Source organism: Malus domestica, chromosome 05 (assembly GCF_042453785.1).
Source record: "Malus domestica chromosome 05, GDT2T_hap1".
NCBI lineage: Eukaryota > Viridiplantae > Streptophyta > Magnoliopsida > Rosales > Rosaceae > Malus > Malus domestica.
This window is the reverse complement of record NC_091665.1, coordinates 17,834,741-17,978,919: the sequence shown is the minus strand read 5'-3', so window position 1 is coordinate 17,978,919 and position 144,179 is coordinate 17,834,741. Positions and strand designations below refer to the sequence as shown.

Here is a 144,179-nt window from a genome sequence, read left to right as displayed (position 1 = left end):
ATCGGCGGAGAAAATTTATCTTACTGAGTAAGGACTGTAGTTGTTTCTTCATCGTCGAGGGTGGGGCATTGATGATTACGCGTGCTTTATTTTCATCCACTTCAATCCCACGGTGATGCACGAGGAAACCGAGAAAATTACCGGCTGACACACCGAAGGCACATTTGGCAGGATTCATTTTGAGGTTGTGTTGACGCATGCGGAGGAAAGCCTGTCAGAGATCATCCAGATGTGTCTGCCGACGTTTAGACTTGATTACAACATCGTCGATGTAGACTTCGACGATGGTTCCAATTAAATCATGAAATATGGTGTTCATTGCTCGTTGGTACGTGGCACCAGCGTTCTTGAGGCCGAATGGCATGACAAACCATTCGTATGTGCCGAGTGCCCCCGGGCAGCGAAAAGCAGTCTTGTGCACATCGGCTTCGGCAATGAAAATTTGGTTGTACCCGGCATGTCCATCCATAAAAGATAAGATCGCATGATTCGCTGCGGTATCGATTAATAAATCTGAAATCGGCATTGTATACTCATCTTTAGGAGTTGCCAGATTCAGATTTCGGAAGTCGATACAAATGCACAATGCACCACTTTTCTTTAAAATAGGAATTATATTTGCCAACCATTCAACGTATCGAGTTGTCCGAATGAACCCTGCTTTCAAGAGACGAACAAGTTCATCCTTAATGCCAAGTTGCACTTCGGTCGAGAATCGTCGAGGTGGTTGACGGAAAGGTTTACACCCAGGTTTAATACGTAACTCATGTTCGACGAGATTACAATCTAATCCAGGCATCTCATGGTAGCTCCAAGCAAAACAATCTTTGAACTCTTCACGCAGAGCACGAAGTTCAGCTTTCATAGGTTGGGGGAGCAAAGTACTAATAAATAAAGGTCGTGGGTCATCGGCTGTCCCAACATTAATTTCTTCCAATGAGACCTTGACTTGGGGCCGATTTTCTTCGAGCTCGGCCGTGGCAGCTTGAATTTTGTCAAGAGATAAGACAGGACCATTATCTCATTCGGCGAGGAACTCTACGAGGTTAACACCTGAATTTGGTTGCTTAGAGATAGTATACCAATGAGCCAGCAGTCGTTCCATAGTAGATGAAACCGCGGCCCGACGTTTTTCCCGATCGATGTCAGACATCGGGATCGAGGATGAAGTCAGCTAACCCAAGTCTTGTCGAATCCTGGTGGATAGTTTCGGCGCCAACCTCGATAGCTTTCTAAACAGAAATCTGAGTCGACCGTCCTTCATCATTGAAACCTTGTAGGGTGATGTAGCCGACGTGGTCATCATAATACCGTGCTTGGATCATGTTAGCTTCGAATGGCTGATTATCGGCCGGGTGAACAATGACCAATTTGCCGTCCCAAAAAATGAGCACTTAATATAATGACGAAGGAATACAGATAGTTTGATGAATCCAGTCTCGACCGAGCAGTGCATTATACTCGGTCTTGGAGTCGACGATGAAAAAGGCAGTCATGTGATTACGGCCGACGATGTTTACCGTTAAATGAAGCACCCCTTTGGTTTGGGATTTGTCTCCGACGAAACTGCTCATTGTGATCCCAAAGGGGATAAGTTCGTCGTTAGAGTGACGTAATGCCTTCATGATGTTTATAGGCATGATATTGATGGTGGCTCCACAGTCGACAAAAACTTTGGAGACTGGATACCCTTCGATATGGGCCGTTACATACAATGGCTTCAAATGATGAAGTTTGGCCGATGATGATCGAGGGAATAATTTGGCCAAAGTTGCTTTGAGGTTGTCTGTTTTTGTTGTTGACTCATCTTCGGCAACAGTTACAAATCAATGTGACCGGCTTCCTCAGCAACTACATCGCCGTCGAGGAAATTCGGTTGAGATGTACTCGGCTGAAAATCAGCAGGCAAAACATGGACCATACTGATTTCCATGTTATTCAGGACCAACGGGCCCATAGGGTTATGATCCTCCTCTTCAGGCTCTTCTTTTTCCTGGTCACCAATCACGGCATCTGTTTCCGTCGGAGTTGTACTAAGAGACTCATCTGCTCATTCTTCAATGGTTTGTTCCTGTGGTGTCTCGTCGGAAGTCTGTTTGCTCTGTTTAGATGCCTCAGGTTCGTCTGAAATCGTAATTGTGCCTGGGATTACTGCCAGGATACGAGCTTGCTCTTGGTACATTATACGGGCATCCCTAATATCGAGATAGGCATCCAACTGTGCGACTCGTGTTATTTCATTGGTCGTAAGGCCGAAGAGAGAAACGGCTGAAAAAACTTCAAAGTGGTATCGTAAATACTAAAGGTCCTCTAATGAGAAAGGAAGGTCTACCGCATCGATATTAGTGTATGGGTCGACTTCAAAGCCAAGGACTTGAGCTTCTCGTATGTGTTGGAACCTAGCTTTCAACCCTGGGTCTGAGGTCTTTTGAATAATTCGCTCGGCGCCCGGGCAAGCTAGGACGAGATCAATTGTATCTTGACATGCTTTCGGCAAACCATATAGATCGTTAGCCGAATGTTTTTTATGAAATTCTCGCATATATTCCAAGGCCTCCCTGAGGAACGGTGGATGTAAATTCCGTCGAATTTTAATCAAAGGTTCTTGTTGGGTTAGCGGGGGGAGTTTACTTTCAGCTTCCTACCTGAAATGCTCGAGGCGTGCCTTCATTTCCCCAGGCCGAAGAAGAAGCTTGATCCGTTTATCAGCCTCCTCAAATGTGGTTTCAAAATATCGATTGACCAGCCGTTTCCCTTGAACCAGTTCTGTCATAATAGTTAGGGATGGTCGTTCATCATCATTGGCAACTGTTTCCTTCGGCCGCCATTTAGGGACCAAAGTTTCTTGGGCTGCCCGTTGGCGAGCCATGCAGTCTATTCTTTGGTGCCGACGTTTCTGGGATTTGGACAGTGCAGTGTACACGCCTTTTGAAGAGTGATATGTATACCAACGATGGTCTCGAGGTTCGGGAGGTTTGAAAGTTTTCTGGCTCTGCGATGATTCTGAGCCGCTAAAATTACGTATGTAATAGTCTTCGTCATAAAATGGAGCATCAAAGTCAAGGAGCCGCCTGACTGAAGGTTTCTTTTCAACCCGCATCTTAGGGCCGAGCCTATCAAAAACCCCTTGATGTTGACCTGCATCGAACACCTTCCGCTGTGTTGTGGTTGTAGGTTGTTCCATCATAGCCGGAGATGACTTTTCCTTCGGCACGGCACTGATATTTGCTTTACACTTTCTGCATAAAACTACCGACCCACCTTCTTCATCAGTGCTGTAATCTGTCATGGGCTTGACAATAGCGGGTCCTATGAGAGCTGTAGGTGGTTTGTTTGAACGGAAATTAGCATTGAAACGTGGCCGAGAATTCTGATTCAGAAACCGTTGCGTTGTAACGACCTCTACCTTCTATTTCCCTTTGTCCCTAGGTAGGCGAGCATCTACCATATTTACTGTTGCCATGGGAAATCTAAGTTTGCCATTATCAATCCAGCTTTGGACATTATCTCAAAACACGACGCAGTTATTTGTCGTATGTTTGCTTGAGTTATGGTACTTGCAATATATCTTTCCTTTAAGCTCTTCGACCTTGGGAATGTTATGCCCAGGCAGAAGTTTGATGATCCTCGCTGATAACAATTGATCAAAAATTACGTCGGCCTTTGTAATATCAAAAGTGTAAACTTTTGACGTTTTCATTATTTCTTCAGTGGCCGAGCGAGTTTTGACATCCTTAGAGTCAATATGAGTCAGCGCCTTGCAAACGTATAGTTTATCTATTACTATCTCAGATGCGTCTACACTGACACATTAAGACTCCTCACATTCGGTTGATGCGTAACTAACAGTGGGATTTTTGTAGATCGTCCCTCGGGATGGAGCTTTCGAGATCTTCTCTTCACAGAGAAAATAATCATATTGCTCGACATGCTGGGCTAGTTCATACATATTCCGAAAGTTTGCCCCCAAGAATTTCTTTTTGTATTCTACGTCAAGACCGTTCGGAGCAAGTCTAACAAATTCGACTTCGGGGAGAGGTACTCGGCACCAATTCCTGGCCGATTTAAATTGAAGGAAAATTTTCTAGCAAACATGTTCATTTAAGCAACATCATATAGCATGCAATTAACAATTAAAGGCGGAATCATGCTAGCATGCACTTAAAAACAAAACATTAACCAAGAAATTCAAAGCCTAGTAGATTGGTGAACCATTAATCAACTCAAAAACAAAGTGAGTTGAGATTTATACCTTTGTAGATTCCTCTTTGCATAAGCAAAGGCTAATCACCCAAAGAGAGGGCCTTCATTCCTTGCATCTTAAATCTATATTTTTTGATGGAAGAATAGGTTTCTCCAAGTTCCCAAAGTAGGGAACCTCTAAGTCTCTTCACCAAGGAGAGATTGGAGAAGAAATGAGTGACCTTGGAGTAGTGGGATTGCAAGATGCACCCCCCAAGGGGCCGGCCTCCTAGAGAGAAAATGGAGAGACAAGTTCTCACCAATTTTCTCTAAAAGAAACCCTAATGAATAAAAGGCTATAAAGTCATATTTATACCTTTATTCATTTGAGTGGCAAACTTGTAATTAAAGCAAGTTCACTACCCTTCCTCTAAATGGCCGGCCATGGGGTGTTGTTTGGGCTTTTGGGTCTTAGTGAATCATTATTCATTAAGTTGTCATACAACTTAAGTCAATGGGCTTGACGTTCGAAGCCCATTGGGCCTTAAGGTCCAAAACCTATCCCGAGGTCTTTAACGAACTTATTCGTTTGATTAATTAACATATTAATTAATCCTTGCCATAAATAAATGATTAGACCATTTAATCATTCTTACTCATCTCCGTTTAATCTCCAATCTCCACCTCTTATGGTGTGCGATCCATTAGGTTCCTTTTAGCGAGGCAGTGGGCGATTAAAACCATTTCAAATCGATTGTGAATTGAAACTTACTTTCAATTCTCCCTTTAGTGATTACACACGTTTAGGGCTTCCACAAACCATGACTGATACCTTGCAGCATATCATGGTTACCTAAGCTAATCAGAAGAGGTAGAGAAAACCTATTCAGTTTGGGATTACAAATGCAATACGGTCTTTCTCTAATCTAATACTCCTGACCACATTGTTTGGTTTGATAGTTTATTTATTCATGTCTACTATCCAATGTGATTCGTGTGCTTATATGATTTCATTGAATGTGATTTAGAACGACTTTTCTAAATCTCATTCATACTCTGGCCAGAGATTCTAAATCATATCATAGAGTATTCTCCCTCAAACGGTTTGAAGGTTAGAGATCCCTTGTTGCGCATTCACTTGCCTCCATGACTAAGCGGCTTAACCCCAACGATGCCGTGGACACCCCGATGGGGTGACTTTGACATAATCAAAGATCAAGGACTTAACCACAAGACAACTGTGATGCCTCAGGTCAAAGGACTAATTTGCATTATCCCAAACATGAGTTCTCATGTGACATGAGTATGAGAACTCTTCGTTGATCACGTTCAGTGAACTCATTCTCTACTGAGCACCTACGTACTTGTCTTGATGTCACACACACCAATTACTCGAGACTAGTCACTCTCCCTGAGAGAAGACATAGCACGTACCGATCTTGACGGACTGTCAATGCCCAATTGGCAATCCTATGATCAGGAACATTTAGGATGTGTCTACGAAAGAATGGTCTCATGAATCTAACTTCATTAGATTACATTCTTCCAATCACATATTCCTTGGACTTTATCGTTTAAGCATATAACATTTATATGAGACGGCTCAAACAATAATCTTTGCCCTTTATATTAAACTAGATTAGTTTAACATGTAAAATGTCCGTAAAGTATCATCATATGATTGGCTTTAGGGCACATTTCCAACAATCTCCCACTTGCACTAGAGCCAATCAGCTTAGTCATCAGTGATGATACCTCTTCTGTAGTCATTTCATAAATGGCTGAATAGTAGGCCTAGGCAATGGATATCTATATGTTATCCATAGAAGCAACCTTGAGAATAACGACGTCACCATTATACATGATTCTCAATCATGTGGTTCAGTCTCTCATTTGAGTTCGAACCTTGATGAGACCTTGATTCCCTGGCTTGAGCTATCGCCCCATTAGTGTCATACACTTTCTGGTTGGAACCGAATAGAGAGTTCATAAATGAACTTTCCCATCCAAACAACATTGTTGTAAACTTCTATATGGCAATATATTTTGCATTCATAATGGAACACACTAAAGTCATTACTTTAATGTTTCCATCCAAATATCTCTTTAGTCATAATAAAGAGATATCCGTTTATCTCTTCATTCATAATGAAGAAACATCCAATGATGTATTAGATTCATAATTTAATACATTTACGCTTCCATTACGTTACTCTAATTCTTCCTCAATCTTTGAGGAATTTATCCTTTAGTATTTCTTAAATACTTAAGGACTTACTTGACAGTTGCCATGGTTCTGATCCTGGGCTTACACTGATATCGTCTTGTACCTTTCTAGGTACAACCCATATCAATGTTTTTCATACAATATGAAATACATAAATCACCTTTCTGCTTACGCATAAAGGATTCTATTTACGCATTATTTCTTTGGGAGTCAAAGGGTACGTTCCCTTTGAGAAGAGCTACCTCCTAGTCTCACTAGAGTTGTTCTTCTGATTAAAGTTTATCATCATATGAGAAACTTCCTAGCATCTTTTGTCTATTATTAGGGATTTATATAATCAAATTATATCCTAAAATCTATCAATATAGATTCCCATGTATATAGACTATGTCTCCCATATACATTCTATCTTCATATAATGTTTAAAGTCATAACTTTAATGAAGAAATATTCTTTTCATTTCCAAAATTAATATATCATACATATATTCATATATATCACATATATATTTATATATATATATATACAAATTTAGGAATATGATTAACTCCCACTAATCTTTTGTAAAACTAGTAAACAAAAGATTCATTTACATCTTTATGAGAAATCAAACGATTTGACCTTTCTCTCATAAGACGCTTATAGCTCCCACTAGCTTGCTAAGATCCATGATGGATGGATCTCTACAACTTATATGTCTTGTGATTCATAGTTTTAGACATATATTATCAAGACTATCTTAATAATGGTTTCGGAAACCCATATTATGTCCAAACATTGAATCACCATTTAGTTGTAGCTAGCAATCTTCGAATTAATTGAAACTAAGACTACGTCAAAAATGGTTCCTTCAAAGTCAACCATTCTATTTGATTGTAGTCACCTTAAGCTACCAATTAGCTTATGAAGGTTTCATTATTTCGGGTCAAATGGTACTTTACCATTCTCATGAGTATATATCGTATATGCACTCAATGTAGTCATAAGGATTTTCATTCTTATTTCTTTCGAATTAAGAGGTGCAACTCTATGACATAGTCATAAAGTTCAAACCATTCAACTGAGACGGTTTATAAATCCTTCTCGACTACCTTGGAGCTTGTGGTATAGGAACTAGGTTGTTATATTTGTTGATTACTTTCTTGTCTCTCAAAGAACCATTCTTTGAGTTCTATCCTTCATTCATTTGCTCTTAGGCAAATCACATTGTAGGATTACAATGAACTACCCAACAAAACAACATTTGTTAGTTGGTTCATAGAAGCGATATCCAAAAGTTAATTTAAGGATATCCTACAAGATTGTTATCAAACAAATATTGTGTATTAACACACAACCCCAAATCTTAACATGCTTAAGATTTGTCTTTCTTTCCAACTACATCTTATGGAGTCATGAAAAATTTGGAAGATCTTCTAATTGACAATCATATTGTTTTTAGAAGTATATATCCTATATATATGGGTAATTGATAATATCCAACGAACTAAATCTTATTCAAGTTCGTTCTTCTCCTAATGGAGAAATCCATTATCTTATGATGCTTCTTTCCTTGATATCTTTCAAGAAAACTATTCTAAAGTGTTACCATTCCTTGGATCAAATCTGAGGATGTAAATACTTTAGACGTCTTACTCATCAACTTACATTTCTTGAATTCTTTGAAACATTTTGCAAAGTATTCGGACTTGTGTTTATTCAAAAATAAACTATAGTCCAACCGAGAGTGATCTTCGGTGAATGTTATCCAACATGAGTAGTATTATGTTTGTGGACAAATGCCACTAACATCTAAGTGAATTAACCTCAACAACTTTGTGATTCTTTCTTCTTTCCAAAAGAATAAAGATTCGAACATTTCGCCTCTATACAATTTTAACAAGAAGGTATTGGATCCGGATCTAATGATCCAAAGCGTCCATCTATGACCAACTCGTAATTTATGTTTTAGAGGTATCACAACTTTAGTTGGGATTAGTCACTACTTTGCAACCTTTTGGGTTTTTAAGCATCATTATATTCTAAACAGTTAACACTACCATATCATCTCTACTATAGAGATAATTAATTAGATTACAATAATCTAATCATTGATTAATAAAGAACAATGTTTTGTCAAACAAAACATTCATCCATCTCTACTATAGTGACGGAATTAAATTCCTTAAAATTGGAATGTAAAGACAATCTTTGGTTTTTCCAATTTCTTTGGTAATTCATATGAGGAAGTAAGTACCATCTGCTTTCGCAGAAATCTATATTTTATTCACTTTCCGAATGTGAAGTACTTTCTCTTCTCTCATATATCTTCTACTTCTTATTAGCCATACTTTTACAACGATTGTAAAACTTAGTTACTAATACGGAATCAAGCATTCAAGTAGAAGAACCAACTGTTTTGAACTATTCAAGAACAATTTACAACGCCTTCGAAAGGTGTGTTCTTGACACTTGCAAGACATTTCTTGCAAATACCCCTTCCAATGTCCATCCTTTCATAAAGAAAGTTTGTTCCCTTGGAGTTATTTTGCTTTTTTCATTTGACTTCTCCTTTGACTACCATAGTCAAGGTCCCTAAACTCCCACTATCTCTCTTGAAACTTATTTCAATTGTGTTATACACATCAAACATTTTGGAGAGCATGTGGTTATTGTACACTACATAGTTTACAATAAACTTAGTGAACGATTAGGATAGGGACACAAAGGTGAAGTCCTTGCCTAGTTCCCGTCTCTAGAAGTGTTTTAATACTTCAACACTCAATGATTCAAAATCATCATAAGTCCATGTTGATGGACTATTTTTGTCAACCAACCATTATGTTCTAAACATAATTACAAACTTTCAAGAGTTGTTCAAAGCAACTCTCATTTCTTCATACAACAATTTGTAAGTGAAGAATCATGGCACATTAAGTGTCCATGCCTTTGTGCTTTCTTCTTAAGTTCTTTGTTCATTTAACAAAGAAACAAGCACTAAGTGTTTGCATTGACTAAGGGTTGTTCAAAACAACTCATTATTTCTTCATACAACGATTTGTAAGTGAAGAACTAATAACACTAAAAGTGTCCTTTTCTTTATGCTAATCTTCGTAAGTTCCTTTGTTCATATAACGAAGGAATAAGCATTGGTTGTTTGTGTTGTCCTCTTCATGATAGACTTTTCTAACATGTTCTTCCAATGATACATTAACATTAGGAAGATTGTGAGGATGAGACTACTTAGATACATATGCAATCCTTTTAAGACATTCTTTGGGATTGTGGTACCAAGTCCGGAAACTAAAACATTCGGTTTTATTTGTCAAGTGTTGGATAGCGTTTGCAAATATATTGGTAAACAAATACATAACGAATATAAATTGATTGATTTTAAGCTATTTGATTCGGGTCTTTAAATCAAATAGCATCACCCACTATTTTTGGCAAATTCCATATCCCTCATTGGAATTCGAGAGTTTTGGATGAAACTTTTAGTAGGTTATGGGAGGCTCACTATTACCAAGCCCACCTCACAATAATATGATATTGGCTAGCATTAATAATAATGAGAGAGTACGCTTACTCATTTGCAACTAATGCAAGTACCCATCTTATTTGGCCTCTAGAGAATGTCACCTCACAATGATATGATATTGGCTCCATTGCACTTAGTTAAGTCATTCCCACCATGCTTAGTTCGTGAAGGGGTTCAAGAATAGCCTCACAATGATATGATATTGACTATCCTCGTTGCCTACACTAACCTCATCATATGTTTATGGATTCCTCCTGAGTATAAGCATGCACTTTGTACTCCCCCATGATAGGGTGAAGCCGGTGTACAAGTCATAAACGATTGGAGCCCACCACGGTGGAAGGCCTACGAAAGAGTGTTCTAAGCACTCTCACGCTTATCAACTTAATAATGATTTGGTTGAGGGTTTTAGGTCTCATCACATATAAACATACATTTTAATCTCTATTAAAACAATTTTGGTCCTATTACAACTATTGGTCCATATGATTGTTTTTAGTTGTATATAATACTCCCACTATGCTTATAAAACGGTTTTTAAAGCAAGAGTATATGATACTACTAACATAACCTTTGCATTCATTTGATGGACTATATAGTTGCCTTAGGGCCTTAGGATGATTATGAACCTTTGTTTAGATTCAACACGAGCCTTGTGTTGAATCTCGGTCTAGGGATGATGATTGAATTTAGTTACGCGTTTAATCACATTAAGGCGTGTTGTCTTAGGGGCGTTGGACCCAACTACTTCATTTTCATGCATATCAAATAAAGCAAGAAAGAAGTACTTCAAAGTAAAGGTGAGCTTATGCTCATTACAACATTTGCATAAAACAAATTACTTTAAAGTAAAGAAGAGCTTAAGCCCTTTTACAACATTTGATCAAATCAAATTACAACCAAAATTAATCTACACATTCCCATGGTTCAAACAAATTTGAAACGGCCTTTCACATAGCTCAATTATATTAGGCTTAGGTTCATAATCACCCTTTAATTAATTAACACTTTAACTAATTAAATTGAATGCAACATTTTCATTTGGTTTTTGTATCCATAAAATTGATTTAAATGGAGATAAACAAAATGAAAATCCAATTCTCATTTAAAGAGACAAAACAATTTTGTTCTCAACCTAATTTGGGCCATCATGCAATAACCACAACTTATTTGGGCTATAAAGCAATTAACCTCAACTTTTGGGCTATATTGCAAAACTTTTGGGGTCACTTTGTAAAGACACAAAAGTCCACTACTTCATGTAATTACATTAGAACCCAAAATTTAATCAATGCAAAAACTTCATTAAAGGAGCAAAACAATTTGTCCTTTAGCGTTTTTGGACCTAAACGTAAAAACGTAAACTTTTGGGCCAAAGTGCAAATACACAAAAGTATCAAAACTTTATGTAATTGCATAAAAGGCCCCAAAAGTACCCCCACTAGGGGGTGGCCGGTTTTGGAAGAGGATAGAGTGATGTGTGTGTTGATTTGTGAGTTTTAGACATAAAGCAACAAGTGGTGCAAGTGGTGTGTGTGAAAGGAAATTAATCCTTACACACCCATCACCATTTCCATCACCCTTCAAATAAATATCTTATGCATTAAAACATTTGAAAAACATAAAACATAAACTTTATGTAATAAATCAAAACTTTGAATCAAAACACAAACCTTTTTGTTCTTGGCAAAAATGTCAAGAACAATGAAGAACATTCATGAAAAACCCAAAATTTTTCCATGAACTTTTTCCACCCAAAAACATTCCAAAACCATTCAAACTTTAGGGAAATAACATCTAACCAAACTAGGGTACATAAGGGTTCCAAAAGTCACTTGAAAACACATTTAACAAGTCAAACAAGAACCCAAAAATCCACCCTTTGGATTTGGCCGAAAATCCCCAAAGTCATGGCACCAAATTTTAGCTCCAATATTCATGCTCATATGAACTACATCTACAACATTTGAGATGGCAAATTTTCTAGCAAAATTTACATTCAAAAAACAAGAATAAAGCTTGTAACATATTACAACTTTTAAATCACAAACTATGAACTACAAAACCCAAAAGGATTCACCAACTACTAGACCTAGGCTCTGATACCACTTGAAGGAAAATTTTCTAGCAAACATGTTCATTTAAGCAACATCATATAGCATGCAATTAACAATTAAAGGCGGAATCATGCTAGCATGCACTTAAAAACAAAACATTAACCAAGAAATTCAAAGCCTAGTAGATTGGTGAACCATTAATCAACTCAAAAACAAAGTGAGTTGAGATTTATACCTTTGTAGATTCCTCTTTGCATAAGCAAAGGCTAATCACCCAAAGAGAGGGCCTTCATTCCTTGCATCTTAAATCTATATTTTTGGATGGAAGAATAGGTTTCTCCAAGTTCCCAAAGTAGGGAACCTCTAAGTCTCTTCACCAAGGAGAGATTGGAGAAGAAATGAGTGACCTTGGAGTAGTGGGATTGCAAGATGCACCCCCCAAGGGGCCGGCCTCCTAGAGAGAAAATGGAGAGACAAGTTCTCACCAATTTTCTCTAAAAGAAACCCTAATGAATAAAAGGCTATAAAGTCATATTTATACCTTTATTCATTTGAGTGGCAAACTTGTAATTAAAGCAAGTTCACTACCCTTCCTCTAAATGGCCGGCCATGGGGTGTTGTTTGGGCTTTTGGGTCTTAGTGAATCATTATTCATTAAGTTGTCATACAACTTAAGTCAATGGGCTTGACGTTCGAAGCCCATTGGGCCTTAAGGTCCAAAACCTATCCCGAGGTCTTTAACGAACTTATTCGTTTGATTAATTAACATATTAATTAATCCTTGCCATAAATAAATGATTAGACCATTTAATCATTCTTACTCATCTCCGTTTAATCTCCAATCTCCACCTCTTATGGTGTGCGATCCATTAGGTTCCTTTTAGCGAGGCAGTGGGCGATTAAAACCATTTCAAATCGATTGTGAATTGAAACTTACTTTCAATTCTCCCTTTAGTGATTACACACGTTTAGGGCTTCCACAAACCATGACTGATACCTTGCAGCATATCATGGTTACCTAAGCTAATCAGAAGAGGTAGAGAAAACCTATTCAGTTTGGGATTACAAATGCAATACGGTCTTTCTCTAATCTAATACTCCTGACCACATTGTTTGGTTTGATAGTTTATTTATTCATGTCTACTATCCAATGTGATTCGTGTGCTTATATGATTTCATTGAATGTGATTTAGAACGACTTTTCTAAATCTCATTCATACTCTGGCCAGAGATTCTAAATCATATCATAGAGTATTCTCCCTCAAACGGTTTGAAGGTTAGAGATCCCTTGTTGCGCATTCACTTGCCTCCATGACTAAGTGGCTTAACCCCAACGATGTCGTGGACACCCCGATGGGGTGACTTTGACATAATCAAAGATCAAGGACTTAACCACAAGACAACTGTGATGCCTCAGGTCAAAGGACTAATTTGCATTATCCCAAACATAAGTTCTCATGTGACATGAGTTCTCATGTGACATGAGTATGAGAACACTTCATTAGATTACATTCTTCCAATCACATATTCCTTGGACTTTATCGTTTAAGCATATAACATTTATATGAGACGGCTCAAACAATAATCTTTGCCCTTTATATTAAACTAGATTAGTTTAACATGTAAAATGTCCGTAAAGTATCATCATATGATTGGCTTTAGGGCACATTTCCAACATAAATATGGTAAGATAATCCATCGGTGACTCATCAGATGCTTAAGCCATCATTGCTAATGAGGACACTGACATTTCCATCCCCGGCTGATAAAACTGCTCGTGAAATTTCTCAACCAACTCCTCCCAGCTCTTGACGGAATTCGGTGGGAGGTTGATATACCACGCAAATGCTGAATCGGTCAACGAAAAGTTGAAAAGTCGCAGCTTGTGAAAGTCACTATTGACATCTACGCATTACGCGATGAAATGAGCCACATGTTCTAACGAGGATAAGGATGATCCTTCGGCGAACAGGTTAAAATCAGGAATTTTGAAACCTTTAGGATATTCGAATTTTTCCACATAGGCTGGATACAGATGGATAAATTTAGGGAACTTCGGCCTTTTTTTCATGGCTGAATCAATCATCCGCTGCACCTCGGTCATATCAACGGGTGTTGCTTCTACTCTATGGTCGGATCCGTCTGACTTACTATTCGATCCTCCTCCTTTTTCCAAGGCAATTGGTTTGAGCTGAGCAGGGATTGACTCGGCCTATACAATTGGCAACAGATTATTTCTTGGTGGCAAGTGCTAGGAAAAATCGAAAGACCTGCCGTCGTTGACCTTACTAACCAGTATTTCGAGCAATCTGGTTTGTGTCTCACTGGTACTGCGTATCACGTCATGCAGTTTATCGATTCCTCGACTAAGCGTATGTTCAACCGTCCGAGACTGCTCGTCAAGTCATTTTCGAAGAAACGACCTTGTTGGTGGATCAGATCCTTCACCACCATCCTCGTCACAGTTCTCCATTATCCCTTCATTGAGAACGCAGGTGTTTCTATTAGGTATTTCTAGACTGCGAAGCTAACCGCCTAGATTAACTTCCCTTTCTCGACAAGTCACGCTTATGGACTCAGGTGTCACGGCGTTAAGGGGATTCTGTGTCTGTGGCAAACTTTGTCATATGTTCTGAATTGGCAAATCGGTTGTTGATTTTCCCATAACTGTTTTCTTTTTTACCGATCGCATTTCAATTGGCATGAACTTCGTAGTTTAGCACTAAGTCCCACTGGGCGTGCCAAAATGTTGACCCTAAAAACTACCAAACCTACGTGGCACGCAGGCTGAGTAATCTATAAGCTAACTACGTCCTTCGGTGAATGTGGGGCGTGCCAACTCATCGACTGAGCTCGGCCAAGAAGTAAAATTTGTTGATGTTGCGTTGGTTGCGCGGCTGACTTCTGCATCTTGCGATTGTGACCGAGGAAGGAAGACATCTCAGCCTCTTGGGTTCTTGAACCTGAAGACAAGGCTACTATTCTTACGAAGTTCACAAATCGTCGTCATCGGATTCGGCCACAATGATGGTATTCGTCAGAGTAAACTCTTGTCGAATCGACACCAAAGTGTAAGGGCACAAATACTCATAGCAGATATAAGTCTTAATAATGAACGTGGTTCAACCGTCTGAATGCCGAACTCTAAATCCCACTTGAGAGTATCCAATCATAAAATAACTCGGCGTACAATGCGCCGAGCTCAGTGACCTGTAACACCTCACTTCGCCGAGAAGGCTAATGAGATGACCTCGTTTAATAAGGATTCGGAAACCCTTCTCGACCGAGACTTGGATAGGTAACCAACCGTCCTCGCTGCAGTGCTGTTGATGCCAATGGAAGATGCTGTGAGATCGGCTAATTCTACGGCGACAGAGCTATCTATGTCGACTGAAGATATCACCGGTTGCTTTCACAGTGTTATTGATGCCAATGGAAGATGTGTCAGCGAAAGGAGAAAATAAAAAATCTCAAAGTTGTTGAGAGAGTTTGCGCAGGGCAGTTGTGTGTTGAATTGAAAGGGCTTTGAACGATGCCCAGCCTCCTCTATTTATAGCACCGGATACCTTCTAGGTCGAGTTAAAACCCTACTCGGATTAGGACTTCTTCTTCTAATCAAACACCATCTCGAGTACTCCTACTCCTAACGGGATTTTGAACCTGACCTTTCTATCAGGCTGTATTCAAAGTGTATCTCGACCTCCTCATCTTACCGGGACTCCTTATCACATCAGGATTTCTGTAGAATTTCCACACCTCTTCCTTATCCAGGCCGTTCCTTTTCCTAATAAGGCTCAACCGACTCTAATTAAGCGGCCCATGAACAAGACGACTCCTAACAATAAATCCTTCCAGGTCGAGAATGATTCCACACTTGGCCCAAACTAAATATTTTGGGCCCAAACAAACTGACACCAAGACAAGCATGTAGGTGCTCAATAGAGAATGAGTCCATTGAATGTGATCAACAAGGAGTTCTGATACTCATGTCACATGAGAACTCAAGGTTGTGATAATGCAAAGTAGTCGTTTGACCTGAGGCATCGTAGTTGTCTTGTTTTTATGTTCTTAATCTTTGACTGTGTCAAAGGCACTCCATTAGAGAGTGTCCAAAACATAGTTGGGGTTAAGCCACTTAAATAGAGGCAGGTGAATGCACAACAAGAGATCTCTAACGTTCAAACCGTTGAGGGAGAATACTCTGATATGATTAAGAATCTTTGGCTGGAGTATGAATGAGATTTAAGAAGTCGTTCCAAATCACATTCAAGGTAATCATATAAGTAAGAGAATCACATTGGATAGTAGACATGAATAAACTATCAAACCAAACAATGTGATCAAGAGTATTGTATTACAAAAGGACTGTATTGCATTGTAATCCCAAACTAAATAGGTTCTCCAACTCTTTTGTATAGCTTGGCTAGCCATGACGTACTGCTAGGTGTCACTTATAGCTTATGGAAGCCCGAAAGATGTATAATTATTAAAGGGAGAATTGAAAGTAAGTTTCAATTCACAATCAATTAAAAGAGTTATAATCGCCCGCTAATTATAACCTAATGGATCGTACACCGTGTAAGGTGGAGATTGAAGAAACAACGGAGTTGAGTAAGGATAATTAAGTGGTTTAATTTTTTATGTCTAAGATTAATTAATATGTTAATTAATCAAACAAATAAGTTCGTTTTAGAACTCGGGTTAGTTTTGAGGCCTCGGGCCCATCGGGGTTTGAATAGTCAAGCCAAATGACTTAAGTTGTATGACAATTTAAATCATGAAAGGGCAAAAGGCCCACTTACACCTAATGGCCGGCCATAGAGGAGAGTTTGGCTTAATTATATTCATGCCACTCAAATGTGAGTGGCTATAAAAGGAAAGTTATAGGCCAAATTCATTTAAGGTTTTTCTAGAGAGAAAAGAGTGAAACACCAAAGCTCTCTCTTCTCTTAGAAGGTTGGCTTCCCTAGGAAGAAATGCACTAGCATCCATTTCTTCCTAGGTCACTCATCTCTTCCTCAATGCTCTCCTTGGTGTGGAAACTTAAAGGTTCCCTTTCTTGGGAACTTGGAGAAGCCATTCCTCCATCCATATCCAAGAAGTCATGGAGCCAAGAAGCAAAGTTCCTCCATCCACATCCATGGAGCCAAGGAGTAAGGAGACAAAGGAAAGAAGGCCCTCACATGGGTGAATATCCTTTGCTAAGCAAAGAGGTGCTTCAAAGGTATAAAAGTTTCTCAACTCTTTTCTTTAAGATTTGAGTTGAGTCTTGGTTCACCACAATTACTAGGCTTTGAATTTTATGGTTTAAATTTTCTTTTAAAGTGCATAGGAACATGCTTCCGCCATTTAATCGTTAAATGCATGTATTTTGTTGCTTAATGAACTTAGTTTTTCACAAATTTTCCTTCAACCACACAAAATGATTAATGTGGAGCCAAAAGTAATTCAACAAAATCTTAGAGGCGAGATGTGGATTTCTTCTTAAAACAGACAAGAATGTCTTCATTAATGGGCATGACCTATAAAGATTCTCATGCGCAGTCCAACAACTTTGGAGGTTAGAGTAGCTGACTATGACACACCAAGATCCTATGTTCATGGTAAGGAGGAAAGTCAAAGGCATTAAAGATAGGATTTAGTAATCCTAGCTTTAATACTATTCTGATTGAAGATCGAACAAACAAGCGAGTATTCACAATCATATCCAATCAAGGATATTTTCAAGATATTCCCCAGATATTATGAAACAATTAATATCTTTGGAATTTTCTTTCCTCATCCAAATCCATCATTTGGATGCCCACCTTAGCCAATCGAATCTCACCACGTGTAGGGAAAAACCCTATACCTATGCTCGGCCAACTTCACCAACTTCTGGTAAGCTTTTGTTACTTGTTGGACATGATTCTGCTGGATGATTGAATCTGCAAAGACAAATATAAACAAAGGATCGTGAAGCCGAGCACCGGGGAGGGTGGTTCCTGGCGTAGGGTCTCTGACGATCAAGTCAGGTATAATTTTAGGTGAAAAATGGGTAGTAAGTGTATGGGTTGAGTTTAGATTGTCTAACCAATTGTGAGGAGTCGGGACGCCTCTTTGTATGTGGTGAGTAAGTCATTTGGGGGACTGGCGATACTGTGAATAAACTGTGTAAAAAGGGAAGTTTGTCACTTAGCCACTTGACCTTGTCACCTCAAGTGTCTTGGCTATTTGACACAGCCACTTAAGGCCAGCACCGTCTATCTCAGCGTATAGTGGTCAGTCATGTCTCCCATGTGACTTTCTCTCCCCTAGCTTCCGTGTGGCAGAGGGAAAAATGTTTGGATGGGAGAAGGCAATTGGCACCAAAAGGTGGAGTGTATTAGGATCAGATGTGAAGTGTGTTCGATGCCCCTCTGACCGGAGTGGGCACATGGGATTGTATTTTGGGAACCACAAAAGATATAGGGCCTTCGGAGGGTAGATCGATGACTCTTCAGGTTCAATCCGGCCTAAAGTCTGAACAGAGTATGAATATCCACTATTCCGAGAAGGTGCGAAGTGGGGTCCTACACTAAGTACTTCAGCCTTAAACTATCTCTCTCTCTTTTAAGAGAAACTAACTTAACATCGGAGATGCATTCGCCAAACCCCCAACATCTTGGGCGCGTGTGAGGCTTTGGCCTTGATTAAAGATGTTATTTGTTTTGTAGGTATAATTTCGTCAAGACTGAAGACGGTGGAATTTTTCTACCACAAATAAGAACTCCATAACATATGAAAACAATAAGAAAGAACCATTTAACTGAGGAATATGAATCAGATCAATAAAAGAAAAATAAAAAAAAAAACTGTCCAATCCAATATTTTTCCAAGCATAGATTGTAATCGGATTCAAAAATAAGTATTCCTTGATCGAGTTTTCTAATGTGCATACCGAGTTTTGTGATCCATTTGTGTGGACGAGTATAGGCGGTTGGATTTTATCTCAACACTTGTAAACAAATCAATCAAAGACAACTTGCAATGAAACTGGGTCATAAATGACCCATCATTAAAAGTCGTTGAGCACAACAACAGTTTTTTTAACTAAAACTCTTTCGCTCCCCACAACAGTTACATTTGCATTAAACTTCTCGTCTCCACCACCCAAAACTCTCTCATGAATGATTTCAAACAAATTTCAATCAACTTCCATAGCGTTCGTAACTCAATCGAAGTTGTCCAATGTTTGTCATCTTCGGCGTGGCATTTAAAACTCAATCGACTTCCACACTGCTCGTTCAAAACTCAAGAGAAGTTCGTTCGAAATTGGTTCATAATTTGTCTAATCAGCTCTTCAGAAAGGACGTGGTGCTTGCTTGCTTCCAGTTGCGTTCAAAGTCCTTCGTTCCACGATGTCATACTTTCTTCCCCAAAAGTCAATTTGAATTTGGTTATGTTGAATGCTTGTATTGTTATGTCTACATGCAAGATTCTAAAAGACGTTAGGCACTAGTCGGGCGGCGGTCAAGGACCTAGCGCCTAGACGACTAGGCGGGGGCCTAGACAGATTAGACAGTTTTAAGTACATTTATTATATATTTTTACTATATAAATAAGTTAGACTTGAAAAAAGAAAAAGAAAGAATACAACATTACCAAAAACTACAAATAAATTGTCAAGTTGAACTTGGTCTATTTAGAACGGACAAGGATTGTCTGCCCTCCTAGTTGTGGTGCCCTTCCATGCCCTCCTATTTTGTGCGGTCACGGTTAAGCCACGTTAATATTTTATATTTTTATTGTTTTTTGTCTTATTATCTCATTAAAAAATTAATATAAAATGTTGACGTGGTTTAGCCGTGACCGCACAAAATAGAAGGGCATGGAAGGGCACCACAACTAGGAGGGCAGACAATCCTTGTCCATTTAGAACTTGTTGGTTGGCTAGGCGAGAGGATAGGACAAATTGTCAAGTTTGTCTTGGTTTTATCATTTTATCAAGTTGGTCTTGTTGTTTTATCAATCATTTCAATATTATATTTATTTTTCTACTCTTAAACCGAGTCTTGGCCTTGGTTTTATTAATCCCTTTATATTTTATTCATTTTTTTTCTTTCTCCGTGTCATCTTTTCCTCTCCCATCAGAGCAACTCCAGCGGATGCTGGTTGCTCGGGCGACAGGGGAGGAGAAAGGGCCTGAGGGCCGGTGGGAGCAGCTCCAGCAGGGAAGGGCCCGAGTGAGGGTGGGAGCCCGAGCGAAGGGGGGGTGGGGAGTCGACGGGCCTGTGGCCCGAGGGCTTTGTAATTTTTTATTTTTTTTTGTGTCAGAGAGAGAGAGTGAGAGGGGTTTTTTATTATTTAAACAAACAAACAAAACTATTATTTTAATTGCTTATTGCCAGGGGGAAGGGTTCCAAGGGTGGAGATGTAAATGGCAATTACTGTTCATTAATGGTAGTTACTATTCATTTAAGGCAGTTACTGTTTAATAGGGTGGATTGAATAGTGGATTGCCAGGGGGAAGGGCTCTATGGGTGGAATTGCTCTCAAAACTTCCTCTTTTATCAATCTCTCACTCTACCATTTCAGTTTCTTATCTCAGAATGTCAATCATCGTCTTCCTTCTCTTGATTCCACACCTCTCCTACAGCACATAGACAAAGTTGCAAGCTTCTTTCTTTGCTTCGCAATCCACCGTTCTCATTGCTTCACCACCTCACCGTTCTCATTGCCTTCACCACCTCACTGTTCTCTCCCACCTTTCATCTTCCCATCAGATCAGCAGTGAGAGAAGTCGAGAGATGCAACGGCAACCAAAAACGATAGAGAGACTGCAAAAAAAGAACCGCTTGAATCACCGCCTAGAAAGCGCCTAGGTGGGCGCTTAACTCCTACCCAATTTTGTTAGACGATTTGGCCTAAATTGAGGCGGTTCTCTGTCACCCAACACCTATGTGGCCGCCTAGACCCATTTCTAGAACACTATCTACATGAGAGGGAAAATGAGGGAGTTCAACTAGCAATAAAAGAAAAGGAATCCTATAGGGAAGGGCTAACAACCTATCCCAAGCAAGTCATGTGCTAGGAGTCCTGCGTCAAAAGTTTAATGACTCACAGATTGCTGCCTTTAGGGCATCCTGCTTGGATGCTTAGAGCATGTTGATAAGTTGGCCTTCAATGGCTAATTGGTGCATAAGTTGCCGCTCCGTAGATTGGTTAATCAACAGGTGAAAGACCTAGAGGAACTCACCTATTTAGTCGGCTGTGAAGTGGCTCCATTAATGAAGAAGGATTTTTGCCTCATTATTGGGCTTCATTGTGACGAACCCTATGATATAGAGGTTGAGCCTTCCGACATTAGGCTTGTGACGAACCCTAAGATCTAATATGACCAAATCGAACGGTAAAATAAAATCTAATAGTCTAAATTTAAATCCAACATCTAAAACAATTTAAAAACATTCTTTCATGTGTTTCATGTTCTTTTATAGTATTCCACAAGTTTCATGGGGTCGGTTTAGTGATTGTTCAATATTTAGGTAAAAATATTCATAAAATTAAATTAGGATAGTCTACATAATTTTTTTAAAAACAAAGTTACTTTAAGAAAAAAAAAGTATCCTAAATTCATTCTTTAATAATTTCAGGTTAAAATTTTAACCCAGAGGGGTTGAAGCAAAAAAACTGTTTCTGATTTAAAATCTAAATTTTATGACTTACAAATTTTATATTTTAACCCAAAAGTTAGAGATGCTCTTAGAATTATGTTCTTTGGTTGGGCAAATATACGACCCTTAAGATAAATAAAATGCACCATAAAAATCTAATATCCGGGTCAAAAGAAAAACAACTAATCTTTTAGTCACACTCCTCAACATTGACCATTCTTTTATGAATTATGAGTAACTATTCTTACTACATTGTGTACAAAACATTATCAATCGGAAATATTCAGAAAGTGTGGTCCATCTGAATGTGTGATCCAACTCTAACTAGTGGGAACTCAACTCTTCAATTAAAGCATTCAAATCAGAGTGTGATGATCCTCCTTTCTCAATAGCCCTCTTTGCCTGCTCTGCAAGTTCCCTAGCTCTGCTTCTCATTTCATCTGCTTCCTCACCCACCATAATCCTCCTCACAGCTTTCTCAACAGCTTCCTTCTTCACGCTATCCCCCACAACCATAACCCATTTTTGAGCACCAACTCCAACACCAATTTTCAGCACTTGGGTCACCAGCTTCTCGTTGTAAAACTGCTCCGCCGACACCGGCCACGTCACCATCGGCAACCCGGCAGCGATCCCTTCCAACGTCGAGTTCCACCCACAGTGAGTCACAAACCCGCCAACTGCCCCATGATCAAGAATCAGAACCTGCGGGGCCCACCCTCTTATGACTAGTCCTTTCCCTTCCATCCTATCCTCAAACCCTTCTGGCAGCCAATCCTCTTTCTCCACGTCATACTCTGGTCCAGTCCTCACAACCCAAATGAAGTCCTGCCCAGAAGCCTCAAGCCCCATTGCAATCTCCATAAGCTGAGAGGCATTGAATTTAGCCATGCTTCCAAAACACACATAAACAACCGAATTAGGTTCTTTTGAATCAAGCCACTTCAAGAAATCGTGCTCGTTGATAGAAGCTGTTTTTCCTCTAAGTGCTTTTTCTTCATTGTTTCTAATGCATAGAGAAACAGGGCCAATATGCCAAGCTTTCATCCCAAGCACATTTCTGTAATAATCTGCATAAACCGATTCGAGCTCATAGAAACTGTTCACAACAATTCCATAGCTCGTTTTCTCAGCTTCCTTGGCCCGTTTGAGCATCCGGGTCAAGTCGTTTTCGATATTTTCCTTGACATGATCCGGAACTTGGGCTCGTGTCATCGTAATCTCACCAGGAAAATCCGGAATCACGAAAAGGTCCGAATCTGACAAAGTGTTCTTGAACGGCTCATACTTTCTAACAACATGTGAGGCAGCCATGGCAAAGAAACCAGTGCCATGAAAAATTAGCCTTGGAATATCAAACTTTGCAGCAGCATCAGTTGCCCAAGGAAAAAGCACGTCTGCCACAAGGCAACTAGGGTTTTCTTCGAACAGAAGCTGCTCGAGCGGTTCTTGAAGAAAGCTTGTAGCTTTGAGAAAATTGGTGCTTAATTCTGGTGAGGGGAGTGAGTCGAGATTCTCACACCCTTCTGGCAGACCGGCTTCTACAGAAGGGAACTTGATGGTTTTGATTTTGACTTCGATGCCGCCGGAGTAGGTTTTACTTGATTGGGTGGCTTCGGAGAATGTTGGGGCATTTAGAGGAGTGGTGACTATGGTGGTTTTTACTCCTTGGGATGCAAAGAGCTTGGCCATGTCTGAGATCGGTATCATGTGGCCGTGAGCCATGTAAGGGAAGAAACAGATGTGGAAATCACGGTTTTTGCTACCCATGATTATTGGGATTTCAATAGGGCTGCGGTGGCGGTGGCGTTGTTTGTGATGCGTGAAAACTCAAATGTATAGAAGGGGAGTATGTGAAGATTCTGATTCTTCACACTATTGACAGAAGGACAAAAGTTTGTCTCTCTCAATTGTAGACATCAGCCGGTATGTCATGTACAACAACGACCGGTTAAGTAGAGTAATTTTTTCCCATACGGTCTAGAGGCATTTTTCTTCATTTGTAGATGAGATGTCTTAAGTTCAATTTTCATCAAAAACGAATTTGAACCCATTTTTACTAGCTCATTAGGAAGCTTAGCCCATTGGGAGGCTTGCCCACTCTCCCACCTTTTTTATGTAGATAATATTGTTTGTTAAAAAATAAAAATGGTTTGTCTTTGACAATTTATTAGGTTAATGAGCATAGAATAAAATAAAAATGTTTATTTGTATATTTTGTTCAAGTGAAGTTACAAGATAGAGAATTCATGAAGAAAACTTGTTCCTTTTAATTCTACCATTTTTTATGGAGATTACGAGACATAAGTTTTCTTCATAATTTCTCCATCTTTTATAGTCACTTGAATAAAATTTACAAGTTAACATTCATATTTCCGTTCAACATTCATTAAACTTAATAAGTCTTATACATTGCTAAACATCAATTGAGAATATAAATTATATTGGAACCCTATTTTTAAAGAGGCAAATTTTGTTGTTGATGCCTTTGCTCGTCAAGGTCTTCTAATAACTGGTTGTCATATGTGAGAGCATCATATTCTTGATTTTGCTTCACATGCTTTTCGTTTTGATTTTGTTGGGAATGGTTGTATCGATCCAAAGGTTTTCTTTTTAATATATGATTCTTTTGGCTGAAAAAACCAAAAACAAAAAAAAAAATATATATATATATATATATATATAGCTTGAAATTACCCACGTCAATGTCAAAAGCAATAGATTTTGGCATCTCAAAAGTCTCTCAGTGCCAGTGAGGTGTCTGTTGCCAGAGTCCAATTGCTAATCTTCATGCCATGTGGAAACTTAGGTAATTTTTATTTTTTATTTTTTTTGAGAACGAAACTTAGGTAAATTAGACATTTGGTATTTGGTATTTGGCGTTTTTTTCTTAAAAGAACGAAGCCTATTAGGGTTTTCAAGCAAAAGCAAATTGAGTAAGTATTTTTGTGATGTGCACAATTACATACATGTCATTTTGCCAAAAAGATATAAGAAGTTGTCGACCCACTCGTTCAGGATACACATGTTTTATACGTATCAAAAAAAAAAAGAGAACACTTGCTGGCCCAAGGTGGGACTTAAATTGCTCAGGCATTTGGGCGGGCTTTGATGGCCCACAAATTGCCCTCTTCAATATGGCCCACTGGAAATGCAATTTGAGGTCGAAGGGCAATTTATGAGCTCTTATCCTTGCCCTCCCACGTTCTCAATTAAGGGCATGTTTACGTATCCGTAATCGGAATGAAAATGTATAATTAAATTCCGATTACGGAGTACTCCGGTGTTTACTAAACATTGAGGAATCAAAAAAGCAATGGGGAGCACAAACTTTGGAATTCAATTCCTTGTATTGGTGGAATTGGATTCCTTAGATGTAGGTGGCAATTCAATTCCTGATTGCTTGGGCAATCGGAATGACACTTTTGTTCCCTTTATGTCACTTACTTTTTTTTTATTTCCAAGACTATCCTTTATAAACCCACTAACCCTAGTTTAATTATGCACAACTCCTTACTTTTTTTTATTTCCATGCTCATTCATATTATGCACAACTCCATGCTCATTCACATTATGCACAACTCCATGCATATGCTGAAGAGAAGAAACTACAACTTGAGTGAGAAAATTTAAATATTAAAGTAAATACTTAAATTTATAAATAAAAAATTAAACAAAAGTATTTTAGTGTGTCTATGAAATAAAAAAAGCAACTTAATCTTTTTTCTTACTATTAAAAATTATACCAAATTTTATTAAAAAAAAATATATAAAATACTTGATTTGGGACAAGGGCATTTTAGTAATCATATTGGTTTATATTCCGATTGTGCTAAATTAGTAAACAGTTTTATGAAATTAGTGTCATTTCTATTCCAATTCTAGAACATTTAAATAAACAGCTTCAACATGAATCTGATTCTGAGTTCTCCTCATTCCAACTCCTCCTCAATTCAATTCCTCCTATTTTCATTACGGTTACGTAAACACGTCATAAATGATGGCCTTCTCTCAACCTCTCCACATCCCAAGAAAGTGGTACATGTAACAAAAATGGAAAATGATCTATGAACTGCTCCTTGCGTCTATAAAAAGACGAAGCCAGGTTGAAATGAAAGGGGGAGACTGACAACGAAAAGCTGAGAGAGAGTAGAGAGAGCAGCAGAGGAGAGACGAATGCAAACTGTAGAAATAGAAAGAGAGAGTCCTAACAGAAAGAGAAGAAAGGAGCAAAGGACTGCAATTATGTAGAACGTTCACAAGGAAGAAGAATCAAAAGTAAAAGTTTTATTTTTCTTTATTATTTGTTTCCTTACACAAATCTCCACTCATGGCACAAGACCATCGAAGCAAAGTTAGTTTCCCACGTGCTCTTACAAAGATTTGCTCCAGTGAAGGATCTCTCTTTATAACAAATCAAAATGGTGCCAATCGCTCTTCACTCTAGAAGCAACCTTCCCGTGATCTCACAAAGATACAAATATATACTAAGGCAATTGACTTGAGTACAAGTATCTAAAGTCCATGGTTACAAAACCTAGCCCATGAGAATCCTAATGGATTCTCCTACACTAACAACCCACTCAAACTTGGCGGTCTCGGAGTGGCAAGTTTGGAACGTAGATAATCAAAACGAGGCGTAGAGAGTCCTTTAGTGGGAACATTCGCAGGTTGGTCAATGGAAGGAATAAACTGGACTTTGTGAGTACCCAACTTGACCCGTTCACGAACAAATCGAGAGCATACTTGGTTTGAGATACATGGAGACAACAGAAGTAGGACGAACCTCAAAACCAAGAAAATAATGAATAGGCCCAAGATCTTTAATCTCAAATTCATTGCCCAAAAGATCCATTGAATCATTGCTAGTTAACGCAATATCATCGACATAAAGTAGTAAAATGAGATGTGTCATACCATGGTGAAAAGTGAAGAGAGATGGGTTAGCAAGACTCTGAATGAAGCCCTGGCGGAGGATAAATATACTAAAGTGCTGAAACTAAGCTCGGGGAGCCTGCCTGAGACCATAAAGAGCCTTGTGCAATTTACAGACATGATAGGGTTGTTGAGGGTCCACAAAACCAGGCGGTTGAACCATATAAACATTTTTATATAAACAACCATGCAAGAAAACATTTCTGACATCTAGTTGTTGAATAGACCACTCATGAGTAAATGCACAAGAGGAATAGTGGCAGGCTTAACAACTAGACTAAATGTCTTGTCATAATAAAACTCATATTGCTGGCAGCTAGACAAGTTTTACACAGCTCAATGAAATCATCTGCATTATACTTAATCCAAAAGACTCATTTGCAACCAACTAAATTCTGAGAGGGATGAGAGGGAATAAGAGACCACCCACCATTTTTAAGTAAAGCATTAAATTCCACGGTCATGGCTGTACGCCACTCAAGGGGACGTGAGGCCTGAGTGAAACAAGTGGGTTCAACGGAATTAGAGATGGACTCCGTGAGTGAATGGGGCAGTGGGTAACAAACAGTGTCGTTGGAACACTGTTTGGGTTGAGAGCGGGCAGTGTGTGATCTAGTCTCCATGGGCAGACAAGAAGGGCGCTGGTATAGTGGCCAGCTGAGGACTCAACAAAAGTTAGCTGGAAGGCTGCAGAGATGTTGGGCTTGATGGCATGTAGACTGACGCCACATGGCTCGCCGCGCTGGTCGGAGGGACAGAAGCAGGCGCACTGGGAGCGGGAACCACTGGGCTGGGTGCGAGAAGAAGTGGGCCGGGCTGCAAGATTGGATTCATAGGTGGAGTTTCATGAGAAGGCATGATGGGTTGGGCTCTAGGGGGAGGTGCGCTGGGCTGGGATCCATGGAGAGGTGCATGCGCAGGTTCCAAGAGAAGCAGAAAAGGAGGCAGAGCTGCAGGGGTAGCAGGTTGGGCAAGCGAAAAATTATTCTCATCAAACATGACATGAAAGATAAAAATCTGATTAATGGTTAGGTCTAGACAGCGATAACTTTTATGTTGAGGCTGTAACCTACAAAAAACAATTCTTTGGAACGAGGTTCTAATTTGTTAGTGATATAAGCTCCAAAATGCGAGTAACAAACACAATGAAACGTACAAAGGTGGGATAAATTGGGATGACGATCAAATTAGCGTAAATAGGGACTAGACCAACCCAAAACCAAAGAAGGAAGAAGATTAATAATAAAGACAACGGTGAGGGAGACTTCAACCCAAAGGGATGGGGCGGCATGGGCAGTATTTAGGAGAAGACGGGTGACGGTGGATATATGTTGGCGCTTGCTTTTGGCCAAGCCATTTTGTTCAAGAGTGTGGAATCAAAAGGTAACTTGTGCAACTTAGAAAGTGCACATAGCTTACAGAAGGCCTTATTTATTTGCGACATAGAATCTAAAGACATCTTAGACAAAACTTCGGAAGACGAATGACCAAGATGGGAGTGCCACAAGGAGGAGGAAACGACATGAAAGGCCAACGGACGTGATGGGCTGACGGGATAAAGATGACCTTCACAACGGCCCTGAAACAACAAAGAACCACAATAAAAATCGAAAATTACTTAATGGAAGGAACATATAAGACATTATTTAATTTGAATTGTCGAGAACCTAATGTGAGAAAAGAAAACCCAATGTGAGTTATAGGAAGAAAAGCCTCGTTACCAACTTGGACAGTTTCGTTACCATTATAAGGAGATGAGTCATGAAGAGCGGCCCCATTGTTGGTCATGTGGTGAGTGGCTCTCATATTAATGTACCAAGTAGGATCATTAGCCGCACTAGGTGGAAAAACATGATAACCAACAATGAGGGGAGCGGGGCGATGCAGACGAGTAGAGACATGGTGGCCATGTGAGTTACAATAAATACACCAAAAATCAGGAGGAGCACTGAGGATACCTTGCTGATTAGGAGGATTAAACCCACAATTATTGGGCTACCATCCACCACGACCACCGCATCCACCGCCACGATGGCCATCACGACCCCATGCGGGCGCTGGTGAAACTCACCACGACCTCAATTTCTGGCACGTGGCAGGCCTTGTTGCTGCACGGCATCATGGGCTTGCACTTAGAAGGCAGCAACTTGGGGAGGATTGGGTTGCTGGTAATGGGCCTGCTCTGGCAGGAGAGGATGTATAGGATGCTGCAGGTTTTGATTAACGAGTTACTGTAGATGAGGCTGGCCCTCTGGCTGTTGCAGAGAAGTTTGACCCACGGACTGCTACATAAAATTGGCAGCGGGAGTAGGCCAAGGCTGGTTCTCAAAAGTTAAGAGCCGAGAACGTAGGTCAGGGAACTCCAGGAAGGGTGGAGAATTAATTACAGCTATGAGAAACATAGAATAATCAGGACCAAGACCTTTAAGGATAGAGCTCACCAAATCAGTATTAAAGACAGGTTGATTAATAGCAGCAGGAGAGTCAAATTAAAACTTAGCCTATTTAAGGTAGTCCGAGATGGTACGGGAGCCTTTCATAAGTGCCAAAAGTTGAAATCGAAGATTCGTGGCATTGGTGAGAGATTGCTGAGAAAAGTGCGCAAGACATTCCCAAATAGCTTTAGAGGAGGATTTTCCCAATTGCAGGAAAAAAATAGGCTTGGAAAGTGTAGAGGACTTGGATTGTCTGCCCTCCAATTTTGATGCCCTCTCCATGCCCTCCTGTTTTTGTGGTCACGGTTAAGCCACGTCAATATTTTATATTATTATTTCTTTTTGTTTTATTATTTTTATAAAAAAATAATATAAAATATTGACGTGGCTTAACCGTGACCACACAAAACAGGAGGGCACGGGAAGGGCATCGAAATGCGAGGACAGACAATCCAAGTCCAAGTGTAGAAGTCAGATAACTGACAACTAGTTAATCAGTCTGGAACCACGTAGCAAAAGCAGGATTTGGTGCAATGGGCTCTTTGTCAGTAGCATGAAGAGTGGTGTTAGGGACCGGAATAGAGCCATCCACATGGGCCAAATAAATTATGATGCAGAAGAAATGGCTTCATCTGACTAAGCCGAAGTAGGTAGTTGGAATTAGTGACTTTGAGAAAGTGGGCAATGTTGGGACCAAAGAGAGGGCCCAACATGGGTGGAGGATGACGAAGCCTAGTCGCAATGGGAGAAGCTAGGGCACGGTAAGAAGAGAGGAGGGGGGACGACTAGAAGTTAATTTGGAGGAAAAAGAGGCAAGGGTTTTGCAAGGAAAGGGAGACCCAAACAAGTGATACCATGTAGATTTATATTGTATTGATTTAATTGATCTCCTAAAGATACAAATATATACAAGTCAATTGATTAGGAGTACAAGTAATCTAAAGTCCACATGGATTTACAAAACCTAGCCCATGAGAATCCTAATTGGATTCTCCTACATTAACAAATCCTTCTCCGCTATCAAAGTGCTCTTCGAAATTAGACCAACAAGGTCAGCTTTCCGATGATTGTAGCAGTTTGGCATGCAAGAACAAAAATGGATCTTGCCAAAAGATGAGCATAGCAATTCTTGCCTTTTTTTTCAGAAGAACGTAACCAGTATGAATAGAAGGATGGTCGAGGTCTTCTTGCCATAGCATGTCTGCACGCAGACACGGACGTGCTAGAAAGTGAACTCCTCCAAGATGTTCAAAATCAGTGGCTCGGATCTACTCGTCAAGCATTTTCTCGGCGCAAAAGGTCGAAATCTACTAGTCAGGGAATTTCCGGTACAACAAGTCTATACGTGAAAATGACATCTCTACACCACGACATTTGTACGCTAAACACTACGAAAAAATTCTGTAGACAACGATGGTTTTGAAGACTGCATCTCGTGTAGAACAAGGAAGCAACCGCCAAATGACGATGTCATCATTAGTCCCTACTGTAGCAACAAGGAGAAAGTCCCCACTGCATCTCATTCAATTCCAAACGTCGACGGCTGCATGTTCTTCTTTAATCACAAAATGTGCAAAAGAAAGGACGTTCAGTTCAATTAAATTGTTTGGTGTAGGCTACTGCCTTCAAAGTTGTTATCTAATTCAAGGATTATAAATGCTAAGAGACGACCTGCAACAAAGAACAAGGATGAAGGTCCTCTTATTCACGTGGTCCCCCCACAACCCAGGTCCCGTCTGCAGAGTGATTAGGCTCTCAGAAGTCCAAAGTATACCGCAAGCGCGGTCTCTAAAAAGAAAAAAAGAAAAAAGGAGAATCCAAATAACTTTAGAGCTTCAGGAGGGGCTTATTTGGACTTGAAAGAGTTCATGTTCACAGAGAAGAAAAAAAAGCTTTCTAACAACTTCCCAAATTAATTGGGAAAGACACTCACGTGGCAACCTTTATTTATTTATTTATTTTTTAAAAAAAAGAAAAAGAAAAAGAAATCGATAGCTCTCCAATGTGAAATCATGTGGTTTCTTTTATAAATTTGTGCCTCTTGCCAAAGAGATTGTAAATTCTACAAGAAGAAGAAAGAAGTCTGCAAACAAAGTTCCCAATTTTATGAGGAATGCTGCTCACATGGGATATTGCCCCACCTTATGGCACAAAATTGCATGAGTTGAAACTGCACAAGGCATCAAACACTCCAAATGGCACAAAGTCCTTACCTGCATAAACTGAAACTACACAAGGCATTAAACGCTCTAAATGGCCCAAAGCCCTTACGTGCACGAGCTGAAACTATACAAGGCATTAAACACTCCAAATGGCCCAAAGCCCTTACGTGCACGAGCTGAAACTACACAAGACATTAAACACTCCTTGCATGCACGAGTTGAAACTGCACATGACACCAAATCCAAGCAAACAAAATTTTCTTTTTCAATGGGTCATTGACTGATCAATGAAAACCACGAACTACATTGGTTTGATTCCACCAAGGACACGTAGGCAATCTAGTACCACATCCTAAATGCAATTGCAAAACAAAAATACCAACACCCCGGTTTTACCATGAGCTCAACAAATCACAACAGTTAGATTCCGGTCCATGCACAAGTTTGGGACGCAAAGTCCGCATCTTAGAAACACCCTTACAAAGAAAGAGACAAAAATTTATAATCTAAAGTTCTCTCTTGTGAAATCCAACCAATGCCATGTTTAGGATTTTATATCGAACTACTTGTAAATTATATGAAGATTTTTCTATGTAATCAAATATATATTTCATTATATCTAGCTTTGTGTGATACTCACAAGTTAATAAAGGGGAGTTAAAGAAAATTGGATCCTTACCCCAACTTTCTCTAACCCTTTGGCCAAATATGAGTTTTAACCCAACTTTATGGCAAATTTAGGCTAGAATTCCACCTGGATTAGTGGGTGGCCCACCATATGTGCATATTTTTTTCAGTTTAATATTTATCAATGTTCTAAAAATCGGCCTAGGTGAAAGCCCCATTGCAATCTCCTTAAGCTAAGAGGCATTGAATTTAGCCACGCTTCCAAAACACACATAAACAACCGAATTAGGTTCTTTTCAATCAAGCCACTTTAAGAACTCGTGCTCCTTGATAGAAGCTGCTTTTCCTCTAACTGCTTTTTCTTCATTGTTTCTGTTGCACATAGAAACAGGGCCAATATGCCAAGCTTTCATCCCAAGCACGTTTCTGTAATAATTTGCATAAACCGATTTGAGCTCATAGAAACTGTTCACAACAATTCCATAGCTCATTTTCTCAGCTTCCTTGGCCCGTTTGAGCATCTGGGTCAAGTCGTTTTCGATATTTTCTTTGACATGATCAGGCACTTGTGCTCTTTGTTGGTGCTTAACCTCTTTGAGCTGATTTCCTGAAGCCAAAGTTAGAGTTTTGAATTCAATTTTTATAAGGCTTAATTCGGATGTAATGAGAGTCGTTGGATCATAGTCCAAGTAGGTTGTCCCTCTAGCCTAAGATTTAAGTGATAGATTATAAAATGTGTAATCATCTCATAGGGTGATGGAATCAAAGGCTAGGATTTGTTCTTGTTGTAAGTTGTTAGAGAAGAATCTCTCATCTCTCTCCTCTAACGGTTATATTTGGTTGGAGGTGAATGGAATGGTAATCAAAACCTTCATCACTCTCGTAGCACCATTGCTGCATATTCTCTGCAATTCTCTCTTCCCAAACAATCCAAAACTTCATAAAACTCAATACTAAAAGCTATGAATGCTAACATGGCTTCAGAAACTAGAATTGATTCGAGTTGTGTTTGAGCTCATTTGATGATCGAGATTGTGCGATTTCTTGAATCCAATGTCTAATATGGCAAGATCGAGTACAGGTGAGCTTTGTACTCCAATTTTCAACGGAGAAAACTATGAGTTCTAGAGTATTCGAATGAAAACTATTTTGAAATCTCATGGATTGTGGGATTTTGTTGAAAACGATTTCGATACTTCAGATCTGAAGAAAGAGAATGAGGAGATCGAAGATGAAGATAAAAAGGCTGAGATCACTGGAGTAGAAAAGCTCCTGATGACTGAAATCCTGATGAAGGATGCTCACGCACTTGGGTTGATCCAAGGAGCTATTTTAGATCAAATTTTCCCCAGAATCGTGAACGAGGAGGCCTCAAATGGTGCTTGGGATATTCTGAAGCAAGAGTTCAGAGGGGACAAGCAAGTAAGGAGCGTAAAACTAGAAGGTTTATGTCGAGAATTTGAATATAATCGTATGAAAGATAGTGAATCCTTATCTGCATATCTTACTAGACTGTTTAATATAATGAATCAAATGAAGAATTATGGTGAGGATCTATCTAGGGAAAAAATAGTGCAAAAATTATTGATTAGTCTGCCAAGATCATATAACCCTATTTGCTCTATAATTGAACACTCCAAGGACCTTGAGACTCTTGAGGTTCAGGAGGTTGTAGCTTCTCTGAAAAGTTTTGAACTCAGACTAGATAGACATGCTTAAAATTCTACAGATATGGCTTTTACAAGTCTAAATGTTGGAGCCAATAATCTCAAAGGAGGAGGTTTTCTGGAAATCAAAAGTTTCAGAAAAACTGGAAATCCAAAGGGAAGAAATGGGATAATAAGCCCAATTTTACTCCCAAACCAAATGTCTCTCATGATGGAAACAAAACTGCTTGTAAACATTGTGATAAATCGCATAATGGCAAGTGCTGGTTTGAAGGAAAGCCTAAATGCACAGGTTTTGGGAAGTTTGGGCATATACTTAGAGACTGCAATGGAAATAAGGGTATACAGAAAGTATATATGTAAACCAGGTTGAAGAAATTGGTTCCTTGTTCTATGCATGCAATGCAGTGACTGATATGAAGGTGAATCATTCATGGTACATTGACAGTGGTTGTAGTAACCACATGACAGGTGATGAGAGATTGTTAGTCAATATTATGATAAATTTGACTTCTAGAGTGAAGTTGGGGACTGGAGAAATTGTTCAGGTGGCAGGAAATGGAACTCTAGTGATAAAGACTAAACTAGGAAGAAAACACATTCAAGAAGTGATACTTGTCCCTGGACTTGAGGAGAATATTCTCAATGTTGGACAAATGATGAATCATGGCTATTATCTGTTGTTTGGTGGAAATGTGGTGAATTTCTTCAATGGTTGTCACTTGACAACTTGGTGGTTAGAGTGCAGATGACAAATAACAGATGCTTCCCTCTTACAATGATGCCTACAAACCAATTGGCATTGAAGGCAAGTGTGACACATTGTTTACACATAGAGCATAAGAGACCAGGACATCTAAATGATAGGAGCATCAAATTGCTTGAAAACCAAGAAATGGTTCATGGACTGCCTAAATTGGAGAAGACTTATATTGTATATGAAGGCTACATGCTAGGAAAGCAATATAGAGATTCATTTCCCTCATAATCCACTTGGAGAGCTAAATTTCCATTGGAATTGGTTCATACAGACATCTGTGGACCAATGCAAACTGAATTTATCTATGGCAATAAGTACTTCATTTTGTTCACTGATGATTGTACCTGAATGTCTTGGGTATACTTCCTCAGGAACAAATCAAGTGCATTTGAATGTTTCAAAAAGTTCAAAGCAATTTCTGAGCTGCAGTGTGGATACAAAGTGAAATGTCTCAAGAGTGATAGGGGTGGAGAGTTTCTATCAACTGAGTTCGACAAGTACTGCAATGAGCTTGGAATTTAGAGACAGTTAACCATGGCATACTCCCCCCAACATAATGGAGTGGTTGAGAGAAAGAATAGGACTATGGTGGAGATGGCAAAGTCTATGATGCATGAAAAAGGTTTTCCTTTTGCACTTTGGGCAGAGGTTGTGAACACTACAGTCTACATACTTAACAAATGTCCCTCCATGTCTTTAAAGAAGATGACTTCATTTGAGGCATACAGTGGCAGAAAGCCAGGTGTTGCACACCTAAAAATCTTTGGATCATTGGGCTATATGCATATCCCTTCAACATTAAGGCATAAGCTTGAAGAACATAGTCACAAATGCATTTTTGTGGGCTAGAAAACCTGTGAGAAACGGTATAGGTTGTTTGATCCAATTTCCAGAAAGATTATCTTGTCTAGAGATGTTACTTTTGATGAAGATGTCTCATGGGAGTGGGAACACATAGAGAAAGGTGAAATGAGAGTTCCTATGGTTGTTGAGTATCAAATGGCAAATTGCAATGATGGTCAAAAGTAGATTGAGACTTGTGAGCCAAGTTAATCCTTGAACACATCATCTCAAGTGAATGAAGTTGGTACTCTATTGAGTGAGAGTGATTTTGGAAGCTCTCAAGCAATTGACCACACACCACAGAAATTGAAGAATATCAATGAGATCATGGCACATTGCAACATGTGCATTGTAAAGCTAGAAAGCTATGAAGATGCTGCTATAGATGAGTCATGGAAGAATGCCATGAAATTTGAGCTGGAGATGATTAAGAAAACAGGACATGGCAGCTAGTCGACAGACCATTTGACAAGCCAATCATTGGTGTTAAATGGGTCTATAAAACTAAGTTTAATCTGGATGGATCTGTGCAAAAGAACAAGGCCAGACTAGTGGCAAATGGCTACTCCCAAAAGCCTGGGATAGACTACAATGAAACATTTGCCCCAGTAGCAAGGTTAGACACTATTAGAACCTTGATAGCACTTGCTGCATAGAAAGAATAGAACCTATATCAATTGGATGTAAAGTTTGCCTTTCTGAATGCAGTTTTGAATGAAGAGGTTTATGTTGAGCAACCACAAGGATTTGTGAAGGAAAATAAGGAAACCAAGGTGTATAAGTAGAATAAAGCATTGTATGGGTTGAAGTAGGCTCCAAGAACCTGGTATGATGAGATAGACCCATACTTCAACAATGCAGGTTTCAAGAAGAGTTCAACTGAAGCAACACTCTATGTCAAGACTAGTGAAGGCTCATATATTATTATCGTCTCACTCTGTGTGGATGATATTATATACACTGGAAGTTGTCCAAAATTGCTCAAAGAATTCAAAAGTGACATGATGAGGCACTGTGAGATGACTGATTTGGGACTGCTTCATCACTTTATTGGCATGGGGGTTATACAAACAGAGAAAAACATTTTTATACACCAAAAAAAGTATGCAATGAAGCTTATTGAGAAGTTTGGAATGAAAGATTGCAAGTTTGTGGGAACACCACTTGCTGTGAGTGAAAAGTTATGCGAGGTGGATGGCAGTGAGGCAGCATTTGAAAGTGAATATAGAAAGCTTATAGGTAGTTTGTTATACCTGACTGCTACAAAACCAGATATAATGTTTGCTTCTAGCTTACTTGCAAGATTCATGCATGATCCCACAAAGAAACATATGGGAATAACTAAGAAGGTATTAAGATACATCCAAGGTACTTTTGACTTTGGAATTGAGTTTGTGAAAGGGAAGGCAACCATTTTGATAGGGTACTGTGACAATGACTGGGCTGGAAGTGAGGATGACATGAGAAGTACCTCAGGGTATGTGTTTTCATGGGCTTTAATCAAACACAACAAAGTGGTTTTATTAACAGAAGAAGCAGAATATGGGTGCAACAGCACTACATCACAGGCAAAATAGCAAATATTTGTGCTTGAAGACTTTGGTGAGGAACAAGTGGAAGGCACACCAATTCTGTGTGACAACACTTTTGCTATAACAATGGCAAAGAACCCAGTTTTCCACCAGAAAACTAGGCATATTTGCAGAAAATTCCATTTCATCATAAAAGCCATCCAAGCAAAGGAAATTGAACTGGTTTATTGCAAAACAAAAGACTAGATTGAAGACATACCCACCAAGACCTTGCCAAATGATCGATTTGCTTGCCTAAGACAACTACTTGGAGTGAAATCAGCTAAAGGGTTAGAAGGGAATGTTGGTGCTTAACTTCTTTGAGCTGATTTCTTGGAGCCAAAGTTAGAGTTTTGAATCCTATTTTTATAAGGCTTAAATAAGATGTAATGAGAGTCGTTGGATCATAGTCCAAGCGACCTCTCTCTCTAGCCTAAGATTTAAGTGATAGATTATAACATGTGTAATCATCTCATAGGGTGATAAAATCTAAGGCTAGGATTTGATCTTGTTGTAAGTTGTTAGAGAAGAATCTCTTTTCTCTCTCCTCTAACGGTTATATTTGGTTGGAGGTGAATGGAATAGTAATCAGAACCTTCATCACTCTCGCAGCACCATTGCTGCATTTTCTCTGCAATTTTCTCTCTTCCCATACAATCCGAAACTTCATAAAACTCAATACTAAAAGCTATAAACGCTAACACTCTTGTCATCGTAATCTCAATAGGAAAATCCAGAATCACGAAAGGGTCCAAATCGGATAAAGTGTCCTTGAACAGCTTATACCTTCTCATATTATCTAAGGTAGCCATGGCAAAGAAACTAGTGCCAAGAAAAATTAGCCTTCGAATAAACTTTGCTGCAACATCAGTTGCCCGAGGAAAAAACACGTCTACCACAAGGTAACTAGGGTTTTCTTTGGGCAAAAGCTGCTCAAGCAGGTTTTAGAGAAAGCTTGTTGCTTTGAGAAAATTGGTGCTTAATTCTGGTGAGGGGATTGAGTCTAGATTCTCATACCTTTCTGGTAGACCGACTTCTACAGAAGGGAACTTGATGGTTTTGATTTTGACTTCAACGCCGTCGGAGCAGGTTTTACTTGATTGGGTGGCTTTGGAGAATGTAGGGGCATTTAGAGGAGTGGTGACTGTGGTGGTTTTTACTCCTTGTGATTTAAGGAGCTTGGCCATGTTGGATATCGGTATCATATGGCTGTGAGCAATGAGAGAGAAGAAACAGATGTGGAAATCACGATTTTCGCTACCCATGATTATTGGGATTTACAAATGAAGATGGATGGAGTAAAGTCCAAGGGCTATGGTTGCGGTGGTGGTGGCGTTGTTTGTGATACTGTTGACCCTAAAAACTACCAAGCCTACGTGGCGCGCAGGCTAAGTAATTAATAAGCTAACTACGTCCTTTGGTTATGTGCGGGGCGTACCAACTCGTTGGCCGAGTTCGGCCGGGGAGTAAAATATGTTGATGTGGCATTGGGCGCGCTGCTGACTTCTTGATCTTACAACTGCGGCTGAGGAAGGAACACGTCTCGGCTTTCGGGTTCTAGAGCCTGAAGACAAGGCTGCTAGTTTTGTGAAGTTCAATATCAGATTCGGCTTTCAATGTGCAGAATGTAGTAACCCGGTAACACCTCACTTCACCAAGAAGGCTGATGAAATGACCTTTGCCAACAAGGACTCGAAAATTCTTGTCGACCGAGACTTGGATAGGTAATCAGTTGGCCGAGAAGCAGTGTTGTTTATCCAAACTGAAGGTGCTCCTTGATTGGCTGATTCTACGGCTTCAGTGCTGTTTATCCAAACTAAAGACATCGCCAGTTGCCTCCACAATGTTGTTTATACAAACTGAAGATGTGTTGGCGGAAAAAAGAAAATAATAATGTCAAGGTTGTTGAGAGGTTTCGTGTAGAGCGAGAGTTTGCACAGGGTAGTTTGTGTGTTGAATTGAAGAGAGCCTAAATGATGCAGCGCACCTTGTATTTATAGCATTCATATCTTTTGCTTAGCATGGCCGAATACTTTTGTAGAGTTCAACTGCAACTCTTAACTCGCAGAACTGAAATACTGATCTGTGGCATAGGCTAAAGCCTATCTTCTAGATGGCTACTCGTGATTTTCTGACAAAATGAAAGCCTATCCAACCAAAAGCCTTCTTATCTCATCATCATAGCCTAGCCTACTTAGGCTTCTTATCTCACCATCATAGCCTAGCCTACCTAGGCTTCTTATCTCATCATCATAAATTCCATCACCTTTACACCCATCCATGCATGCATCCTGATCCCTGTTCGCTTTTTACAAATTATCACCATAATTTAAAATGGATAATAATTAATTCAAAATCCAACCCCATTAATAGCTTCCAAGTGACGTCATAATATTGTCTTGTCCTGCATGTTTCATTATCTGATACCGTGCATATCTTAGATTTAGAGTAATATTAGGTTCAAATAATTTAATATATTACTAAGAGATAATATCATGATTAAAATCACAATATTATTTCTCAATAATAATGAAAAATCATTTCAACCACTTTGTCGTTCAACGGTCTAAAATCATGCTCATTCAACGGCTTCGATTACTCGGGCCGATAATGTAAAATTGGGTCAAAACAGATACATGAAAGCTCAATTACATAGAAGTGGAGTGTGAAGATTTTGATTTTTCCCACTATTGACTGAAGGACAAAAGTTTGTCTCATGTGAAGATTTTGATTCTTCCCACTATTGACAGAAGGAGAAAAGTTTGTCTCTATCAATTGTATACATTGGCTGGTATGTCATGTACAACAACGATCGGTTAAGTAGAGTAATTTTTCAAGAGATTGTTAGGTCATCTCTAACCGAAGGCTGGCCAGATGACTCGTTTTAGCCCTTTGGCCCTCCAAGATATTAATATTTTAATGAACAATGTAGGGCCATATTTGCCTCCATCTCCAACCGAGGGCCAAAGGACTAGAGGGCTCATTTTAGCCCTGTCACAAAAAACCATCTCCAACCGATGGCCAAAGGCCTATAGTATGAAATGTGAAGAATTGAAATAAAATGAGGCAAGACAATATGGAATGGTGAAAAAATATGTGAGAAATGGTGTAGGAAAAAATTAGAAATTAAAAAAAAAATTCCAAAAAAAAGTGGGCTGTTAAGAACAAAACAAAAAAATGGGCTGACACCAAAAATTGAAGGCCCTAAAGTGGGTTGAAATAAGAAAAACACAAAAAGGGAATCGGGCTGGGCAAGTGAAAAGTAAAAAAAAAAAATCAAAGTGGGCTGGTTGGCTGGCTGAAGATGGCCAGCCCTCTGGCCCGTTCAGATTCCATGGGGCCCACGAGTCCTCTGGCCTAGCCCTAGGTTGGGGACGATTTTCGGGCTATTTTTGGCCCTCTGGTGCTCTGGACAGTTCAGTTGGAGATGGCCTTAGGGGACCCCCTAAGGGTCCTCTAGAATTGGTTTGTCTTTGACAATTTATTAGGTTTAATGAATGTTAAATAAAAATTAAACCTTAATTTGTTTATTTTGTTCAAGTGAAGATATAAACTAGAGTATTCGTGAAGAAAACTTGTTCCTTTTAATTCTATGATTTTTATGGAAATTACGAGACATAAGTTTTCTTTGTGATTTCTCCATCTTTTATAATCACTTAGTACTAGTTCAGTGATATTCCTCTTCACTTGTAAGTGAAAGGTCTTATGTTCGATTCTCGCTAAAGACAAATTTGAACCACATTGTTAGTAGTCCATTGTGAGGCTTAGACCACTCCCTTTGCTTTACAGTAAATAATGTCATTTGTTCAACAAAAAAATAATCACTTGAATAAAAGTTGTAAGTTAACGTTTATATTATCGTTCAACATTCATTAAATTTAATGAGTTTTATACATTCATAAACATCAATTGAGAATATAAATTATATTGTCTTTATGATAATGACGTATTAATAGCATCTGCAATGCGTGATGTGGTAGAAACTAACACACAAATTAAACCCTATTAAGATAGTTGTAGTACGCGTAAGTAGGGATCGTTCTAGGCCGGGGATTAACTAGGGACGCTAATCAACACAAATTAAACTTAAAAACTGAAACTAGACTCAAGCAACTCAAAACAAGCTAGACTGACTCAAATAACACAAAACTAAGTTGAATTTACTCAAAACAATAACTAGAATGTAGTTTGGACGAAAATTGAACTCAAAATACTCAAAACAATGTAAAACAACCAATCTAGACAATTTCTAACCTAAGTACATGAAATAGAAAGGGGGGGTTTGTTTTTGACGAATTTAAGACTAAAACTAAACAGATTTAAAGACTCTAAATACTTTGGACGAAATTGGTGATTTAAAGGGTGAATGGCTAGTTAGAGGGTCCTTCTCCACACATGACACACATGCATACAAATCGATTTCTAGTTATTCTTCCAATAAACCATTAATGACAATGCCCCAAATTAATCATGAGAAGCACAAATTAACTTTCAGATTTTCCTAAATTCATTGAATTGGACTCAGCGACGCAACCAAATTATTCTTATCAAGTTTCCTACATGAACTGCATAATAGAGATACGTATCAAAGATCATTAAGTTCTATGAAAATTATAAGCATTGACAAGGCATTCATAACTATGAACTGCATGATACTCCTGCCAATAATTCACTTAACACAATCATGATTAGTGACTTTTACTACTTGTGAATATAAGTTCATAACGATTAGGTGAAATTCCCTTATACTCTAGCATCAAATTCATGCATGCAAACTAAGTAGGCCTCCTTAATCAACACACAAGAACAAGTTATCAATCAAACTTGCATTCACGATTTATGAAATCATAACTGGAAGTACTCAATTCATATCACATACATGTTCATGGCTTCGAATTCTCCTCTAACTAAAACGAAATTAGTTCCACATGTTCAACATAATTGAAAACCAAATTAAACTAAACATTGGACTAAAACTAAGGATAGAAAGAACCAAAAAACACTCAAGCACTCCAATGGCAGATTTGGCACAATCCTTAGCTGCTAGGCACGGCACAAGTCCTCCTTCCTCCCTTGCAAAGCTCGACACAAGTCTCTGAAAGAACTCAGAAACTTGCGACACTCATGTATATTTTCCTCTCTGATTTCTCTATTGTGTGTTGTGTGAATTATGGTGAGAAAATATGTATTTATAGGCTAGGGTTTCGGCACAAAGTAGTGGAGGAGAAGGATTACACAATCCTAAGGGAATAGGACTAGGAAATTTGGCACAAAGCTTCTAGAATGGAATATTTGGCAGATTTCTAGAAGCTTAAGGATGAAAGGGTGCAACACTCTTTTAGGCAAAGGATAGGGCTTTTAGAAAGGGGTATTTAGGTGATTTAATGTGCAATTGATTCCACCTTGCAGCTGGAATTAAGGTATGATAAGATTAGGATAGGATAAGATAAGATAAGGTTAGTTTGGATAAGATAAGGTTTTGGATAATGTTCCTTCCTTTTAGTTAATTCCTTATCTTCTTTGTCTCGACTTTATTTTCTTCATCTCTTCAACATATTTCTAGCCTCTTGAACTTCAAAAACATCCATCCACCTTGCTCCATACATGTGCTATCCATTATTGGCCCAAAACTGCTCTAAAATGCTACAAATTGCAATTTCTTGCCAACGTTGTTATTTGAACCTGAAAACACATGAAAATAGCTTAAAACACTCTAATAAGTAGAAACTAGCTATGAAAATGCTAGAAAACAAGCTAACTAAGTCGCATAAATATGTTCCTATCAATGCGCTTGAAATTGCCCACGTCAATGAGAAAATTTTCATTGTGACTGGAATACGGGTGGTACATCACGTGTTTTTATATAAGTGGTGGAAAATTATATTTTTTAAGTTATTAACTTTTTAACACATATATCTCACAATTTGTATAGTGCATGGCACATGGTGTACCACCCTGTGTACTAACCACACTGAAAAATCTCTCCACGTCAATGTGCAAAGCAATACATTTTGGCATCTCAAAAGTCTCTCAATGCCAGCGAGGTGTCTGTTCCCAAAGTCCAATTGCTAATCTTCATGCCATGTGGAAACTTAGGTTAATCAGACATTTGGCATGAAATTTGGTACTTGGTATTTGGTATTTGGAGTTATTTAAGAAGCCTATTAGAGCAATTCCACCCTTAAAAAACGCGCCAGCACCCAGCCCATTTAATTCACTCAGTGAATAGTGATAGACCCCAATGAACAGTAATAGGCCAAATGCATCTCCACCCCTAAAACTAAATAGCCTAGTCAATTTTATTAAAATATTATTAATTTTTATTATAAAATAATAATTTAATTTCTAATTTCTAACATTATCCCTTATTCTTCTTCCCACTTTTCACTCTCCCACCGGAACTCTCTCTACATTTCGCTTTGTACGCCTACCAAACTACTCACCACACCAACACTCCCCCAAAAATGGACCTCCTCCTCCTGAAAAAGACCCTTTTGGGTCTCTTTGTTGCCGTGATTGTCGGCATTGCCATTTCAAAACTCCGCAGTCATCGCCTCACCATCGGTCGTCGCCATCGCCATCGTCGCCGTGATCATCGCCCCACCAACCTCGCCAAGAAATTCAACGACTGCTTCCTCCTCCGCATGGGGCAACTCAACCTGGTCGTCGTCTCCTCGCCGGAGCTTGCCAAGGAGGTGCTCCACACCCAGGGAGTTGAATTCGGGTCGAGGGAGGCGTGGCGGTATCGCATGGTGTCATGTAGGTCAGGCAAGAGCTTAGCACATTTTGAGCTGGCCTAGAGACCAGCTTGGGCTGGGTGCTAGCCTATCTGCTAGGCTGGAGTGGATTGGTTGGGTGTCGGCCTAAAGGTTCCCCGGTGGAACTGCTCTTAGGGTTATCAAGAAAAAGCAAATTGAGTAAGTATTTTTTGTGATGTGCACAATTACGTACATGTCATTTTGTCAAAGATATCAGAAGTTGTCGACCTACTCACTCAGAATGTGCATATTTTACACACACCAAGAGAACGCCAGACAGCGTAAGGGTAGACTAAAATTGCTCGGGTAAATTGCCCACTATAATATGGTCCGCTGGAAATGCAATTTGAGGTTGAAGGGCAATTTTCGGTCTCTCAGTGCCAACAAAATGGGAGGAAGATTCTCTCCCCTCCTAATCTCTCTCCCCTTCCCTCCCCTCCTATTTAAACAGTTATGATTAAGCCTGTTGATGCACAAAACCGGAGGTCTTGGAACAATGTAAATCCGACCGTGAATCTGCAAGAAAGTGAATAACACAAGATGTATCGTGGTTTACCCCAATGTTTGGGCTACGTCCACACTGATATTGTATTTTTCTAAGAGGATTGTGAGGGAGAGAGCCTCTGTAATGTGAGTGAGGCTTTGAGAGGGTGAGGGGGCTTGCTCTGAATATGAGAGCCCCTCCTAATTGTGAGGGTGAGGAGTCCCTTTTATAGAATAAGGGCTCCTCACTTATTACATATTTGCCCCTTCATTTATTACATAATTACATTTGAGTCCCCCGAGTATTTATACGAGATCTAAATACGGAGGCCCTAAGTATGGTACAAACAAAGCCACACCACCATCTTCTATTAATTTTTTTAATAGAGAGAGAAAGACAAAAAGAAAACTGTGACAGGAGCGGAAAAATGAGTATTTTATAAATAATAGCCAAAATTTAACACCCAATTTCATAAATATCACTTTTTATTAAAAAAAATTCAAATATAACAGAAAATCCACTTAAATAGATAAAAATACCCTTAAAATTAAAACCAAATAGACATAATTAAGTGGCAAAACCCTCACCCAATTAGTTTTGATTGGTTTGTGAGGTCTGGTATAATTCAGAACTTCCTAATAGGGGTTATAGATTAATTATATTTGCGGCGAAGAGAAGCAAGAATTAAATTGGAAAGATCCTCCTGTGAAAACTGTTGTTGTTTTAAACTGTTATCCAACAAATTTTAGAGAAATTTGTAAGCACAATTAGATTGCCATTTGATTTCAATGAGTTAGAAACCTCAACTAATGTCATGTGTGCTAAGATGATTGTAAAGCATATTCTACTGGGATGATATTGTATCAACGGTAGCATTTGAGTTTCAAACATGAGAGTCAAATTTTCAAGTTTGTACTCAATTAGTTGGTTGTTGAACACTCGGAACTGTTCCACGACGTTTACCAACTCCCCTCTCCGTCTCGCACTTTTAACAACGATATAGAGGAGATCTTTTCAAGTGTTTTCCTTTTATGTATGAATGAGTTTTTGGATTTTTTTTTGGGTATTTAGGTCTATTCACATGAGTTTTTTTGTTATATTTGAAAGTTTTCATAAAATGTGACATTTATAAAATTGAGTGTTAAATTTTGGTTATTATTAATAAATACTCGAAGAAAAAGGGATAAAAATAGGAATGAAGAGAATTCTACTTCATATATCTGTTGCTAGAGCTCAATTGCTAATCTTCATGCCATGTGGAAACTTGGGCTAATTAGACATTTGGCATGGAATTTGGTATTTGGCCTTTTTTTACTAAAAGATAGAAGCCTTTTAGGGTTTTAAAGCCAAAGCAAATTGAGTAATTATTTTTGTAATGTGCACGCTTACGTACATGTGATTTTACCAAAAGATATAAGAAGTTGTCAGCCCACTCGCTTATGATGTGCGTGTTTTACACATACCAACACAAAAATGGGAGAACGTCTGCTGGCGCAAGGTCGTACTTAAATTGCTCGGGCAATTGGGCGGGCTTTGCATGGTCCACAAATTGCCCTCTCCAATTTGGGCGCTAGAAATGCATTTTGAGGTTGAAGGGCAATTCTCGAGCTCTTGACCTTACCCTTTTACAACAGGTGGACTTGCACTTAGGTCACATAATCAATTGCATCTCAACTCTCGAGGCTTCCGAATATTTTAAATATATTTATATTTTGATTTATTACAAATATTAAATATAAAACGTAAATAGTAATTAACCTTATAAATTTATTTTTAACTTATGATTTGACAATTGATTTATTTCCATAAAAAGAAACGTGAGAAAGCTTCTCATCTTAAAGATGAGATTCCTTATCTGAAGATAAAGATCAAGTCCATGTACTTAATTTTGTTCCGTTGTTGATTCGTACGTTTTGATTTCTTCTGCTTTAATTCCTTGCAGTTTTTAAGCCCCTAAATTATTTAGCACTGCAATGTCTATTTCATATATCCATATATATATTGATCCCCTGTACGAAGGAAGGTGCAGGAAAAAGAAAACAATAGTTTTTATAATTTTCAAAACAAAAATTGAGTTCTGAAAGCAACATATTGAAAAGGGTGTGAGTTCGAGGTTTCTTCCGGTGTGCAAGGAAGAACCTCATCAGAAGAAGAAGGTTCTAGGCTGTTTTATCATGGGACGACATGGTATTTGTGAACTGCTTGCACACTTTGGGCAGAGCCGCGAAACGTCTTAAAGAGAACGACTTAGTCCGCAACCCATCCCAAGATTCATTCACCATTCAAGGCTTCTACATATTTCGGGTAACTTCGTTCCTTTCTATTTCAGTTTACAACATGTGTGTCTAGGGACTTGAATGGTCAAAACATACCATCCTATGCATTGGCTTTGGACCGTGCGCATGCGTCCCTAATTCGCCGCCGGAAGACAATAGCCTTTCCCCTTCCCCCCTTCGAATACGCATGTGACTCACTGTTGTGTAATATTTAATCTTCTGTTTGGAAATGCCTTTGTTTTTTTTCTTGCTGAATACTATGTGGCTCACTTTTGCTTTTTGTAACTAATTATGTTAATAAAAGGGCAGTTAGGAATTCAAATGTAAAAGATGTGAATATTAGAACAATGGCAGTAGAACTGCCAAACCATATCCTACAAGCAAAAAAACTCACACGATGCCGTGGGTTTACAACTCTAGTTACACATAATTACAACAATGTTTCTAATTTTACTACTACATATATACAACCATACTCACAATCTTATTTACACACATGCAGCATTTAAAACTATGTTAAATGGGGGGAGTTTTACCTCAGTACAAAACTTGATAAAATTAAACAAATCCCCATGTCATTGGTTCTTCATTTTGATCCCTGCTCTTATAAACTGGGCTGAATGTTGCACAGAGACCGTCTCCACCGCAAAGAAGGGATTCTCCATCGTCACCACTATTGGTGTTCTCTTCCTGTTTTCCTTTTTCCAGATATTGGAAATTCCAATTTTGAAGCCATTTTCTCACACTAATTAGCAAAAAAATAAATTTAAAAATTAGAGAAAGCAAAGCATAGAAAAGACAAAAAAGAAAAGGGTAAAGCCATCAAGCTCAACCCTTTAATTTATACTCCAAAAAAATTAAACACAACCCCATTGAATGATTAATCTTATTGTAATGACAAATTATTATGGCCAAACTTTTGGTTCCTATCAAAACCAAGTTTTCATATATATACAAATCATATAAATTCTTCAGTTTTAGACATTCTTAAGAATTGTACAACAATGTCATATGATTGTGTCTGCTCCATATCAAATACCTCATAATATAGGTGAATCAAGTGATTACATGTATATATATGTTTCTAAAGCGACGTAGAACAAAGTTCTATTTGCCAGTCTATAGCATACTTAAAACAATGATAAAAAGTTGATCCCTTTTCAATGGCACTAAGTCAATTGAGACACAATCATATAACAAACTTTTTCATTACAATCATAACTAGAGATCTAACATAAAAGCTCTCCTAGGCTTATTTTAAGCTCTCAAGTAGCCACAAATGTTGTATCCCTTCATACAGAAAAAGAAGAGATGAACCGGACTAAACATTAAAAAGAAAATCTCAAGGGTCTAATTATTTTCAAGGCATCCATTACCTCAACTCATTTTAAAATATTTTTGAAATATGGTGTCATTCAATAACCTGTTAAATAGAACATAAGAATGTTGTTGGGTTTATAGTATATTTCTTTGAATTGTTAGGTATTTGACAGTCCAAATCTTTTCGTTATCTTAATTACAATTGCTAACCTCAAGAACTTGCAAACAAATTTTCCAAAGAATAGCCAATGACATAATGATGGTAATATACTTTCTTATAAAACAAAATAATACAATCTGTTTTTTGTCATATTCTAGAAATGAGTAAATTTTTAATTGCCTTCTCAAACAGTATATATATATATATATATATATATATAGCTTGAAGGTGAGAATTATAATGAAGATTATAAAGATGCTAATGCAATTACCACTATTTTGTCTAGCGATTGCCGTTTATTGATATGATGAGGGATAGAAAAAAGTTGTTCCATAGGATGTTTCTTGACATAAGGGGATGATTTAGCAAAGCTAGGTGTTTTTGGGGTTGAAGGTGATGGCATTGATGAATATGGGTCATAAGGACTGGCTAATGCCGTTTGGTAGTTGGGTCGGAATTGGCCAACGGTTGATCCTAATGGAGATCCTAAGGGAACAAATCTGTTTGGTATGGCTAGGGCCGATGATGAGGAATTGGGAATAGATTCCTTTTTTGGTGGTGGAGATGGCAGAGTGGCTGGAAGCCTCCTCTGGCTACTATTGTTGTTCTTTCCTGACATTCTTTCCCTGCAAAAATTCTCTGGTTAAAAAATCTGGAATGCAGTTATGGCTGCCTTTAATGTACTCGATATCAAAATAAAAAAATGCTTAATATGGCTTGCCATCGTGCAAAAATCTGTTTTGATGCAATGTTTTGAACATCTTTTTGTAAAACATGTTTTGCAGACATAATTTAATGATCCAAGGAATCTTTGGAGTTGGGTTTTGTCAGTAATCTGATCTGGGAATTTATCTGCAAATTGGATAACTCTATCTATGGGTTGAATGGTAGATTGGTGGATATTGTACCCTAAAAATCTAACATTCGTCTGAAACAGTTTAATCTTAGAGGCAGAAACAACTAATCCATTGGACTTAATTATTCTAGCAAACAAATGCAAATGTTTCCAGTGTTCATCTATAGACTTTGAATAAATAAGCACATCATCAATGTAAACAATCAAAAAATGACTATACTGATTAAAAATTTCATTCATAATATTTTGAAATTTACTTGGTGCATTTTTCAAGCCGAAAGGCATTACATTCCATTCATAGTGTCCAAAAGGAGTTACAAAAGCTGTTTTGTATTTATCAGATTCATTTATTTGAATTTGCCAAAAGCCTGATTTCATATCAAATTTTGAAAAAATAACTGCTTGAGAAAGCCTTTTGATTAAATCTCTTTTGTTGGGGATTGGATACCTAATCCATTCCAAGACTTCATTCAAAGGTTTGTAATTAATAACTAATCTGGGAGTTCATCTTTCTAATTCTGCATTTTTCTGAACATAAAATGCAGGGCATGACCATGGTGACTTACTTTTCCTAATGATACCTTTATTAAGAAGTTCTTGGATTTCTGTTTTGCAGAATTCCATGACTTCTTGACTCATTTGTATTGGTTTAGCCTTAGTAGGTATTTTAGACTCACTAAATTCCTTCATATAAGGAAGTTTAACAATATGTTGTTTTCGGTGCCAAAAAGCATTGGGGATATCAGAACATACTTCATTAATAAGTTTCTTTTGAAAATTATTAATAGTTTCTAACAAAGACTTATTTGTTAGCTGTTCTTTAATTCTTTTGTGATTAATTTCTTCTTTTAAGAAATTAATATGTTGTGACTTATTAGTAATAATACTAATAGTTTTTGAAATATTGTTTTTCTGTAAATGTCTTAGTTTTTTAAGGTCTGTTTCCAGGCAGAACTCAAATGTGACCTTCTGTCCTAAGACTCTAGTGGTAATTTTATTATGATAAAATTTAAAAGGATATATAAGTGCTAAAAATGGAAGTCCTAATATAATTGAATCAGAAATATTTTTGATCAAAACAAATGGGGTTTTAAAACAAACATTATTTTGGCAAACATGCGCTTTAGGTATTTCGTATTTCAAATGCATAGGAGATTGATTAGCAGCACTAAGTATTTCAGTTGATTTATGAAAATATTTAGTAGGTATTAACCCTTCTTGAATACAATTCAAATCTGCGCCGGAATCAATCAAAACAATTGTTTCCAAATGAAAATCTTCTATTACTATTGTAATTTTAGAATACCATTTCTGAATTCTTATCTTATGTAAAAGACTTAAAACTAGGTTCTCAGTTGATTGAGATCCTGACTCAGAACTGGAGGAAGAACTAGCAAGTTCTTCTTTTTGGGGATTTATTAATGAATGGGTTTGGATTTCACTAAGATGAGTACGAACTTCTATATTTTCTGATTTTAAAAATTTAATTTCATCTTTTATTTTATTCACTTTAACTTGAAGATCTTTAACCGTGATTTCTTTCTTAGACTTATTAAACCTTTCCAAGGTTGTTAAATATTTTAGTCGTTTACTATTTTGTTTGGCGATTGCCGTTTATTGATATTATGAGGGATAGAAAAAAGTTGTTTCATAGGATGTTTCTTGACATAAGGGGATGATTTAGCAAAGCTAGGTGTTTTTGGGGTTGAAGGTGATGGCATTGATGAATATGGGTCATAAGGACTGGCTAATATATATATATATATGGGTAATCTGGGTAATTCAATCCCCTAGAAAATAAGTTCACTGAACATGATTTCATAAAAAAAAATAAAAAAAAAGATGGACGCTTGATGCATGCCTCGAAATCAAAAGAACGCATAAATTTTTCATTCCGTATGAACCATACCAACAAAAAAAAACCCAGAAACCTAAATTAATAAAAAAAAATCCAAACAACTGAAAAACCCACCCCGGTTGAATTGAATAAATCCTAGCAAACTCAAATAAATCATTATATATTTCAGACTGAAAACGGAAGCCAACATCAGGTACCTCAAGATTGAGAGAGATAGAGCTGAGATATCAATGACAGACCAGGAGGAGGAGTTTTTGGGGATTTTTCTCGCTGAAATTTTCCTAGCTGCGTGTACACCTTGAAGAGGTTGTAGAATTATGTGTCTCACCCACGGCTGTACAAAATGAAAAATGTGAAATTAGGGAATAATTTTGGAAAATAAGGTACAAATTCAAAATTCCAAAATTCCAAAAACCCAAATTGAACGCAAAACATCAGAATTCATAATCAATAGAACGTGAAAAATAGTAACCTATCGAAAATGCAGAAAGAGAGAGATCGAAATACAATTGGGGTTAAGTTCGAAAACCCTCATCGAAACAGTAACAATTTGAGGCATGCAACAACTGTTTCTTGTTCATGAGATGAGACTAGCCGTAACGATGAGGTCCGACTCACTGACGTTCGGACGACAACAACTCGCTGTCGTCGCTAGCAGAGTCACGAAGAGGAGCGAGAGAGAGAAGAAAGAAAAAATACAAAAAAGAATCAACATATATAGTTTGTAAGACAATGGCATACCTGTAATAACAAAAACCTAACAGGGGCAAAAAAAGAAACACACTACTTATGAACAATGTTTCAGTTATACTAGAAATTGCTGCTCGCGCGTTGCTGCGGGATTAGAAATCGTATGGAAGATGGATAAGCTAATTCTAAATCATCAAATTTGCAGCTGCATTGCATGACAACCAATTGAAACCTTTTCTCTAAATTATTAAACAACATTTAGCATAAACTAACTTGCAGTTCAAATGCAAGAATGCAAAAGAAGATCAATTGTCAAATTTCATACATGTCAAACTTCATTTAGGAAACTAAAAATCATAAAGAATAAATTGATAAACATACAAAGATAGTTCACAATCACCAATGTTAAATGCTGATAAAATATATAATACGATAATTTCTGTTTCTCTCATAATTATAGAATTTAAAGAACATACCAAATTACCAATCAAACCAATCAAAATTTCCACTCCTTGGCTAATTTCAGAGAATGCCGAATCCAAAATCCATGAACCCAACACTGTCATCTAATTTCAATAATGATGTTCTAGTACTCCTTCAAAATGCACCAGTTGGTATATCCGTCTCTCTCTCTCTCTCTCTCTCTCTAAGAATAATTGTTTAACAGTAATCATAATAACAGGCTAAAAGCCTTGTGAACTATGTTATCAAGGAGAAAAAATGTCAATGAGAAATGAAGATAGAGGACCTTTACTGGTGTACTCGAGAAATTGAGAATCATTAGTTGCAAATGGCCTCCGATCAGATCACCTTCAAAATTCTCAGGTGCTACAGCTACCCCGAGGATAGTTGTTTTGTCCAACACAACTCTGCAAGAATAGTCATTCTTCAATTTTAAGCAGGATTGGAAACAAAGTAGTGTATTAAAGCATTAAGATAAGGTTAGTTGGCCAAAAGTTTTTAGCTTCGTGTGTAATTAACCGGTTTGGCAATTACCTTAAAGTAAGCATAGGCCAGAAGTAAACATGTTTATTACCTCCCCACAGCTACTTAAACATTTCTTCTCATTACATGTCCCAATATAGTTACACTCGCCACAACTTCCAGTTCAGGCCTAAACTCTTGCCATTTACACATACTTCAACTTTGCCATGATGCTCATATCTAGAGCTGATGGTAAACCTTACTGCATAAAGAGCACAGTAGCTCCCGTTTACCTACAATAGATGAAAACCATTTGAAAAAAATACATAAGCCTTTGGTTATAGCTTTTACTTACTGTTTCTGATGAGCTACAAAACACAGCCAACAAAAGAAAATCAAACAAATACCAAAAGAAGATTAAGCGCAATATTCCAATTATAACCATTTTTTTATTTTTGTATAAACACAAATATATTAAGCTCTCAATCATTTAAAATGGAAGAGATATGTGAAGGCAGTCAACGAACTGAAAAATATCAATGTTTCAAACTAATGTCTGGCACAAAATTGTTGCACTTGAACTACCCTAATAACACATCATGGAAATCCTCCCTTGATTATCTGAAACGATATGGTAACGTTGAAAATGTATTGCATCCTCTTAAATTGAAAGTGCAAACAATGAAGAATGCACATGAACAACACACAATTTCTTACCAATCAAAGGATTCACAACCATCTGCTCTGTGTTTATGATTTTTCTTGTTCAATCTCTGGTCTGGCTTGTTTGGGAATGACCATCTTTTTTCGTGGTCACCGTGTTGTTGAATTGGTGCATATTCTTTTTTGCTTTGCCCAAGATATCTCTTGCTATATATTACGAATAAGAATCAGTAAAAATTCAATATAAAAATCTAAATTTGTCAATCTATGTAACTCAGTGCAAACTTCATCAAACAACCAAGAAGTATAAACCAGCAAGGTTATTTTCTCTTCTTTTTTTTATCAAAATGAATTCTACTGTTCCCATCTATTTGCATATCCCTTTAAATTGTCCAAAAACACAAAAGAAATATATCTTGATCCATACCAATTAATGATTTCCCATTTACTTAAGTCAGATGTCAAGGGAAATGAACTGATGGAGCTAAAAAAGAGAGAGAGAGAGAGAGAGAAAAAAAAACAGTATTATTCAATTATATGGAGAATTACCTGATTGTACAAAAGGGTTGAAAATTACCCTTAAAAAAAAAAAAAAAAGGAAGAGATGGAGTGGAAATCACATACCAGCATTAGGCTTAAACTTGTAGTGCTCATTTGAGAGAGCAGTGATAGTGCTGATGAGAGTGTAGGGAGAGAAGCAAAATGCAAATCGTAAGAGTTTGAGAGAAACCGCTTGAGGGACACTGCAAATTGATCGTTGAGATTTGAGAAACCGAGGAAGCTACAATTTGAGACGAACTTCATGTCCCACAGATAATAAGAACAGCGAATCATTTTCATCTCATGCACTGGTTTGTCATTGTCATTCGAATTCACAAATCCATTTACTCTGAATTTCTTAGTTAGCACCAAGGAAAGAATGTTATAAGCAAAAATCTATTTCTAGGTTTCCCACTAAACTACCTGTTAAACCATGGTAAATCAAAATGGGAAAAAATTATAAATACCTTTGTCAAACCTCTTGGGATTCAAGTCCACCGACTCCACCCCAATACTTAGTGGCGCCCCAGAAATCTTGCACCTTCAATAGCCAAGATCATGCATGTATCAATATGAATACGGAAGAGAAAATAAATGCAATTTATTAGAACAAAGAATTTGGGATCAACAAAGTTTGTCCAAACTTACTGCAAGGCCAATAACAGCAACTGAAGATAATTTTTTGTTTTGCTACATGAGAGGGGCACCCAAAAATCCAAACCTGTCGATACGGCACAACTGAGGATGCAAACTTTATCCAATTGAGCAAGGGGCTTGATCTTGGAAAGACGGCCAGAATGAATAACAATGTACTCACTTAAGTAAATGTGCCAAGACAGTGATTGGTGAACGTTATTTCCTAGCTGGTTTAGTTTGGCTATTGCTTTCTATTGAAAAGGAGTCAGCTATTTGCGTGAGTCACCACCTTTTGCTGCATGGCGAAAAATTTGAGGGATCAATAGTGTCTGGGCCTGAATCCCAAAAGGAAAAAATAACTCAACTAAGTATATATAAAATTAAACATATAAAGGGTAAGATCAACCACATCCCATAGGAGAACAATTAAATGCCACTCTCTCAGTCTCGAGTACAACTGCACTTTGTGATTAAAATTCACACATGTTTCACATATGCTAAGAACTAATGTTCCTGTAGGTTTTTCATCACGAACGAAATTTGCACTCTACTTTTCGATTTCAAACCTTAAAAAAATCACTTAAGCATCTGAATTGGATTCCCAACAATTTGGTGGAGGTTGAATGGATTTTTACTCCCATTATACCCTCGGAAATATAAATAATCATTGGAGACCGAGCAGCACACACTCATAAATAAAAGATTAGGAAACTTTGGTTCAGGATAAACATAATGCATACAAAACAATAAAATTGATAGAAAACAGATCGATGCACAGAGAGATAGAGGCATAAAGAGAGAACTTACATCAGCTGTGCTCTCAAATACATATGGTAATTTGCATACGAAGAAACATAATACCGAAACAGTTATAAATCATCCTATTCAAACAAATCAAACGAAATGTATAAAGATTACCTTAATTTCTGATTCTATGATTTTGCATTTGACTCCACCTCCACGTTGTTTTTTGGTTGTCTCTTTTCATGAATTAAGTAATCGACTGAATTACTTAATTCAACTGATTTTAATCAAAGAGATGAAAGCTTCAGTATAAAAAATATTTTATGACCTACACGCATAGCAAATCATCAGTAAACTCCAAGAACCTAATTGTACAATAAACACTCTAGCATTAACTACCCATGAATGATGAACATGCTTATTGCCAAAAATGATAAACATGTTTAACTTGACTTCATTTTTAATGGCATATTTAATAAACTTTCCATCTGCATTCCCTTTCCTCGTTCAAGTTGAAAGGTTCTGTTTGAATCCCATCCGCAACAAAGTCCTTGTAATCCTGCCAAAAGATACCCCCAATCACTGGTTATCGCTTCCATTGATCCAATTAGCAGAAGTATCCAACAATCTCCTTGACTGGAAAAATTCTTGCCAATCTAGAAAAGAACTATTCCAAATTACGGATGTACTCGATTAATTTAACCAAGAACATGCACAGCACCACCACTATTAAGAAGCATCAACATACAAAGACAAAAGTTTCTACAATCAGTTGTTAAATTGCTACCAAAAACATGCATAGAAAGAATAAAAATGACCACAAAGATGGCAAAACAATTAACCACACATGTTGTTTATATGCCCAATGAGAGGGAAAAGCTTCTGCAAATTGAAAAAACGAATTTATATAAAACAGACATGTCACTTTAGTCTAAGCTCACACACTATCTGAAAGAGCCTATTTTATCCATTCCAATTATACTTCTGTGGAGCATGTCCCTATACTATTCCCCACCAGCAATCAATCATAAACGCCATCTACATTAACTAGCTCACACTTCATATTAATGACACCTAACTGCCACCAAAATAAAAGACATGATGAAGAGCACACAAATTAGAGACTTTGTTAAAAACAACCTTGTGTACTAAGTAGAACTTGAACTCACCTGATATGGCAACCTCTAATGCAAGGTAGAGAGTAGAAAAGCTAACGCATTGACAAACAGAAAACCAACAATTTAACTTGTGTTGCAAATAAATATTAGTAAAGTTATAGAACTCACTGGTAGTTTATTTGAAATGTTAGGAGTATCTAGTGTATGCACAGGGTAGACGGTTCTTACAAAACTCAGGGCTTGAAAATAAAATAAAATAAAAATTGAAAAGAAATCAAAACTACTAAAAATTCCAACATTTATTGATGACTATTTTAGTAAAAGGATCAAACAATCATGCCATCAAACAAATTTAAGGGGAAAAAAAAAGTGAACTAAATTTAAGTTGAATAGAGTGACAGTTGCTTACCCAGAAACCCAAAGCAAATCCCCAAAAATTCACGCAGAAATCACCAAAGCTGAAAACCAAAGCTCCACTGGGATCATCCACACAACAATGAACACCGATCATCACCACCGATATCCATCTCCTTTTAAAGACAAAACCCTTTTAAATTCGCAACCCGAGAACCAAAACCCCCAAAGAAAATCTCAGGGATGGGTGAGAATTCCCGAGAAAAATTCAAACTTTTTCGGCAAAGATGGTGTTTTTCCCTGGAAAATAAAAACAGAGAAAAAAAAAGGAAAATAATCAATCTTTAGGTTTGAAATAGAAAGAGAGTTGAGCTGTTGAAATAAATGTGTTAGGATGCAAGTGGCATTACTTAGTTAGTCAGGTGTCAATTATTGAGTTGGATTTTTTTAGCCTGCAACTAGCTATATAAGTTGAGATATGTGCAGATGCAAAGGGTGAATGAATATTTGATTGTATTAGTGTTCTTGTTAGTATATCTTGCATTTGAGTAAAGGTTGAAGTGGGGTTCTATCATTGGTATCAAGCCAGTCTTGATTCCTCAATCCCTTCTCTTTTGCCGATTGAATCGTGCGTCAACGAAGGAAGCCATGGAATTTCATAACCATCTTGCTGCGATTAATGACACTCTCAATGTGCTAATTTAGCGATTTGATGCCATGGAAGCTCGTCAAGATTCTTCTGATGCTCGATTCGAGAAACTATACCATGATTTTGTGGCCAAATGCGATAGGGGTTCACATCCGCTGTTCATCAAAATGGCATCTCCTATCTCTTTTGAGAAATCGAACCAAGTCGTTCTCAAGCTTCAATCCTTCCATGAGGAAAAAAATTCATGCCAAAGAGAGAGTGAATCAACTCTCTCAATTTCATCAAAGTTACAAGCCCAAGACTCGTCCTTGTTTACGACCCATATTGAAGAGATTCAAGAAAGTTCGCGACTACGACAAACACGACGACGATGGTTCTGCAATATTTTGTTCCAATTCCAAATTTGAAGAAAGTTGTGGGTTTTTTTGGAAAGCTTTGGTTGTGGAGGACGAAGAGGTTTTCAATTTGTTCGACAGGGAAGCTAAAGATTATGTGAAAATTCCTCCATTTCTTGATTCTAATCGCAAGGCAGGCACCGCAAAGGAGTTGGTTTCTTTATTCAACAAGAAAGTTGAAGATTATGTAATAGCTTCTCCAGTTCTTGATTCAAATTGCAGGAAATCCAAGGTTCAAGCTTATGTTCTGGGTTCTACATTTCGTAATGGCTTGGCTACTTCTTTTGGACATAAATTCATTCAGTTTGGGATGGCGCCTTCATCTATTCGTGAATCTAGTTGCAAGAACGACGTGGTCCAGGATTTCATTTTCACAATTCCTGTTTCTGATGATAGGTTCGTGAAAATTGATTCACCTACATTCCAGGTGTTTGATGAAGGTCACAATCAATAGATTGTGATTTTCAGTTGGGCTATCATATGCCGATTTCTGACACTAGAGGAAAAGTTGATACCATTTTGGTGCAAGATGATGCTTCTACTGGTGTTGTTCTTATTCTTCAATTCCACTACCATAAAGGAATTCGTGATAAAGGTGGTGGTTTGGCAAAAGACAAGATTTGGAAGGACCATTCGAGAATATTCAGGTACAAGATTAGTACAATCCTCATATCTTCTTGTACAAAACAATCTGAAAATGCTACTGCATATAACAAAGATGGAACTATTTGTCTCTCTTAATTCAACTCAATGGATTTTCTGGCAATTTATGAGTTGGGTTTTGTTCTTAATGCGAAAAAGAGGAATTTTTTGGAGGAAGCTAACCCCTTTATTGTACCTGCTGAGAAAACTCGTCTTGCTCTCAACGTGTTTGATGAAATTCCTGACTCAAATCATCTTGTTGTTGTCAATTTTGACATGTGCTATTGCAAGGGTATTCGAGATAAGGGTGGAGGCTCAAAATTCAGGTATATGGTTACTCTGAATATTCATTTTTCTTGTATGAATGCATCTGGAGATTCTATTGAATGTAGCCGAGATGGAATATTTGAGGTTGTAGGTATTAGAGTTTGTGTTTTATGTGTTTTTCAATGGAGATCTCTATGTTGGAGGTTGAAGAACAAAACAGAGAAATGAGAGAGAAGAAGATTGAATGTGTCTCTTCGATTTCACTCTATATCCAAAAATACATTTGTAACCGTTATGTATGTAGAGGAAGGGAGATCCTTCACTCACCAATACACAACACAATCTCAACCATACATTGCTATCATCCTATGAGATGATGCCACTTGTCTTGTTATATCACTTAGATCCTATGCTAGAGAAGAGACCACTTGGACTATGATCCAATGGCTCAGATTACATCAGCAAGATAAAGCACATAAAAGGAAAATCAAAATTTGTAACTTTAGCTCCAAGATATTAGCTCAAGGGTTATATATCAACACTCCCTTCTAACCCTTTAGCTGATTTCACACCAAGTAGATCTCTTAGGTAGACAAATCGATCTTTTGACAGAGCCTTGGTCAATATATCTGCAATCTGGTCTTCTGTTTTGCAGTAGACAAGTTCAATCTCCTTTGTTTGGATAGCTTCCCTGATAAAATGAAATTTCCTAATGATGTGCCTAGTTCTCTGGTGTAGAACTAGATTCTTTGCCATTGCTATGGCTGAAGTGTTGTCGCACAGAATTGGTGTGCCTTCCACTTGCTCCTCACCAAAATCTTCAAGCACAAACCTTAGCCATTTAGCATGTGATGTTGCTTCTGCAGCACTGACATATTTTGCTTCTGCAGTGGACAATGCCACCGTGTTTTGTTTGATTGATGCCCATGAAAACATACCGAATCCAAGTGTAAATGCATATCTTGAGGTGCTTCTCATGTCATCCTCACTTCCTGCCCAGTCACTGTCACAGTACCCTATCAGAGTAGTTGTCTTCCCTTTTACAAATTCAATTCCAAAATCAAGAGTGCCCTGAATATATCTCAACACCCTTTTGGCTGTTCCCATGTGTTTCTTTATAGGGTTATGCATGAATCTAGCAAGAAAACTAGAAGCAAACATTATATCCGGCCTTGTAGCAGTCAAGTATAACAAGCTACCTACAACTTGTCTATATTCACTTTCATTTGCTGCTTCACTACCATCTGTCTTGCATAACTTCTCATTCACAGCCAGTGGTGTTGCCACTGATTTGCAATCTTTCATCCCAAATTTCTCAATAAGCTTCATTGCATATTTTCTCTGGTGGATAAAAATGTTTTTATCTGTTTGCACTACTCCCATGCCAAGAAAATGATGAAGTAACCCCATATCAGTCATCTCATAATGCTCATTTTTGAACTCTTCGAGTAGTTTTGGACAACTTCCAGTATATACAATATCGTCCACATAGAGTTAAACAATAATGATACCTGTAGCTTCACTAGTTTTGACATAAAGTGTTGCTTCACTAGAACTCTTCTTGAAACCTGCCTTGCCGAAATAGGAATCTATCTCATCATACCAAGCTCTCGGAGCTTGCTTCAACCCATACAGAGCCTTATTCAACTTATACACCTTGGTTTCTTCACTCTCCTTCACAAAACCTTGTGGCTGCTCAACATAAACCTCCTCCTTCAAAGTTCCATTCAGAAAAGCAGATTTTACATCCAACTGATATAGATTCCATTCCTTCTGTGCAGCAAGTGCTATCAAGGTCCTAATAGTATCTAATCTTGCAACCGAGGCGAATGTTTCATTGTAGTCTATCCCAGGCTTTTGGGAATAACCTTTTGCCACCAGTCTGGCCTTGTTTTTCTGCACGGATCCATCAAGGTTCAACTTGGTTTTATAGACCCACTTAACACCAATGATTGGCTTGTTAAATGGTCTATCAACTAGCTCCCATGTGTTGTTCTTCTCAATCATTTCAAGCTCAGATTTCATTGCATTTTCCCATGACTCATCTAGAATAGCATCTTCATAGTTTTCAGGTTCTACAATGCACATGTTACACTGAGCCATGATCTCATTTACACTTTTCCATTTCTGTGGTGTGTGATCAGTTGTTTGAGAACTTTCGAAAACATTCTCACAGTGATGCAACAACATCCTCCACTTGAGTTGATGTATCCAAGAATTGTCTTGGTTCACATACTTCCACTTGATTCTGTCCTTCACTACAATCTGCCATTTGATTCTCAATAATCATGGGAACTTGTATTTCACTCTTATCAGTGTTCTCCCACTCCCATGAAGCATTCTCATCAAAGTGTACATCTCTAGACAGGATGATCTTATTAGAACTTGGATCAAACACTCTGTACCATTTTTCACAGATTCCATAGCCTACAAAAATACACTTGCGACTATTTTCTTCAAGCTTATGCCTTAGTGTTGAGGGAATGTGCACATAGCATAGTGACCCAAAGATCTTCAAGTGTGCAATGCCTGGTTTTCTACCAGTGTATGCTTCAAATGGAGTTATCTTCTTGAGGGACTTTGAGGGACATCTATTAAGTATGTAGACTGCAGTGTTCACAGCCTCTGCCCAAAATGCATAAGAAAGACCATTTTCATGCATCATAGACTTTGCCATTTCCACCACAGTCCTATTCTTCCTCTCAGCTACTCCATTCTGTTGAGGAGAATATGCCATGGTTAATTGCCTTTGAATTCCAAGCTCATTGCAGTAACTATCAAATTCAGTTGATAAGAACTCTCCACCCCGATCACTCCTTAGACATTTCACCTTATATCCACACTGCAACTCTGTCATTGCTTTAAACTTCTTGAAACAATCAAATGCACTTGACTTGTTTATGAGAAAATATACCCAAGACATCCTAGTACAATCATCAGTGAACAACAGAAAGTACTTATTTCCAGAGATAGATTCAGTTTGCATTGGTCCACAGATATCTGTGTGAACCAATTCCAAAGGAAATTTTGCTCTCCAAGCTGATTTTGATGGAAAAGACTCTCTGTGTTGCTTTCCTAGCATGCAGCCTTCACACACAACAGAGGTTTTCTCCAAATGAGGCAATCCATGAACCATTTCTTGATCTTCAAGCATTTTGATGCTTCTGTTATTTAGATGCCCCAAATGCTTATGCCATATCTGCATACAGTGTGTCACACTTGCTTTCAAGGCTATCTGATTTGCTGGCATCATTGTAAGAGGAAAACACCTGTTGTTTGTCATCTGCACTCTAACCACAAGATTATCCATTGACCAACCATCGAAGATACTCACAATATTTCCTTCAAACAATAGATAGTACCCGTGCTCCATCATCTGTCCAACACTTAGCAGATTCTCTTCAAGTCCAGGAACAAGCATCACTTCTTGAATGTGCTTTCTTCCCAATTTGGTCTCTATAACAAGAGTCCCCTTTCCTGCAACCTGAACAATCTCTCCAGTTCCCATCTTCACCCTGGAAGTCAGATTCCTTTGGATGTTGATTAGTAACCTTTCATCACCTGTCATGTGGTTACTACAACCACTATCAATGTACCATGAATGATTCACCTTCACATCTGTCATAGCATTGCATGCATAGAACAGGGTACCAGTTTCTTCAACATGGTTTACATAGTTCACATTCTGTATATTTTTGTTTCCATGGCAGTCTCTGATCACATGCCCAAGTTTCCCACAACCTGTGCATTTTGGCTTCCCTTCAAACCAACATTTGCCATAATGCAATTTATCACAGTGTCTACAATTTATCCCACTTCTTTCCTTTGAATTTCCAGTTTTTTTGAAACTTTTGATTTCCAGAATAACCTATTCCCTTAGAGTTTTTACCTCCAACATTTAGACTAGCAAAAGCTCGTTCAGTAGAATTTTCAGCATGTCTATCCAATCTGAGTTCAAAACTTTTCAGAGAAGCAACTACCTCTTGAATCTCAAGAGTTTCAAGGTCCTTAGAATGTTCAATTACGGAGAAAATAGGATCATATGATCTAGGCAAACTAATCAACAATTTTTGCACAACTCTCTCTCTAGACAGATCCTCACCATAACTCTTCATTTGATTCATTATATCAAACAATCTAGTGAGATATACAGATAAGGATTCACTATCTTTCATGCGAGTATATTCAAATTCTCGACGCAAACCTTGCAATTTTACGCTCCTTACTTGCTTATCTCCTCTGAACTCTTGCTTCAGAATGTCCCAAGCACCCTTTGAGGTCTCTTCGTTCACAATTCTGGGGAAAATTTGGTCTGAGACAGCACCTTGGATCAACCCAAGTGCACGAGCATCCTTCATCAGGATTTCAGCTAACGTTGGCTTCTCCACTTCCGTGACCTCGATCTCTTCTATCTTCTTCTTCTCCTTCTTTGGATCTGAAGCATCGAACCCATTTTCAACGAGATCCCATAACCCATGAGATTTCAAAATGGTTTTCATTCGAATGCTCCAGAACTCATAATTTTCTCCATTGAAAACTGGTGTGCGAAGCTCAGCAGTGCCTGATCCTGCCATGTTAGACATCGGATTCAAGAAATCACACCACCTCGATCGTCATATGAGCTAGATTGCAGCTCGAATCAATTCCAGTTTTCTTTTCACAGATTTACGCCCAGTTTAGATAACCGAACCTGGCTCTGAAGCCATATTAGAGTTTGTGTTTTATGTGTTTTTCAATGGAGATCTCTATGTTGGAGGTTGAAGAACAAAACAGAGAAATGAGAGAGAAGAAGATTGAATGTGTCTCTTCGATTTCACTCTATATCCAAAAATACATTTGTAACCGTTATGTATGTAGAGGAAGGGAGATCCTTCACTCACCAATACACAACACAATCTCAACCATACATTGCTATCATCCTATGAGATGATGCCACTTGTCTTGTTATATCACTTAGATCCTATGCTAGAGAAGAGACCATTTGGACTATGATCCAATGGCTCAGATTACATCAGCAAGATAAAGCACATAAAAGGAAAATCAAAATTTGTAACTTTAGCTCCAAGATATTAGCTCAAGGGTTATATATCAACAGTAGGTGGAGAATTTTATAGTTCAAATATTCAATTGAGCGGGGCAGGGAAGAAGAAATTCCCAAATGTTAGGGAGGATTATCTGGTTCATAGCTTTTACGGGCAGAAGAAACTAACATTTGAAAGGAATGTTCATGGATCTTTTGGTTTGCCATATACTAGTCATTTACTTGAGGGTGGTATATTAATTGGTAGAAGAATGATGACAATGAGTGACCATGGTATTCTTTACCATCTTAGTAGCAAATATGATGAGCATAGGAAATTGGATGTTGCCTTCACTCGTGCAATGCACATGCCAAAACTGGACGATGGGTCTAGTGTTTTGGGTTTGTTATTGTTAACTCTCTGGAGAACTAATTTGATTTGGGAAGCTAGTACTACTTTGATGCCCATTGTAGAAGCTATATTTGCAATTCCACCTTGGATTGTAGATGAGGCTTTACGTTTCATACTCATCTCAATTGGTAAAACAAATTAGATTGTGGGAAATATTGTGTTGCGCAAAACTTGGGGGTTGCCAATTGAGAGGGCAGATTCTTGTCAACCGATAAGGCCGCTGGTATTAATACACAAATTTCCAAATAATACTACAAGCATGGTTGTTAATTTTGTGATTACTGCTGTGATTGGTGCCTTGTTTGCTGAGAAAGAAAGGAAACAAATTCATAGTGTTGGTGTACGGGTGGACTTTCTATGTAGGTGCTCAGTTCATGTGAGTAGTGTCATTATGCATCTGGACTCTAGGTGTGGCAATGAGCATAATACCTTGAGGTTTTTCTTGGACCCAGATTTGTGTGAAATTACTAAACCAAATATTTCTTGGAATTATTTGCTTGCTGGATAACTCCGCCTATGTCTTACATGGCCGGTCCCAAGCCCGGATAAAGGAGGAGGGGGAGGGCGTCAGGTAGTCGACAGCCGGCACTCCATGATCACGTCGAATCCTTATGAAAATGAATCCAGAACAAAATCGCGCTAAAGCTAGGGCGTCACCCGTAAGTGGCGCGCTGTGTGGCCTGAGCACAGTGATAAGTGAGCAAGGGTCGCTGTATCTCCATCGGCACCCGGATGCAGTGTTAAATGAGCAAGGGGGCCATAGAAACTTCTTTTCGAACGACTCCACTCAAAGTTGTTTGGGAGCATATGCTCCTATCAACTTTACCCGGGACACACAAAAGAAGTACTTTGATCCTATTAGACGGGGGAGGGTGAAGAAGCTAGGACAGAAGGGTAGAGTTCAGGAGAGCAAAATGCGTTTAGGAACGTGGAATATAGGAACCTTAACGGGAAAATCTATGGAAGTAGTGGAAGTTATGGTGAGGAGAAGGATAAATATTATGTGCCTACAAGAAACTAAGTGGGTTGGTAGTAAGGCAAAGGATCTAGAAAACTCAGGGTTTAAACTTTGGTATTCGGGCACAAATAGAACGAGAAACGGTGTTGGCATCATCGTGGACAAGACCTTGGTACAAGATGTTGTAGATGTCAAGAGGGTAGGAGATAGAATCATGGCAATCAAGATTGTAATAGGACAAGAACTTATCAATGTGATTAGTGCGTACGCACCTCAAGTAGGGTTGGATACGAGTTCGAAGGAGAAATTTTGGGAAGATCTTGGAGACTTGGTGCAAGGAATTGCTCAGACGGAGAAGTTATTTATAGGAGGAGATTTAAATGGACACGTGGGCAGGGAGACAGGCAACTATGGAGGTTTTCATGGTGGCCATGGTTTTGGGGAGAGAAACGAGGATGGGGAAGCTATCTTGGATTTTGCAATGGCATATGATCTCTTCTTAGCCAACACCTTCTTTAAGAAGAGAGAAGAACATGTGATCACCTACAAGAGTAAGACAAAAGAACAAGACTTGGAAGTGCCCAAGGACTAGATGGTGGAATCTAAAAGAAGAAAAACAAGCCATTTTCAAAGATAAGGTAATCACCCAATGTGTGTGGGATAGAGAGGGGGAAGCTAGCCAAATGTGGGATTCCATGGCTAGTTGTATCCGAAAAGTAGCAAAAGAGGTATTAGGAGAGTCCAAGGGCTTTGCCCCACACCAAAAGGAATCTTGGTGGTGGAATGAGGAGGTACAAACAAAGGTGAAGGCTAAGAAGGAATGTTGTAAAGCCTTATACAAGGAGAGGACTGATGAAAATGGTGAGAGGTATAGAAAAGCGAAGCAAGAGGCGAAGAAAGCTGTCAGAGAAGCTAAGTTAGCGGCTTACGACGATATGTATAAACGACTAGATACCAAAGAAGGAGAGTTGGATATCTATAAACTATCTAGAGCAAGGGAAAAGAAGACAAGGGACCTAAACCAAGTGAGGTGCATCAAGGATGAGGATGGAAAGGTTCTTGCTACAGAGAACGCGGTTAAAGACAGATGGAGAGGTTATTTTCATAATCTTTTCAATGAAGGACATGAAATGAGTGCTTCTTTAGGGGAGTTGAGTAACTCAGAAGAGTGTAGAAACTACTCTTTTTATCGTCGAATCCGGAAGGAAGAAGTGGTTGTAGCTTTGAAGAAGATGAAGCATAAAAAAGCAATAGGCCCAGACGATATACCAATCGAAGTGTGGAAACTTTTGGGAGAGACAGGTATAACATGGCTCACTGACCTTTTCAATAGGATTTTGAAAACGAAGAAGATGCCAAATGAGTGGCGAATGAGCACTTTGGTGCCTATCTACAAGAATAAGGGCGACGTACAAAATTGCATGAACTATAGGGGTATTAAGCTAATGAGTCATACAATGAAGCTCTGGGAGAGAGTCATTGAGCATAGATTGAGGCAAGAGACACGGGTTTCGGACAACCAATTCGGGTTCATGCCAGGGCGCTCAACCATGGAGGCAATCTATCTCTTACGAAGATTGATGGAAAGATATAGAGATGGGAAAAAGGATTTACACATGGTCTTTATAGATTTGGAAAAAGCGTATGATAGGGTCCCAAGAGACATTCTTTGGAGGATTTTAGAGAAGAAAGGAGTACGAGTAGCATATATCCAAGCTATAAAGGATATGTATGAAGGAGCAAAGACTGCCGTAAGAACTCATGAAGGACAAACCGAAAGCTTTCCCATAACTGTAGGATTACATCAAGGCTCATCCTTAAGTCCTTACCTTTTTGCGTTGGTAATGGATGAGTTAACACGACATATTCAAGATGATATTCCTTGGTGTATGCTTTTCGCAGACGACATAGTGTTGATAGATGAAACTCAGGAAGGGGTAAATGCAAAGCTTAACCTTTGGAGAGAAGTGTTGGAATCTAAAGGTCTTCGCCTAAGCCGATCAAAGACAGAATATATGGAGTGCAAGTTCAGTGCAAATGGAGGCCAAAACGAGTTAGGGGTGAGGATCGGAGATCAAGAAATACCAAAGAGCGACCGTTTTCGTTACCTAGGATCTATCTTGCAAAAGAACGGAGAATTAGATGGAGATCTCAACCATAGAATACAAGCTGGATGGATGAAGTGGAAGAGTGCATCCGGCGTGTTGTGTGACCGCCGTATGCCACTGAAGCTCAAGGGAAAATTTTATAGGACGGCAATAAGGCCGGCGATGCTGTATGGCACAGAATGTTGGGCGGTGAAACATCAACACGTACACAAAATGGGTGTAGCGGAGATGAGGATGCTTCGTTGGATGTGTGGGCACACGAGAAAGGATAAGATTAGGAATGAGGATATCCGGGGTAAAGTAGGAGTAGCCGAAATTGAAGGAAAGATGAGAGAAAATCGGTTACGGTGGTTTGGACATGTGCAAAGAAGGCCTACTGACGTTCCGATTAGAAGATGCGACTATGGGACAGAGGTTCAGGGCCGAAGGGGTAGAGGAAGACCTAGGAAAACTTTGGAAGAGACTCTAAGAAAAGACTTAGAGTACTTGGATCTAACGAAGGACATGACACAGGATCGAGCACAATGGCGTTCTAAGATTCATATAGCCGATCCCACTCAGTGACTTGGATTTTCCAAGTCTCCAACCGAGAAGTTTTCCTCACTCGGGAAATTAAGGGAACACTACCCCAACCTACATGCTCCACTCAGAAAGCTTCAACATACAAGCTTTAACAAAAGAAAATTCAAAGAACTTAGCGAAGAAGGCTTTGGTGTATTTAACACAATACGTTGAAATGAAGGAAAGCTTATTTATTGATATCCCCGATAAGCTACAAATATGTACATATACATGAGTCAAAATAAGCACACAAGAGGGAGCCTTCACAAAGGTTGCTTAGGAGAAGTCTCAGTAGTCGGTAGAGCCCCAGAAAGAGAAGGCACCGGAGAGGGATCATTTGGAGCCTCAGTACTGGACAGAACCCTAGAAGGAGGAGGCATCAGAGGTTGATCATTTGGAGCTTCATTACGCGGTACAGCCCCAGAAGACGAAGGCAATAAATGCCTTTGGAACAAACCCACAAATCTCTGATGATCAAGTAAAACCTGACCATCAGTTTCCTTCATCTGGTCAAGCTTCCTCTTCATGTTTGTAGCATAGTCATGTGCGAGCCGGTGCAACTGTTTATTCTCATGCTTGAGCCCTCTAATCTCCTGTTTGAGACTCATCACTTCAGCCGCCAATGATTCAACTTGGCGGGTTCGAGCAAATAGGCGTTGGGCCATATTAGACACAGAACCTGCACACTGAACACTGAGAGCCAGCGAATCCTTAACAGCTAACTCATCAGACCGTTTGGAAAGTAGTCTGTTATCTTTGGGAGTGAGAAGGTTCCTGGCCACCACCGCAGCGGTCATATCATTCTTCATCACGGAATCCCCAACGGTAAGAGGACCAGTAGGGGAGACGAAGGATGGGCGCCATATGTTGTCTGGAGAAGGAGGGGCTGCCTCTTCAACAAGGTTCAAGTCAAAACGACGGTCGGAGGGGCCATACATTTTCAAAGGTGTTGAAGAGAGAAGAGGTCGGACAAATCAAGATCTTAGAAGTGCAAGAATGAAGCTTCTACTGGTGGAGATTCAAGTGTGCTTTGGAACTTAATGCCAGCCCCTATAAATATCTGCACTCAACGAAGCTTCAGAAATCGAAGAGGCGCCTGCTCAGAAATCGAAGAGGCGTTTGCTTTCTCAAAAGCTGGGCTGCTTAGAGATCACGAGGGTTGATCTCAGAAATCGAAGAGGCGTTTGCTTTCTCAAAAGTTGGGTTGCTCAAAGACCACGAAGGCCGATCTCAAAAATCGAAGAGGCGCTCGCTTTCTCAAAAGCTGGGCTCCCCAGAGACCATGAGGGCTGATCTCAGAAATCGAAGAGGCACCTACTTTTCCAGCCTTTTCCAGCCTTGTCAGCACCTGTCACACGCACACTCAGTTTTGCGGAAATTATGGGCATTCTGTCAAAGACTTCTGGGGAAGTAGAAAACACATGAATCTTACTGTTCAATCACCCACTTCCCACACGCAACAATAGCTCATGGGTACCACAGATAACTTTGCCAAAGTTCTCTGCCAAAGTTGAGCACGTGAAGCTTGCAGCTCCCACTACATCGCTCTGACCAAGAAGGGTAAAAGAATAGCAAAGAAACAGCACTAACAAAGTTTAGACCCATAAATTTTGAAGGTCTAGCTACCATATTATTACCCACAAGGGTAAAGGAACAGTACCACTGCTGGATAATTGGAAAGTCCCTGTGTGTCAACCTCTGTGCTTCGTGGCAAGGTAGACTAGCACACATGCCCAACCTTTACTCACATTCGAGAAAACACTCCCAATAAGATTGCTTGCTCCAAAATCGAAGAGGCACCGTCCTCCGAATCTCGAGAGGCAGACTCCCAACATGACTACTTTCTTAAAAATCGAAGAGAGGGTAAAGGAACAATACCATTGCTGGATAATTGGAAAGTCCCTGTGTGTCAACCTCTGTGCTTCGTGGCAAGGTAGACTAGCAAACATGCCCAACCTTTACTCACATTCGAGAAAACACTCCCAACAAGATTGCTTGCTCCAAAATCGAAGAGGCACCGCCCTCCGAATCTCGAGAGCCAGACTCCCAACATGATTACTTTCTCAAAAATTGAAGAGACACTGCTCCCCGAATCTCGAGAGCCAGACCCCCAACATGATTGCTTTCTCAAAAATCGATGAGGCATCGTTCTCCGAATCAATCGAAGAGGCGCTCGCTTTCTCAAGAGCTGGGCTGCTCAGAGACCACGAGGGCCGATCTCAGAAATCGAAGAGGCACCTACTTTTCTAGCCTTGTCAGCACCTGTCACACGCACACTCAGCTTTGCAGAAATTATGGGCATTCTGTCGAAGACTTCTGGTGAAGTAGAAAGCACATGAATCTTACTGTTCAATCACCCACTTCCCACACGCAACAATAGCTCATGGGTACCACAAATAACTTTGCCAAAGTTCTCTGCCAAAGTTGAGCACGTGAAGCTTGCAGCTCCCACTACATCGCTCTGACCAAGAAAGGTAAAAGAATAGCAAAGAAACAGCACTAACAAAAGTTTAGACACATAAATTTTGAAGGTCTAGCTATCATATTATTACCCACAACTGTAAAGGAACAGTACCACTGCTGGATAATTGGAAAGTCCCTGTGTGTCAACCTCTGTGCTTCGTGGCAAGGTAGACTAGCAAACATGCCCAACCTTTACTCACATTCGAGAAAACACTCCCAATAAGATTGCTTGCTCCAAAATCGAAGAGGCACCGTCCTCCGAATCTCGAGAGCCAGACTCCCAACATGACTACTTTCTCAAAATCGAAGAGAGGGTAAAGGAACAGTACCATTGCTGGATAATTGGAAAGTCCCTGTGTGTCAACCTTTGTGCTTCGTGGCAAGGTAGACTAGCAAACATGCCCAACCTTTACTCACATTCGAGACAACACTCCCAACAAGATTGCTTGCTCCAAAATCGAAGAGGCACCGCCCTCCGAATCTCGAGAGCCAGACTCCCAACATGATTACTTCCTCAAAAATCGAAGAGACACTGCTCTCCGAATCTCGAGAGTCATACCCCCAGCATGATTGCTTTCTCAAAAATCGAAGAGGCATCGTTCTCCAAATCTTGAGAGCCAGATACCACAGACCACTTTTTCAAAGTGCTCTGACAGAGTTAAAACATGTGAAACTGGCAGCTCCCACTACCGTGCTATGACCAAGCAGGGTAAAGGAATAGCATTACTACTTGTTGTTAGGGAGACTCCTATATATGTCGACCTCCATCCCCAACGGACAGGCAGACCTGCAAAAATGCTCAACCCTTCATCATATCTGAGAGGGCACTCCCAACGAAGCCTTTCGAAATATTCAGCTTTCTTTCCCCCCGATAATACCTCTGCAAACAAGCTATACTAGAGCAAGAATATCTCATATCACCAGGGTTAAAAGCAAGAGTATCCCATATCATGCTTTTTCCCTGTCTTTTCTTTTGGCCTTGTTTTTACCTGCAAGACAAGGAGAAAGAGAGCAATCAGTCAGCACTTGGAATCAAGCTTCCAGCCAGGAACTGACTGCCTGGAACCCCTTACCTGATTACTTACCTGGCATTGCTCTCGAGTACTCATCTTCAACATCTTATGTTTCCAGGGAAGATTCCGCATCTGCTTGAGGAACAGATAGGGCAAGTGCGAAGGATACAAGGAAGCATGTGGAGACAAGCGTAACAGCACACGTGCCGATACATTCATTACTCTGTCAAAAGCAAAAGTATCCCATATCAGCAGGGTGGAACGTACTCTAGATTTGATGGACTTGTTTTGACCCTCAAATTCTTCAGTCGGCCTTATACTCTGGAGGAAACCAGAAAACCCTCCAGCTCAGTTCAAGAATAAGCCTGTGGAAAGTTACTTCTTCAAAAGCAAAAGTATCTCATATCATCTCTTCTCATTTTTCTTCTCTTTATCCTTCATGCTGCTGCAAGATGGGGAGAAGGTGAACAATCAGTCGGAGCTCTGATTGCTTACCTTGTCTGTCACCTCTTTCAGCAGACCCCCTAGCTCGGCGACTTGGGGGACTCCTACTACATGGTTTGTATCGCGCTTGACCAAGCCTGAAACTACAAGTAAGCTTCAAGTGAAATTGATACATTACCTTGTGCATCTCCACCAGTTAAAGATACCACCCCTGGATGGAGGAAGAGTACTTCCAGAGAAGATGCCACATCTACCTATGAGACAGATAAGGCAAGTCAAGACGACACCACACTCCGATACTTAGAAGTTTCGTGATTACGAGATCATTCTCCCACAATATTTCCTAATGTCATTTGTACTAAATCATTCACTTGTACTCACTAAATGAGAGCTTGAACCTATGTACTTGTGTAAACCCTTCACAATTAATGAGAACTCTTCTATTCCGTGGACGTAGCCAATCTGGGTGAACCACGTACATCTTGTGTTTGCTTTCCTATCTCTATCCATTTATATACTTATCCACACTAATGACCGGAGCAATCTAGCGAAGATCACAAAAAACGATCGTTTTCGCTACCTAGGACCTATCTTGCAAGAGAACGGAGAATTAGATGGAGATCTCAACCATAGAATACGAGCTGGATGGAAAGAGTGCATCCGGCGTGTTGTGTGACCGTCGTAGGCCACTGAAGCTCAAGGGAAAATTTTATAGGACGGCAATAAGGCTAGCGAGGTTGTATGGCACAGAATGTTGGGTGGTGAAGCATCAACACGTACACAAAATGGGTGTAGCGGAGATGAGGATGCTTCGTGGGATGTGTGGGCACACGAGAAAGGATAAGATTGGGAATGAGGATATCCGAGGTAAAGTAGGAGTAGCCGAAATTGTAGGAAATATGAGAGAAAATCGGCTCCGGTGATTTTGAACATGTGCAAAGAAGGCCGACTGACGCTCCGGTTCGAAGATGTGACTACAGGACAGAGGTTCAGGGCCGAAGGGGTAGAGGAAGACCTAGGACAACTTTGGAAGAGACTCTAAAAAAAAAGACTTAGAGTACTTGGATCTAACGGAGGACATGACACAAAACCGAGCGCAATGGCGTTCTAGGATTCATATAGCCGACCCCACTTAGTGGGAAAAGGCTTTGTTGTTGTTGTTGTTGTATTTGCTTGCTGGATATTTTGAGAGTAGAGGTACAAGTTAGGCTCTTTAAGTGGGTATTGAAATGTATGGAGTAGTGGTGTGCATAGTTGCATTGGGTATCCTTATGCATGCTGGAAATTCTGATTGTATGGTCAATATCATTGCTCAATTTTGGACAGGGTGTAATGTGGAGTTAATGTTTTCAGCAGTGAAGTTTTGGTGGAAGCAGACTTATGGTTTTATTAGTTCAGTACATATGTTGTTGCTCGTTTACAAGGGAAAAACATATCAGTCCTCGTACTACTTGTGGAAGCATATTGCTGCAGCAAATTAATAGGAATGCTGCTGCTATATACTACTGGCTTATGTCGCTCATTGTCTCTAGATCAACCTATAGTAGTTGGATCCATTGCCAAATCATAATAAAAAAAAATGCTACTGGAATTTTCAAAGCTAAACCTTGAGGACAATGTTGATTTCTAAGGGAAGGGTAATGTTAGGATGCCAAGTGGCATCACTTAGTTAGCCAGGTGTCAATTGTAGAGTTGGATTTCTTTAGCCTGCAACCAGCTATATAAGCTGAGATATGTGCAAATGCAAAGGGTGAATGAATATTTGATTGTATTAGTGTTCTTGTTAGTATATCTTGCATTTGAGTAAAGGTTGAAGTGGGGTTCTATCAAAATGAGAGTTGAGTTGATGTACCGATATGAAAGTTTTGAGGCACAGTGGCAAGAAAGATGAGGTCTGGGATGCCAAATAAAAACTTCAGGATCTTAACTGATGACAAATCGGTGAGAACGATTTTGGCAAAAAAGGTCGGAAAGGGTTTGAAGCTGGAATCTGCGGATGCTGGAGTGAGTCAAAACGATGTTGTAGTCTGGTTGTCGGCCAACGACCAAGATTGATTATGGCAACCAGAGTCGTCGGAAGGCTAAAGCTTTTTTGGGTTCAGAGAGGACATCTTTGAGACCAAGGAGATTCATATGAGATTTAAGTGTAAATTGAAAATAAATTGGGAGATTGGGAAAGGAGGTGAGGAGGGAGACGGGGATAGCAGGAGCCAGACAGAGAAAAGGTGGGTCGAGAGTCTGAAACTATGGGGGAAGCATCTAGAGAAAAGACGGGTCGAGATGCTAAAACGGTGTGGGAAGGAAGAATCCAGAAATGGAATAAAAGACCAAAGACTAAAGCAGGGGCAAAAGCGGAATTACACAGTAGAATAAACAGTGTCCACAGAAACATGGAAAGGGCAAAAATGGAAGAACATTGGAAAATGAACAGTGTTTCAAGCGTTTTTCTCTTTTAGTATATATATAATATAATTTGAGTTTTAGTATATATTGAATTTGCTCATCATGAGTCTAAATAGAGTTTGGGGTTTGGGGTTTAGGGCCAATTTTTAGAATGCTTAAGTAGTAGTAATCAAACTCAAAAGATGCTCGAGTGCATGAATTTTTTAACAATGCTCCACTTGAGGATCAAGCATTGTAAGTTAATGCTGCCTTATTGGATGGAAGCAATTAGTATTAAAGAAATTCTGTTTTCATTGCACAAACTCCTCTCGTTGATGTCTGGAAAGATTTCGAGAAAACAGGAAGAAGAGTGTAAGAATGCGGGTTGGTGTATGTCCAAACTAGCTCCCCCAATTTTCTTCTTTAATTTATATTTTGTTTATTTTGTTTTCATTGCTCTGAGCTTAATTATATATTAGGTATGGTTGAAAACTTTTTTTATTCATGCATGTGTTTCTTTCTTTCCTAGTTATTTATCTGTTGTATGAGGTTTCAATTATATTCACACGATATTTTAACGGACAAGGAATAGCTGAATAAATCAAATGGTAAAAGAAGAACATCTCTTTGGCAAAGAAGAAGAAGGAAGAGTGAAGTCCTGAGGAACAATGTGAAAAGTTGGGACATGTGGAACAAAGATACTTTTATGTGTATTACATCTATATGAACATCTTAATCTCCAAGTTTTTTGCTACGTAATGTATTCTACAGACACCTATCTTTTGTTCCTTATTGAACATAAGGATGTAAATACAGTTTGATATGGATGTAAATGGATTTTAATATATTCTACATGTTTAACATAGTTATAAAACTCACGGCATCGAGCATGCCCAATTGCTAGTTTATGATCTAAAGTTCTCCCTTGTGCAATCCAACCAATGCCATGTTTAGGATTTTACGTTGAACTACCTGTAAATTATATTATAAAGAAGATTTTGTTATGTAATCAGATCCATATTTCATTATATCTAGCTATGTGTGATCAATAAAGGAGAGTTAAAGAAAAGAGTATAGGACCCTTAGAATTATTTTCTTTGGCTGGGCAAATATATGACCCTTAGAGATAAATAAAATGCATCGTGAAAGTCTAATCTGGGTCAAAAGAAAAACAAATAAACTTTTAGTCACTATCCTCAACATTAATCATTCGTTCATGAATTATGAGTGACTATTCTTACTTAGATTTTGTACAAAACATTATCAATCAGAAATATTCCGAAAGTGAAGTCCATCTGAATGTGTGCTCCAATTCTAACTAGTGGGAACTCAACTCTTCAATTAAAGCATTCAAATCAGAGTGTGACGATCCCCCTTTCTCAATAGCCCTCTTTGCCTGCTCTGCAAGTTCCCTAGCTCTGCTTCTCATTTCTTGTGCTTCCACACCCACCATAATCCTCCTGACAGCTTTCTCAACAGCTTCCTTCTTCACGCTATCCCCCACAACCCTAACCCATTTCTGAGCACCAACTCCGACACCAATTTTCAGCACTTGGGTCACCAGCTTCTCGTTGTAAAACTGCTCGGCCGCCACCGGCCACGTCACCATCGGCAACCCGGAAGCGATCCCTTCCAACGTCGAGTTCCACCCACAGTGAGTCACAAACCCGCCAACTGCCCCATGATCAAGAATCAGAACCTGCGGGGCCCACCCTCTTATGATTAGTCCTTTCCCTTCCATCCGATCCTCAAACCCTTCTGGCAGCCACTCCTCTTTCTCCATGTCATAACCTTGTCCGGTCCTCACAACCCACATGAAGTCCTGCCCAGAAGCCTCAAGCCCCATTGCAATCTCCTTAAGCTGAGAGGCATTGAATTTAGCCACGCTTCCAAAACATACATAAACAACCGAATTAGGTTCTTTTGACTCAAGCCACTTCAAGAAATCGTGCTCGTTGATGGAAGCTGCTTTTCCTCTAAGTGCTTTTTCTTCATTGTTTCTATTGCATAGAGAAACAGGGCCAATATGCCAAGCTTTCATCCCAAGCACGTTTCTGTAATAATCTGCATAAGCCGATTCGAGCTCATAGAAACTGTTCACAACAATTCCATAGCTCGTTTTCTCAGCTTCCTTGGCCCGTTTGACCATCCGGATCAAGTCGTTTTCGATATTTTCCTTGACATGATCAGGAACTTGGGCTCGTGTCATCGTAATCTCACCAGGAAAATCCGGAATCATGAAAGGGTCCGAATCCAACGAAGTGTTCTTGAACGGCTCATACTTTGTCACAATATCTGAGGCAGCCATGGCAAAGAAACTAGTGCCATGAAAAATTAGCCTTGGAATATCAAACTTTGCAGCAGCATCAGTTGCCCAATGAAAAAGAAAGTCTGCCACAAGGCAACTAGGGTTTTCGTGGAGCAGAAGATGCTCTAGAGGTTCTTGGAGAAGGCTTGTTGCTTTGTAAAAATTGGACCTGAATTCTGGTGAGGGGAGTGAGTCGACATGCTCGCACCCTTCTGGCAGACCGGCTTCTACAGAAGGGAACTTGATGGTTTTGATTCTGACTTCGACGCCGCCGGAGCAGGTTTTACTTGATTGGGTGGCTTTGGATAATGTTGGGGCATTTAGAGGAGTGGTGACTATGGTGGTTTTTACTCCTTGGGATGCAAAGAGCTTGGCCATGTCGGAGATCGGTATCATGTGGCCGTGAGCCATGAATGGAAAGAAACAGATGTGGAAATCACGATTTTCGCTACCCATGATTATTGGGATTTACGAATGAAGATGGATGACGTAATGTCTTAGGGCTGCGGTGGCGGTGGCGTTGTTTGTGATACATGAAAGCTCAAATATATAGAAGTGGAGCATGTGAAGATTTTGATTCTTCCCACTATTGACAGAAGGAGAAAAGTTTGTCCATCTCAATTGTATACGTCAGCCGGTATGTCATGTACAACAACCATTGTTTTATTTTATTATTATTATTTTTTTTTAACATATCATATTATCTAGACTAAAAGGGAGGTGGATGACCTTAACTTCACAGTGGACTAGTAATAATGTAGCTCAAAATCGCCTTTGACAAGAACCCCACTTAAGACCTTGGTTAAGTAGAGTAATTTTTCAGTGTTGAAAATACTGCTGGGTAGTGAATGCCCACAGTACCTTGGAAGACTTTCCAATTCTCACACATAATGGGTTTTCAACTTTGGCATAAGTTTTCAATACCCATGAAAATGGGAATTGACTTTGGATGCAGGAGATCGTTTTTCTACATTGGATGTTGTAAATGTCAATTGTAATAATACGAGTTGCTCTATAAATAGAGCACTCGAATGCAATCAAAAGATACGAAAAATACATGAGAGAGACTCACGGAAGAGGAAAAGAGAGGAAGAGTAGAGAGAAAGAGAGAGTTATCTTTGTACTCTTATTTTCAGATTACAATGAAAGCATCACTGCTGCCCCGAGGATGTACTCCAGTCACACTGACTGTAGAGGAACCTCGTAAATTATGTGTCTTGTTTATTTATTCCACTGCACCCACCATCAATTTTACAACACGTTATCAGCACGAGAAGCTCGCATGTCAGTGGAAAGCACAACGTCATAAATCCGGTGAAGCACTATCTATCTCCTACCCCTGTCAGTTAAAATCTCACAGAATAAAAGGTATGTCCATTTTCTGTATCTCCCACCGCGCCAGAAGCGCCCCACCGAATTTCGGTGAGAATTGAAATTTACAACGACCTGAAGTCGTCACGAGATAAGAAAACTCGTACCTGACAACTGGTTTCCAGAGATCCAGAAGAATCTCATTAGACTTGGAAACCCAGATCGCGTCATTTTCGACAGATCTCGAGAACTCCCATGAATACTCAGTTGTCTGAGATGGTGATGGCAAGAATGAATCCACACAGGCCTCCCTTTCTTGTGCCTCCATCAACCCCGCTGTCATCTATGTCTTAGTATGGAGGTTCTTGCTTTATGATGCCATGTTCTCTGGGCCATGCAAGAACAACGCCAATCTCTGGTAGCCTTTCTAGATTGAATTGGTTTTGTGTGACCTTCTAGCTGGCCCTGGGTTTCGAGACTGGTAGAGACAGACAAAGAAAGAAAAAAGGGGAAGTTTATGGAATATGCATGGCACCATCTGAAAAAGTCAATAGTGCACAGCACCATTTGAAAAAGAAAGAAACAAAAAGGTTTTGGTGCCTGGTGCATCTGCACCATCTAAATAATAAAATAAAAGAAAAATGATGGTGTGTCAGACACCATGTGGAAACTAAGAAAAAAAACCAAAAGGGTGAAGACTTTTTGGATGGTGTTGTACCATCTGAAAAGAAAGAAGAGAAAATATATATTTCTTTATGTGAATTGGTGTTGGTTTAAAATCCTTTCACAAAATCTATTTACTTTAAAGCAATTTATTTATCATGGACGGTTTTACCGCCTACTGCTTTAAGTTTTGATTTATGTGAATGGTGCTAAATTAAAGCCCTTATCACAAACTTTATTTACTTAAATGTAATTTATTTACTATGGCTGGAATTACCGCCTATTGCTTTAATTTATTTATTGTACTTATCTTTTGTTACGATGAGTATAACAATGACCCAGAGTTCCTTGATTAGATCAGAACCTGCAGTTTCTTGATCTTCATCACATAAAATGATTGGACCCGAAGTTCCATCATGCAAAAAGATCAAACATGAAGTCCCTAGATCGGACATGAAGTTTCTTGATGAGTACCTTAAGTTTGAAGTGCCACAGTGCCTCAACTTAATTGTAATAAAAGCCATAAGAGTCTCAGTCTACAGACTATTAAGGACCAGAAGTTCCTTATGTCCATACTCAAAATGGTTTAGCAGAAGCATTTATTAAGCGGATGAAATTGATTACCCGCGCTCTGCTCATGAAAACGAAATTACCAGTTTTCTACATGGGGACATGTCATTTTACATGACGCATTATTAAGTTCGGTTGAGACCAGTTTCCAACCATCAATATTTCTCAGTACAACTCGTGTTTGGGAACTAGCCAAACATTATACATTTACGAGTTTTTGGTTGTGTTATCTATGTGCCTATTGCACTGCCACAACGTACTGAAATGGGCATTGATGTTGAACATCATCTATCATTCAATATTTAGAACCCTTGACTGGGGATATGTTTACCGCGTGGTTTGCGGACTGTCATTTTGATAAGACAATTTTCCCGCCGTTAGGGGGAGAAAATATCGTTCCAAAAGAACGATGAGAAAATATCATTCCAGAAGAATGACGAGAAATGATCGTTCCAGAAGAACGAAGAGAATTTGTCTTATTTTGATTCACGAAGCAATCAATGAGAAAATGAAGTAAGAATAATTGAATGATGCAATGATGTGTCAATCAAATGCCAGATGCATTTAATGATGCAACGAAAGTGATGAAATCACATATACTTGTTGCAAATGTGCCTACAAGAATTGATATCCCTGTTTGGACAAAATAATGAGGCAGTAAATGAGTTATCTGTTGCACGCCTGAAGTGTGACAAACCCTCAGACTAAAAAAGGTTCAGTCATTCGAAAGAAGAAGAATATTGCATTACTGAACTATTGAATTCCCGAAGCATAACTGTTGCATGCCAGAAGCATGACAGTTACCACATGGATACACATCCAGAAAGGATAATCCGCGAACATGGGAATGTTGATGTCTCATGCATGAAGCATGATAGACGTATAGGTTCCAATGACTCAACTCCCAGAAATGGAGATTAAGATCCAAGCTCTATAACGCTCAATAAGAGGTTATGATCCGCATTCTCTAAATTACGACTATCCTGGAAGAGATAGTGTAATGCCCTTGAAGAGGCAATGGATATCCAAAGAAATAAAAAGCTTTTATGCATGTGCATGCACATGATAATATGGGATCACGGATTGATGATAACCAATGGTAATTTTGGTTTTTACAAGTAGCTACTAAAATCATCAATGAGCTGTGTTGATATTGAGTCTTGTTCTTTTCAACGAAAAACAAAGATGGAGAAAGGCAATTCCATTACAATTTTGTAAGAACATGGGAAAATGGACCTATATATTTGAATGTAATACAAATAGCCAAAAGATGTTGAACCAAGGAGGTTACATTGGGCATTTGTAATACAGTGAATTACACTCACATGATATGACACAAGGTTGTAAACGAGTTCATATGAATGGAGAATTATATACGAAGGGTTGTGAGTCGCCCACATCATATCTCCATAAGTAAATCCCTCAATTATACATGGGAGCAAATTGCTCTGTATAAATTCCAAAGAAAATGTGTCATGAAGTGTAGAAAATCCCCGAAGGATTCAACTTGCTTGAAGTAAGCCCCCGAAGGGTAAAGCATAAAATATGTACTCAATACCAATGGATGGTATAATTGCCTTAGTGAGTACTATCATTATGATATTGTTGCAACATACTAAAATCTCTTGCAAGAATCGATGACATTAACTCCTGAAGAGTTGATGATGTTAAATTGGGACTCCTGAAGAGTCAATAAAGTGTTGAGAGAAATATTGTCTCGAACTGCAGATCGAACAATATGCCAACACGAATCTTATCCATGATGTTTATAAAAGAACCATATGAATTGAAGATTATGAGTTGAACACTCAAATGATGTAGACACTAAGAAAGATCATTTATCTTCGTGAGGGTAAAGATAAATTGATATTTGGTCCAGAAGTACCACATCTTAAGTGAAGTATATGCTTTATTGTATTTAACACAATACATTGAATGAAATAAAGCTTATCTATTGATATATCCGATGAATTACAGACATGTACATACACATGAAAACATGAGGGAGCCTTCACAAAAATTGCTCATGTGAAGCCCCAGTACTCGGAAGTACCCCAGAAGGGGGAGGCACCAGAGGTTGATTATTTGGAACCTCAGTACTTGGTGAAACTCCAGACGGTTGAGACAATGGGTGTCTTTGGAATAAAGACTTGAACCCTTGATTGTCATTTTGAGTCCGACCTTCGGATTCCAGTAGCTGGTCGAGCTTTCTTTTCATGCTCGTTGAGTAATTATTTGCGAGCATGTGTAACACTCTATTCTCATGCTTGAGCCCTCTGATCTCTTGTTTAAAACTTGCCACCTCAGCCATCAATGATTCAACTTGGTGAGTTCGAGCAAGTAGGCGTTGGCCCATATTAGAGACAGAGCTTGCACATTGAATACTGAGAGCCAAAGAGTCTTGAATGGCAGCCTCATCAGATCGGTTTGAAAGGATTCTGTTATCCTTGGGAGTGAGAAGATTCCTAGCTACCACTGTAGCGGTTAGGTCATTCTTCATCACAGAATCCCCAACCGTAAGAGGACCATTTGAAGATAAGAAAGACGGGCGCCATATATTATCCTGATGCGGCTCGCCTGTATTAGTCCTAAGACTCAAATCTAAGCAAATGTTAGATGGGCAAGCCATTTTCAGAAATTGATGAAAGAAAAAGGTTGGATATAGTGAAATCTCAAAAATACAGCAGAGACAATTTTCACAAGTGGGAAATCTTCAAAGTGTGCAAATTTGAATACAATCAATACCTCTATAAAAGAAGAGGCAACAGAGCCACTTCTTCAGAGATCGAAGAAGCACAGCTCTCTGAATTTCAAAAGCCAGATTTTCCTGAATAAATTTTTTCAGACGCAATCTCAGCTTTTGGATATCACGTACAACTTTGTCAAAGATCTCTGATAAAGTTGAAAACGCGTGAATTTCACTATTCCAACTATAACACTGTTGTCGACAAGCGTGGATGACAAAGTCACGTCCACACCACTACCTGCTATTGGGGAGATCCCTATATATGTCGACTTTCATCCTCCATGGCAAGGCGGTATTTAGAAAAGTAATTTGTGCAATTTTTGTTGGAATATCACCCTGAAATTGAGGATGGCTTCTTGTGATTAGTAATGGTAAGTTCACTTAAGGCTAACATCACGCTTTTAACAAAGCTTAATAAGTCTTGCATGTTTATATTTGATCTAAATATCACAGACGGATTGCATGTTAGATATAAGTTTTCACTTGAACCTAACCTTCAAAACATGTATGTAAAAGTTCATAACTAATTGATACAGTTGAATAGGGTAAATTACATTTTTATACATCAAGTTTGGGCTCTATTTCAATTATTTACAACATCTTTAAAATATTTCACTTTCATACCTTAAGTACTATTTTATTTCAAAATAATACCTCCATTACATTTTCCATCCATTGATCTGTTAAGTGCTGATGTAGCTGCCACATATATGCCACGTGGTTGCCAAATGTCTACCACGTGGCAAAAAATTTTAAATTTTTTTTTTTTAAAAACCTGAATATTCTAAAAAAAAAAAAAAAAATTGAAACCCATCTCATCTCCCCGCAACCACCCCCCACCCCCCACATCCCTAAACCTGCAACAAGAAGAAAAAGAGGAAAAAAAAAAAAAAAAGCCCAGAAATCGTCTTCCCTGACCCACCCCATTCTCCCATCCCCTATCACCCATCCCAAAAATCCCTCATTACCCACCCACAAAAATCCCACCCGAGATTAGGTGGATCTACCACAAAACCAGTCCAAAAATCATCTCAAACTCAAACTCCCTATCTCAAAGTATTTTCAAAATTCACCCACACTGAAAATCCCCAAAATATGGAGTTCATGGTCTAGTTTGCGGTCGCAGGGCGGGGGGGGGGGGGAAGAGGGAAGGCAGGTGGGTCCCGGGGGGTGCGAACTGGGTTTGGGCTGCTATTTTGTTTCTTTTCTTCCTTCTTCTTCTTCTTCTTACAGGTTTTAGGGAGTTTTTTTTTGGGGGGAGGGGGGTGGGGGGACGAATTTGGGCTGCTACTTTTTTTTTTTTTTTTTCTCTTCCTCCTTCTTCTTATTCTTCTTGCACGTTTTAGGGAGTGAATGGGGGGGGGGGAGACGAACTGGGTTTGGGCGAGGAGATGGGATGGGTTTCCATTTTTTTTTTGTTGAGAAAATTCAAGTTTTAAAAGAAAAATTAATTCTTTTTTTGCCACATGGCATATATGTGGCAACCACATCAGCACTTAACTGATCAATGGATGGAAAATGTAACGGAGGTATTATTTTGAAATAAAATAGTACTTAAGGTATGAAAGTGAAATGTTTTAAAGATGTTGTAAATAATTGAAATAGAGCCCAAACTTGATGTATGAAAATGTAATTTACCCAATTGAATATGATTGTTAATGACGATAATGGAACCTAGTGTCTCTTTAAATTGATTTTCAAAATCATTTTCTTTTGGCTGAATCTTTTAAATTCTTTTTTTTTTATTAAATTCGTTTATATTATTGTTGATCTTGAAAATTACCAACCCTACGTGGCGCGCATGCTGAGTAATCTATGAGCTAACTACGTCCTTTGGTTGTGTGCGGGGCGTGCCAACTCGTCGGCCGAGGAGTAAAATATGTTGATGTTGCGTTGGGTGCACGGCTGACTTCTGTGTCTTGCGATTGCGGTCGAGAAAGGAACTTGTCTTCGCTTTCGGGTTCTAGAGCCTGAAGACAAGGCCGCTAACTTAGCGAAGTTCAATATCAAATTTGGCTTCCAATGTGCCGAATGTAGTAACTCGTAACACCTCACTTCGCCGAGAAGGTTGATGAGATGACCTCGACCAACAAGGATTCGGAAATCCTTCTCGACCGAGACTTGGATAGGTAACCAGTCGGCCTCGACGCAGTGCTGTTTATGCCAACTGAAGATGCTGCGAGATGGGCTGATTCTACGGCGACAGTGCTGTTTATGCCAAATGAAGATATCACCGGTTGCTTCCATAGTGCTGTTTATCCAAACTGAAGGTGTGTCGGCGAAAAGAGAAAAGAAAAAATCTCAAGGTTGTTGAGAGAATTTGCATAGGGCAATTGTGTGTTGAATTGGAGGGGGCTTGAATGATGCATAGCTTCCTTTATTTATAGCAGCAGGTTTTCTTTGGATCGAGTTAAAACCCTACTCGGATTAGGACTTCTTATTCTGGTCAAACACTATCTCGACCAGTCTTATTTTCACTACGACTTTGAACCCAGTCCTTTATCAAGCCGCATTCACTTCTGGGTTATCAATATTTTTATCTTGTCGAAACTCCTTATTGTGCCAGGATTCAATTACGCGTCTCACAGCAAGACTTGGCTGACCTAGGCTAGGAAGCCCATGAACTAGACGATCCATGATAACCTTTTCGGAAGACTTTCCGGGCCAAGAATAAAACTCGGCCCAAACCAACATTTTGGGCCCAAACATTACCCCCTCGCTTCTGAGGCTTTTTCAGGCCTGAAATCTCTGGCCGAGCCCTAACCTTGAAGAAGCGAAACCACACTCCATCTCCCGAGGTGCATTTATGAAGCACGATTGCACGATCTTGATTTCGTTAGATATCCCGCCAAGTGTCCTCTTCTCAGCATGACTTGAAATGTCCTTTCATCATTACCCCCTTGATCCGCGAGATTTTTAAGACGTGCAGAAGTCCAAACGTCCACAAATCATTATACCTGTCGCCGCATGCCATCGTGCAATCTTGATTTGCGAATCTTTCGGTACCCTTGAGATCGTGCGAACACTGAAACGTTCTTTCTTCATAAAAGAATGCCTTCACGATATCATCATGAATCCTCAATCTGCGAGTTTTTCGGTTCTTTCTCTTGGGTATGTTAATACTCTCCATCACTCCATAATTATTAGTGATCTTCCCGATCACTCTCACCCTAACTTTTAAAAAATCCCCGCTGGATCTTTCCTTCCATAAGTCTATAAATACCTGGACTTCTATTATTCATTCTTTACGTTTTGAAATTCTCCAAAATCTCTCATGTTCAAAGAACCAAAGAAAACCCCCTGAATTCTTCCCAGAAAACCTTCAAAACCATTTCCAATGGCCTCCTTCATCTCCAAGCTTTCTAAGGAATGCGACAAATGCGGGACAATCATCGACCAACGCTCAATTAAGACTCTGCACCTTGAAAGCGACATGAACACCACCCACCAGATCCTTGGTCCACTTTTTAAGGATGCAGTGCCACCAGCCATCACCAAACTCTTCAAGGATCACTGCCTAACACCCCTACTGCAAGGGTTTGAATGGTCGAAGTGGGATTCAGCAAAACCCCAAAGCTTCTGGCCCTCGACCACTGCGACCTGGGCAGTCTGGGTTGCAAGGATGGAAAAGATTTTCAATGAGCAATGGAAAGCTCTTGGCATCTAGGATGCTATTTGCCTTTCGTCTATGGAGCTTGTCGTGGACAAGGAGCTTCTTATGGCAACCTCAAGCCTCTGGTGCTCAGCCACCAACACTATGGTCCTCCCCCTCGGCCTCATTGGCCCCACTATCCTTGACATTACCCCGATCCTAAGGACTTCCCCTTTTGGCATCCCAGTTGACGCTACCCTCTTCGGGTACTTGTCGAACATCGACCTAAAGGCGCTTTTCAACGATTGGGCCATTGAAACGCTGAGCGGAGAAGGTCAAGAACCCTCAAAGGAAGAAGTTCATAAACTTTATAAGAACTTCCTTAACTATAACACCCTTTACCTCCATTTTGCTGGCCGAGGGGAGGAGAACCTACGGCGATGGGAACACGAAGCCTTCCTCTTCTATTGGTATAACAAATTCTTTTGTTATACCAAGTCCAATAAATGCTTGGTCGAGAACATGCCGATGGCCGAAGACATGGCTAGTGGTCACACCCTGGCGCTTAGTCTAACCATTCTTGCCATCTCCTATATTGTTTGGCCCAGATGACCCTCCACAAGATCGACCCACACCAGAGTGGCCCCCTCTGGGTATTCCAACTCTGGCTGTAGGTTTATTTCATCACTCTTCGGCCAGAACTCGCCAGCTTCTCACCTACTGAATTGCTCGGCCTTCAGCAAGCTTTTCGACCAGCACCTCCTCACCAGGCTAAAGACGTGTTTAGAAACTTCTTCGGCCTTGATGTCCTTTTCGACGACAAGTTCTTGATCTACCGTCGTTGAGAGTATCATTTGTCGATTAAACTCCCCACATCAGCAAGGAGTGCAGATGATGATGCTGATCTCCGTCAATGATGGGGATCGTTTGTGCTTACCTGTGACCTTCCTCTTGGGTGTGATGCTCACCGAGCGAGTTGGGAGGTATATAGCTTACCGAGCGAGTTGGGAGGTATATCACCACCACTTCACTGCTCGACAACTCGGCTATCTTCAGTGTAGCCCGGTACCTTTTCTTACCTCACACTCTATGCTAAGCTGAGGACGCCTATTTGGCTCTTCAGAAAAAGATTGCAAGGATGCCAAAGGGAGTTTCAGGAACGATGCGGCTGTGGCTAGAAAAAAATCGACTATCTCCAAGAGGACTAAGACTACCGCGTAGGCCTTGCTGAGCAAACAGCCTTGTCAAGAGGCTGAGACCACTATCGAACCCTCTTGACCCGCAAAGTAGGTCAAGAAGTTGGCGAAGAAAGGAGAACGGAAGATTCATGTTATCTCCAGTTAGACTACGGGGGCGATGACTTCTAGTGTTTCCCCTTCTGCCCCTGTCGTCCAAGCCTCGACAGAAGTTCGGCCTGTTTCTAAAGTCGTCGAACCAGTTGTTGCTCCACTGGTCGAGGCATCTGCGGCTTCGGGGTCAGCTGATGTGCCCGTCTTGGAAGGGGCAAATCCCTCGGCCAAGAAAAATCTTCCTGAAAATCCAAAACAAACGGCGGTCGTTCAAGAAGAAAGAGACGGGAGCGACGAGATTCCACTAGCGAGTCGCCTTCAACCACACAATCAACCTCCCCCGTGTCCGAGGCGGTTGTTCAAGTCGGCCCTTATGCGGTCGATCGTGGAAAACAACCTACCGTAGAGCCAGAAGTCGAGGCATATTCGGGGTCAGCTGCTACGTCTGTCTTGGAAGGGGCAATCCCATCGGCCAAGAAAAATCTTTCTGAAAATCCAAAACAAACGGCAGTCGTTCTAGAAGAGAGCGACGGAAGCGATGGAAGCGACCAGATTTCACTGGTGAGTCACCTTCAACCACGCACTCAACCTCCCCCCGTGTCCAAGGTGGTTGTTCAAGTCGGCCCTTCTGCGGCCGATCGTGGAAAACAACCTGTCATAGAGCCAGAAGCGACGGTGAAAACGCCCGTTCACCCGTAGGACCAGGACCTCAACATTCCTTCCCAAGAAGCCACTTCGACCTTCGTAAGTACCCTTACCGCTTCTCTTTGGCTACTTTTCTGCCTTAGAATTCTAAACTAAGAAGATACTAAATGTCAGGTGTCTACCCATTCTTTTCATAAAAAATTCTACGCGTCGAAGTGTGTTATCTATATTTCTTGGCCGCCTCAGTGGCCATCGAACGTAGATAAACTTCATCGGCTGCGTGAACTGAGAAGTAGTCTCGGCCATTAAGTTCTTTAGGTTCGAGCAATGAACTCGAAGACATGGCTGAAGTCTCATCTCAGCAGGTTTAAAAAAAAAACCTTCTTGCTGCATTCTTTCGTGATTTCCTTGTGCTTAAACTGTTTTCGTGTGCAGCCTTCATGGGAAGTCAAGTTTGATGCTCTTTTATCAAGTACTTCTGGAGCGGCTAGTCTTTCGGTAACTACGACTGAACCTGCCGAATCAGCTGCTCTTGTTCGGTTGCAAGAAGTTTTTTCTTTCTCGGCTTCACAAGTTCTCGAGCGTAAAAGTCTTGATTTGTTGGGTGCATGCCTAAACGACCTCATATCTGATAGTTAATTAAGTGCCGAAGCTGTCATTCAAGCGTCGTCCACCTTGGAACGAACCCGGGAATCTTTTAGTATTTTTAAGAATGCTCTTCAGGCTAATGATGACTTGAAAGCTGCGACAACCGTTCAAAACACTCTTCGTTCGAAGGTCGATGCCTTAAAGGCAAAAAAAGAGGCCTTGGCTGACCTTGATCGTCAAATGGCCGAACTGGCAAAATGAAGGTCGGCCATTGCTTTTGAGCGTATGAGGGACTTTGAGTCGGGCGACAAATCTTGCTTAACCGAATACACGGCGAACGTGAAGCGAATCGAACAGTTGGAGATGGATAAGAAGAACCGGGCAAGGTGAGGTGGTTGGAGCTGAAGGCCCTTCTTGGAACTCTTCTTCCTTCATCACCTTAGAATTATTTGATTGTAAACCGACCTATCAATGAAATGAACTTGATGAAATGAAATGAGCTTTTATTCTTGCATCTCCTATGTGAGTGGGTAGTATTTCTTTAAAAACTTTCCATTGATTGGCAACTTGTGAATAATACCGGTTCGATCTCTAAGATGTTATGCCCTCTTGCCAATGACTTTATGGACGACGAACGGTCCTTCCCAATTCGATGACCATTTACCGAACCTGGGGTCTTTAATTCCCACGGGTAGCACAGTTTGCCAAACTAACTCTCCCTCGCCGAACGTTTTTTGTTTGACTATTTGATTATAAGCTCGCTCGGTAATTTTCTTTTGTGCCACTAGAAGATTGTAAGCGTCAAGTCGATCTTCTTCCAAATCTTGTAACTCTTGTAACATGGCTTGGTTGTATTCGGTGTTGGACAAACTACTATGCTCGATCACGCATAAAGAATTTACACTTAGCTCGACCAGTAACATCGCGTCATGTCCATAGGTTAACGCATATGGGGTGGTCCCCTTTACCGACCGGGGTGAAGTCCGGTATGCCCATAAGGCTTCATTCAATTTTAAATGCCACATGCCAAGTCTTTCTTTTATCATTTTTTTTAGAATGTCGATCAAAACCTTATTGCTTGCTTCGACTTATCCATTCGCTTGTGGATAGTATGGTGTGGACTGCTCAAGCATAATTTTTAAGCTCGCCGTATACTTATTGAACCTTTCAGCTGTGAAGATTGTGCTGTTATCAGTTATGATCATTTCTGGTACACCGAATCTGGTCACAATATGTTCCTCCACAAAATAGCAAACCTCCTTGGATGTTAATTCGGCGTATGATTTTGCTTCAACCCATTTAGTGAAATAATCAGTTGCCACGAGTATCCATGCATGTTTCGCTGCTCCAGAAAATGATGTAATTTTACCGATCACGTCCATTGCCCATCCTTTGAACGGCCAAGGTTTGGTGACCGAATGAAGTAATTCGGTCAGGGCTTTTTGGATGGGTCCATGAATTTGACACTAGACGCATCCTCATGCATACTCAATACAATCTTTCAATATGCTTGGCCAAAAGTAACAGTGTTGGCGAAGTAGCCAACGCATCTTGCTTCCTGATTGATGGGCTCTGTAAATTCCTTCGTGTACCTCTGTGATTGCTTGGGCGGCTTCTTGCGGGACGAGGCGTAACAGTAATAAACCATCCTCACCATTTTGATACAATTCATTTTGGTATAAGACGTAGTTTGTGGCATAGACCCTTGTCTTTCGGTCGTGTTTGTCTCTGAGATTATCAAGGTATTGCATAATTGGCCTTCTCCAGTCGTTTGGTAGCATCTCGACCGCGCAAACATCTACAGGATCCTCTTATTCCAACAATGAAGGTAAAGACATTACTCGTGTGCGGATGACTTGGTCGCACTGGAGGACTTGTTGATTAACCAAAGCCAGATACGATTACCGTAAAACGGGTATCATTCGGCCAGACTCGCCCCCAGGAGTTGTGCTCCGAAGGCTATTTGAGCGAGTTCGTCTGTGACGATGTTCCGAACGCGGGAAATATGATTGAACGTGATACCGTCGAATGACTCGGCCAAGTAACTGGCAACCATGCAATAGGGCACCAGAGTGCAACTCATGCACCAAAACGTTCCATTGAGTTGGTTAATCACAAGCTCCGAATCATCGAAATCGAAGACGAGAACACGAGCGGCGCGCAAATCATGAAGCACACTAAGGCCGATAACAAGGGCTTCGTATTCGGCCTGATTGTTGGTACAATCGAAATCCAAATTGAGGGAAAAGAACCAGCGGTGTTAGTGTAGAGACTGAAGTACGATCCCCACGTCGGCCAATGTCGACTTACTAGAACCATCAAAATACATCGTCCAATAATTGTCACATGCTCCCATCATTCCGATTTCAACGTCGTTGCCCTCGAACCCATATGGAGAGGGGTGTTAGGCTAAGAAATCAGTAAGCGCTTGTCCTTTGACGGCTTTTTGTGGGACGTATTGCAGACTAAACTTCGATAGTGCCAGTGTCCATTTCTCGATTCGGCCTTTGACTATTGGCCGAGTAAGCATATATCAAATGACATTCGTCTGGGCGATGACCTGAGTAACGGATGGGAGCATATAGTGCCGGAGTTTTGATGTGGTGAAGAACAAAGCCAAGCAAAGCTTCTTGACGGGTGAATAATTGATCTTTGGAGTATTGAGGTTTCGGTTGAGATAGAAAATAGCTTGTTCTCGCCTAACATCAGTATCTTGCGCGAGGAGGCAACATATGGATTCTTCAGCCACTGAAATGTAAAGCTTAAGGGGTTTATCACGTCGAGGCGGTAAGAGGACGGACGGAGTTGCAAGAGCAACCTTGATTTACGTGAAAGCTGCTCGATGTTCTTCACGCCACTCAAACTTATATGAGTTCTTAAGTTTCAAAAGTGTAGAGAATGCCGTCATTTTGCCAGCGGAATTAGCTATGAAGCGGCGAAGAAAATTTATTTTCCCGAGCAAGGAATGGAGTTGTTTTTTGGTCGTCACTCAAACTTATCTGAGTTCTTAAGTTTCAAAAGTGTAGAGAATGCCGTCATTTTGCCAGCGGAATTAGCTATGAAGCGGCGAAGAAAATTTATTTTCCCGAGCAAGGAATGGAGTTGTTTTTTGGTTGTCGGGGGTGGGGCTTCAATAATCGTATGAGCTTTGTTCGCGTCTACCTCGATGCCGCGATGGTGGACACGAAAAGCTAAGAAATTACCGGCCAACACACCAAAGGCGCATTTGGCCAGGTTCATCTTAAGGTTATGTCAACCCATGCGAAGGAAAGCTTGCCGAAGATCATCAATATGCGTTCGGTGACTTTTCGATTTGACCACGACGTCATCAATATACACTTCTATGGTTGTGCCGATCAGGTCATGAAAAATAGTGTTCATCGCGCGTTGATATGTGGCACCAGCATTTTTGAGATCGAATGGCATGACTACCTACTCGTAGGTTCCAAGTGCCCCTGGGCAGCGGAAAACAGTTTTATGAACATCAGCCTCGGTAATAAATATCTGGTTATAACTGGCATGTCCATCCATGAATGACAACATGTCATGATTAGCCGCGGTATTGATTAGCAAATCTGAAATTGGCATGGGATATGCATCCTTGGGTGTTGCCAGATTCAAATTTCGAAAATCAATGCAAATGCGTAAGGCCCTATTTTTCTTTAGCACTGGTACGATATTCGCCAACTATTCGACGTATCGAGCAGTTTGGATAAACACGGTCTTTAAAAGTCGAACAATTTCATCTTTTATACTAAGCTGTACTTCGGTCGAGAACCGTCGAGGAGGTTGTCGAAAAGGCTTGCAACCAGGTTTGATACGTAATTCATGCTCGACAAAGGTTTGGTCAAGGCCAGGCATCTCATGATAGCTTCAAGCAAAACAGTCTTTAAACTCGCCGAGTAAGTTACAAAGTTCAGATCGGATAGAACGGGGTAACCAAACACTAATAAATAATGGTCGAGGGTCATCAACCATCCCAACATTTATTTCCTCCAACGGATCTTTGACTTGAGGCCGACTGTCTTTGAGTTTGGCCAGGGCGGCTTGAACTTTATCAAGAGATAAAACATGACCATTGTCTCATTCGGCGAGGAACTTTATGAGGTTAACGCCCGAATTTGACTGTTTAGAGATCGCATACCAATGAGCCAGCAATCATTCCATGGTCGATGAAACTACGGCTCGGTATTTGGTCTGACTGGTGTCAAACATCGGGATCGGAAATGAAGCTAGCCAATCCGAGTCTCGCCGAATCCTGGTGAACAGTTTCGACGCCAACCTCGATGGCCTTCTGAACAGATATTTGAGTCGGTCTTTCTTCCTCATTGAAACCTTGTAAGGTGATGTAGCCGACGTGGTTATCATAATATCGTGCTTGGATCATGTTAGCTTCGAAGGGCTGAGCATCGGCCGGATGAACAACAACCGATTTGTCGTCCCAAAAGATGAGAACTTGATACAATGATGAGGGAATATAGCTTGTTTGATGAATCCAATCTCGATCGAGCAGTGCATTGTACTCGGTCTTGGAGTCGACGATGAAAAAGGCGATCATGTGATTACGACCGGCGATGTTCACTTCTAGTGGAAGCACCCCTTTAGTTTAGGATTTGTCCCTGATGAAACTGCTCATAGTGATCCCTGATGGAATAAGTTTGTCGTTAGAGCGACGTAACGCTTTCATGATGGTTACATGCATGATATTAACAGTTGTTCCACAGTCAATGAAAATTTTGAAGACTGGGTATCCTTCGATATAAGCTGTTACATACAACGGCTTTAAATGATGGAGATTGGTTGACGATGATCGAGAAAATAATTAAGCCATAGTTGTCTTGAGGTTGTCATCTTTCGTTGTTGACTCAGCTTCGGCAACAGTTACAAAGTCAATGTGAATAGCTTCCTCAGTAACGACTTCGCCATCCAAGAAATTCGGTTGGAATGTGCTTGGTTGAAAGTCGGCCGACAAAACATGGACCATACTAATTTCCATGTTATAGAGGATCGAAGGACCTATCGGGTTACGATCTTCTTCTTCGGGCTCATCTCCTTCCTAGCCACCTTCTATGGAACCTCTTTCTATTGGATTTGTATTGAGCATATCTTCTTTTCCTATTTCAATGGTATGTTCCCGTGATGCCTCTTCGGAAGCCTTCTCGTTATGTTTATTGGCCTAAAGTTCCCTTGGAACCGGAATTGAGTCTGGGACACGTGGCGGGAGATGAGCTTGCTCCTGGTACATGATGCGGACATCCCTGGTGTCAAGATAGGCATCCAATCGTGGGACACATTCCATTTCATCGGCCGTAAGGCCGAAGAGAGAAACGGCAGAAAAAACTTCGAAGTGGTATTGTAAATGCTGAAGGTCCTCGAACGAGAAGGGAAAGTCTGCTGCATCGATATCAGTGTATGGGTCAACTTCAAATTCGAGGACTCGAGCTTCCCATATGTGCTGGAACCTAGCTTTCAACCCTGGATCTGAGGTGTTTTGAATAATTCGTTCAGCATCTGGACAAGTTAGAACGAGATCAGTTGTATCTTGACATGCTTTCGACAAACCGTATAAATCGTTAGCCAAATGCTTTTTATGGAACTCTTGCATGTATTCCAAGGCCTCCCCAAGGAATGGTGGATGTAAATTCCGTCAAATTTTGATTAAAGGTTCCTGTGGGGTTAGCGAGGAAAGTTTGCTTTCAGCTTCCTCCCTGAAGTGCTCAAGGCGTTCCTTCATTTCCCCGGGCTGAAGAAGAAGTTTGATCCGTAAATGTAGTTTCAAAATCATGATTGACCGACTGTTTTCCTTGAACCAACTCTGTCATAATGGTTGGGGATGGTCTTTCATCATCATTGCCAATTTTTTCTTTCGGTCGCCACTTAGAGACCGAAGTTTCCTAGGCTGCTCATCGGCGGGCCATGCAGTCTATTCTTTGGTGCTGACGCTTTTGTGATTTGGACAGTGCAGTGTGTACACTTTTAGAAGAGTGATAAGTATACCAACGCTGATCTTGAGGTTCAGGAGGTTTGAAAGTTTTCTGGCTCGGCAAAGAACCTGAGCTGCTAGAATTACATGCGTAATAATCTTCGTTATAAAAAGGTGCTTCGAAGTCGAGGTGTCGTCTGACTGAAGGTTTCTCTTCAAACCATGCTTTAGGGCTGAGCCTATCAAAGACCCTTTGATTATGACCTGCGTCAAGCACCTTTTGATGTGTTGCGGCCATAGGTTGCTGTATCAAAGCCTGAGATAGCTTTTCCTTTGGCTCGGCGTTGACATTTGCTTTACACTGTCTACATAAAACCACCGACCCGTCCTCTTCATCGGTGCTGGACAATAACTGATCCCGAAAGAGCTATGGGTGGCTTGTTTGAACAAAAATCAATATTGAACTGTGGTCGACAATTCTGCTTCAGAATGCGTTACATTGTAATGAACTCGACTTTCCCTTCTCCTTTGTCCCTAGGTGGGCGGGCATCTACCATATTTATTGTTGCCGTGGGAAATGCGTTGGTATCAACACCCATTTTCTTTTCCAGAAATCTGAGTTTGCCGTTATCAATCCAGCTTTGGATGGTGTCTCGAAACACGACACAGTTATTTGTCGTGTGCTTGTTTGAGTTATCGTACTTGCAATATATCTTCCCTTTCAATTCTTCGGCCTTAGGGATGTTATGTCCTGGTTGAAGTTTGATAATCCTCACAAGCAACAACTGGTCAAAAATTGCATCAGCCTTGGTGATATCAAAAGTATAAACTTTTCATGTTTTGACTGTGGTTTCTTCAGAGGTTGAACGACTTTTGGGATCTGTGGAGTTAGGATGAACTAATGCCTTACATATGTACGGTTTATCTATGATAATTTCGGCCGCATCTATACTGGCATATTGGGAATCTTCTCCTTCGGTCGATGCATAATTGACTGAAGGGTTCTTGTAGATTGTTCCTCGGGTTGGAGATTTTGATATCTTTTCTTCTCGGAGTAGATAATCATACTGCTCGACGTGTTGAGCCAATTCATACATATGCCAAAAATTTGCCCCCAAGAATTTCTTTTTATATTCTACATCTAACCCGTTCAAGGCAAGCCTGACAAACTTGACCTCGGGGAGAGGTACTCGGCACCAATTTCGGGCTGACTTGAACCGTGTGAGGTAATCTATGGGCCACTCATCAATCGTTTAAGGCATTCTGGCTAATAAGGAAACTGACATTTCCATTCCTGGTCGATAGAACTGTTCATGGAATTTTTTGACTAGTTCCTCCCAACTTTGGATGGAATTAGAAGGGAGGTCAATATACCACGCGAATGCCGAGCCTGTCAACGAGAAGTTAAATAGCCGAAACTTATGAAAATCACTATTGACATCTCCGCATTGCGCTGTAAATCAAGCGACGTGCTCTAATGATGACAAGGATGATTCTCCCGTAAAAAGGCTGAAATCTAGAATTTTGAAACCTTTGGGATATTCAAATTTCTCCTCATAGATCGGGTATGGATGAATGAATTTTGGGAATTTCGACCCTTTTTTCAAGGCCGAATCGATCATCCTTTGGACCTCTATTATATCAATAGGTGTTTCGATCATTTGGTCGGATTCGTCTGATTGACTGCTTGATCCTCATCTTTTTTTCTAAGTCAATTGGCTTGAGCCGAGCAAGGATTGGCTCGGCCTGTAATATTGGTAACAGATTATTTCTTGGTGGTTGGGAAAAATCGACGGACCTGTCGTCGCAAACTTTGCTAACCAGCATTTCAAGCAATCTGGTTTGTGTCTCACTGGTACTGCGTATCACGTCATGCAGTTTATCGATTCCTCGACTAAATGTCTGTTCAAGTGTCCGAGACTGTTCGTCAAGTCGTCTTTGAAGAAACGATTTCATTGGTGGATCAGAGCCTTCACCACCATCGTCATCACAGTCCTCCACTGTCCCTTCATTAAGAACGCATGTGTTTTTGTTAGGGATTTCTAGACTGCGAAGCTGATTGGCGAGACCAACTTCCCTTTCTTGGCGAGTCGTGCTTGTGGACTCATGTGTCACGGCACTAAGGGGATTATGTTCCTGTAGTACATTTTGTCCTATGTTCTGAATTGGCAAATCGGTTGTTGACTTTCCTATAGCTGTTTTCGTTTTAACCGATCATGTCTCAATTGGCATGAACTTCGTAGTTTTAGCACTGTGTCCCACTGGGGGTGCCAAAATGTTGACCCTAAAAACTACCAAGGTTATGTGGCGCGTAGGCCGAGTAATCTCTGAGTTAACTACGTCCTTCAATTGTGTGCGGGGCGTGCCAACTCGTCGGTCGAGCTCGACCGAGGAGTAAAATATGTTGGTGCTGCGTTGGGTGCGCGGCTAATTTTTGCGTCTTGCGATTGCGGCTGAGGAAGGAACTTGTCTCGGCCTTCGGGTTCTAGAGCCTGAAGACAAGGCCGTTAACTTAGCAAAGTTCAATATCAAATTTGGCTTCCAATGTTCCGAATGTAGTAACTCGTAATACCTTACTTCACCGAGAAGGCTAATGAGATGACCTCGACCAACAAGGATTCAGAAATCCTTCTCGACCGAGACTTAGATAGGTAACCAATCGGCCTTGACGTGGTGCTATTTATGTCAACTGAAGATGCTGCGAGATCGGCTGATTCTACAGCGACAATGCTGTTTATGCCAACTGAAGATATCACCGATTGCCTCCACAGTGCTGTTTATCCAAACTGAAGGTGTGTCGGCGAAAAGAGAAAAGAAAAAATCTCAAGGTTCTTGAGAGAATTTGAGCAGGGTAGTTGTGTGTTGAATTGGAGGGGGCTTGAATGATGCACAGCCTCCTCTATTTATAGCAGCAGGTATTCTCTAGATCGAGTTAAAACCTTACTCGGAGTAGGACTTCTTATTCAGGTCAAACACTATCTCGACTAGTCCTATTTTCGCTACGACTTTGAACCCAGTCCTTTATCAAGCCGCATTCACTTCCGGGTTATCAATGTCTTTATCTTGCTGAAACTCCTTATTGTGCCAGGATTCAATTACGCGTCTCGCAGCAAGACTTGGCCGACCTAGGCCAGGAAACCCATGAACTAGATGATCCAGGATAACCTCTTCGTAAGACCTTCCGGGCCGAAAATAAAACTCGGCCCAAACCAACATTTTGGGCCCAAACAATTATTTCAAGTTATAAATTCAAAATTTTTCAAACTTTGTTTTCAAATAATTAATTAAGATTTGATTTAAATACAAATTAGTCATTCATCATGTTGAGAATGATTTTGCTTGAGCTGTTATACTACAATAACTTTGTACTCTTGTAAGTATTTTTATCTTTACTTTTATAGGTAGTAAAAATTCTATCACTACTCCCATATAGTGGAGAAATTTTTCAGAGGACCGAATATACGCACATAAGCATAACAGGTGGTGTTCCCAACTAATTACTTACTGACACTGTAAAATAACAATTAAAACAGAGAAAACTCTTTTAAAAATTAATTGTTTTGATAAAAATAATAAAAAAAACAGTCATTAATTGATTCCAATTCCCCAGATCGACCAACCATCTTTTCTCTTTCCCCATCTGCGCCGACTACCATTTCCACCATTCCACTGGGAATGAATGGGAAGATTGGAGTAGCCTCTTCATTAGTCGGAAGGAATTTGTCTCCACCGAAGAACGAACAAAAAAAAGGGTTACTGTTTAGGTAGGATGTAGTCCAATGGCTAAAGCTCTGCCAGTTTCTTGTAGACTGAACTCTCTTCTCTTTAGGCTCAGAGTTGTTTTGGGGTAGGATGGTAGAATTTTTCTTTGCCACTAGTGGCAACGAAGTTCTTGGTAATTAACCAGGGGGAAGGAGGATCTCCATTCATTTCATTCAGTGCCTGCGGTGAGGCGCGACCCACAACAAACAAAGGGGGAAAGCTTGCTGTAGCCCTATTTTAGTAGACTAAGCTTGGTAAGCGTAAGCTATTTAAGTAGGCTCAAGAAGGGCGCAGCTTCGCTCAGCAGAAGGGCCTTACTATTATATTAGTAAAGCGCTAGCGCCCAACCTATGGGCTTTGAGGGGATATGGGAAGGGAAGAAACCATCCATCTGATCTTTACAATTTTAATCATACTTAATCATTTTGTAGATCAATTAAATATTACCAAAATCAAAATAAAATAAGAAACACAATGATTGATCTACAAGCCCTTAAACATGATTAACTGATCAGGATTCAGCTGACCTCACAAGCCTTTAATTCGGAGGCCGGCGATAGTAGATCTGAGGGTGCGGCCTACTACTCTCGGGTTACATGTTAACATAAGAATGGGAGAGAAAAGAGGGAAGAGGAGAAGGAAAAGGAGGAAGAGACAATGGATGGGACGTCCTCGGTAGAGTCACAGGGTGGCGATAAAGGTGGGTAATCACTGGTGTTGTGGATGTTTTGCGTGGAAGGGATAAATTTGGAATTAGATAGCGGTAAATTCAGAATCCAGTTGACAAAAAATTCTGGTTATTTAACAAAACTTCACTTAAACAACAATGTGGGAATATTTTTTTTTTACATTAAAAACTGAAATAGCTAGGTGTTATGGTTCTATTCGCTAGGAACTCCACGTCACTTCATGTTCTAGGCACTCGGAAAAATTTCTCCGTGTAGTGCTTCGCTGCAGCTTGTTGCTGCACCGTTCTAGGTACCAAGTATGGTAGCTATGCGCAAACCAACAGGATCCTCTTCGAATCCTTTTGGTTAGGATTTTGAGGATTCGTGAATCGTGTTCGTTCATCGTACATCATGCGGTCAGTTTTTTTCGAGTACTGTTTGTGTTTAATTTTAAATAAAAATATTTAAAATAGTCTCTGACCGCACGATGTGTCATCAATAGGAAATGAGCACGTTTATCAACGTTTAAGTAATAATATAATCATCAACTTCTATTTCATTTAGTTTACAAAAATTAGTTTATAAATTTAGTTTCTTTATCATTACTAAAAAAAAAGGAGTTCATGCTGCTTCCTACAAGATTGCAGGCGTACGTGTAATCCTGTTAACCAAAACAAAAAAGAAAAAAGGATTTGCTGCGGTTGCAGCTCGTGAATTGATACATTATACCCACGTAATTGCTGTACTAATTGCAATATATTGTTTTGGTGGTGCTGTACTGATTGCAGCATGTGTTTTGCGGACAAGGATTGTCTGCCCTCCTTATTTCCGTGCCCTCCCATACCTTCCTGTTTGTGTGGTCACGGTTAAGTCACGTCAACATTTTATATTACTATTCATTTTGTCTTATTATCTCTATAAAAAACAATATAAAATGTTGACGTGGCTTAACCGTGACCACACAAAACAGGAGGGTACGGGAACAAGGAAGGCAGACAATCCTTGTTCGTGTTTTGCTGCTTGTATACCGTGAGGTGCTGTCTGTATTGGTTTTCTGCTTTCTATGCCGTGTGTGGCAATTGGTACTTTTGGGACTTGCCGTGCTGTTGTGTCAAACAACAATTTTTTTTGTCGTGTGCAATTGTTGTGCTTAAGCAATTATAGTACTGTGTAGGAGTATTTGTTGAAATATCTCACATTGATTGTATATATGAAAAAATAAGAATTTAAATATCTTGATCCTACTTCAATTACTATTGAGACCTTTTTTGTGATAAAACTCCAAGCCTGACACATTGTGCATGTGATAATTAACAAGTTAGGCACAATATCGATGTTGTTGGAAGTGGACATTTGACCTGTCTCTCTAATATTTCTACACGGTATCAGAGCCTGGGAGTGGGCCTGAATGGCCACGTGATGGGTGGGTCCCTTGGTCTTGCATGTAGGGTGAGTCTCATTGGCTCCACGTGGTTGTCGATGTGTGGATCTCTCACGTTTAACCCACTAATTGGGTCCCACGTTGCGGGCTTGTTGAAATATCTCACATGACAAATACAAGTTGGATTTTGGATTCGGGGTCATAGATTATCTGACATATGATAAAACCTTATTTCAATCTATGACACATCCTCATAGAAAGTTTGTGACAATTGTTAATGGTACTGTTGATTCTGTTGTTGGAGCAAGAATAGTGTGTCTTACACCTTCTCTTCCCTTGCATAATTGTTTATTGGTTGCATCATTGTCCCATCACTTATTGTCTGTACCACAAGTCATTGAACAGTTGGATTGTGTTGTATTAATTTATCATTTATTTTGCTTACTACAGGATATTAAGACAAATGGGATCATTGGGCGTGACACTAAGAGATAGGGGCTATATTATGTGGATGACATGGTTGCTAGAAGAGCTAATTTCGTTCCTGCGTCGCGTAATAGTAATCTACAGAAGTTATTGTTGTTGCATCGTCATTTGGGCATGCCTCGTTTGGTTATTTGAAATATATGATACCTGATTTGTTCAGTGGTATTGAAGACTTAGAATTAAAGTACGAGGTATGTATTTTAGCTAAAAGTCATCGTGCTTCATTCCCTTCAAGTATGAATCAAAGGCCTTTTCCGTTTGCGTTCATTCACTCTGATGTATATGTGCCTTCCCCTATTAGTACTACTTCATGAATTAAGTAGTTTGTTACTTTCGTGGATGATTTCACCCATATGACGTAGGTATATCCGTTGAAAAATAAAAGTGAGGGTGGTGATGTGTTTTATCTGTTTCATCAGATGGTTAAAACTCAGTATTCCTCTAATATTAAAGTTTTGTGTTCTAACAATGGGATTGATCATAAATTCTGAGTTATCTCAGTTTCTACAAGATCATGGGATTGTTCATGAAACTACTTGTCCGCATACCCACAACAAAATGGGCTGGCAGAAAGGAAGAATCGTCATATCCTAGAGATAGCTTATGCTTTGTTTATTGGTGCATCTGCTCGCAAACGCTTCTATTCTAAATCAATTGTATATGCAGTTTATGTTGTGAATCGTATGCCGTATTGGATCTTCAATTATGGAACACCATTTTAGGAGCTTACTCAACATGTTCTAGTGGTTTTTACTAATACTTTGTCACCTATGATTTTTGGTTATGTGGTCTATGTTCACACTCAGAAAGCTCATCTCAATAAGCTTGATTTTTGTGCACTCCGCTATGTCTTTCTTGGATTTTTTCCCGGATCATAAGGGATTGAAGTGTTATCATCCTGGTAGTTAACGCACTTTTGTAACTATGGATGAGACTTTTTGGAGTCTAAATATTTTTATTCTTCATCTGTATCCAATTCAGATTACTAGGGGAGATTATTGATATTGGTGAACTAATTTGGTTGGAATATACTTATGGGGGAGAAAGATAAGTTGTGGAAATCCGCCCAGTTCGATTGGAGCCTACTGAATCAAGCAGCCCAGTTCAAGAAGTTTGGGAGGCTCCTACCAAACCCGACAGCCTAGTTCAACGGGCTGTAATCAAAGAAAACAGTCCAGTTCCGCAAGCTCCCACCAAATAGTACATCCCATTCCAGCAGGAATCTGCCGAATTTCCCAGTATGTCCGTAGAACCATCTCTCTCTGATCTTGCAGTGCTTGTTCCATCTCTTATGAATATCCAAGAGTTAAGTATTTTAAATGATAATACAACTAATCTTGATATTAGTGTGAGTACTTATAAATTGCCAGAAAGACAAAATCATGGTGTGCCACCTGATATTTTCTCTCCAGAAGGGAAGATCAAGTATCTGATTACTAATTATGTATCATATGATCGTTGTTCACCAAAACACAGGGCTTTGGTAAACCATATGGAATCAATTAAAATTCCAACTCCGGTACAAGAAGCCTTACAAGACCCTAAGTGGATATAAGCGATGGATGAAGAGATGTCAACTTTAGAGAAATATAAAACCTGGAAGATAGTGCAATTACCAAAAGGGAAGAAAAATGTTGGTTGTCGTCGAGTGCTTACAATCAAGTACAAGGCTGATAGATCAATGGATAATTACAAAGTAAGGTTATTGGCTAAGGGGTACACTTAAACGTATGGTGTAGATTATCAAGAAACCTTTTCTCTGGTAGCAAAGAAGAATATGATACGTGCTTTGATTTCCTTAGCTGCAAATATGGATTGGCCTAGTAAACGGTTTGATGTGAAGAATGCATTCCTTCATAGGAAGTTGGAAGAGGAAGTGTATATGGTCTTTCCACTAGGCTATGGTGCAAGTGGTAATACAGGAATGCAGATTGCGTAAGTCTCTTTATGGACTTAAGCAACTGCCCCATGCTTGGTTTGACAGGTTTACTCAAGCAACGAAGAAATATGGGTATCACTATAGTCATTTAGATCACACTTTGTTTTTGAAGCGTTGGCTTGGCAAATTAACTGCTTTAATTATTTATCTTGATGATATGATTATTATAGGGGATGATTTATAAGAAATCCATAAGTTACAGGTAAAACTTGCATCTAAATTTGAGGTCGCCCATTCACTTAAATGTATTTTCTTATCGCAGCGAAACTATGTGTTGGATTTATTGAATGAAACTAGTATATTAAGGTATAAACCTGTGGATACTCCTATGGTAGAAAAACATCATTTAGGTATTTATCTAGACCTGGTTCCTATTGATAAGGGTGGAAACCAAAGACTTGTGGAGAGATTAATTTATTTATCTCATACTCGCTCTTATTTTGTATATGTTATGAGTGTTGTAAGTCAGTTTATGTACTCACCTAGTGAAGATCACATGGCTGCTGTAATGTGAATTTTGGAATATTTGAAGCCTGTGCATGGTAAGAGAATACTTTATAGAACACATGGACATCTAAAGGTTGATGGGTTTACATATTCAAATTAGGCTGACAATGTTACTAACAGATGGTCTACATCTGGGTATTTTACGTTTGTTGGAGGTAATTTGGTTACATGGCGTAGTAAGAAGTAGAAAGTGGTGTCAAGGTCATCTGTTGGAGCTGAGTATAGGGGTATGGCACACGGAATATGTGAACTTTTTTGGTTACGTAAATTTTTGAAATGTCTTGGCTTTGAACCAAATGAGGCGATGAAATTATATTATGACAATAATCTGCAAGGGAGATAATAGATAATCCGCTACAACATTATCGAACAAAACATGTGGAGGTTGATAGACACTTTGTCAAGGAAAATCTTGAAATGAAGATTGTGTCTACACCGTTTGTGAATTTAGAGGAGCAGCTGGCTGATGTTCTTACTCATGGAGTATCTAGCAAAGTTTTTTCAGGACTCAATTATCAAGTTGGGCATGTATGATATCTATGCACCAACTTGAGGAGGAGTGTTGATTTGAGTTTTAATTGTAAATATTTTAGGATTCCTATTTTTGGTAAGATTAGGTTTTATAATTGGTTGTAATCTCTTGTATTTAGTTTCCGTATCTTTATAATTATATTCCTTGTAGAATTCCTTGTAGAATAAGGCATGTGTGCTTATATATAAACCCTAAAAAATGAATGAAATAACAAAGTATTCTACGTATTTCTCCTACACGTCCAAAGTATACTGCAAGCGTGGTCTCTTAAAAAAAAGGGAGAATCCAAATAGCTTTAGAGACTTTGGAGGGGCTTATTTGAAATCAAAATCTTTGATCCCTTTTTGTTGCCGTGGCAAGTATGCAAGGAAACAAAATTCCTTGCGCCAAATAAAAGCATACCAATTACTACCTAATTGGTATAGGATTCATTATGATCAAAGAATGCCTTTGCCGCAGCTCCAAAGAAGTAGCTTTGTTTTTTTTTTTAAATGCAATAATTAGCTAAAAGATGTTTATTTTTTCTGCCATGGGAAGTCCTATTTGGACTTGGAAGAGTTCATGTCCACAGAGAAGAAAAAAAATGCTTGCTGACAACTTTCCAAATTAATTAGGAAAGGCACTCACGTGGCAACATTTAAAAAAAAAAAAAAAGAAGCCAAAGCTCTCCAATTTGAAATCATGTGATTTCTGTGGATGCAAATTTCTTTGTCCTTGATCTTGGACAAAATTGCACCTACAAAACAACTAACACATTTGGTTCAGGCCAAAAGCCTCATGCTCCCACGATGAATTGGGGGGTCTTTGGGCCGAATAACCTCCGATGCCAAAGTTAGAATTTAGAGAGAAAAGTGTTTAGAGAGTTTTTGGGAGTTTTACACGAGTGTTGGAACTTAGGTTTGTAGAGAAAATGAGGTTGAATATATATAGCATGGCCAGCCCCCTTGGGAGAGAGGGTGACCGGCCTCTTGTGTATTTTTTTTGGTGCAATCAGTGATTTAATTGGCAATTAATGGATTAATTAGGTAATAAATCCATTAATAAGCCAATTAACATAATTTAAAAGGAATGTTTTGGAAGTTATGGAATAATTACCTTGTGGAGAATATAGGATGAGGATGGATGAAATAATTTTGAACTTGTTATCTTTTTTGGTCATTTTCAACTTTGTTGAGAGAGGATTGCCCCCTGCTCGCTTGTAGGAATCCCAATATGCCTCAAGGGTATTTTTGTCATTTTCATCCAAAATCCACTTGTCGCATCTCGATTATTTTTGGCTCCACAAATGCCCCCACACCTGTTGGGCTACTCGCAAAAAAGGACAGCAGGTGTAGAGATCTTCTTGCTTTAGGAAACATAGGATTGCTTCCTATTTTGATGTAAATTCCCTCTTTAATTGGAAATTAGATCCTTCTAGGAAAGGGAAATAAATTTCTCTCATAGCCTATTTAAGTCTACCTTAAGTGGATTATTAAATCAACTTTGGAGAGCGATTTATTCTACCCTACAAGAGAGAGAAAGCTAGAGGATATTTGTTCCCCTTCCCCTAGCAATCTTCTGCACTTGCCCGTGCAAATGACCGTCTTTCGGTGCTTTCTTTGTCTTCTCTGCATTGCATCGAGGTAAGAAAAAATTAATTTTCCTTATCTTCTTTTTGGATAATGCTATTGTGGGGCAGCCGTCGGGGTGGTGCGGCACGTCGGCTCGCAGGGGCTAGGAGTCGGCTCAGCATGGGTTGAGGAAGTGTTGTGGCAGGGACCACTGCTTAGGTTGCTTGGTTTGGCTAAAGCCAAAGGCAGCTGTGTGGCTAGAATAGCGGATTAAGGGGCTGGGGCGCGGTGCTAGGCGAGCCGTATGACTTATGTCCTTTGTGCTCTTGGACCTAACGCGAGCCAGGTCGGTAATTGAGAGAAACAAGGAGGTTGTGGGCCTCATGGGCTACTGAAATGCTGGGCATGCAGGCCTCCTGCCTGTTGGACTGAGAGAAAAATGAGGGAAAAACCGGTATGGGTTGAGCTCCATTGTTGAGTACTGTGAATGGCATTGGTTGCTTAATCCTGTTCGTTGGGAGAAAGGTGGGCTGCTTCCGAGAGAGGAGGTAAAGAGGATCAAGGCGGATGCACTAGCTCGTCTGAACGCTGTCGTGGAGCCTACTATGAATGAAGGTGGAAAGAAAAGATTTTCCCTGCCTGCCCAAGAGATGTCGGTTGAGAAAACTGAAGACTTCCTCCGCTGCTTGTGAGGGTCCGCCTGCTGCCGAGAGTCTTGTGATTGACATGACTTCTTCCAATGAAAGAGAAATGAGGCTACTAGATTTGAGCATGTAGAGCCTGCCATGTCGAGAATGGCTTGTACGATTGCTGATAGGATTGCTTAGCGTAATGGTGCTATCATGCCCCTAGTGTCGATGTCTGTACCAAGTCGTCTGTTAGGAGTCAAGTTCGGTTCACCTTTGGAGAGGCTTGTTATTATGAAAAGTGATAAGGTGGGCTTGGTGCTAAAGTGGCGCCAATGCCCACTCCCTCTGCTGCTAAGACTGATTCGCCTATTAGGAATGAGGAGATGCTTGCGTGGGCAGCAGGGAGAAATCCACTAAGCCTGCTTCTGGGAAGGCTGTTAAGATCTGTGTGCTTTTGAAACTAGATATGCTTGAAGACATGGACACTTGTGCCAAGTTTATTGATGGCATTAGAAAGGTTGTTTGCCTAAGTTCGTTTGTGAAGCACATGACCAAATATAAAAAGACTACTCTACTTGCTATGATGCAGATATAGCAAGGTTGCCAAGGAGGTGGGGAAGACTATGGCAGCTAAAGTTTTATTTCTAGGCCGAGGAGATCAAAAGGTTGGATTCTGAGCTCGTTGCTTTGAAGGGGTCTAATGTTTTTGCCCCAACTTCTCTACAGCTCGAGACTGCTTGCCAATAGACCGTCGACTTGAAGACTAGGCTTGATAAGATTCAAGTTAAATATGAAAGTGCAGAGAAGGAGATTGGATGTTACATACCTCATATTCAAGATCTTGAGTTTGTAGTTTCTGAGCTTCGTTTCACTGCTTATGCAAAGGATGAAGAGTTGACTGCTGCTTATAATCAAGTGATCCACTTCAAGGGAATCGTCGATAGGCTTGACCCTAAGTGTTGGAACTTCAAGGTGTACTGAAAGTCAACGAAAGTCTGAAGAAGGGAGTGGATGAGCTGCAGCGCATCCGTGTTGGTTTGTTCGATGAGAATGAGCAGCTGAAGGGTGAGAAAGATGGGCTCGAGGTTTCAAGACCTTCTCTATTTCTCCGGAAGGCATGCTTGCTTTTACTTTTATGCCTTTCATTGTTGAAGTAGTTGGCAAAGTTGATGCCCAGGCCGGGGCAGCCAAGTCAAGCGCTGGATGATGCTGTTGCTAAGAGCATCACGGCTGCTGAAGGTGTGGCGACCGAGTAGTTGTGGGATGTCCAAGCTGCTGAAGTGTAGTCTTCTAGGTAACCTTTAGGATTTTCTTTGTTTTTCCTTGTAGCTCTTGTTTTGCTTAAACTCCTTTGGCTTTTGCTAGTTGTTTATAAACATGCTTCCTTTGCCTTTCTTCATCTTCGCTTTTTTTGCTCATGCCCTAACCTTTAGACTTTATAAACCAGTGGTAAACGTGCTACTTTTCAATAAGCACACAAGCCCGTGTAGCCTATGCAGACGTAGGTATTGGTGTAGAACTTTACAAAGTTGTTAGCCATAGGGTTAGCAGCCGGATACCTTACTTATAGAAGCAGACAAGTCTGCGTAACCACTAGGCTGTTAACCTTGGCTTTCTCCAATTCCATAGGTTGCGTAGCAAGTATCACAACACTTTAGGACTTGGTGTAGGTTGTTTTGTGCTTGGTAAAGGTGAAAATTATCGACTACATAGCATGTCGGCAGTGGATAAAGCTTCGTATATACACGCTAGCTTGTTTAACCTTTCACAAGAATATGCGGTTGTATAAGTCTAGCGCGGCTTTACTACTCGACGGGCAAGCCATAGGCAGTCTTCCGGAAATCGTAAGCTACCTTAGTGCACTTGGTAGCAGCTTTAGGGTTCCATGGCAGCCGTCTGTATGGCGTACTGCGTAATGTGCCCCCCCCCGTCTCTAGGGCCCGGTTCCCCGCGGATTAGGCCAAGAGACCCAAAATCCTTTAGTTAGCTAAGCCTTGAAAAAGACCAGCTCAAGCCAGCTCAACCCAAGTGGCTACTTCTGGGAATCCCAGCTCAAGCCATCATGCATCTAGTTATACTAGGGCAGCCAGGCTCATCTACGTTTGGATATTCGGAGTGTAGAGTTTGTCCTCCTTTCTTGGAGAGCTGACCCATGTGGGTGTCGGGGAATTGGTTTACCCTCTCACACTGGAGAGCAATTAGTTTACCCTCTCGTCTAGAAATCATGGTTAGTCCCTCGAGGAGTTTAATTCCTATAATGAGTCTCTAATAAGGGCGCAGTCTTCTTTTGAAGTGCGTGAGTGATCAGTTGTTGTAAGCATGCAGTCGAGCCAAGTTGTGATTACTTCTGAATTCCTCATTGAAAAACTAGTGAAACGAACGAGAACTTAGCTGTAAGGTAGGAACTGCATAACAACTGGATAGTCATCGGCTTGTGAGGTAGTGCCCGTCGAGTTGCTTGAGTTTTCGGGCTTTGATGTAGTGAGAGGTCACATATAGTACTTCCTCAGATTGTAGGCACTCCACTATTTTTTGATCTTTTTGTTGTTTCCTGGTGGTGAGGGTGTAGTTACTCTTGTCGCAGACTCTGCTGACCTTGTACGGACCTTCCTAGATGAGATCCATCTTTTTAGAGCTTTCTCCGAGGGCAGTGATGAAGGCTTTTATTAGGACTAGATCTTCGGGTTGGAACTGCTGGATTTTGGCCCTTTTGCTGTAGCTAGAGAGGAGCTGCTGCTGGTGATGGTCTGCTTGCGCTTCTCCTCTGCTAAATCTAAGCTTGTGGCCATCTACTTACTGTTCTGCTCAATGCTTGGTAGTAGAGCGATGATACTTGGCTTGATGACATTGGGATGAATGATTGCTTCTGAGCTAAATGCCAAAGAGAAATGAGTTTCACCGGTTACTCATCTTTTAGTGGTACGATATGCCCATAGTTATCCGGGGAGTTTGTCTGGCCATTTTCCCTTCTTGTTGGTGAAGGATTTCTTGAGGTAGTCGAGGATCATCTTATTAGATGCGTCAGCCCGCCTATTGCCTTAAGGATATCTCGACATGGACATGTGTTGCTTGATGCCATACTTTTGGAAAAACTTCGCTCCATCTTTACCCATAAATTACGAGCCATTGTCGGTGATGATGGACTAAGGGATGCCAAATCGACAAATGATGTTCCTCCATATAGAGTGTTTTATGTCTGTCTGAGTCGTGTTCGTCTTGGGCTCTGCTTCTACCCATTTGGTGAAGTAATCGGTTGCCACGATCATTATGCCTCTGCCCCTAGTAGCAGGTGGCATAGGTACTACCAGGTCAATTGCCCACTATATGAACATCGAATGATTCATCTGCCCGGTGTAGCTCGCTAACAGGCAGTGATGGTACTGGCTTGTAGCGTTGGCAACGGTCGCACTTTTGTATTAACTCCTTAGCATCTCGGTGCATGATAGGCTAATAGTAGCCTACGTTAAGAGCCTTCTGTGTTAAGGATTGACCTCCGGAGTGATTTCCACAAACGCCTTCGTGGATTAAGCTTAGAACTTTTAAGTCATAGGGAGGCACTAGGCAGCGGAGATATGGTCCGATGTAAGATTTTTGGATGAGAATGCCGTTCCATATGTAGTAGTGTGCTGCCTTGATTTAGAGCTTTCTAGACTCTAATCTTTCCATGGGGAATGTCCTATTGACCATGTAATCTACAATGGATTCTTGTCAGCTTGGAGTTATACTAACATGTGACACCTCGGCTGCTGGCTTCGCCTCTATGCTTGGCTCGTCTAGATACTCCACCGGAATAAAACGTTTGAGTTGGTAGTCGAGGGCGGAGCCTAGGCCGGCTAGTACGTCCATGTGAGCATTGTCAGCCTGTGGAACTTGAGTGAGGGTGTAAGTCTGAAATGCCTCAAGTAGTATGGCTAGTGATTAGCTGGGAATCATAATGAATTGCGATCTTTTTCACCGTCAAGTCTTTTGCTATTCGAAGGCTTGCTAGTAGAGTCTCGTACTCTGCTTCGTTGTTGGAAGCTTTGAAGCCTAGAGTGATCACCTATTCGGGTATCAAATTGTCTGGGGTGACAAGGACTACGCCTGCTCTTGAACCTTTGTAGTTGGATATATCGTTGACATGCCAATGCCAGAAGTCTCCATCTGGTGAAACAAGCGCGGCTAGGGCCTGCTCGACTACCTTAGGGGTGTTGTTGGGCCGCTCTACTGCGTCGTGAATGCGTTGTAGGGAGTTATGGAGTTGGGGCCATGTTACACGTAGCATAAGATGCTCAATTGCTGGTATTGGACCACGCTAAACCTAAATTATGGAGTAAGGGTCGGCTTGGGCTGTGAGACGCGCAGCAGGAGGTGGTGCTCAACTCACGGTACATGTTGCTCCTATGTAGAATCTTTTAGCGCGATGTGGACAAAACTTGCTTCTAAGTGTGTCCTTCCAGTGTTCGTTTGCCCTTGGCGTGTCTTTTGGGCCGAGTTGTTACGTTCATCATAAAACTTTGCATCCGCCAGAGTCTACGCCTTTATCGTTGCGCGTTTGGAACGGGCAGAATAATGCCTCATGAGGATGACTGCGTGCATTTGAAAGTAAAACTTGAGCTTTTGGGTTGCAACAACTATCGCCAAAATTAACTTTTGAATTTATGATAGCATCAAGGAGAGCTTTTAAACTGTGGAATAAAGGTAGTCAGGCCCCTAACTCTTCTCGTATGATGGTAGAGCTTATTGCTGCTTTAGATACTGTCAAACATGTGAATAAGTCATTCGCTGCTTTCGGTTTGGATAGTAGGGAGGTGATGTCGAGTACTTCTTCAAGTCCATGAATATTCATTGGCAAGCCTCGTCCCAAAGTGCATGTTTCTCTACCAGAGCGAAAGAGTCTGCCAGAGTTAGATCTTCTTTCATGATCAATTTTTTGAATAGCGGGTGGTCTGCAGGAAGTCCTTTTTGGAAAGCTGCTTTAGCTATCGAGTCGTTGTATCCGACTATCTTTGCCTTCTCTGCTTTGAACCTCTTCACATAATCGCGAAACGACCTTTTGGGTTCTTCTTACCGTTGAACAAATAGTTGGACTTCTTTTTAATTGAGCGATAGGATGAACATTCTTTGGTGAAATCTAAAGAAAGTTCGTCGAAACTCCAGATGGATTATGGCAGCAGGGTGTAGAACCAATCTTGCGCCTTGCCTTGTAGGGTGGTGGCGAATATCTTGCACATAAGATCGTTGTTGTTTCGATAGAGGATCATTGCGCTTTGGTAATGCTTTAAGTGTCTATCCGGGTCTTCATCCCCTTTGAAAGATGTGAAATGTGGCATGCTGAACTCGGCTGGAGGCTATGCCTACTCGATCTTGTCCGTGAAGGATGACCTGTTTATGTTGGTTATGTTCCATCGTAGTGCCTCATCGGTGACCTCGTTGCGTTGGAAATTGCACAATCGTTTGGTCAAGAGTCTCTCTACTTCTTCCTGAATTTACCTTTGTTGAGGTAGCGGAGCTCTTGGCTGCCCACAACCGTGACTTGCTTGTCTAGGCTGCTCTTCCATGTGTTTGGCTCGTCTATGCCGCGGATGCAGTGCGTGTGGTGCATTCCTAGCAAGCGAGTGAGTTCTTCGCAGCCTGTCAGTTGAACTTGAGCCAGATTGAGTGACTGCTCCTATCCGTTCGTCGTGCTGCCTACACCAATGTGAAGTGGATGATGCTTCATGCGCGCTTAGCCACAAATGAACACTTCGCCTAGAAGGTTGCTTATGTTGACTATTGGAGTGTGACTCCAACTGTGTATGTATGCTCGTCCGTGGGCCTAGTTAAGAGTGCACGCTCCTCTAAGCGCTAAGACAGGAGTATACGCTATCTTGGGGGCCCAATTGAGAGTGTATACTACTTGAACGCTCGGTTCGTGGTTAGTCGAGCGGCTGCTTGCCGGGACGCTGCTAGAGAGGTTCTTTATTTGCCCTTGTCTTACTTCGGGACACCTTGTCTGGGGCACGTTGCATCTTGATGCGCTACAAGAGCTGGTTCACCAAGGTCGTCTACTGTGCGATGGCGCTTGTCAACTTTATTAATTGTCGAAACAAGTGTTGTTCTCCATTTGGGTTGGAATAGCTTGGAATGAATGTGTCTCCTTGAGAAGTAGAAGTGTGGTAGACTCCGAGCGCGAGATTTGAGTTGGGAAATGCCAAATCCGAAGAAAAATATGGTGAAAATGCTACTGATTCGATCATCGGTCCGAAAATTTGGAGCCGAGACAGTTGAACTAATCTTGGATCGATTTGGGCTACTCAGAAAGCCATGGGAGCAGATTGGGCCTCCGGAGCAAGCTAGGCCACGAAAATGGACAAGAAAATAGAAAACCTTGGATGCGAGAGTCTTCTACGAGTGTGGGACTCAACTCTGAATGAAAGCACAAATTTGTGGATGCTAATTTCTTCCTCCTTGATCTTGGACAAAATTGCACCTACAAAACAACTAACACCTTTGGTTAAGGCCAATAGCCTCACGCACCTACGATGGATTAAGGTAGGGGGGCTTTGGCCGAAGAACCTTCGATGCCAAAGTTAGAATTTAGAGAGAAAAGTGTTTAGAGAGTTTTTGGGAGTTTTGAAAGAGTGTTGGAACTTAGGTTTTTAGAGAAAATGAGGTTGAATATATAGAGCATGGCCTTTCCCCTTAGGAGAGAAGGTGACCAGCCTCTTGTGTATTTTTTGGTTGCAATTGGTGATTTAATTGGCAATTAATGGATTAATTAGGTAATAGATCCATTAATTAGCCAATTAACATAATTTAAAAGGAATGTTTTGGAAGTTATGGAATGATTACCTTTTGGAGAATATATGATAAGGATGGATGAAATAATTTTGAACTTGTTATCTATTTTGTGTATTTTTGACTTGGTTGAGGGAGGATTACCCGCTGCTCATGCGTAGGAATCCCGATATGCCTCGAGGGTATTTTTGTCCTCTTTTATCCAAAATCCACATGTCGCCTCTTGATTATTTTCGGCTCCACAATTTCTTTATAAATTTCGGCCTACTCTTGGAGAATTTTTTCATTGCAACCGGAACATGAATGGTACACCACATGTTTTTATATAAGTGGTGGGAAATTTTATTTTTAAGGTTATTAACTCCATATTCTGGTGTATATGGACACATGGTGTACTACTTCATATTCTGGTCACACTGAAATATCTCTCCTACTCTTGCCAAAGAGATTGTAAAGTCTACATGAAGAAGAAAGAAGTCTGCAAACATAATTTCCAATTTTATGAGGAATGCTGCTCACGTGGGATATTGCCTACTTTATGACACAAAGCTACATCAAATTTCAAATGGCACAAAGCCACTTCAATTTCTATATGGCAGAAAGCCGCTTCAAATTTCAAATGGCACAATTTGCATCAAATCCCACATAGTACAAAATCACTCCAAATGACACAAGTCCTCACCTGCACGAGCTAAAGCTGCACAAGGCATCAAACACTCCAAATTGCACAAAGTTCTTGCCTGCACAAGGCATCAAACGCTCCAAATAGCACAAAGCCCGCTGAAACTATACAACACATTAGACACTCCTTACCTGCACGAGCTGAAATTGCACAAGACACCAAATCCAAGCAAACAAAATTTTCTTTTCAATGGGTCATTCACTCATTCAAAACAACGAACTATGTCGGTTTAACTCCGCCAAAGATACGTAGGCAGTTTAGTACCATTTCCTAGACACAACTACAAAACCAAAATACGAAATTGAATCCCTAGTTCATTCAACCAAAATTCACCAAAAGTCCAAATCGAATCCCTGGTCCATTCAACCAAATTCACTCAAACAAATTTAAGGCACCCAAATAAACCAAAGACAAAACCTTCCTTTTTTAGCAGGTCATTTACTCACTGAAATCCCAAACTGCATCTCACCATGAACTACGAGCGGCTTGATCCCTTGAAAAAGGGTACACATGCAATCTAAGGCTCGACCTAGGAGCAGCTGCAAAACAAAACAAACAACCAAATCTCCAAGTTATGATTTATTCATATTGGAATCAAAGAGTTTTTCCTTTTTAATGAAGGATTGTAATTAATAGACACGTAGTCTAGAATGGGTCAAATTAAAATTAATAAAAACCTCTTCGGAAAAATGAACGAGGGTGAGATTGTGTTGAGTGAGTTATTTGATACATTTCTTGTACAATTTTTGCTCAACAACAACTTCAATCCACATAAATTCGAGCGCTCACACCCTTCACTAGCTCCCTCTCTCTACCTCTCTTTCATAGCGAATACAACCCTCAGGTATCCCTCACTCTCCGATAAAAACGTACCTAGTGAACCAAAAAAAGTTAAAGGTATAGGATTTACCAGGTTGCAATCAATCCACCTGAAAATCGAACACTCCTTCCCTTTACCAACTCCCTCCTGCGACCTTTCTTTCCCCGCGAAGACAACCTTAATCTCTCCATCCCCCCTCGACAAAAACGAACACAATGATTACTCACCCTAAATCCCTCTATCTGTCTCTCTTTCCCTGCTTATACAATCCTCAGCTTTCACTCGGATAAAAACGCACCTAGTGAACCAAAATAAAATCAAGGTATAGGATTTACCGGGTCGTAATTAATCCACCTGAAATCAAACACTCCCACCTTATACCAACTCCCTCCCTCGGCCTCTCTTTTCTCGCGAAGACAATCTTAATCTCTTCCTCTTTCTTGTCGACAAAAATACACCCTGTGAAGTCAATTACTCTCTGCCTCTCTTTCCCTCTTTAACGTGTGAATAATCCCTCAGTTCTATGCCGCCTTCTTTCTCTCAAAAAAAAAAACATATCTAGTGAATTAAAAAAATTAAAAGTTTTTAATTACACTGGGACACAACAGCCCGGTTCTACCATGAGCTTAGCAAATCACGATAGTTGGATTCTGGTCCACACACAAGGTTCGAATGCAAAGTCCGCACCTTAGAAACGTCCTTACAAAGAAAGAGACAAAAATTTATAATCTAAAGTTCTCTCTTGTGAAATCCAACCAATGCCGTGTTTAGGAATTTATATCGAACTACTTGTAAATTATATTATAAGAAGATTTATCTATGTAATCAGATATATATTTCATTATATCTAGCTCAGTATGACACTCACGAGTCAATAAAGGAGAGTTAAAGAAAATAGGACCCTTAGACCTACTCCAACATTTGGAGTAAACTCAAATTTTAGGTTTTCAACTTACCCAAACTTGCTTTAACCCTTGGGTCAAATATGAGTTTTAACTCAAAACACATGTTTTTGGGCAAATTTAGGCCAGCATTCTACCTGGGTTTGTGGCTGGCACACCATATGTGTATTTTTTTTAATTTTATATTTATAAATGTTGGTATATGGTCCAACCCATGATAAATGTTCTAGATTAATCTTGTAAGCAAGTGAGGAGGCTGGAGCATGCTAGACAATTCTAGCATGTTATTAAGTTGATGGAAGAAGCTAGAGAGTACTAGCTTCCTTGGTTGCAAATGGAAAGATCTAGAAGCTACAATTTTGTGGCTAGTCGAGAATTATCTATGCTAGAGGTTTGAAGAATACACTAGAAAATAGTAGAATGCACAAGGTAAAGTAGAAAATGGACACCAAGAATTTATGTGGTTTGGCAATTTATGCCTACGTTCACGAATCAATGATCAATCTTCACTATATGAAAAAGATGAGTACAACAAGAGTAGTCTTACCAAGCCAAAGACAAGGCTTGATGGATACAAGAAAGTATGACACACACTTTCTATCACTCTAAACTTCACTCACAATGTGTAGTGAACTACTCTCACTGTCACTCTTGGAGTGGAACTCTAGCTTTGGACTTGATCAATCGCTACTCACACTTGGTTCTTAATTGGTTACTTCACTACAACATCACAGCTATATTTATAGGTGAGGGTTTGGCATTCTACTAGTTTCTAGTGTATTCTTCAAACCTCTAGCATAGATAATTCTAGACTAGCCACAAAATTGTAGCTTCTAGATCTTTCCATTTGCAACCAAGGAAGCTAGTACTCTCTAGCTTCTTCCATCAACTTAATAACATGCTAGAATTGTCTAGCATGCTCCAGCCACCTCACTTGCTTACTAGAATAATCTAGAACATTCATCATGGGCTGGACCATATACCAACAATCTCCCCCTCCAGTTTATGAGGGAGGAATTTTGATCATGACTCTAAGTTACCTCGAGTCCATCCCAGCAACCTTAATGCAAAATTCCAACTTTGATTTTGTGACTACCTTTGTCAACATGTCTGAAGAATTATTATCGGTATGAATCTTCTTCAGCTGTAGCAACTTGCTCTCGATAGCGTCTCTAATATAGTGATAATGAATATCAATGTGCTTGGTATGTGAATGATATGTAGTATTCTTGCTCAAATCCAGAGCACTCTGACTAACACAATAAACGCCATAATCACTATGCTTCAAACCCAACTCTTGGAGAAACCTCTTTAGCCACAACAACTCTTTGCATGCTTCTGTAGCAGCTATGTATTCAGCCTTGGTTGTGGACAAAGCAACACACTTTTGCAACTTGGATTGCCAATACACGGCTCCCCCTGCAAAATTAAACAAGTACCCAGACGTAGATTTTCTACCATCCAGGTCACCTCCCATGTTAGCATCTGTAAATCCTTCCAAGATTGGTTTGGAACCGCCAAAGCACAAGCACATCTTAGAAGTCCCCTTCAAATATATGAGAATCCACTTAACAGTTTTCCAATCGTCTTTCCCTGGATTAGAGAGAAACCTGCTCATCACACCTACTGCATGAGCAATATCTGGCTGTGTGCACACCATTACATACATGATACTTCCTACTGCTGAAGAGTAGGGAACAACTGCCATTTTCTCCTTTTCTTCATATGTTTTGGACACGACTCTTTACTCAACTTGATATGATTGGCTAAAGGTGAGCCTACCGATTTGGTTGCTTTCATGTTGAACTTTTCAAGCACCCGTTCAACATACTTTTCTTGTGACAGCCACAACTTCTTGGATTTTCTGTCATGAATTATCTCCATACCCAAAATCTGCTTGGCTTGCCCTAAGTCCTTCATGTCAAAGGACTTAGATAACTCTTCTTTGAGCTTTTTAATCATAGAAGCATCTTAACCGACAATCAACATGTCATTAACATAAAGCAATAAAATGATGAATTCACCTCCAGAAAATTGTTTGATATAGACACAAGAGTCAGCATGAGTTCTCTTGTACCCATTACTCACCATGAATGAGTTGAACTTCTTATTCCACTGTCTTGGAGCCTGCTTAAGACCATATAAGCTTTTCTTGAGCTTGCACACCAAATTTTCTTTACCTTTGACTTCAAAGCCTTTGGGTTGCTCCCTGTATATCTCATATTCTAAATTGCCATGGAGAAATGCAGTTTTAACGTCTAACTGCTCGAGTTCAAGATCCATGCTTGCTGCCATACCAAGGATAACTCAAATGGAAGTCATCTTCACCACCGGTGAGAAAATCTCATCAAAGTCAACTCATTTCTTTTGACCAAAACCTTTGACAACCAAACGAGCCTTGTACCTTGTCATGTTGTCGTCCCTTTTCAATTTGAACACCCACTTGTTTTTCAATGCTTTTCTGCCCTTTGGAAGCTCAACTAGCTCATAGATATCATTCTTTAATAAGGAATCCATCTTTGACTCCATTGTCTTAATCCATTTGTCACTGTCGTTATGAGCTCTGGCCTCATCATAAGTTTCAGGCTCTCCATAATTAGTCAACATGATATACTCTGATGAAGAATACTTGGTAAACGATCTTCGACTTTTGCTGGATCCTCTGACCTAATCTTCATTCTATTACGAGGCTGGAGGCTCCACCTGATTGGGTTCTCGTTGAATCTGCTCTTCTTGACTAGGCTTCCCCTGATCAGCAATCTCATGGTCTGACACATCTTGATTAGGCTCCCCCTGATCAACATTATCTGGTTCTGCAGGCACTTTATTGGCAGCTGCTTCAGGGATGTCATCGTGACTTTCTTCATCTGAAGCTAATGGATCAACTCCTCTGATTGCGCCATCTGGTTGTGCCTCTTTATCCGAATCCTGAATTGTTTGATCTTCATAAAAGTACACATCTCTACTTTGGATAAACTTTTTTTGGTATGGGTCCCATAATCTGTAACCAAAATCTTCACTGCCATAACCAAGAAAGATGCACGGTGTAGCTTTGTAGTCTAACTTCAATCTCTGCTCTTTGGGCACATGCACAAAAGCTTTGCAACCAAACACCTTCAAATGAGAGTAGGACACATCATTACCAGTCCATACTCTCTCTGGAACATGAAGACCTAATGGTACTGATGGAGATCGGTTAATCAAATAACAGGCTGTCCTCACAGCTTCACCCCAGAACTGCTTAGATAACTTTGTAGTCCTCAGCATACGCCTGACTTTCTCCATGATGGTTCGATTCATTCTTTCAGCAACACCGTTATGTTGTGGAGTTTCAGAAACTGTCTTCTCATGTTATATGCCATGTTTCACACAATACTCTCTAAACTGGTGAGATGTGTACTCGCCATCGTTGTCGCTACAAAGGCACTTGAGAGGTTTCCCGGTTTCCCTCTCCACCATGGCATAGAACTCTTGGAATGTCTGAAACACCTAGTCTTTGGATTTCAACAACAACACCCAGACCTTTCCTGAAGCATCATCAATATAAGTAGCAAAATATTTATTTCTTCCAAGTGACTCAACTTCCATGGGACCACACACATCTGAATAAAAAAGATCTAACAAATTTCCTTTCTTTGTAGATGGAACAGAAAAACTAATTCTTCTTTGTTTTCCGAATAAACAGTGCTCACAAGAGTTCAACGACGTACCTTTGGCAAAGGGAACGTGAGACTTCTTTGCCAAAACTTGTAGGCCTTTCTAGGATCAAGTCCAAAGCTAAAGTTCCACTCCAAGAGTGAGAGTGAGAGTGAGAGTGTTCCACTACACATTATGAGTGAAGTTTAGAGTGATAGAAAGTGTGTCATACTTTCTTGTATCCATCAAGCCTTGTCTTTGGCTTGGTAAGACTAGTCTTGTTGTACTCATCTTTTTCATATAGTGAATATTGATCATTGTTTCGTGAACGTAGGCATAAATTGCCGAACCACATAAATTCTTAGTGTCCATTTTCTACTTTACCTTGTGCATTCTCTATCTTGTAGTACCGACATTCCTAACAATAAATTCATTGAATTCAACGGTTAAGATCTAATATGATCAAATCCAATGGTAAAATAAAATCTAATGGTCCAAATTTAAATCCAACTTCTAAAACAATTTAAAAAAAAAAAATTCTTTGATGTGTTTCATATTCTTTGATAGTGTTCCACAAGTTTTATGGTATCGGTTTAGTAATTTTTCAGTATTTAGGTTTAAATGTTCATAAAATTAAATTATAATAGTCTACATAATTTTTTTTTTTTTGAAATTTACTTTAAGAAAAAAATTATCCTAAATTCATTATTTAATAATCTCGAGCTAAAAATTTAACCTATAATGGTTGGAGTAGAAAAACTGTTTCTGGTTTAAAACCTAAATTTTCTAGGTTAGAAATTTAAAGTTTTAACACAAGAGTTGAAGATGGTCTTAGAATTATTTCATTGGTTGGGCAAATATACGACCCTTAAGATAAATAAAATGCACCATGAAAGTCTAATCTGGGTCGAAAGAAAAACAACTAAACTTTTAGTCACTGTCAACATTGATCATTCTTTTATGAATCTGAAATATTCAGAAAGCGAAGTCCATCTGAATGTGTGCTCCAACTCCAACTACTGGGAACTCAACTCTTCAATTAGAGCATTTAAATCAGAGTGTGATGATCCTCCTTTCTCAATAGCCCTCTTTGCTTGCTCTGCAAGTTCCCTAGCTCTGCTTCTCATTTCCTGTGCTTCCTCACCCACCATAATCCTCCTCACAGCTTTCTCAACAGCTTCCTTTTTCACGCTATCCCCCACAACCCTAACCCATTTCTGAGCACCAACACCAGCACCAATTTTCAGCACTTGGGTCACCAGCTTCTCGTTGTAAAACTGCTCCGCCGACACCGGCCACGTCACCATCGGCAACCCGGCAGCGATCCCTTCCAACGTCGAGTTCCACCCACAGTGAGTCACAAACCCGCCAACTGCCCCATGATCAAGAATCAGAACCTGCGGGGCCCACCCTCTCATGATTAGTCCTTTCCCTTCCATCCGATCCTCAAACCATTCTGGCAGCCAATCCTCTTTCTCCACGTCATAATCTTGTCCGATCCTCACAACCCAAATGAAGTCATTCCCAGAAGCCTCAAGCCCCATTGCAATCTCCATAAGCTGAGAGGCATTGAATTTAGCCATGCTTCCAAAACACACATAAACAACAGAATTAGGTTCTTTTGAATCAAGCCACTTCAAGAAATCGTGCTCGTTGATAGAAGCTGTTTTTCCTCTAAGTGCTTTTTCTTCATTGTTTCTATTGCATAGAGAAACAGGGCAAATATGCCAAGCTTTCATCCCAAGCACGTTTCTGTAATAATCTGCATAAACCGATTCGAGCTCATAGAAACTGTTCACAACAATTCCATAGCTCGTTTTCTCAGCTTCCTTGGCCCGTTTGAGCATCCGGGTGAGTGTCTCTTGCCAGAGTCCAATTACTAATCTTCATGCCACGTGGAAACTTAGGATAATTAGACATTTGGCATGGAATTTGGTATTTGGTGTTTTTTCTTAAAAGAACGAAGCATATTAGGGTTTTAAAGCAAAAGAAAATCGAGTAAGTATTTTTGTAATGTGCACAATTACGTACATGTAATTTTGCCAAAAAGATATCAAAAGTTGTCGGTCCACTCGTTCAGGATGTGCATGTTTTACATGTTCAAACACAGAAAGGGAGAATGCATGTTGGTGCAAGGCGGGACTTAAATTGCTCTGGCATGTGGGCAGGCTTTGCATGACCCAAAAATTGGCCTCTTCAATTTGGTCGGCTAGAAATGCAATTTAAGGTTGAAGGGCAAATTTCCAAGCTCTTGTCCTTACCTTTTTACAATGGGTGGACTTGCTCTTAGGTATCGTTTGGTATGCAGACGAGACGGGATGAAACGGAATGGGATGGGACGGGACAGGACGGGACGGAACGGAGAAGGAGCAAAGATGCCCTCAGATGGAAATAAGGAGGAAGAAGGAGACGGAGAGGTTATAATTTTGTGTTCCACGAATGTGGAACGAATCGTTCCAGGGGGGGTGAGGCGGAACAAAAATTCACTCACAACTCGTCATGTGGAACAGCACGTTCCACCCGTTTTAGGCACACCAAACGTGGGACGGAACGCCTCGTTCCACTCCGTTTCGTCCCGTCCCACGTACCAAACGGTACCTTAGGTCACATAATCAATTGCATCACAGCTCTCGATGCTTCCAAAGAAATCCACATAACCAGGAAGTTAGAGTTGTATAGAGGAATTGGAGAAGAATGTTAAGGAAAAAATTAACATCGGTGAAGGTCTCTAATATTTGCGTTTCTAACCATTCTTTAGTTTCATACAGATAAATTTATTCTCGATTGTATACGGCAGTCTATAAGTCACATAACGAAAGAAATAAAATAACTATTAACATTGAGTTTCTTCTCAGAGAAAAGAAACTGCAGATACAAGATTAATTATGTCATATTTATCTATATAACGAATGTAATAAATACTAAGAAATGGCGGAAGGTTTAGGGTTTCGGCACCCCAAAAGTCTCCCAATTGAAACTGAAATGTCGGGACTGATAACTATTCTTCACGCCATATGATATTTGACATCAAATTTGGGCACACCTAAATGGCACATTACTTATGGAGAACCCTTACCAAATTTTGCTTAGTTTAGCAAAACGCAAAAGGATGGAAGATTTTGATATCGTTACCAAAAATATAATAAAGAAAATATAATAAAGATTTCACTGAGACACTAGCACATGAATGTGGAGCAAAAAATAATCAAAAAAAATATGGAGGCGACACATGGATTTTTGGGTTAAAAAGATAAGATTACCCTCGAGGCACATCGGAACTCCTACGTGTGAGCAGCGGACCATCATAACTCAATCAAGGTCAAAAGTGATCAAAATAGGTATTTATTCAAAACCTATTTCATCCATCCTCATCAAATCCTCCCTACAACATAACCTCCAAATATTCATTCAAAATAGGATTAATTACCTAAATTAATTAATTGATTTTCTAATTAATTTATTTATTTTCTAATTAATTTCCTAATTGATTGCAAGATATTATGGTTGACGCACCCCGACCCAAAATGTCCACTAAGACTCCAAATCACACTGTGTTGGCCAACACCTGGAAGGTGACGTAGCCATAAAGTGTGATGATGTGGAAAAATATGAATAAATTTAAACCTAAGAGTGCCTAAATACCAAAGTGCACCGTTGAGCGGGAATGAACCCATTTCAAACGTGACGTTAGAGCATAAGCAAGTACATAAGAGTGAATTAAGAATCGTACCCCCGAAATAGTCTCCCATACTAAGAATCGCTACGAAACTTCGACGATAAGAAAGCTCAGCTAATAAAACCTAGAGGGTGAAGACAAGACAAGGGTGAGTAGCCTTGTAAGTAAGATTTTAATAGAAACCATATAAACATTATAACCCCTCGCTACAACACCTGTATAATTTCCAGAAGAAAAAAAAATCATAATATACCACAACACAGCATCTTATCAATAATATCAAATAATCATGCGATTAATAACTCACACTAGTATGCAAGTCGGAGTCACCTAGGGTAACCTGTACGACTTACCCATATCTCATCACATATACTAGTTCATCACATATTTCATCACATATGTTAGCTCATCACCTATTCATCACATATACTAGCTCATAACATATTCATCACATATGCTAGCTCGTCACGTATTCATTACATATGCTAACTCATCACATTTTCATCACATATGCTAGCTCGTCACGTATTCATTACATATGCTAGCTCATAAGTTGGAGTCACCTATAATGACCTATACGACTTATCCATATCTCATCACATATACTAGTTCATCACATATTTCATCACATATGTTAGCTCATCACATATTCATCACATATGCTAGCTCATAACATATTCATCACATATGCTAGCTCGTCACGTATTCATCACATATGCTAGCTCATCACATTTTCATCACATATGCTAGCTCGTCACGTATTCATTACATATGCTAGCTCATAAGTCAGAGTCACCTATAATGACCTGTATGACTTATCCATATCTCATTACAGATCTCATCAATCGTGGCTAGCATATAAGTCGGAGTCACCTCTAGTGACCTGTACGACTGAAATCATAGCTCATCAATCATTGCTAGCACATAAGCCAGAGTCACTTCTAGTGGCATGTATGGCACTACATCTGCACACGAGTCGGAACCACATGTAGTGGTCTGTACAACAGGCCTGGGTGTGAATGTGTACGCTCTAGGGCTACAATCACGTGAAAGCTGTGCGAGTGATCGCGGGTCACCTATGAGTCGGAACCACCTATAGTGATCTGTACGACAGGCCTATGCACCTAACTTGGATTCAAGGTGAGCGTATGGTGCGGGAAGTGAACATCACGTGAAAGACTGTGCCTTGGCCACGAGCAGGAGCACTAACACCGGGGTGCAGGTTTATGAGCTTTAAATGCATCTAATACAACATATATGACTCATAGGCAACCTGTACGACAATGCCGGAGTTGCCTACTATTGCAACCTATACAACAGTGTCGGAGTTGCCTAAAACGTAAACGTAGTCACATCATAACCCCATCAATTCACCTAATACCGTATACTTACTTGAACTTATCTAAACTTACCTGAACTTACTTGTGTGTCCTGCATTCACCTTTGCACTTCAGAGCGTTCACAATAATTATGTGCAAGGAATATACGTATGGATATGCCATGATAAAATCTAAAATTAAAACATTTCATAATATTTCCAATTATATAATACGATGTACTAACTATTAATCACCAAAACATAAAGTTAAAACGCACATTTTCACAATATCCCTCACATTGTTCAATTCCTTAAACAAGGCTATTGTCTCGATTATTTAATCTCATTTCTTATATGGCTGCATCTAACGTCTCGTTAGACTACCTACATACCCTAAACAGGGATCAAGCCATTCGTAGTTCACAATAATTATTTCAAAGCATTCATATTAATCGTAAGCCATAATCAATTATATACATTTATGGAATTATCAATCACACACACACACACACACATATATATATATATATATATATATATATATATATATATATATATATATATATAATATACGATGGAAAGGAAAAGACTCACTCACCTGGAGTCCACGCTATGGTTCCCTAGCACGCACATTAAGGGGTCCCAAACGATTGGCGTCTGTGACCAATTATAGAATCACATCTCAAAACTCTTATCAATAGAATACGTAATTCACATAAAGCACATCCTCAAGGACATTCTAAAATAGTTTAAGACCCATTGACCACCAATCAACTGTCGATCGAAGATCGACGATTGGGTCTACAACCCTACAAAACTCAATCCAGAAGATCCACATCTTAGATTCCTAATCCATAACCTCCAAAGATTCACATTATACTTTTAGAATAACATACTAAAATTTCATTACGATCCAACGGTCGGATCTCCGTCAATTGCCCAAAACTAAGTGACGGTTAACATTTATTTTATAAACTTACAAATCCAATTCGGGAAGATCCGTACGTCAGATTCCCGATCCGTAAGTTCCTATAATCCTAAAAAATTATGTACTATAATGTATTAAAGATTGGTGACGATCGAATGGTCGGATCGTCGATTCATATTTTGACCTATTCACGTGTCGAAATGAAACTAAGCCCAAATAATGAAATTATGTCATACGGATATCAATTATGCACCCAAGGCATCTAATAGCACTTAAATAAACATCATTGGCCCACAGGCCACATGCCACCACACACGCCGTCACGGGTGGCGGTCGGCCGCTCCGACTCGCCGGAAAATTCAACTATTTTTAAAAATTCTCAAAAATTATAGAATTGAAGATCTCAAAGAGTAGGATAAACTTTATACCTGTTGCCCAGTTCCATTTGGTCTAGAAAGGCTCCAAGTTTGCTAAAACCGTATGAAACCCTAGAATTTGGTGTGATTCGATTCGACCTCCAAACTTTCGTCGACGCCTCCACCACTGCTTGGGCTTTGTTCCTGGGTTCTAAGGGAGTGTTTTGGTAGTGGTAATTGAATGAAATTGTTTCAGGTTTGGTGGATCTCGAGCAATCCTTCCCGCGGCACCCATGGTGGTTTTTCCACCAAACTTCAACCAAATTTCTTCAAATTTTGGATGGAGATGGAAGAGGGAGAACTAGGGTGGTGTTTTTAGGTAGTGGTTCAAGACAATTCACCGAAAATTGGCCGGAAAATGAACGAATTTGGCCTTGAAGCTTGGCCAGGTCACGCGGGTCAAGAAGAAGACCCGACCTCGCCCCTCCTTCACATCTTCCCTCCTTTCCCTCCTTTCCCTTCTCCTTCGTTGGTCAGTTCCTCTCTTCCTCTCGTGCGATTGGGCAACAACCCATCTCTCTTCCCTTTTTCGTTTCCCCTCTTCTTCTTTCCTCCTTTTTCAACTCTTTTTAAAATCACTAAATGATAAATAAAATAAATACATTTGAAAAAAAATATAAAAATATAAAAATAGTGACCAAAGCAAAAGTACTTCTCGGGTTTACAGTTCCGTAATGTCGAGTATTTCAGGAAAACGCTAATGGATTAATTTATACACCTCGTTATACGTTGTCAACGGAAGTCATAACCCTTACCTCTAAGGGCATTTTCGTAAAATCACACTTTTAAATTTTGTAAAAACGTAAGATTTGGGACGGGTTGTCACAATGGTGACATAATATCTTGCAATTAGACCCAAATGCCACCAAATGTGGCTGGTTCTCACCTCTCCAAATGGGGCTGGCCACACCCTTATAAACACCACTTCATTTCTCCAAAAACTTAAGTTCAAACCCCTTGCAAAATTCTCTAAATTCTCCAAACACTTTTCCCTCAAAATTCTAACTTTGACATTGGAGGTTTTTCGACCAAAGCCCATCCCCCCCCCCCCAAATCATCGTGGGCGTGTGAGGCTCTTAGCCTTGCCCTGAGGTGTTAATTGTTTTTGCTAGTGCATTTTCGTCCAAGAACAACAACAACAACAACAACAACAACAAAGCCTTTTCCCACTAAGTGGGGTCGGCTATATGAATCCTAGAACGCCATTGCGCTCGGTTTTGTGTCATGTCCTCCGTTAGATCCAAGTACTCTAAGTCTTTTCTTAGAGTCTCTTCCAAAGTTTTCCTAGGTCTTCCTCTACCCCTTCGGCCCTGAACCTCTGTCCAGTAGTGACATCTTCGAACCGGAGCGTCAGTAGGCCTTCTTTGCACATGTCCAAATCACCGGAACCGATTTTCTCTCATATTTCCTTCAATTTCGGCTACTCCTACTTTACCTCGGATATCCTCATTCCCAACAAGGAAAAAATTTTCATCCACAATTTGGTTCTTTCATTGTGAGTCTTGATCAAACATTACTAAAAGACTCTCGCATTCAAGTTTTTCATTTTCTTGTTCACCGATGGCCCAACCTACTCCCGCGGCCTAGTCTGCTCCCATGGCCCAGCCTGGTCCCGTGGTCTTCCAAGCAGCCTAAATATGTCCAAGATTAATTCAACCGTCCCGACTTCAAATTTATGGGCCTATGATTGAACCAGATGCATTTTCACCACATTTCTCCACAGATTTGACATTTCCTAACTCATATCTCGAGCCTGGAATTTATCACACTTCCACTGCTCAATGAGATACATTCCTTCCAAGCTCTTCCAACCCAAATAGAGAACAACACTTGTCTCAACAAGTCATAGAATTGACGAGTGCCCTCATACAGTAGACAACCTTGGTGAATTAGCTCTTGCAGCGTACCAAGATGCAACGTGCCCCAGACAAGGTGTCCCAAAGTAGGACAAGAGCAGACGAATAACCTTTCCAGCAGCGTCCTAGCAAGCAGCCACTCGACCAACCACGAACCCTGCATTCGAGCAGTGTACACCCCGAGATAGCGTATATTCCCGTCTTAGTGCGCAGAGGAGTATGCACTTTTGACTAGGCCTATGAATGAGCATACATTCACGATTGGGCCCACACTCCGATATTCAACATGAGCAACCTTCTAGGCGAAGTGTTCATTTGCGACTAGGCCTAGAAGGAGCATCGTTTACCTCACATCGGAGTAGGCAGCACAAAGGACGGAAAGAAACAGTCACTCAGTCCGGCTCAAGCTCAACCAGCAACCTGCAAAGAATTTCCTTGCCTACTAGGAACGAACCACATGTACCACAGCCGTGGCATAGACGTGCCGAGCACGTAGAAGAGCAGCCTAGACCAGTAGGTCACGACCCAAGGCAGTCGGAAGCTCCGTTACCCCAACAAAGGTAAATTTAGAAAGAAGTAGAAAGGCTCATGACCGAGCAATTACACGATTTCCAACATAATAAGGTCACTAACGAGGCACTACGATGAGTCATGACCAATATAAGCGGGTCACCCTTCACGGATGAGATCGAGCAGGCAGAGCTTCCATGCAAGTTCAGTATGCTATATTTCACATCCTTCAAAGGGGATGGAGACCCGAATAGACACCTAAAGCATTACCGAAGCACAATAATCCTCTATCGAAACAACGACGATCTCATGTGCAAGATATTCGCCACCACTCTACAAGGCGAAGCGCAAGATTGGTTCTACACCCTGCCGCTATAATCCATAGTTTCGACGAATTTTCTTTGGTTTTCACCAAAGAATATTCATCCTATTACTCAATCAAGAAAAAGTCCTACCATTTGTTCAACGTCAAGAAGAACCCAAAGAAGTCGCTTCATGACTATGAGAGGAGGTTCAAAGTAGAGAAGACAAAGATAGTTAGATGCAACGACTCGATAGCTAGAGCAGCCTTTCAAAAAGAACTCCTTGAAGACCACTCGTTGTTCAGACAATTGATAATGAAAGAAGATCTAACTCTGGCAGACTCTTTCACTCTGGCAGAGAAACATGCACTTTGGGACGAGGTTCACCGATGCACATTCAAGGTAAATCTGACCGATCTTGATTATGATGTCCCCTACTACTCTGAAGGATATTCAAGGTCTAACTGGACGAGCAGCCGCATCTGAAGCAACAATAAGCTTTATCCTCATACGAGAAGAGCTGGAGGCCCAACTACCTATATTCCACAGTTCAAAAGCTATTTTCGATGCGGAAACCAGCTACCAGAAATTCAAAAGCTAACTTTGGCGATAATTGTTGCAACCCGGAAGCTCAAGTTATACCTTTAGACGTATGCAGTCATCCTCATGATGCAATATTAAGCCCAATCCAGAAATACGACGATAAAGGCGCAGACACTGGCAGTGCAAAGTTTTTTTTACAAATGCAACAACTCAGCTCAAAAGGAACTCCATGGATAGACGAACACTAGAAGGACGCTTGGAAGCAAGTTTTTTCCTCGTCGTCCCAGAAGATTCTACATATGAGCAACATGTACCGACAGTTGAGCATCTCCTGCTACGTGTAACATGGCTCCAGCTCCGTGGCTCAATACCACTCCTTCACGCCTAGCCTAGGCGACACAACAGAGTGACCTAACGACGCTCCGAAAGTAGACAAGCACGCCCTAGCCACCCCTGCTTCGCCCGATGGAGACTTCTGGCATTTGCACGTCGACAATGCATTCAACTACGAGGGCTCGAAAGCAAGCATGGTCTTTGTCATCCCAGATGGTTCGATGCTCAAGCAGGCGATTACTCTAGGCTTTAAGGCATCCAACAATGAAGCGGAGTATGAAGCCCTGCTAGCAGGCCTCCCAATGGCAAAAGACTTGGTGGTGAAAAAGCTTGCAATTCATTCTGATTCCTAGCAAATCACCAGCTAGACTACTGGAAAGTACACGTCAAAACATCCAAGGATGACGTAATACTTAAAGAAAGTACGCAAGCAAATTGAGGCATTTCAAACTTATACCCTCACTCAAGTTCCACGGGCATACCATGCCCACGCGGACGCATTAGCCGGCTTAGGCTACGCCCTCCACCACCAACTCAAATGTTTTATCCTGGTGGAATATCTAGACAAGCCAAGCATTAAGGCGGAGTTGGCAGCCGAAGTGTCACATATTAGTATAACTCTAAACTGGTAAAGTTCTATTATAGACTACTTAGTCAATGGCACACTCCCCACAGAAGGTTAAAGACTAGAAAGCTCCAAATAAAGGAAGCACACTACTATAAGTGGAACGACATTCTCGCCCAAAGATCTTACACTAGACCACATCTCTGATGATCCTCCCGGCGACTTAAAGGTTCTAAGCTCAATCCATGAAAACGTTTGTGGAAATCACTCCAGAGGCCGATCCTTAGCGCAAAGGGATCTTAATGTAGGTTACTACTGGCCTACCATGCATCAAGATGCTAAGGAGTTAGTGCAACAGTGAGACCGTTGCCAACGCTACAAACTAGTACCCGCACTACCTGCTAGCGAACTACACCCACAGTAAGTCCTTGGCTGTTCATACAATGGACAATCAACTTAGTGGGGCCAATATCGCCCGTTACTAGGGGTAGATGCATGATGATCATGGCAACCAATTACTTCACTAAATGGGTAGAAGTAGAGCCTATTACAACCACAACTCAGGTGGACATAGAGCACTTCCTATGAAAGAACATTATTTGCCGATTTGATATCCCTAATCCATCGTCACTGACAACGGCCCGTAATTCGTGGGCAAAGATTTGTCGAAGTTCTTCCAAAAGTATGGCATCAAGCAGCATATGTCCACACCGAGATATCCTTAAGTTAATGGGTAGGCCAAAGCACCCAACAAGATAATTCTCAATTGCCTCAAGAAATCCCTCTCCGACAAGAAGGGAAAGTGGCCAGATGTACTCCCTGGATTTCTATGGGCATATCGCACGACCAAATGGCGAGCCACCGGTGAGATTAATTTCTCTTTGGCATTTGGTTTAGAAGCAATCATTATTCCTAAATGTCATCATGCCAAGTATCAGCACTCTACTGCCAAGCATTGAGCAAAACAGTAAGGAGATGGCCACAAGTTTAGATCTGGCAAAAGAGAAGTGCGAGCAAACCATCACCCGCATCGCAGCCTACCAGCAATAGCTCATCTCCAACTACAACAACAGGGCTAAGATTTGGCAGTTCCAATCCGAGGATCTAGTCCTAAGAAAAGCCTTCATCACTGCCCGTAGAGAAGGCTCCAAATAGATGGATCCCATCTGGGAAGGTCCATACAAGATCAGTAAAGTAGGCGGTAAGGGTACTTACACCCTTACCACCATGAACAACAAAGAGATTGAGAAGCAGTGAAATGCCTATAACCTAAAGAAGTACCATGTGTAACCTTCCGCCACATCAAAGCATGAAGACTCAAGTAACTCAACAGGCACCACCTCGCAAGCCAATGACTACCCAATTGTTATATAGTTCCTACCTTACAGCTAAGTTCTCGTTCGTTTCACTCATTTTTCAATGAGGAATTCAGAAGTAATCTACAACTTGGCTCGACTACATGTTTACAACAACTGATCACTCTTGCACTTTAAAAGAAGACCACGCCCTTCTTAGGGACTTATTGCAGGAGTTGCGCCACTCGAGGGACCAACCATGCTCTCCAGTTCAAAAAAGTGAACCAATTCCCCAACACCCACATGGGTCTGCTCTCCAAGGCAGGAGGATAAACTTACACTCTAAATATCCAGACGTGGATGAGCTAGGCTACCCTGGTATAACTAGGTGCACGATGGCTTGCACTCCTATAAGTAGCCATAATGGTATTTTTCAAGGCTTAGCTTACTAAAAGATTTTAGGTCTCTTGGACTAATCTGTAGGGAATCATGCCTCAGAGACGGATGAGGCACATTACACAGTACGCCCTATGGACGGCTACCCTGGAACCCTAAAGCTGTTACCGAGTGCACTAAGGTAGCCTATGGCTTTCAGAAGACTGCCTACGACTTGCCCTTCAAGTTAGCGTGCATATACGAAGCTTTATCCACTGTCGACATGCTACGTAGTCGATAAGCTTCACCTCTGCTAAGCGCGGAACGACCTACACCAAGTTCTAAAGTGTTGTGATACTTACTACGCAACCTACAGAATTGGGGAAAGTCAAGGTTAACAACCTAGTGGTCACGCGAACTTGTCTGCTTCTGTAAGTAAGGCGTCCGACTGCCGACCTTATGGCTAACAACTTTGCAAAGTTCTACACCAACATCTACGGCTACATAGGCTATGCGACCTGTCTGGTTATAGAAAAGTAGCACACCTGTCACTGGTCTATAAAGTCTAAAGGTTAGGGCATGAACAAAAGAAGCGAAGATGGTGAAAAGCGAAGCAAGCAAGTTTATTAAATTTTCTAGCAAAATTGAGAAACAACTAGCAAAGACCGAAGGAGTTCAAGCAAAGAAAAAGCAAAAAGGAAAACAAAGAAAATCCTAAAGACTACATAAAAGGCTACTCTTCAGCAACTTGGACACTCCACGATTACTCTGTTGCCACACTTTCAGTAGCCGCAGCACCTTCAGTAGCAGCACTATCCAACGCTTCATCCACAGCTGCCCCAACTTGGGCACCAACTTCTTTGACTACTTCACTAATAAAAGCCTTAAATGTAAAGGCAAACAAGTCTTTCAAAGAAATAGAAAAGGTTTGGAAGTCTTTCCCAGCAAAATCGAAGTCAGACGGCCTACCAAAGAAATGATATACATAACCCAACTTGTAGAAATCACTCGAGCCCAACCTTCTCACCCTTCAGTTGCTCGTTCTCTACTTATTTCTTCAAACCTTCATTGATCTTTAGCATACCTTGGAGTTCCAACACTTAGGGTTCAAGCCTATCAACGACTTTCTTGAAGTCGATCACATGGTTACAAGCAACAATCAACTCTTCATCCTTTGCATAAACAGCGAAACGAAGCTCAGAAACGACATGTTTAAGATCTTGAATTAGAGGTATGTAACATCCGATCTCCTTCTCTGCACTTTCATACTTAACTTGTATCGCGTCAAGCCTAGTCTTCAAATCAACGATCTCTTGGCGAGTGGTCTCAAGCTGCAGAGAAGTGGTGGTAGAGATATTAAACCCCTTCAAAGCGACGAGTTCAAATTCCAATCTTTTGATCTTTTCGGCAGAAGAATAAGTTTTGGCCACAACCTTTGCCACCTCATTGGCAGTCTTAGTATCCTTTTGGTCAAGGAGTATAGACTCGGCTAGCAGAATAGCCATCTTCTGCATCATGGCAAGTAAGGCAGTCTTCTTATACTCGGTCATATGCCTTGCAAAGGAATTTGGGCAAACAACCCCTCTAACGCCATCAACAAACTTGGCAAAAGCGTCTATGTCTTTAAGAATATCTGGTTTAAAAAACGCACAAACCTCAGCAGCCTCCCGAGAAGCAAGCTTAGTGGATTTCTCACAGCTGCCCATGCTAGCAGTCTCCTCATTCCAAGCAGGCAAATCAATCTTAGCAGTAGGGGGAGTGGGCCTTGGCACCACTTTAGCAGCAGAGTGCACCTTATCGCTCTTCATAATAGCAAGCCTCTCTAAAGGTGAACCAGACTTAGCTCTCAACGGACATCTTGGTACAAACTTCGGCATTGGGGCATGACAAAACCTCTACGTTGAGCAATCTTATTAGCAATCGTATTAGCCATTCTCGACATGGCAGGTGCCACAGGCTCAGATCTAGCAATCTTATTTTTCTTCCCATTGGAAGAAGTCATGTCAATCACAGGTCTCTCAGCAACATGCTGACCCTCATAAGCAACAAATGAAGTTTTCATTTTTTCTCAACCAGCATCTCTTAAGCAGGCGGGGAAGATATCTTCTTTCCACCTTCATTCATAGTAGGTTCCATAACAGCGATTAGACAAGCCAATGCATCCGCCTTGATCCTCTTTACCTCATCTCTCGGAAGCAGCCCATCTTCCTCCCGTCGAAGAGGACTACGTAACCAACACCATTCGCGGTACTCAGCAGAGGAGCTCAACTTATACTAGCTTTTCCCTCATTTTTTTCTCTCTAACCAGTAGGCAAGAGGCTTGCATGCCCAGCATTCCAGCAGCCCATGAAGCCCGCGACCTTCTCATTTCTCTCAATCACCAGCCTGGCCCGCGTTAGGTCCAAGAGCCCAATTGACATAAGCCATGCAACTTGCCTAGCATTGCGCCCCAATGCTTCAATCTGCGACCCCAGCGGCACAATCTGCCCTTGGAGAGCGAAGCTGAGCAGCCCAAGCAATGGTACTTTCAACAACACCTCCTTGACCCATACCGAGCTGACTCTTGGCCCCTGTCAACTGACGTGCCACACCACCCCGACGGTTGCCCCGCGATAACACTATCCAAAAAGAAGACAAGGAAAATTAATTTTTTCTTAACTCGGTGCGGAGCGGACAAGGCGAAGAAAGCAACGAAAGATGGTTTTTTGCACGGGCAAGTGTAGAAGATTGCTAGGGGAAGGGGAACAAATATCCTCTTGCTTTCTCTCTCTTGTAGGGTAGAATAAATTGTTCTCTAAAGTTGATTTAATCATTTACTTAAGGTAGACTTAAATAGACATTAGAAATGATTTATTTCCCTTCCCTAGAAGGATCCAATTTCCAATTAAAGAGGGAATCTACATCAAACTAGGAAACAATCCTACGTTGCCTAAAGCAAGAAGATCTTTACACCTACTACCCTTTCTTGTGAACAGCCCAACAGGTGTGGGGGCATTTGTGGAGTAAAAAACAATCAGGAAAAATATGGAGGCGACACATGGATTTTTGGGTTAAAAAACAAGAATACCCTCGAGACACATCAGAATTCCTACACATGAGCAAAGGACAATCATCACTCATCAAATCCTCCCCACAAGGTAACCTCCAAATATTCATTCAAAAAGAATTAATTACCTAAATTAATTAATTCATTTTCTAATTAATTAATTAATTTTCTAATTAATTTTCTAATTGATTGCAAGATATTATGGTGGCATAATATCTTGCAATTACACCCAAAAACCACCAAATGTGGCCGGTTCTCACCTCTCCAAAGGTGGCTGGCCACACCCCTATAATTACCACTTCATTTCTCCAAAAACCTAAGTTGAATCCTCTTGCAAAATTCTCTAAATTCTCCAAACACTTTTCTCTCAAAATTCTAACTTTGGTATCGGAGGTTCTTTAGCTAAAGCCCCCTCCCTCCATTAATCGTGGGTGTGTGAGGCCCTTGGCTTTGACCTAAGATGTTAATTGTTTTTCCAGGTGCACTTTCGTCCAAGAACAAGAAGGAAGAAATTGGCATCCACAATGAATTCAATAATTTCAGTTTCCATCCGAATTATCAACCTAAGTGGAAAAGCAACTTGGAGAGATTCCTCACTCTAAATACTATTGTTATAAAACGCTTATTTACTCTTATGTGTGGTTTGATAATTATTTCAATTTTCAGTTTTTTGAGTTTTCAAAATTTGATCATGTGTTTTACATTTTTTTAACAGAAAATTACCAAATAATATTTCAAGTTTAATTTTCAAAAATTAAAAATAATAGTGTCACCAAATTGTCCAAATCATACTTTGAATTTACTTCATTAAAAAATAAAAAATAAAACTTCCAATTTACAAATATAACGCGCATTTCACTCATATTTTACTTCAACGTTTAACGATGTGAAGTGCATCGTCAACCAAGGATGACAGCAGCCGTACACGAGTCTTGATCCTCACTTAATTTTAGGAATATTTTAAGTGACATTACTCACATCAGAATGAGGATCCTCTTCGGATCCTCTTTATGAGGATCTCAGAGATTCTTCAATCACATCTATTCATCGTACATTGTGCGGTCAATTTTGGTCAGGTACTGTTTATATTCAATTTTAAACAAAAAAATTACAATGATTTATGACCGTACGATGTACAATGAACAGACGTGATTGGAGGATCACTGGGATCCTGACAAAAAGAATTAAGAGAGGATCCTCATTCCTCACATTAGAGCTCTCAGAATAAAAAAGTCCACAAAACAACAAGAGCAGGTAGAGAAAAACGATAATTATGTTGCAGTCCTATTTAGAATAGGAATGTGATTGTGTAAATCCTAGGAAATATGGGAATGTATCTTATATTCCTATTAGGATTTGATTACCTATTAAATGTTGTAATCCCAAAGGGAAAGGTTTTACCCTTCCTACTACTATAAATAAAGGCACAATGGGGTGAGATAACACACACCCACAATTACACATCTCTCTATTCTTCTCTCTATTGCCGCACCCCCTCTCTCTCTAAGGCCTCCAAAATTGTTCAGTAAATTATGCCTACAACACGTTATTAGCACGCTCTTGACGCTACGCTAACAAGAGAGTTTGATCTTCAATTTGGGGAGTATTACGTTTTAATCATTCTTTTCATTCTTTTCATGATTAATTTATTATTTTATTAAATTGATCTACATGCTATTGATTCAATTTAATTTTTCTGTGTTGAACGTGATACAAAGCATTGGAGAATTCCAGCTTTCAAGAAGGATCTTCTACAAATTCAAAGGTTTTTGTTGTTTTCTGCTACTCAGGTATGCTTAAAATAAAGGAAGATATTTGAAACGACCCATGAAGCATGAAAACATTCCCCATGATGCCTGAACCCCCTACATTTATATTTACCTTCCGATATATATATTGTATATGTTCATATATTGGTCAATATATATATTTGTTTCATACATTACGCAATAATTGCTATGTGGAATTTGTGAGTCAAAGTATTCAATTAAATTAGAAGCATGTTTCGGGTTTTCCTAAACCCTAAAGGATTTGAAAAAAAAAATGGGGGAATCAGAACATGGTGTGGCACACCACCGCACCATCATTATGCAAATAATCACCAGGCCTGGGCCTGGATTTTACCTCGGTAGGGCCTGCAGCCCTGAGCCTATGCACACTGGCCTTGGCCCGCAGCCATCCAACCTGCCCAATTGTCTGGGCTGTCCTTCCATACACACGATGCAACCTTTTTGGTTGCTGGGTTTTGTTGCTCTGGCCCGCATACATATAGCCAGCATATGCTGGGCTTGTCACTACGCCACCCATACCCAAGTCTGTGACCTGCAGTCACTATAGGACTACTTTCACACAACCAGCCTTCGCTGGGATCCCCGTGACAACCCACAGGCCAGCTTGCGCTAGACCTGTCCGTGCACTCCCTTGTGGCCCAAAACACGACCCAGTTGTGGCTAGGGTCTCCCATTCCTCACCCGTGGCCTGCAGCCACCACCAAACGAACATTTAGGCCTCGCCTTATGCTTAAGGCACCCAACCCGTGCCTCTTAACCCCCAGCATTAAGCCCAATTATTTTTGGCCCTCTATTTTCGATCTAATAACATTATTTTGCTTCTACAATCGACCCTGAATGGTCCCGATCTATTGAATTAATTAAAAGTGACCTACAGTCCATTAATCTGATAATGCATCCAAAATTATTGACCTGAAGATCACTTTTGGACATTAACGATTCAATAATTTATTTCTCTTCTTTGAACCGTCACATACTTTCGTAGTAATGAAGCTCTCACACTTGAGTTCCCGAAGACAATCAAATCCACTACACTAAGTTAGTATATTGCATTCTGAGTTTCTTGCATGAACCTCTCCTTTATGAACTAAACGTTCATAAACTAAATTGAACTTGTAGTTTCAAATTTAATGCTTTTGAAACCCGAAGATTTCATAAAACAATACACCCATGAAAACCCGACGTTTTTCATGAAAACCATGTCTTAGAACTCGAATGTTCTAACTTTGATTCTTATGGATGATTCATTCCCATAACACTAATCACAATCTTGTTGCCTCAAATTCAGTGGATTGTCGAACCGTCACAAGTTTGATTTTCCTGATTTGGACGTTTTCTAATAGAAATCACTTTAGGTGGGGTACAAGACGTGAATCTCCACTTGACTATCAAGAAGCTGAGAAACCATTGATGATAACAATGGCAAGGAAGAGTTGAATAAGCCTCCGTCATAATCTTCATTCGAAGACTTATGCTCAAAGCATTACAAATGGAAATACTTCCTGAACGAGGATTCCATGGCTCTTTGGCTCGCTTCTATAGACCGTCTAATCATGAAAGAAATTGCCCGAAGCAAACCATGATTACGTCCATGAATGAGTACAATTCTGAATTTTATAAATTCGATCGAATCTTGACTGGAGAATATTTTTCTCGTCATTCCATGTTTCTAACTCGCTCCTGAAGCAGCAGTGTAGAAAGTGGAAATTTACCAAATTCACGGATCTGATTACTACCACAAACGTGAGAGAAAAGGTATGGACCTAGTTCGGCCTGAGTAAATGGGGCACTGGGTAATGAACAATGCCGTCAGAATATGGGTTGAGAGTGGCCTATGCGTGATCTAGTCTCCATAGGATGGAGTGAGGAAGGCCCAAATGGGACAAGCAAGAAAGGCGCTGGTATAGTGGTCTGCTGAGAACTCAACAAAAATTGGCTGGAAGGCTGCAGAGATGTTGGGCCTAATAGGGCTAACCTAGATCCAAAGCAAGTGGCGACGGCATGTAGACTAGCGCCACGTGGCTCAGCACGCTGGTCGGAGGGACAGAAGTAAACATGTTGGGCACGGGAAGAAGTGTGTCAGGCTGCAAGATTAGACGCATAGGTGGAGTTGCAGAAGGAGGCATGATGGGCTAGGCTCTAAGGGGAGGCATACTAGGTTGGGCTCCGATGAGAGGTGCATGCGTAGGTTCTAAGAGAAGCAGAATATTAGGAGGTAGAGCTACATAGGTAGTAGGTGGGGCAAACGGAAAATTATTCTCGTCAAAAGTGACATGAGAGATAAAAATCCCATTAATGGTTGAGTCAAGACAGCGGTAGCCTTTAGTTGAGAGTTGTACCTTACAAAAAGACATTCTTTGGAACAAGGTTCCAATTTGTTAGTGATATAAGCTCCTAAGTGCGGCTAACATGCACAACCAAACATACGAAGGGGGGACAATTAGGGATGATGACCAAATAAACGAAAATAATTACTAGACCAACCCAAAACCAAAGTAGGAAAAAGATTAATAATAAAGATAGCAGTGAAGGCGACTTCAATCTAAAGGGAAGGGGCAGCGTGGGCAGTATTTAGAAGAAGATGGGTGACGGTGGATATATATCGGTGTTTGCGCTCGGCTAGGCCATTTTGTTCAGGAGTGTGGGGACATAAGACACGATGAACAATTTCAGTTTGTTGACAAAATGTTTCAAATGAATGATTAATATATTCAGTACCACCATAAAGGTCGTACCCAGTGCACAAGGCTCCAGCTTTATGTAGGGTCTGGGAGAGGTGAATGTCGGCTCGCCTTACCCCCATTTTATGGAAAGGTTGCTCCCAAGTCTCGAACCCGAGACCTACCGCTCATGGGCGAAGGCACTTGCCATATGATAAAGGGTTTCAAAGTGCATTTAAACCTCCAATTTGGCACGCTTAGGGAAAATCCATGAATAACTACTATAATCATCGTTAAATAATACATAATAATGAAATCCCGAATTTGACGGAGTAGTGGACATCCAAACATCAAAATGAATTAAATAATATGGAAACAGAGCAATAACTGTATTGGAATTAAAAGGTAAATTGTGTGACTTAGAATGTACACTTGGCTTACAAAAAGCCTTATATAATTGTGACATAGAACCTAAAGACATCTTAGACAAAACTTTGGAAGATGGATGACTAAGACAAGAGTGCCACAAGGAAGAGGAACAACATGAAAGGCAAATAGACGTGATGGCGAGATGAGATAAAGATGACCTTCATGGCTGCCTTGAAACAACAAACAACCATAGTAAAAATCAGAGATTACTTGACCAAACTGATGAATAGTAATGATAACAAAATTATCTTTAGTAAACTGAGAGGCAAAGAGAAGATTTTTCTTAATGTAGGGAACATATAAGACATTATTTAATTTGAATTGATGAGAACCTAAGGTGAGAGGAGAAGATTCAATGTGAGTTATAGGAAGAAAAGTCTTATTACCAACGAGGATAGTTTCGTTACCATTATAAGGAGATGGGTCATGAAGAGCAGCCCCATTGTTGGGCATGTTGTGAGTGGCTCTCGTATCAAAGTACTAAGTAGGATCAGTAGCCGCACATAATCAGCTAAGGGAGGAACGGGGAGATGCGGACATCCAAAAACCAGGATGAGCACCACAAACACCGCAATCACAGCCACTGTGGCCACCACGACCACCACCACGAGCCCAGCCATGTGGATGCTGATGAAACCCACCACGACCTTGATTTCTGGCACGTGGCAGGCTTTGCTGCATCACGGCATCATGGACTTACACTTGGAAATCAACAACATAGGGAGGATTAAGATGTTGATGCCTGCTGTGGTAAGAGATGACGAATGAGATGCTGCATGTTTTGATTAATAAGCTGATAAAGATGAGGCTGGCCCTCATATTGCTGTATAGAAGGTTGGCCCATGTGCTGTTGCAGAAAATTGGCAGTGGGAACAGGTCGAGTCTAGTTCTCAAAAGTCAAGAGACGAGAACGTAGGTCGGGGAACTTCGGGAAAGGTGGAGAATTCATTATAGCTGTAACAAACATAGAATAATCAAGACCAAGACCTTCAAGGATAGAGCTCACCAAATCAATATTAAAGACATGTTGATTAATAGCAGCAAGAGAGTCAGCGTAAAACTTAGGCTATTGAAAGTAGTCCGAGATGGTACGTAAACCTTTCGTAAGTGCCAGAAATTGAAACTGAAGATTTATGGCATTAGCGAGAGATTGTTGAGAAAAGTGCACACGTAGACACTCCTGTATAGCTTTAAAGGAGGGTTTTCCAATAGCAAGGGACAAAATAGGCTCGAAAAGTGTGGAAGTCAGATAACTAATAACTAGTTGATCTGTCTGGAACTACATAGCAAAAGCAGGATTTGGTGTAGTGGGTTCCTTAGCAACAGCAGGAAAAGTGGCGGCAGAGGCTGGAATAAAGCCATCCACATAGCCAAATAAATTATGACCCAGAAGAAACGACGTCATTCGACTAAGCCAAAGTATGTAGTTGGAATCAATGAGTTTGCATAAGTGGGCAACGTTGGGACCAGAGAGAGAGGGTCCAACATGGGTGATGTATGACGAAGCCTGGGTAGCCATGGAAGAAGCTAGGGCACATCAAGAAAAGATAAGGGGGGAATAGCTAGGAGTTAATTTGAAGCAAAAAGGGGCTAGGGTTTTGTCAGGAAAGGGAAACCTAAACGAGTGATACCAAGTAGAATTAAATTGTATTGATTTAATTGATCTCACAAAGATACAAATATATACAAGTCAATTAACTTGGGTACGAGTAATCTAAAGTCCATAGGGATTTACAAAACCTAGCCCATGAGAATCCTAGTTGGAATCTTATACACTAACAAACCCATCTTTACTATCAAAATGCTCTTCGAAATTGGACCAACAAGGTCATCTATCCGGTGATTTTATTAGTTACGCATGTTTCACCAACACAAAAAAAAAAAACGGCCTACTGGCGTGGCCGAACTTGGGCAGTTGGGTGGGCTTTGCATGGCCCACAAATTGCCCTCTTCAATATGGCCAGCTGGAAATGTAATTTGTGGGATGTCTCTTTTGACGGACGTGGATCTGAGTTGAGAATTGTAGGTGTAGCAAAGGTGAGCACAAGGGATTGAATCTAAGAGCTGTCTTTTTTTACAGAGGTGGAAAGTTTTTTAGAGTCGATGCCGCCGCATGCGTGCTCTAGCCTCTCAAGGAGGATTCTGGTTCCAAATTCGAGCGAAAAAGAAAGAAGGAAAGAGGAGAAACTTGGATTTTAGGCATCAATTTTTTACGTGTTTAGAATCCAGCTGATTGCAGCCGTTCGATCCACATAGGGCCACCCACTTAGGCTTAGGACTATTGAAATTACACAAAAGTCCTCAATAACGGGTGTTAACGAGTGGTTAACGGGTTTCGTGAGTTTACCCAAAATGACCCGTTATTTAATGAGTGATTAATGAGTTAACCCGTTAACCACCCAACCCGTTTATCACTCACTCGAATGCTAATTTTAACGGATCGGGTCGGGTCGAGTTAAAAATGTCAGGTCTAGCTCTTTTCCTTACCCTTCCTCCGCTAAGTGATGGCCTTCTGCCAACCTCTCACATCCTAGGAAAGTGGTACACATAATAGAAAGCGGAAAATGATCTCTGAACTGCTCATTGCGTCTATAAAAAAACGAAGGCTAGGTTCAAATGAAAGTGGGAGACAAACGGCAAAAAGCTAAAAGAGTAGAAAGTAGTGGAGAAGAGAAGAATGCAAACTGCAGACATACAAAAAGCGAGTCTTAACAGAAAGAGAAGAAAGAAGCAAAGGGTTGCAATTATGCAGAACGTTCACGAAGAAGAAGAATCAAAGGTAAAAGTTTTATTCTTCTTTATTATTTCTTTGGGTAAATTACATTTTACCCCCTTAGGTTTGGGTGCTATTGCAAGCTCATACAACATCTTTAAAACATTTCAATCTCATACATTATTTATCATTTTTTTGCAATTTCATACATCCTTTACTCAAACCATTAATTTGACCATTAAGTAGTGGCGTGACAAATATAAAACTAACATATTTTGGTGATGTGGCGAATCAAAATAATTAAATATTAAAAAAAATTAAAATTTTGAATAAAAAATAAATATGAAACCTCCAATTCTTCTTTCTCCAGCTACCCCTCTCTTTTTCTGTGCATCTCCATCTTTCCACTTTCCATCTCAATAATCTTCCATGGAAACACCTTCAAATCCATCCCAGTTCCAAACCCCACAATCCCTCTAGCATTTGGCACCATGCAATTTCCATTTCTTAACAAGTCCTACACACCCAATTTCTCACTCTCACCTCCCTTGAAAACTCTTTAGCAAAATCCAGATGCAAATTGTGAATGCAAATTTCTTCCTTCTTGATCTTGGACAAATTGCACCTACAAAACAATTAACACCTTAGGGTCAAGGCCAAGAACCTCATGCACCCACGATGAATGGGGGGGCTTTGGCCAAAGAACCTCCGATGCCAAAGTTAGAATTTAGAGAGAAAAATGTTTGGAGAGTATTGGGAACTTTGTAAGTGTGTTGGAATCATCTTTTGGTGAAAATGGGAGCCTATTTATAGGGATAGGGTGGCCGGTCCCCTTTGGATGTTTTTAGGGTGTAACTTATGGTTTAATGTGTGATTTAATGGATTAATTAGGCAATTAATCCATTAATTGGTTAATCAACACATTTTTGGAATAAATATTTTAGGGGTTATGTAATTTATATGGGATGTTTTGAAGGTTATGAAATAATTACCTTGTGCAAAATATAGGATGAGGATGGATGAAATAACTTTGAATTTGTTACCTATTTTGGGCACTTTTGATTTGGTTGAAGGATGATTGCCCACTGCTCGTGCGTAGGAACCATGTTGTACCTCAAGGGTATATTTGCCCTCTTTTGTCCAAAAATCCACGTGTCGCCTTGTGATTATTTTTGGCTCCACAATGCCCCCACACCTGTTGGGCTGCTCATAGGAAAAGGCAGCAGGTGTAGAGATCATCTTGTTTTAGGAAATGTAGGACTGAGTCCTGATGTAGATTCCCTCTTTAATAGGAAATTAGGTCATTCTAGGAAAGGATCCTATTGAAGTCCACCTTAAGTGGGTTATTAAATCAACTTTGGAGAGCGATTTATTCTACCCTACAAGAGAAAGAGAGCTTAGAGGATATTTGTTCCCCTTCCTCTAGCAATCTTCTACATTTCGCTCGTTCAAAGGACCGTCTTTCGTTAATTTCTTCGTATTCTCCGTGCCATACCAATGTAAGAAAAATTTAATTTTTTCTTGTTTTCTTCTTAGATAGTGCTATTGCGGGCAGCTGTCGAGGTGGTGTGGCATGTCAGCTAGCAGGGGCCAGGAGTCAGCTCGGCATAGGCCGAAGAGGCGTCGTGGCAGGGGCCACTGCTTGGGCTGTTTGGCTTGGCTAGAGCCAAGGGCAACTTATGTGGCCGGGGTCACGGATTGTGGCACCGGGGCGCAGTGTTAGGCGAGCCACATGGCTCATGTCCTTTAGGCTCTTGGACCTTACTCGGGCCAGGCTCGCGACTAAAAGAAATAAGGAGGTCGTGGGCTTCATGGGTTGCTGGAATGCTGGGCATGTAAGCCTCCTGCCTGCTAGAATGCTGGGTTGAGCTCCTCTACTGAGTACCATGAATTTCTTTGGCTGCTTAGTCCTCTTCGTCAGGAGAAAGGTAGGCCGCCCCCGAAAGATGAGGTAAAGAGGATCAAGGCAGATGCATTGGCTCTTCTGATTGCTGTCGTAGAGTTTACTATGAATGAAGATGGAAAAAAGAGATCTTCCCCGCCTACTCAAGAGATGCTGGTTAAGAGAAAACTGAAGACTTATTTCGCTGCTCGTAAGGGTCTGCCTACTGCCGAGAGGTTTGTGATTGCCATGACTTCTTCCGATGGGAAGAAAAACGAGGCTGCTAGATTTGAGCATGTGGCGCCTGTCATCGAGAATGGCTAGTATGATTACTGATAGGGTTGCTCAGTGTAGAGGTCTTGTCATGCCCCCAGTGCCGAAGTCTGTACCAAGAAGTCCGTTGGGAGCTAAGTTTGGTTCACCTTTGGAGAGGCTTGTTATTATGAAGAGCGATAAGGTGGACTCTGCTGCTAAAGTAGCGCTAAAGCCCACTCCCTCTGCTGTAGAGACTGACTCGCCTGCTGGGAAAAAAAAGATTGATCGCATGGGTAGCTGTGAGAAATCCATTAAGCCTGCTTCTAGGGAGGCTGTTGAGATCCATGTGCTTTTAAGACCAGATTTGCTTGAAGACATGGACGTTTGTGCCAAGTTTGTTGATGGCGTTAGAAAGGTTATTTGCCCAAGTTCCTTCGCAAAGCATACGACCCAATATAGAATGACTGCTCTACTTGCTATGATGCAGATGTAGCAAGGCTGCCAAGGAAGTGGCGAAGACTATGGCAGCTGAAGCTTATTCCTCAGCTGAGGAGATCAAGAGGTTAGATCCTGAGCTCGTTGCTTTGAAGGGGTCTAATATTTCTGCCCCTACTTCTCTGCAGCTTAAGACCACTTGCCAAGAGATCATTGACTTGAAGACTAGGTTTGACGCTATCCAAGTTAAGTATGAAAGTGCAAAGAAGGAGATTGGATGTTACATACCTCAGATTCAAGATCTTGAGTGTGCAATTTCTGAGCTTCGTTTCGCTGTTTATGCAAAGGATGAAGAGTTGATTGCTGCTTATAATCAAGTGATCCACTTCAAGAGAATCGTCGATAGGCTTGAACCCAAGTGTTGGAACTTCAAGGTGTACTGAAGATCAATGAAAGTTTGAAGAAGGAAGTGGATAAGCTACAGTGTATCCTTGTTGGTCTGTTTGAGAAGAATGAGCAGCTGAAGGGTGAGAATGATGGACTTGAGGTTTCGAGACCTTTTCTATTTCTCTGGAAGATTTGCTTGTTTTTACTTTTGAGGCTTCCATTGGTGAAGTAATTGGAGAAGTTAATGCCCAGGCTGGGGTAGCCAGGGGTGATGTTGCTGCTAAGAGTATTGCAGCTGCTGAAGGTGTGGCGACCGAGTAGTCGTGGGATGTCCAAGCTGTTGTAGTCTTCTAGGTAGCCTTTAGGATTTTATTTGTTTTTCCTTGTATCACTTGTTTTGCTTGAACTCCTTCGGCCTTTGCTAATTATTTATAAACATGCTTCCTTCGCTTTTCTTCATCTTCGCTTCTTTTGTTCATGCCCTAACCTTTAGACTTGATAGACCAGTGGCAGGCATACTACTTTTTCATAAGTAGACAAGCTTGCGTAGCCTATGCAGCCGTAGGTATTGGTGTAGAACTTTGCAAAGTTGTTAGCCATAAGGTTGGCAGTCGGATGCCTTACTTACAAAAGCAGACAAGTCTGCGTAACCACTAGGTTGTTAACCTTAACTTTCTCCAATTCCGTAGGTTGCATAGCAAGTATCACAACACTTTAGGACTTGGTGTAGGTTGTTCCGAGCTTGGTAGAGGTAAAGTTTATCCACTACGCAGCATGTCGGTAGTGGATAAAGCTTCGCATATGCGCGCTAGCTTGTTTAACCTTTCACAAGAATGTGCGGTTAAATAAGTCTAGCGCGGCTTTAATGCTCGAAGGGCAAGCCGTAAGCAGTCTTCCGGAAACCGTAGGCTACCTTAGTGCACTCGGTAGAAACTTTAGGGTTCCAGGGCAGTCGTCTGTAGGGCATACTGCGTAATGTGCCCCCTCCGTCTCTAGGGCTCGGTTCCCTATGGATTAGGCCAAGAGACCCAAAATCCTTTAGTTAGCTAAGTCTTGAAAAAGACCATTGTGGCTACTTTTAAGAATCTCGGCACAAGCCATCGTGCATCTAGTTATACTAGGGCAGCCAGGCTCATCCACGTCTGGATATTCGGAGTGTAAAGTTTATCTTCCCATCTTAGAGAGTTAACTCATATGGGTGTTGGGGAATTGGTTTACCCTCTCGCACTGGAGAGCAATTAGTTTACCCTCTCGCACTAGAAAG

At 40.3% G+C, this 144,179-nt stretch overlaps 5 protein-coding genes and 2 long non-coding RNA genes across 13 annotated transcripts; 3 read left to right on the top strand and 4 right to left on the bottom strand.

Annotated features, from left to right (window-relative positions):
• Window positions 1-21,806: 21,806 nt before the first annotated feature.
• Window positions 21,807-23,791, bottom strand: LOC103418352 (scopoletin glucosyltransferase-like). The gene has a single exon (XM_008356478.4). The coding sequence runs from the start codon at window positions 23,386-23,388 to the stop codon at window positions 21,943-21,945; it is 1,446 nt and encodes a 481-aa protein (XP_008354700.3). The 5' UTR covers window positions 23,389-23,791; the 3' UTR covers window positions 21,807-21,942.
• Window positions 23,792-43,082: 19,291 nt separating this feature from the next.
• LOC139196104 (trans-cinnamate 4-monooxygenase-like) lies at window positions 43,083-43,418 on the top strand. The gene has a single exon (XM_070821765.1). It carries the CDS (start codon window positions 43,083-43,085, stop codon window positions 43,416-43,418), a length of 336 nt encoding a protein of 111 aa, XP_070677866.1.
• A 3,032-nt stretch (window positions 43,419-46,450) lies between these two features.
• Window positions 46,451-56,191, bottom strand: LOC139196419 (uncharacterized). 7 transcript variants are annotated; one of them, XM_070822318.1, is made up of 12 exons: window positions 56,055-56,191; window positions 54,702-55,086; window positions 53,965-54,078; window positions 53,796-53,885; window positions 53,615-53,688; window positions 53,232-53,388; window positions 52,662-52,814; window positions 52,017-52,237; window positions 51,769-51,889; window positions 50,528-50,664; window positions 47,888-48,242; window positions 46,451-46,881 (listed from the first exon to the last, which is right to left on the bottom strand). In XM_070822318.1, exons 8-12 carry the CDS (start codon window positions 52,028-52,030, stop codon window positions 46,810-46,812), a joined length of 699 nt encoding a protein of 232 aa, XP_070678419.1. In that variant the 5' UTR covers window positions 52,031-52,237; window positions 52,662-52,814; window positions 53,232-53,388; window positions 53,615-53,688; window positions 53,796-53,885; window positions 53,965-54,078; window positions 54,702-55,086; window positions 56,055-56,191; the 3' UTR covers window positions 46,451-46,809. The 7 variants fall into 7 exon arrangements, with proteins under 7 accessions (XP_070678419.1, XP_070678421.1, XP_070678418.1 ...); XM_070822320.1 differs by having other exon boundaries at window positions 53,796-53,868; XM_070822317.1 differs by having other exon boundaries at window positions 53,232-53,405; window positions 53,796-54,078.
• A 188-nt stretch (window positions 56,192-56,379) lies between these two features.
• Window positions 56,380-63,184, top strand: LOC103403622 (uncharacterized). The gene is made up of 2 exons (XR_011581313.1): window positions 56,380-58,103; window positions 63,051-63,184. It is a non-coding gene; the product is annotated as an uncharacterized lncRNA (long non-coding RNA).
• Window positions 63,185-74,372: 11,188 nt separating this feature from the next.
• On the bottom strand, window positions 74,373-76,181 carry LOC103403124 (scopoletin glucosyltransferase-like). The gene has a single exon (XM_008341950.4). It carries the CDS (start codon window positions 76,075-76,077, stop codon window positions 74,632-74,634), a length of 1,446 nt encoding a protein of 481 aa, XP_008340172.3. The 5' UTR covers window positions 76,078-76,181; the 3' UTR covers window positions 74,373-74,631.
• A 21,373-nt stretch (window positions 76,182-97,554) lies between these two features.
• LOC114824817 (uncharacterized) lies at window positions 97,555-101,280 on the top strand. The gene is made up of 2 exons (XR_003773184.2): window positions 97,555-97,794; window positions 99,210-101,280. It is a non-coding gene; the product is annotated as an uncharacterized lncRNA (long non-coding RNA).
• Window positions 101,281-118,020: 16,740 nt separating this feature from the next.
• On the bottom strand, window positions 118,021-119,048 carry LOC103414751 (probable UDP-glucosyl transferase 73B6). The gene has a single exon (XM_029102102.2). It carries the CDS (start codon window positions 119,046-119,048, stop codon window positions 118,218-118,220), a length of 831 nt encoding a protein of 276 aa, XP_028957935.2. The 3' UTR covers window positions 118,021-118,217.
• Between the last annotated feature and the right edge of the window lie 25,131 nt (window positions 119,049-144,179).

What these genes read in the sequence shown, in the direction of transcription:
- LOC103414751 (XM_029102102.2), bottom strand. Translation starts at nt 119,048, where the DNA reads ATGCTCAAACGGGCCAAGGAAGCTGAGAAAACGAGCTATGGAATTGTT.
- LOC139196104 (XM_070821765.1), top strand. Translation starts at nt 43,083, where the DNA reads ATGGACCTCCTCCTCCTGAAAAAGACCCTTTTGGGTCTCTTTGTTGCC.
- LOC103403124 (XM_008341950.4), bottom strand. Translation starts at nt 76,077, where the DNA reads ATGGGTAGCGAAAATCGTGATTTCCACATCTGTTTCTTTCCATTCATG.
- LOC139196419 (XM_070822317.1), bottom strand. An exon ending in TCTCGAGTACACCAGTAAAG is followed by an intron (nt 50,665 to 51,768) that starts GTCCTCTATCTT and finishes CATTTTGTACAG; the next exon opens with CCGTGGGTGAGACACATAAT. An exon ending in AATCGCTAGACAAAATAGTG is followed by an intron (nt 46,882 to 47,887) that starts GTAATTGCATTA and finishes TTTGCTAATTAG; the next exon opens with TGTGAGAAAATGGCTTCAAA.
- LOC103418352 (XM_008356478.4), bottom strand. Translation starts at nt 23,388, where the DNA reads ATGGGTAGCAAAAACCGTGATTTCCACATCTGTTTCTTCCCTTACATG.